Source organism: Eretmochelys imbricata, chromosome 2 (assembly GCF_965152235.1).
Source record: "Eretmochelys imbricata isolate rEreImb1 chromosome 2, rEreImb1.hap1, whole genome shotgun sequence".
NCBI lineage: Eukaryota > Metazoa > Chordata > Testudines > Cheloniidae > Eretmochelys > Eretmochelys imbricata.
Genome location: NC_135573.1, coordinates 116,935,289 through 117,079,467, shown reverse-complemented (window position 1 = coordinate 117,079,467; position 144,179 = coordinate 116,935,289). Strand labels below are relative to the sequence as shown.

Below are 144,179 nucleotides of genomic sequence, written 5' to 3'. Positions count from 1 at the left end.
ACCACCCCAGGTGCAAGGCTCAAGGCATGAGGGCAAATTCGGTGGGAGTCTGTCAGCACCCCTGCCTGGCCTTAAGGGTTTTGAGCTCTGGCTCAGCTCAGTAGAGTGTGCATGTTGTTATCTTGGCTAACACACTGGGGACTGAACACTGGCAGAACTGAAAACACCAGGCTTCACAGCTTGACCTAAAAAGCCCCTCTGTGGACTTAGGCCCAAAATGGGGGAAGTATAACATACACTTGATCCTGGGGGGTTACACATGTATCTTCCCCTAAGGGAGAGGGGGACCTGCTGCCCGCACTGGGGTAGGCTACATAGGTACCTGTCTAGGGCATTTAATTGTTAGGTGCAGCTCCCACCTGGCCACCTTCTTACCAGATGGGCCGCTTCTCAAGGGGGAGTGTTTCCCTTTTAAATGTGGCCCACTTGCCCTCAGGTAGCAGTAGCCCTAGGGTGCCAAAACGGCTAGTGCTGGCTCTGGCTAATGCAAACTGAGACCCTGTGTCTGCAGAGGGAGCAAACACAAGCAGCTCATGGAGATGTTCTGCTGCTGTTGCCCACCAGGGTCTCCTTTCTGCCCTGCATTGCACCCTGTGTAGCCACACTGAACTCAGTGACCCTAAAGGTTTCACTTGCTTGTAATTACCAGTTCCTACCTACCTTCTCCCCACCACAGAGTAGCCACTCCCACTCAGGTGCTCCACCACAAAATTACCAACCCCTGCCCATGTCTTCCTACCACCCCTCTACTCGGCTCCTCTCCCCACAGAATAGCCACTCCTTCACCACCATAATTACTACCCCTCAGTCAGATCCACCCACAAAGTTACTGCCCCCAAATCAGCTCCTCCCACCCCTGTTTCAGGCTGGCTGATAGGCAATGTGAGGGCTGCTGTTGATTTTCAATCCCCCTGCTCCTAATGAGTAAATATAATTAAGTAGTTTTACTCTAGCAGCAGCAGTGAGTGCTGCACAGTGCAGCTCCTTATACCAGCAATGCCTGAGAAGCATCATTTAAAAAAGAACAGCCCTTCACTTCCCCATGGCCTGAAGGGAAGAGGACTAAGCAATACGCTTAGAAGTAAGAGGGTGGGAGACATGACTGTCTACAAGGGTCTGAAGGTCACGGAGAAGGGAGAGGGATTATTTAGGGTTAAGTGAGTCAGTACAACTAGGAGCAATTACATGAAATCAAGAGTAAGATGCAAAAACTCTTGATGGTGAGATCTGTTAATATGGTAATACTAACATGCAATTTACCCATTGCACTTATATAACACCCTTTTATCCATAGACTTCAATCTGATTAACAGAGGTAGATAAGCAGAATTATCTCTACTTTCCAGATAGGGACAAGGTACGGGAAAGTGTCTTTTGTCAGGTCCCAAAGTGATTGCATGGCAGAATTAAGGATAGAATCAGGTCTCTAGACTGCTGGGGAAAGCTCAAGTCCCTACATCACAGGAAGAAAAGGAGTACTTGTGGCACCTTAGAGACTAACCAGTTTATACTCTGAAGATGTTAAATAGTCTCTCAAGTGACGTGATAGAAGCTCCCTCCAGTATGGATATTTGAATCTAAACTGGATTTAAGGCAAAAAAGGTAACACAGTATCTGGCGTTCAAATGTGGTAATGGCTGCTCTAGAATTACTGCCAACAGACAGAGATAGATATACCATAGGGTAGAATTCTGCCATTGTCCCTGCAAAGATCAGTGAGGTGACCCAGTAGGTCTTTTGCATCTTTGATTTAGTGCATTAGCAGCAAATAAAAGGGGATGGATGGGTGGGCTGTAGGCTCAAGGTGCTTGAATGGAAACATTGTACATGCTGGTCAGCCTGCAGCTGGGCTGTTGGTATTTTAGTCAGTTTGTTAAAGCACCCTTGGAAAAGCACCATGATCGAAGGGAAGTGACAAGTTCAAGAGTACAAGTACTGAGAGAGCTGCAGCAGGAGGAATTTTCATTTCACTCCCATGCCATGCTGATAAAGGTTTGTGGTGGTGGTGGTTGTTTTTTTTTATCATACTTGTGTCTCCTACTTTTTCCTAAGGGTAAACAAGGTCTAGCTGCAAGTTAGGGCTTAGCTAGTATGAGGTGGCGTGTCTTGAACTTACTTTTGACCATAGCACATGTAAAACTTGCTTTGAAATTGACTATATGACAATTTCCAACATGCAAATCAAACAGATTGTAGAGTTTTGATTTGTTTAACATTTCAGATCCATGTTTAACAGTTCAGAGGTATCTGAACCTCTGACAAACTGGGTCAAAAATCTCTTGAGAGCAGGCTTTTCTGTGGGATTTCTGCTTCTGGAACACAAGAGCAGTGGCTTTGGTGGTGTTCCAGCTAGAAATGATCCTAAACTAAACCACCTCTGGATAACCTTGAACTTTGGGGAAGTTCAGCTGTATCCGGTGTTAAGGGGTAGCAAGCAGAGCAATTGCCCAGGGCCCCACACCACAAGGGCCCCAGCCAAACTAAGTTGTTTGGACTTCGGCTTCAGCCCCGGGGGCAGCGGGGCTTGGATTTCAGCTTTCCACCCTGGGTCCCAGTGAGTCTAATGCCGGCCCTGCTTTCCGGTTTATTTTGGCGGACCCCTTAAAACCAACCCCGCCCCACAGGGGGATCCGGACCCCTGGTTGTCACTGAACCATTGCCTTAAGACATTTTCATTATCAACAACTCTTTTCAATGTTTCTTAGGGTAAAGATCTCTTCAGCATTTCTTTCTGCCCATTGCAATTACTGTTTTTGCTGTAGGCACATGCTTAGCATGTTATCATTGGCAATGGTGTAAATCTGTTAAGTAAATGTATTCCTCAGTTAGCCTTAGGCTTACCATCATGACTAAATCTACCAGAGACTATCATCAAAAGAGGCAGTTTGGTCCAGCTGGTTGGGGACTGGCCTGGAATTCAGGAGATTTAGGATGTATTCCCAGCTCTACCATTGGCCACCTGTGTAACTGCGGACAAGACACTTCCTCTGTTTCCCCTTTCACGCTTTGTCTATCCGAACTGTTCAAATTGAAAGCTTTCAGGGTGGCGATTATCTCCCAGTATTGCCTAGCCCAAAGGGTTCCTGATCTCAGTGAAGCTGCTACTGTTAATGCAAGTAAGTAATCATCATAATCTCTGACAGTATCACTCAGAAGTTGGGTCAGGTAATAATCACAGCACTGATTAAAATGCTTGCAGTATCACCTCCTGTGGGGCATCTCCCTCTGGGATGGGGGAGCAGTCCCTGTGCTCAGTTCAGCCTGGCACTTACATGATCTGCATAAGAGGTGAGGAAATTTCCTTTTGCCTTCTGTGCTTGAATCATACCAGTGTAAGGGCCAGACAAAATCTGGCCCTAGATGAAGACTAGAACAAACAGGAATAGATGCCACGATTCTGACACCTTACACAAATTGCCCCATGAGTGGGACTGACGCTTGTGGAGGGGGAAGAAGCTGTGCCCTGTAAAGTGGTTTTAGTAGTACTTGCAGTCCTTCTGCATGCTCTGGAGGTCAAGGAGGAATTCTGCTTTCCATTGTTCCTTGTGGAGCCCTGTTTCTGACATGTGCCATAGAGGTATGACCTAGCCCTTAGACTGGAAGCTCCTCAGGTCAGGAATCCATCTTTATCTGTATTACAAAAAGCTGTGCTTGTTGGCAACTCTATCTGATAAAATACTATTACTAATTGCATTCCGTACTGGATTACCACAGTCTAGAAAGGACATATCTGTTGACAGCAAGCCATAGATAGTGAGGTTCATAACTTCCAGCTAGCTCTGTTGTTAGAGGAAGATAGCCAGAGACAAAAAATACAAACCAATATTGATGCCCAGTTGAAATTACCCCAATCCATTGTGAGAGCCTGAAGACTTTATTTAAGTAGAAAAAGAGCACGAACACACTGAAAATGTGACAGGTGGGGTTTAAGGAACACCTTCTAGTTGGGGGTGCAGTGGAATTGTCTGGTCGCATATTTTAGGATTTATGTTACTAGCCAATCTTCTAAAAATGAATTGAAAGTCCTGGGTAACCACAGATCTAATTTTACCCTTGGATGTGTATGACTTGTATTGAACAGGAGTCAGGTAGGCATGTGCATCTGAGGGAAGAATTTGACCCTAATCTACATTAAAGTTGTGTCACAATATGAAATTACAGTATGCGTGTGTGTATACACTGTAAATCATACAAATGGAAATCATTGTTAGCTAAATGAATTTTTATGAATGTAAACTGTTGTGGTGATTCAAAATGCAAAGCTGGGGAAAGTAGTGGGGAACTGAGGACTAAGAGTAGAATTTAAAGTATTGGGATTGTTTTACAGAATGCTTTGAAAAGATAAGGATATTGGATAAGGTCTTTTGCAAAATATTTGGCTTAGAGAACAATGATCTAATTTAAGTTTACCAAATTAGTGAAATAATGAAATCTTTATTCTCTATGCCTGGGATGATCAAAGGGATAAAGATCCGAAGAACAAGATCCTCGAAGGTATTTAGGCACTTTATTTCCATTGAAATAAACTAGTTCAATGAGAGTTAGGCACCTAAATATCTTTGAGGAGCTGGGCCTGATCACCTAACTCCATTAGGCTCCTTGGAAAAGCTCAGCCTACATGTATGTTTGTACTTTTTGAAATGTCTTTTGAAAATAAATTCTGACTGACAAAATCTCACTTGACCACCATCAAATTTTTGCCAGCCATGGTTGTAAGGAAAATAATGTCTCTCTTAAAAATATGATCATTCACAGCCAATCAGCAGTTCTCTTTGATACATGTGGAAAACAGAAAATTCCAAGCAGGGATTGTTAATTTTGTTATCTGAAGGATGTTGCTTCTCACCAGCCCATCCACTTCTTAATACAGCGTTGTAATGAGGGTGTTGTTGATGAGCAAAACCGAGCTCAGAAATGTTCCATCCAGATGGAGAACACACCCACTTCCATTATGTTTGGCACACAAGATATTGTTTCAGGTGCCCATGGATGTTGCTAGGAGTGGGCTGGCTTCCGAAAAGCTGTCCCATTGGAAAACTGTGTCTCTGTCATCCTAGCTGGGTGTTTTCTTTCAAGGGACATATTCTCATCCATGGTATATAAAGGATCTATGGATGAGGTGAGCCCCAGTACTTTCATCACAGACCTGAATGGCATAGGTGGTGCTGGGAAAGAACTGAAGTCCCAAACTGGATATTTTGTCTTAGTCAGCAAAATCCAGGTAGGGTATAGGATATGGAAATTTGGTGAGTTGAATGCATCCTGCCTCCGTTTGACATCCTTCTGCCACTATGAATAGATCTTGTGGGTCAGCTATAGATCTCAATCACTTGAATGTAACTCTGGGGTAACTCCATTGACACCAGTGTTAAACAGTTTGGAGTTACTTCAGATTTACGCTAGAGTAACTGAGGTCAGACTCTGGCCCACAATGACATTTCCATTACAGGAGCTAGCTGCACAAGGTCTGTAACTGCACTATATATCAATAACAATTCCACATAGGGCTTGCTGCTACTTCCACTGAGGTCAATGGCCAAATTCCTATTGACTGCAGTGGGAACAGGGATCCCTTAGTGGATTAGTATTCTGTTTCTTTTATTTATTTTATTGATTTGAAGAATATCTATTGCCATAGCAGCTATTGGCCTTCAGTTAAAATAGGAATTCAGTAACTGAAATTCCATTCTGAGTTTTCTTTACAACAGTCAATATGATTCCTTCTAGAAACACATTAAAATAACCAGCTTTATCTGATGCCAGCTGTCATGAAAACCTACACTTATGCTCTTCTAAATTTTAATTTTTCACTTCATCAGCCCTTAGTAACATAACCAGTTACAAAGGAACTTCAGAGCTGGAAAAAAAATCCATGTGTTAATTAGTTATGTGTAGTTTGAGGAGAGCACAGGCAATTTAGATTACCATGTGTGGGGGGGAGGGATAGCTCAGTGGTTTGAGCATTGGCCTGCTAAACCCAGGGTTGTGAGTTCAATCCTTGAGGGGGCCATTTAAGGATCTGGGGCAAAAATTGGGGATTGGTCCTGCTTTGAGCAGGGGGTTGGACTAGATGACCTCCTGAGGTCCCTTCCAACCCTGATATTCTATGTATGCATCTCAATGAACTTAAATGAGATAGTCATTGCCAGAAAAGTGCTAAATCTAGGGAGGAAAAATATATAAGGTAGAATTTTGCCCTGTGATGTACTAATGCATATCTTGAAAGAGATGAGTAAATAGTCTACAGTGTATGATGCTCTCTATGATTCTATGAAAAATCATAGAATCATATCTACTTTGGGAATCTATGATGGATCTAGAGGAACACTAATACCCTGATTTTCAGAGGTGTTGAGTTCTGTAGCAGCTGCCATTGGCTTCAGACACATCTGGGAAGATATAACTCATAAAGGGACAGATCTGGGTCCCAATTAAGTCAATGGAAAGCCTCTCATTGACTTGAACAGGAGTTGGGTGAAGCTCCAAGTGAGTGTGGCTTGACCAAAAGTGGACATTCCAAATGGTAAAGGAATGTCCCCTTTGTTACTCTACCAAAAACGATCATTGTTCAGAAGCTGTATTTGGGTACAGTTATGTTCTATGTGTTTGGGTACATCATTCTATGTAGGATGTGGAACAATGACTGGACCAAATGGGTATGCATTTGTGTAGGCAAAAAGTAGCAGCATACCGTGCTACTTGTTCAGTGACACAGTACTAAAGATGCATGACTCAACAGTCCAGAAAGGAAGGTCATCTGTCTAAGAGAGGGTAGCTGTTGATCACCATCACCTTGTATTCTCTCTCTCAGCTAGATATTCCATGTAGTCAGTCATGCACACATTTACTAGTCATGCACATGTCAAAATCTTTTCTCCCTCTCCAGCATCTCTCTATCCTTGTTTCTGGCTAACCATGAGTTTCTGAAACATCATAGTGAAAACATGGCAGCTGCTGCTTAGCAGGTTGCAATTAGAAATATCAAGAACACTTCTGTGGGATTATGCCCTTCTCTTTCCTAGATGGGTATGGCGTCTAAATAGTCAGACAGCCTCTTCGGGGTCTTGCCTTGAGAATCATGCCCCAGGGAGTGAATTAGTGTGGTAATCCTCTGAGGGGATGAACATAGACGTGGGTGGCAGGGGGCTGTGAGATTTTTGTTAAATGTTGTGCATTTAATCACTTCCATGAGGTAATGTACACGTGAAAACCATGGCTGCCTTTGCCAAGGGCATTAATGTGCTGAGCGCCCATAGGATATGCTGCCATGGGAGTTGAGGATGCTCCTCACCTTAGAGGAGCTTTCCGCACCATCCAGGACTAACCAGCCGATCAAACAGCTAGAGGTGGAAAATACATATTGCCATGAACATTTTGTTCCCTTGAGCTTTCCTTCCTAGGCACGGTGGGGCCTGATCCAAAGCTGACTGGGGTCAATGAGAATCATTCTATCAACTCTGATGGGCTCTGAATCAGGTCATTTAGCTGCTAAGACCAAAGGGTCATAAAACCAAAATATGTATTGCAGCTATTTCTCAGGGAGACACCAAGGAGAGAGAACTTTTTACTGAAGGGTAAAAAAGACAGCAGTAATTTTGACATCTAAATAAACTGACTCATTTTGAAAGCTGCCCTAAGTCCCCTCCCCCTCATTCTGACATCCTCACCTGAAGGCCAATGATTTATGACAGCATATTTCATTGGTTCCTATAAGGAATCTTTTTCAGAGCAAACTGCCATCGCCTGCCAAAGAGTGGCTTGTGCAGGTCCAGACGGAGGGAGGTAAGCTGCTAAAAGGTAGTGATTGCAGCACTGATCTCTTGCAGGCTCTGCAGTGTGAGGAGGTGGTTCTGCATCACAATGAACTTAATTGAACGAGAAATGCCATTGATTTTCTTTTCAACCCTCCCCACTGCTCACAGTACCAGTGCTCAGAACTCTCTGCTCATGCCAACCAGCAGAGTTGTACAGTGAGCAGAGAAAGACGATTTTTGTTCTTGCTGCAATTAGCATTTTTTATGGGTGAAAACAAAATGTAAGTTCTCTGGGCTTGGAGCTATTGGTTTGGAAAAGCATTGCCTGTATAATAACAGCTTCAGGAGAGGGAGGAAGTGGGTTAGGTGAGAAATCTTAGCTTACTTTACACTCCTTTGGTCATGAAGTGAAATTGTTCTCAGCTTTACCTGTTTGTTGAAAGTTGTGAAATGACACAATTACCAAACTATTGAAGGGCTCCTAAAAGGTCATTCTGTACTTAGACAGCTAAAGGTGCATTAACTGCCTCAAGTCTTTAGGGAACGAGAAAGGAAAACATTCCATACTTTGATAATTGAATCATTGCCCTTTTTCCCCCTCTTTGTTAGGAAGGTATGTTAACACATAATTGCACATTTGAACAGCTAGTAATTTTCTACAGAATTTATTAGACGCACCACAGAATATTATGCTGTTGCTGTTATTTGTAACAATATAGCAAGTAGTATTTTTTGTTTTTTGTCCACCTGTGAAACTTTGTTGTTTTTTTAATTACAATTTAGGAAGAACATTGGGATATTCTGCCAAATCCAACCCAGAGGGCATTCCAAAATCAAAACTCCCAACCCCAACACTGCAATAGCCTCTTTGCAAAGCACAGCTTGTCTTGTTTCTTATGTCACAGATTATAAGGTCCTCATAGCAGTGACTGTGAGCAGCATTCTCAGTGTAAAGGGACCATAAAACTGATCTACCCACTCTGCTGAGGATTCCCCTCTGTAAACAAAGGGAATGTCCAGGTGGTATAGAATTCCTCATCAACCCACTCCCAGCATTAGCACAGAGAGAGTTCCCCTATGCTGGCTCTATTGATCCCTGGCTGCCAGAACAACCTTGTGGAGCTATGGGCAGTTGGGTGCAGTTTAGAGCAACCTTGCTACTGGAGTTGGGCCTTGGGCTCAAGATTTGGCCTGTGCTGCAGAGTTTGGGAAATGTACCTTTCTGTTCAGTTTATGGTTTCCTGCAGTCTGAGAAGTAGTTAAGTAGATAAAGAGTATATATCTGCTGTCATAGAAGTTTTGTCATTGACTTCAATGGGAGCCGGATCTGGTTCATATATAGTCAATCTAATTCATGAACGTCGCACAGATACTGTGAGCAGTATCTCTTATTGTAATGCTGTACGTTTGTATAGCCATGTTGCTATGATACACGCACTCTATGTAAGTGGGAAAATGCACTGAAGACTTGTTATTTAAAATGGATGGCGAGCTTTACGTCCGGTTGTATTTCAAACAGACTTTCAGCTAATAGACTTGTCATTAAAGAGCTGAAATTTAAGAGAATGGTAATATTATTGCTGGCATTTCTATGAAGATACGCAGACCTGGCTTGAACATTATATGTAAACCTTTCATACTATTTTTCTGATGACTGTCCACGTTTGGAAAACATTTAAAAAAAACCCCAGATCTGAAGTTCACATAGGTCAAAACGAGATGTTTGATAATTGATCCTAACTGAACCTGAATGCTTAATAATTCAGCTATTCAAATAAGAGAAAACATGATTAGTGATGACAATACGTTTGAAAACTCTTTCTGAAGTTCTAATTTGATGATTGCCACAAGTATATTTCTGTTTCCTACAGGTGAAATTTACAAGTGTATAGGCTACTAACATGGTTTAAATAGGACTGGAATTTACCACTCTGAACTCAGGGGCAGAGTGTTGGGTATTTGCTCAAACAGGCAGCCATTTACTGTAGTAGCACCACGATTCTCTGTGTACCTCATGTTCTGGAGGGTTTATTAAGGTCAGCAGATCTATGTTGTTTGCAGTCAGTCCCCTGGCCACGTCCCACAGCTCAGATCCCTTGGTCCCAGGGAGAAAGCTGCTTTGAGGCTGAGGTCCAAGGCACGCAGGAGGCTAGTGTTCAGATACATGGTGAACTACGTTCACCAGAATACATTGGCTGCTTTGCCTCACTCTGACAATGCAAGGCAACTGGAATGCTGGCTTTGTGGATGCTCAGTGTCATCAGAATTTTGCTGGCAAGAAATAAAATGAACAGATTTTCTTTCCTGACCCATCATGTGACCAGGGTAGTATCACTCTGAATTTTCCTACAAGCTATTGGTATTGCTGAGATATCAGAGAGGGTGAAATCTACATCTACATCCAGGCCAATGTGGGCTGCAGGAAGTGGCATGGGCCAAGGGATGTGCTGGCCACTGCTTCCTGGAGCCCCCCATTGGCCTGGAGCGGTGAACCACGGCCAGTGGGAGCCGCAATCGCTGAACCTGCAGATGCGGCAGGTAAATAAACTGGCCCGTCCCCATCAGGGGGCTTACCCAGGTGGGCCTCAGGCCAAAGGTTGCCGGTCCCTGGGATAGAACCACCTTGCATATCTCAAAAGTCTGATCAGTATTCAGATATAATAGAACTAAAAGAGCTAACAGTTTCCACTCTACTGTTTGTCAAAAAAGCTCTCGGTGACATCACCAATAGTGTCTACAAGTCTCTAGCAGTTTGACCGTCTTGAAATGAAATAAAGTGAAATGGTGAGGCGGAGCTTAAAAATAAAAATGTCCAATATGTTATGGAACCTCTAGTAATTCCATAGTGAGGTTTGCAACTAGTTTTCCATTGTAAGCCCAATTTTTCTAACTTTCTGCAAAGAAGTTGCTTTCTCGCTGCAAATTCTCAATTATTTTCTCTAGGCAGAAGAGGATTTTTGTGTGTGGAAAGTTTGAAGTTAATTATAAAAGGAGTCTTGGAGATAAGTCTAAAAATGAGAAGGATGTTTTGGGTTTGGTTTTGTGGTTTTTTTTTTTTTGAGTGTCTTATCTCAAAATTGGCTAGATGTAGAAACTTGGGATAGGATTATTCAGCTTTCTTAACAAAAACTTATTCCCTTTAATTGTTTTTATCAGGGTTATTGGTTAATTGTTAGAGTCATGAGCTATGGGAGTGGCTGAGGGAACTGGGTTTATTTAGTCTGCAGGAGAGAAGAGTGAGGGGGGATTTGTTAGCAGCCTTCAACTACTTGAAGAGGGGGTTCCAAAGAGGATGGAGCTAGGCTGTTCTCAGTGGTGGCAGATAACAGAACAAGGAGCAATGGTCTCAAGTTGTGGTGGGGGAGGTGTAGGTTGGATATTAAGAAAAACTATTTCACTAGGAGGGTGGTGCAGCCCTGGAATGGGTTACCTAAGAAAGTGGTGGAATCTCCATCCTTAGAGGTTTTTAAAGCCTGGCCTGACAAAGCCCTGGCTGTGATGATTTAGTTGGGGTTGGCCCTGCTTTGAGCAGGGGGTTGGATTAGATGACCTCCTTAAGTCTCTGCCAGCCCTAATCTTCTATGATTTGAACTTTTAGAAACTCTGCTCTGGGCAGAGCTTTTGATCTGTTGGATGTCAGTAATTATGTAAACTTCCATTTTAAAAATAACAGTTCTAGCTGTGATAGGTGCTATCTCTTTAAGGAAGAGCATGCTGGGAAACCCTCACCAGACTATAAAATAAAAGAGGACAAGTGAAACAGTAGTAACGGGCAAGTCCTGGTGAAGAAAAGACATGCAGGGCTCTTACGGCCTACTAAGAGAACCAATTTTAGAGGTATAGCTGGTTTCTTTGTATGTTTCTTGTTGCTAATTAACTGGATTTCTAGATCAGTACTTATATGGCTACCATCAGCATAATATCTCAATGCCTTGTAGTTATTAATGGATTTTATCCTCACAGCATCCATTTGAAGCAGGGACATACTAGCTCCATTTTACAGATATGGAACTGAGGCACCAAGAGTAAGTGATTTACCCAAGGTCACACAGGAAGTCTGAATTGAACTCAGATTTCTTGAGTCCCAGTCTAGTGCCCTTCCCACTCGACCGTCCTTCTACTTTGTATTTGGCTTCATTTGGCCATGTATTCCTGGAGCCCTTGCAGTTCTTTGTCTAGAGAATTCAGAAGAGCATGTATCACATTGGACCTCTTTGTTACAAAGCTATTGTTACCCCTTTTGATGCAAATGGTTAGCCAAACTTTGGGGTCTTGTGCGTTGTTTCCATTAGAAGGAGAAATTGATCATGGAGTCAGGTATTGCTGCAGTGCAATGCTGTTTATTTACAAAGGAAGTACATAAAGTTCTGTTTCCCTGAACCCCAGAGGACTCCAACAGTAGGAGACAGCGCCTCTGCTCACAGTTCCAAGCCTCTTTCCAGCCAGGGAGTTTGTTTGGGGTAAAATGCTATCTCTACTTTCTCTCAGGACTGTGTTTTCAGTACTTTTCTTGATGCCTGCTTGACTTTTTTGGCTGTTCTCTCTGCCTGTTCTCTAGTTGCTTCTGAGTGCTTCTGTTTGCAGACATATTCACCTCCGTCAAACAATACCTAATGAAACCCCTCCGCCCACAAAGATCAGTTTCTGACACCACTTGAGTGTGTCCTGTGTTGGGTGGTGACTCCTATTGTTTCATGTGTCACTCCAAAAAGGAGCTTACCTGTTTCTTACATTACCCTGAATGAAGAGCATCTATTCGACCACCAGCTTCAGCCCTAACTCATAACAGTATCCTCTAATTGCTAAGGCTGAACATTTAGTAGGTTTCCCCCCCACGCCCGCATCATGGGCTATTAGTAGATCTTCTTCAACCCTCTTCATAGTTGTGCTCCCTCCTGTGACAGCTACTAGCCATCCAAGCTTCCATCTCATGTTCCTCCTTGTCTCTGCTGACACCACCGCATATGCACATCTATCTGCCTTCCATAGGGGCACCTGGCATCTCCATCTGCTCATCGTTCTATGGACTGCACTCTGATGCCTGCTCTTTGATTCAGTAACTGCCCCATCAGTACTGCTAAATGGAATCCTCTTTCATTCAGAGATCTCAAAGCACTCTTCAAAGGCAGTCAGTAAGGTAAGAACCAGTGTTCATTTCCTTGTAGAAAAGTTCACGAAATTAAAGTAGTAAGGACTGAAATGTACATAAAAATGATGATGAAGAATCTGTAGATACAAAGATTTAAAAGTGAGCAATCCAGAAACAATTGTGTGAATATAACAGCAGATTTTGAGGCTATGATATTACTTAGTGTAAGTGTGTGTCTCTCTCTCTCACACACACACAATATCGTGTGTATTCTATTCTAGGTCCTTGAATGTAGATGACGGTCTGGAAATCACTAGGCAAAGTACTCTGAGTATTATTAGCCTGAAATTGCTTCCTGAGAAAGTGATTGAACTTAAAAAGTCAGAAGGGAGAATTCCACTGAGGAGTTACAGAGCTGATGAGGGATGTAACAGCATTATTACTCCTTGGGTCTGAGGAAAATTAGGCAGAAGTAGAGAGTCTATGTTGAACCACATCCTGAACATCTGAGGCACTAAGAGAAATTTGTACCAAATAGAAAAGGAGTACTTGTGGCACCTTAGAGACTAGCCAATTTATTTGAGCATAAGCTTTTGTGAGGAAGTCAGCTGTAGCTCACAAAAGCTTATGCTCAAATAAATTGGTTAGTCTCTAAGGTGCCACAAGTACTCCTTTTCTTTTTGCAAATACAGACTAACAGGGCTGTTACTCTGAATCTTGTACCAAATAGATAACACGCTGAGCCTTACTTAAAGGGGAAGAAAACTGTGTAAACACCTAGGATTTGGAGGGTATTTCTTAAGAAGAAATCCAGAGTAGGAACAGCCAGATAAGTTTAGGTGAAAAACAAGTCTGAGAAGAGAGGAAATGCACCTTCATGATCTTTGGCCCCTTAGGGGTTGGTCTGGTCCCTGCTGCAAATTAGCTGCTCTAAGTTGGTCTCCAGTTGGCTGTTCTGGCAACTGTGGTTAGAAAATGTAATGTTTGCAGGGGAAAGTGAAGGGAGGGTCTGTGATAGTTAGGGATACCCAGGCCTGTGAGTCACCTTGTTACCCTCCTGCTGCTAGCACGAGGGAGTCTTGCTTGTGGTAGCTAAATGTTAGCTTCCTGCCACCACCAGCCTGTCAGCTACTTAAGCACTCGCCTTCAGGCTACGCCAGCCCTGCCCTTGCCCTGCAGGTTAGCAATAGGGGCACTTCAGTCCCTGGGACCCCCTTGAAATGTTCCCCTGTGATATCCAGACCCTGACACTGGCTGCTCACAGAAATCCTCGATCCTCTGCTCTCAAAGGAGCAGTGTACCCCAGTTTTATCTTAAATCACTGCTCCTGCATAACATACAGCAATCAGGAGCACTTGTAATAAAACAAAAGAAGGTTTACTTAAGAAAGAATGGAGGTTCCACTAGAAACAAGAGAATGATGGGAACAGATGGTTACAGTAAAAAACAAAATAATAAAATGTGAACTAGGCCTACGCTTATTAATAGTTACCTTTTCCTATCTAATAGAGTAGGTTTTCCCCACAAAGTTCAGTCTGTTGTAGAGCTGGCCGGCTTCACAGAAGCCAGGATTCAATCTTTCATGACATCCCTCCTCAGTTGTCGCCTCAGTTAATGGATACAGAGTATCGGTCTCCACTGTGTAATATACCGAATCTGTCTTTTGTCTTTATTCCCGGACAGGGCGATCCCCTGTCTGATATATCATTCTTTTTTACTTCTAAGTGGTTTCAGTGTTTATCTTTGATGGTTTTCCACTGACTTTTCTGGGTTGTTGCAACGGTGGACAACGGTGGACAACTGAGCAATACATTATGTAATCGGCTAGCTAGGGATGGGTGATAACTCCCTCCTACTTGAATGGGCCATCACTCAGACATATAATTCCCTGGTGACCCACTTTCACTCCAAGACCATTAGGGTGTAATTTAATATACATCGGACCCTTGCTAGAACACAGGATTTGGGATCCATGCGCGGTACTGCGTTAACACGGGGACCACATTATAATGAATTACAATTAAAGTAATTAAATTTGGGATCCATGGCTGCGACTGCGTTATATGCGAATTTCCGCTATATAGACACGCGTTTTAGTGAGGGTCCGATGTAGTTACATTGTTCCTTAAATATTACCCATACACACACCCCACAGTGACTGAGTACTGATAAGTTAGAAGCTTTCAGTAGTTCTCTCACATGCTACCTTCCATGGATAAATACCATGAAAGTGGTGTATTAGGTGTAGTGAGTTTGTCAGGTCTGAGACAGGAGTTGCTTGTAAAGAACAGTGAACCCTTTGTCTGTCAGCCCCATGGACCTCTGTGTCACAGAGTCATTAAAAAAAGATGTACCCTGAGCTAAATTCTGCCTGTTGATGCGCATGTGTTGGCAACGAAGCATAAGATGTTAATAAAACCCTTGTTTACTGTTATAAGACTATAGTAAAGTGTAGTGCAGTATTTCGCATCAAGTTATCACTGGGTTTCTCCCATTATAACCATCATTACAAATCTTTGGGATGTCTTCCAGGATCAGGAAGAAGGCCAAATGGTGTCTTGGTGGATCCTGGGGTCCTAGGAGATGTCAGCCATAATGGTAGCTTTCTCTTTCCAGTCCATCCAAACTCTTCCAGTGACCTTCAGATAAACAGTGCCCAAGAAGGGTAGCAGCCTCATCCCATGAACACAAACCAATTTACCAAAGCACATTTTGGTGATTTCAGTTATAAATGTTTCCTCCTGTTTCTCAGGTCTTTCAGCTTATTGTCATGTCAACCTGGGATTTCAGCAGGAGCCTTGAAGACCTCTTATCACAGTTCCTTTAACTAAAACAATCCAGTTTGTACCAGTATATTTGTCTCCAACTTTCACTGTCTTTCATAAACAATTTTATGCAACAGACTTGAGTTGAGCCTGTGTTACCTTGGACAACTAAGAGTACAGGCCTCTCCACAATGGTGTACACACACACACCCCACCCACTGAAGCCAGTATGAGCCCCATGTGTACATTAAGACTGGTCTAAACACAAAGTTGCACCAGTCTAACTATAAGATGCGACTCCAGTAAACTTTCCAATTCTTCTATCGGATACTCCATAATTGTGGGATCCATCTAATTGATGTTGAGATTGTCAGTCTTGAGTTTCCCAATGCTCATGGGCCTCCTCTCTCCAGGCCTGTTTTAGACAGTAAAACAAATCAAGGTTACACATTCATTGTAAAGTGAATGTAATTGGATTGCAAGTGAATTTAGGCTTGTGCCGCGTACCACAGTGAGAACTCAGGAGACTGAAGTGAGACAGCGTACCACGGTGAGAAGTCAGGAGACTATTCCCACAGTCGGGATGATTCAGGCAGCTATAGTACAAGCTTTCCAGCATTGTCCCTCGTCGCTTGCCCCACAATGTGCCTCCGCTCTCAGCTCCCCTCTTGTGGAGGTGGATTACCTACATGGATGAGAGAATCCCTCCCGTCGACTTAGGCATGATTCTGTACTGAAGCTGAGCCACTGTAGTGTTTTAAGTGTAGGCAGGCCCTTTCAGTCACTTCTGCCTTGGGCTGGATTTGAACTGGTGATATAGAATTGAAATGCTGTGAATCCCATCACTGATGCCCTGAGATGTTCAGTCCGTCCATTCGAGGATGGGCAGGGATGGTGTCCTTAGCCTTTGTTTGCCAGAAGCTGGTAATGGGTTACAGGGGCTGGATTACTGGATGATTACCTGTTCTGTTTATTCCCTCTGGGGCACCTGGCATTGGCCACTGTCGGAAGACAGGATACTGGGTTAGATGGACTTCTGGTCTGACCCAGTATGGCCATTCTTATGTTCACTTCCAGGGAAATCACAGAGGTAACAATAAAGTTATTGCCTTGAAACAACACCAGCCCCAGGACAAAACCCCTAGAGCTCCCTGTAGCTTTAAATATGGGACCTGATAGCATTCCTAGTGGAGCTCTGCAATCCAAGGGGATGTGGCCAAGGTCCTGCCTCCGTTGTGGCTGCCTGTGTCTTGCTATGGGACAGCATTTTGTACCTTTCTGCACACTCCTCCTCAGAGCTCCCTGTAGGCAGGGTTCCTCAGGTTACCGCCATTTGGCTGCTACATCTCTGCACTCCTCAGAAGAACTGCATGGCATCAATTTGCTCTTTGTTCTCCTGTCCAAATGCGCTTTTAATCTAATAAAGAGACTACTGCAGGGATTACAAACAATAAAATGTGGCAATTTTTTTCCTCCTGACATTCTATAACATTGCCCTTCACTCTAGCTGCCAAGAGCCAGCATCTGCTTCTCTCATTCCCCTGCTGTTTCCTGGGTATGCTGAAGGAGGCCCTGCTTTTTGATTGCTGGGAGCACTTCCCCCTCTCCTGCACCTGCATCGTACTTCTTCCATGTTACTGCCCTTGCTACATTCTACAAACCCTGACTTAGAAAGGCATGGGAGAATTAACTCTTTCCTTGCTGACTGTTCGCACACTAGCTGAGTTGGTGGGATTATGTCATAAGTAGTCTGCATCCGCCTCATCTTTATTCTCCTTCCCCCATCCTCTTTTCCTTTCATTCTCCAACACTTCTTCCTTCCCCGTCTCACCTCTTCCCTTCATCTCTCTCCTTCTCAGCCCCTTCCTTCTTCTAGGCTTATATCTTCTGCAGTCAGCACCCACAGCCATTCGAGGATGATATGATCCCACACACCTGGCCAGGTGTGACAGTGACACACTTTCAGCAAAAGGCAGTGGTTGGCAGGACATCCCACAACCATATTTTTAACTCTGAAGTCTCTGTGCGCCACTAAAGTAGTGCATCGGGAACAGCTCAAAGGTTGCAGCTCTGATTGTTTTGCATCCCCTTATCTTCACTGAGCTGGCTCTCATCATCCAGTTCTGCGGCTCCTCAACATTTACCCCTGCCTCCTAGCTCTTCACTCCTCCATAACATCCTCTGGGATACACAGCCAGCATGTAACTGCAGCCCCTTCCCTGCGGTAACTAGCACAGCTGCTAAACATACGCTGGTCATATTAACCAAGACCAAATGGCCCCTGGGGTCTAAAGCAAACCCTTCCCACAACATCCACAAACTGAACTTACTGCAATAAACTGCCAATGAAAAGCTTAATCTCAAAGGAGCTAGGAATGTTAACTCTCAGTTTCTCCTCAATTTGAGACCGCAGCTAGTTTCTCCTTCCGTGCTGTGTGTAATATCCTGGCTTGCAAGCAGTCCCATTGCAATCAATGGGACTATATGAGAGACAAAGCACTGTTATTCACTGTGAGTTATAGTGGCAGGATCTGGCCATAAGGCTTCTATTTAGCACTAAAACTGATGTCCAGAATCTTTGGCCTCTAAGTACACAGCTACGTGATGCAGCTGTAATTAGGCCTGAATATCGGTAATTAGGTACTGAATATCGACACGCCTTCCTATCAGTTAAGCTAGAAGAACCATTCATTTCGGCTGTAAGTATCTTGACTTTTAAAGAATACAGTTTAATTATTGAATCTGGGTGAAATTCAGCCCACTTGAGAAATGAATTCTTATCACCCTGATGGGCTGAATAAACTTCTTTCCCCTTAACGAGTTCTGTGACTGACTGATTTTATTTATTGTGTGTGTGTGGGGTGCCTGATGGTTGGTTACAAAGCAATTTTTCTTTACCTTAATTCTAACCATGTAGAATCCTATTTGTTGACAGCATTCCTCCCATTAGCTACCGGTATCAGTGCTGGTGGTGCATCTAACTCATTTGAGGTGAACTTCACCTCTAAATGCTGTGATATTATTTGGTGGGCCACTATACAAGAATTTGGATAATTAGCTAGACTTATTTTAATCAAAGAGAGTAGCCTTTGAGCAGTAAAGGGAAGCTTTAATAGCAATCATCCACATACCCCCCCCTTTTTAAATACATATCCAGCCTCCTAAATGCAACTTTTCTATGTATGGGAAACACAGAATAAAACAGTTTAATTGAGCAAAATCACTCCTCCACACATCCGTCATGAGGATGCTATGGCTAGAATAGCTGAGACGATTAGGGCAAACCCGAGCCTACATACAAAAGACCTCTCTGACCACTCAAGAGCATGCTTGTTGTTAAGACAGCCATTGTGGGCCCTCTTGCCCTTCCCAGATTTTTCTGTGACGTCGATGTGCCAAGAAGAATATTCTGCAGCTGATGTCAGAAACCAGTCTCTTTTAACAGACCTGACCATGCATGTACCCAGCTTTGATTTGTTCATGGGGCCTTCTGAACTGATTTCAAGTGGGCCAGGATCAATGCACAGCCACTCTTCACACCTGGGGCCAATGAGAGGATCCCATGTGTGGCTGGGGCCAAAGACGGACGTCACACATCACTGACCACTGCCCTCTGACCAGATTGCTGGTGGTCTGAGGGCTCTACACTTTGCTGATGAGGCCACCGCAAATTGGCTTGGCAAGTTCCACATCCGATAAGAAGACTGAACCTCAAAGCACTGTAGGACAGATAGATTAACATTGGCAGGACATATAGATTACTTTTTCCTGCTTAAATTGGGGATGTCCTATACTGGCAGCTATACGTGAGATGAGGCCACTTTCCTTAGCTGCTTAGAGCTGGTTGCAAATTTTCAAATTTAAAAGTGTGATTTTTGAAACTTATACATATTATACATATTTTAGATTTTAAGTGGGGAAAATATTTCTAAATTTTTTTTTAAAATCATAATATTTTCCCTTGACCAGCTCTAATCCTGCTGTTTTGGCCCCCAAAACTCTCATTTCAATCAGCAATCGAACTTTCTGTAATGCAATTTACAACTACCCAACAGCTGCTGTAAACTGGTGCAGCTCCATTGAAATCAATGGAGCTATGCCTTGTCACGCTAACTGAATAAATGGCTGATTTGTCTCTTAGCACCTGATTCCACCCCCACTGGAGTCAATGGAAACTGTCATAGACCTTGGTGGGAGCTGGATCACACTGTTAGATAGCAGCATACAACACTGAAATTATTGTCATTTTTGTAATGCCCTACCCAAGAAACATAATGATGGAAATATTCTTGGCTAAAATCCAATAAGCAGAGCTGGTGATTTTAGATCACCTTAATTTCTCCAACCTGACCAACTCTATAAAAAAATTAATTTATTTTAACACGATAGCTACTAATACCAAGCACCATTATTAATTTCCAAATGCCAAACACTTGACCAGGGGGAAATCTAATAAAACTGAATGATGATCTTTGATGGGAGGAGGGGGGTGAAATCGCCACTTTAAACTTTGTCCTTTCCTCTATTCATCAGCCCACACTGAATGAATGTAAAACATTCCATGATTTGCACTCAACAGAAAGAGGAAAATGACTTGTGCCAATGAGTCACCCGAGGCAAACGTCACTATCCGATAAATAAAGCAATTTATTTTTGGGAGGCAAAGTGCCTTTTAACTGGTAGGATGTGCACTACAGCTGCATGTTTCCAATTGTGTGGGTCCCTGGAGGGAATGTATTCTAAGAACACCAGTTACTGGTACGAAACCTAGTTCTCTTATGCTTCAGATCACATGCTCTTTTTACCAGTACCTCTGTCACAGCAAAGCAGGAAAATCACAGGATGTGCACATACTTATAAAGCTGTTCTCCTGTGATTCTGACCCAAGGATTCCAACCTAAGACCTTGGATTGCTCAGTTATGGACTTACGATGCCCTCAATCAGTCCTACAGATAAACACAAGAGAGAGAGATTGTTGTTAATAAGAGGTCCTGAATTAGAAACCTTGTGATATGCTGCTAGCTCAGAAAGTACATCGCAACCTTGTCAGCCCTGTTAATAAACTTCAGCCACAGTGCTGACCTGCTGACAAGCTTGACAAGCTGCAGATGTCTTGCAGCTTTTGAATGAGGATTGGATGGAATGGAATTCGCCTTCAGAGCAGGCAATCTCCTTCAGGGCAAGTGAAATGATTAATGATTATTATTGCCTTTGCACCTACAGATCCCAGTCATAGAGCAGGGCCCCATTGTGCTAAGTGGTGTTCAAACAGAGAACAAAAAGATGTGTCCCTGCCCCAAAGAGTTTACAATGAAAGCATAAGGCAAGAGACACCAGGTGGATGCAGACAGATAGGGGAGTACAGAGAAATGAGACAGTATTGGTTAGCATGATAGTCTGTGGTCTCAGCACACACAAGCAGTCTAATCACAGTCAAGGTTTTTGTTGGCATCATGGTAGAGGAGAGTTTTAAGGGGGGATTTGAAAGGGGACAATGAGGTGGCTTTGCAGATGTTTATGGGATGTTCCTCCCATGAAGGAGGAAGCAGGAGGGTGCTTGCCTGAAATTACCGTATAAGGTGCCAAGATTATTTTATATTGAAAAATTAATTTAGCCTTAAAAATGTATATGTAAAACTATGTACAAATAGGTTTCAGAGTAACAGCCGTGTTAGTCTGTACAACCTGTGGTGCTTGCACAAAAGGTATGAACTATCCTAGCTAAGAGGCACTGATTTCATTCTAGCCTTCATGCAGAAAGGCCTATTATGGGCAATTGGGGAAAAAACCTATAATTTGGAAGGATTAGCTGAGCAGAGGTGGCATTTGGATTTCCCAATTAGTCAACGGTGAGGGCTTTGTCCCTATTCTACTGCAGAGTGGCAGTATTTACAACTAAGGGTATATCTATACTGCAATTAAAAATCCACGGCTGGCCTGTGCCAGCTGACTCAGGCTGGTAGGGCTCAGGCTGCAGGGATGTTTAATTGCACTGTAGACTTCTGGGCTAGGGCTGCAGCCTGAGCTCTGAGACCCACTCACCCGACAGGATCCTAGAGCCCATGGTCCAGCCCTCGTCTGGAAGTCTCCGCTGCAATTAAACAGCCCCTTAGCCCAAGCCCTGTGAGCCTGTGTCAGCTAGCATGGGCCAGCTGCGGGTGTCTGATTAAAGTGTAGTCATACTCTGACACTTGTTAACATATCAGCTTAGTCTGGACATCTAGGACTGTCAGAGGCTCCAGAACTTCTGGGAGTTTTAGGAACATTTTATGAACTCCCCAGGTCCATGTCCACTCTGTATGTTTTGTTACTGAAGAGGAACTCCATTAGTCGGGCATTCTTTGTGAAAGCTTGGGAAGGGGATTGATCACAGCCCTTAACAGAATCCCAGTGCCAGAGAATATTGTATCATGTTAAAAATGCCTCTGCTCAATCCTCTGATGTCTGTTTGGTGTCATAATAAAGAAAAAAGGGACCCTGATGCATATGCCATGGGATTATCCAACAGTAGGCAGCAGTGGAGAGAGGTGGACATAAGAGTTACTATGGTGTTTGACTTCTGCAGCCAAACCTCTGCTGAAAATTATATTTTAGGATACTTACCTGTGAAATTAATTTTAACTCCACCCAAAGACTATAGTTCTTGGGGGCTGCAGTGTTCACTAAAGTGCATGATTTTACAAAGATGGAAGAGTAAGCTTATATCTAGAATAGAGCAGTGGTATTCATAGTTAGCAGCCAACTATGTAGAGTGTACAAATGTAGAGATCAGTTGTATGAATTTGAAGATATTTGTATTGTATTTCTATATACACTTGGATAGATCTAATACTATGCCACTCCTTTTCCCTCTGCTCTGGTCCCCTCCTTCTGTTTTCTCCCTATTCATGTACATCTTCTATTTTATTACTGCAACACCCACCCTAACGTGTTATGTCTATGCAGCGTTGTCTTGTATTTGTCTAACTGTGACGAGATCCCATGATGCACACAGTATTTGGAAACATAGGCAAAATATGTCTTTTTCCTCTTTGTACTTGTTATTGCCTGTTTCTTCACAAAAATCAATAAAATAACCACCAAAAAATGCACAACCTAAGGCGTTGGATTCTGGCCTCATTTATACTAGCTTTTCACCATTAAACTCCATGGACTTAACTGAAATTACTCCTGCTTTACACTTATATAAGAAAAAGGATCGAGCTCATTGTTTTTTAATTTTTTGCTTACATTCCCATATAGCAGTAAACACTGTGTGTGTGTGTGTGGGGGGGAGACATTGGTAATGATGTGGAATGAGAGTAGCTATTATTTGATTATGACATCACCTTGGTATCTGAATTTTACAGACCAATGTAAAACTAAAAATGTTTTCAATAGAAACATTCTAACATTACATTATAAACCAACATGCCACAGTGTGATGCAAAGAAATCTGATTTTTGCAGTTCCACTGACAACTCATTTGTGCTCCACTCCCATGTTTTTGTATCACTGAGGATTATATCCTCACGCTACATAGCTGCTGTCAAGGCTGATTCTCCACTCTGGCACTTTGAATGCAGAAGGTGGGGGCCTGCAAGGATTCTAAAAATTAATAGGTTTCAGAGTAACAGCCGTGTTAGTCTGTATTCGCAAAAAGAAAAGGAGTACTTGTGGCACCTTAGAGACTAACCAATTTATTTGAGCATGAGCTTTCGTGAGCTACAGCTCACTTCATCAGATGTATACCGTGGAAACTGCAGCAGACTTTATATATACACAGAGAATATGAAACAATACCTCCTCCCACCCCACTGTCCTGCTGGTAATAGCTTATCTAAAGTAATCGTCAGGTTAGGCCATTTCCAGCACAAATCCAGGTTTTCTCACCCTCCACCCCCCCACACAAATTCACTCTCCTGCTGGTGATAGCCCATCCAAAGTGACAACTCTTTACACAATGTGCATGATAATGAAGTTAGGCCATTTCCTGCACAAATCCAGGTTCTCTCACTCCCTCACCCCCCTCCAAAAACCCACCCCCATACACACACAGACTCACTCTCCTGCTGGTAATAGCTCGTCCAAACTGACCACTCTCCAAGTTTAAATCCAAGTTAAACCAGAACATCTGATTTGTGTCCATTTATTCTTTTACGTAGAGACTGTCCAGTTTGACCAATGTACATGGCAGAGGGGCATTGCTGGCACATGATGGCATAAATCACATTGGTGGATGTGCAGGTGAACGAGCCTCTGATAGTGTGGCTGATGTTATTAGGCCCTGTGATGGTGTCCCCTGAATAGATATGTGGGCACAATTGTCTGTGTGTGTATGGGGGTGGGTTTTTGGAGGGGGGTGAGGGAGTGAGAGAACCTGGATTTGTGCAGGAAATGGCCTAACTTCATTATCATGCACATTGTGTAAAGAGTTGTCACTTTGGATGGGCTATCACCAGCAGGAGAGTGAATTTGTGTGGGGGGGTGGAGGGTGAGAAAACCTGGATTTGTGCTGGAAATGGCCTAACCTGACGATTACTTTAGATAAGCTATTACCAGCAGGACAGTGGGGTGGGAGGAGGTATTGTTTCATATTCTCTGTGTATATATAAAGTCTGCTGCAGTTTCCACGGTATACATCTGATGAAGTGAGCTGTAGCTCACGAAAGCTCATGCTCAAATAAATTGGTTAGTCTCTAAGGTGCCACAAGTACTCCTTTTCTTTTTTTAAAAATTAATACTGGCCACTCCAGGCTTGTATTAAACTCCCAAGAGTATAGCTTCTCTCTGACCTTGCCACCACCCAAGTGCAAAAAAACCTTTGGGATCCAGGAAGGCGCACTTGGAAATTCCTCCCTGTGAAGTACCCTTAAGCCCTTTCACCCCACCTCCAGGGAAGAGCTGAGAAAGAAAACAAAGGAAATCAGCTGTTGCCTCCAGCTAATTAAACAACGTGTGCACAAACCTCTTAGGACACACAAACCCAATCCTGTTCTTAAAAAAGATAAATTTTATTAAAAACAAAAAGAAAGAATATACATCTGGAACTTAGGCTATTGCTAGATTTAAAAAGAGCAAATATAATAATTAAGCATCAGGAATGGTTTCCTTGAGGCCCAGCTTAATGGTTACAAGCAAAACAAAAGCATTTGGGGGTTAGCACAGAGGAGTCCACAAGCCACAAAGAAATAAAAGAAATAAACCTAATCGCATCTTCCTAGACATTCCCTGATCTACTTACATATCTGGGGTTTTAAATAAGTAGTCTCTAGGTATGATCTGATGATTTTTCATACCTGGCTTAAAGCTTCTTACAGCATAGTCCCAGCCTGTCCCTGCTCTCCGGGAGAACAACCACTGACAGACAAAGGGAAATATTTTAAAAAGTTCTAGCCCTCCCATTGGCTCTTTTGGTCAGGTGCCCACTCCCTTCCTTCTACCTATGGGCTTTTTAAATTCTTTACAGGTAAAGCAAGTAGACGACTGCTACTCACAGGGATTTTGTAGCTAACTGGCTGGCTGGGTGTCCATAAGATGGAGCTACCCCTCCCTCTTCATTTATCACATGCCCCCCAAATCACAGATGGTGCTGGCCAGCCTGAATCAGTTCGCGTCCACACTAGCTGGGATTTCTTCCTGGAGGTTTAAGAAACAGAGTTAATAAGATACAATCACCTCTAATTTTACTACTAATTACATGAAGAACTAAACAGTATTTTTCACATTTCAAGGACTACAATGACTTAGAATACAGGGACATTTTTACCCGCTGATTCTGGGAAACCTTCCCAGGAGAGTGCATCAGCCACTTTATTAGCGGTTCCTGAAATGTGTTGTATTTCAAAATCAAAATTTTGAAGAGAGAAGTTTTTTGTTGGCTTCACATAGTCAAAGACTACTTCAGTGCAGCATGGTCAGTCTGCAGGTGGAAATGCTGTCCCCAAATGGACAGGCATAGCTTCTCCAGAGCATACACAATGGCGTAACATTCTTTTTCTGAGATTGACCACTTGCTTTCCCTCTCAGAAAGATTTTTGCTGAGAAACATGACAGGATGGAATTGTTGATCTGGTCCTTCCTGCATTAAAACTGCTCCTACAACACGCTTGGACGCATCTGTGGTTACGACAAAAGGTTGGTCACAGTCCGGGGCCCTTAGTACAGGGTCAGACGTAAGGGCTGTCTTAAGCTGGTTAAAGGTTTTTGACACGTTTCAGTCCACTGAACTGCATTTGGCTGTTTTTTCCTGGTTAGGTCTGTCAGTGGGGTGGCAATTTAGCTGTAGTGTGGTACAAATCGTCGGTAATACCCGGCCAAGCCCAAGAAAGATTGGACCTGTTTCTTTGACTTAGGGACAGGCCAATTTTGGATAGCATTTACTTTAGCCTGTAGGGGGTTGATAGTTCCTTGACCCACCTGCTATCCAAGATACGTTACCCTGTTTAAGCCTATTTGACACTTTTTGGCCTTAACAGTTAATCCTGCCTCCCTTATGCATTGGAAGATAGCTTGGAGGTGTTCTACCCATGAATCTGAGACCATAACTATATTGTCAAGATAGGCAACTGCAAATTCCCCAAATCCAGCCAGAAGGTTATCTACCAGTCTCTGGAAGGTGGCGGGTACATTTCGAAGTTCGAAAGGAAGCACATTAAATTCATACAGCCCTACATGGCTTATGAAGGCTGACCTTTCCTTAGCTGGGTCATCTAGTGGCACTTGCCAGTATCGCTTAGTTAAGTCTAAGGTGGAGATGAACTGGGCACATCCCAGTTTCTCCAATAGCTCATCTGTGCATGGCATTGGATAGTTTTCTGGGTAAGTTACAGCATTTAGCTTATGGTAGTCCATGCAAAAGTGGATTTCCCCATCGGGTTTGGGAACCAGAACCACTGGAGAGGCCCATGCACTCTCAGAGGGGCGAATTACATCCATCTGTAACATGTCTTTGATCTCTCTTTCTATTGTGGTTTTGGCTTGAGGAGCCATCCGGGAGAGTTGGGCTCTACGTGGGCGAGCATCACCTGTGTCAATGGAGTGATATACCCGTTCTGTCTGTCCTGGGGTGGCTGAAAACATTGGCGTGAAGCTGGTGCACAGCTTCTGGATTTGGTATTGCTGCTTATGCCCCAGGGTGATGGAAAGGCTCACCGCTTCTATGCTACTGTTGCTTTTTCCTTCATAGTAGACTCCTTCAGGCCACTCAGCGTTGTCTCTCTCCTGGGCTGTAAACTGGAGAACCTTGATTTCTCGGGAATAAAAGGGCTTTAGAGTATTAACATGGTATACTTTAGGTTTTAGGGTAGGGTCTAGGAACGCTATGAGGTAATTAACAGCTTCCATACACTCTCGGACCATAAATGGCCCCTCCCACGATGCTTCCATCTTACTGGCCTTGAGGGCTTTCAGGACCATGATTCGTTCACCGACTTTGAAGGAACGCTCTCTGTCATGTTTATCATACCAGGCCTTTTGCTCTTGTTAAGCATCCTGTAGGTTTTCTCAAGCAAGGGCTAGAGAGGGTGTTTTGCAGGTTGATTACAAAGTCCAAAATGTTAGTTCCTGGAGAAGATGTAACCCGCTCCCATCGCTGTTTCACCAACAGTAATGGCCATAAATGAGTTCAAAAGGGTGAAAACACCAAACTGAGATGTGGTATAGCTCTGTAGGCAAAGAGCAACTGCTGCAACACTAGGTCCCAATCACTGGTGTGCTCCATGAATTTACATATCATGGCCCCCAAAGTCCCATTAAACTCCACTAGGCCATTCATTTGATGGTGGTAAGGTGTGGCAACCAAGTGGTTTAGCTACTATTATCATTATCTTTAATTCAAAGTCTTCTCTTGTTTAAATATAAACAGCTTCACTATACGAGTAATCTACTGTTACACAGGAGTTTTATAGCAAGCATCTTTAAAATACATTTTTTTTGTCTGGCATTATGGGCTTGGTCCAATGACTATTGAAGTCAATGTGAACCTTATGTTGCCTAATTAAAGGGATGCATATAAGTTGGCCAAAAATCTAAGCTTTGGAGAAGCATTTGTTTTACAAACTGTAACATTGTTAACCTTTTAATATTCATGTTCTAAATGAAAAGGTTTTTGTTAAATTTAAATGTTCCCCTTCAGGGTTGGACAACTCCAAGATCATGAGAACTGTAACGTGAACGTGATCAGAAAGAAAAATGAAGCTGACATTTCTTTAAAATGGTGAAATGTGTGAATAGTTATAAGCAAATTAGATTGTTAAAGGGTCTGATTCTTAGCTGAGACTAATTTGGTTTCAGTGGGATTCTGCTGACACACAAGCTGAGAATCTACCTCTTAAAATTTTCTCAGCAGTAATAAGGTCTTAGGTTGGTAACACAAGAAAGTGAATTTAAAAAATATATATATTAACCTGACAGTGGTCCTTTAACACCATGATTCATAACCACAAGTGAGTGTCAGCTTCCTTTCCCATCCATGTCTTGAGGACAAATTCTTTGCTTCACAAAATTTTGGCAAGTGCTTTTCTGCTTGGTATTACAAACTCTGTCGTGAATACAGACTAACACGGCTGTTACTCTGAAACCTGTCTAATGGATGTGGGCACTGGAGATGATTCTGTTTGTTATGAATGAATACTGCTTTATTTGTTTCTATTCAGGAAGTTTGGTGCACTTTCTCTACCTATGAGTAAGAAGGCTCCATTTCTGCGTCAGGATCTGCATTTCAGTGGGACCCTCAGATCTGCTTTAGTGATTCAGACACAGGATAGGGACTTATACATGTGAAAAGCAGCAATAGTCCGGTTACTCCTTCTCTGCCCCCTACTGGCCATACCCTCACAAAAAGCACACAGTATTGTGTTTCAGTGATATGGTTTTGTCAGGCTTTTATCTGACTCAAATCACTGCTGCAGTGTTAATGCAAGCTTTTGTTCCAGCCTATTGTATATTGATTATTGTAATTATGCCCTTTTTGGACTTTCCCAAACTACATTACACACAATTATTGCTGGTTGAAAATACCATTACACTGTGTGTGTCCTGGTATCAGGAAAATAAAGGAGACTCATTCTGGAGAAAAAAGAAAAGGAGTACTTGTGGCACCTTAGAGACTAACAAATTTATTTGAGCATGAGCTTTCGTGAGCTACAGCTCACTTCATCAGATGCATACCGTGGAAACTGCAGCAGACTTTATATATACACAGAGAATATGAAACAATACCTCCTCCCACCCCACTGTCCTGCTGGTATTAGCTTATCTAAAAGCCATTTCCAGCACAAATCCAGGTTTTCTCACCCTCCACCCCCCCACACAAATTCACTCTCCTGCTGGTGATAGCCCATCCAAAGTGACAACTCTTTACACAATGTGCATGATAATGAAGTTAGGCCATTTCCTGCACAAATCCAGGTTCTCTCATTTGTGCAGGAAATGGCCTAACTTCATTATCATGCACATTGTGTAAAGAGTTGTCACTTTGGATGGGCTATCACCAGCAGGAGAGTGAATTTGTGTGGGGGGGTGGAGGGTGAGAAAACCTGGATTTGTGCTGGAAATGGCTTTTAGATAAGCTAATACCAGCAGGACAGTGGGGTGGGAGGAGGTATTGTTTCATATTCTCTGTGTATATATAAAGTCTGCTGCAGTTTCCACGGTATGCATCTGATGAAGTGAGCTGTAGCTCACGAAAGCTCATGCTCAAATAAATTCGTTAGTCTCTAAGGTGCCACAAGTACTCCTTTTCTTTTTGCGAATACAGACTAACACGGCTGTTACTCTGAAACCTGTCATTCTGGAGAGCGGCCCTGTACTTCCAGGAAGGTCTTTTATGGATTAGAAAGCCTGGCAGCCAGGGCCGGTGCAAGGATATTTTACTCCCTGGACGAAACTTCTACCTTGCGCCACCCCCTTTCCCCCAAGCATCGCTTATTAAAAACTTTCAAAATGAATACTGCATAATGATTAAGAAATCAAGATTACTTTTCCTTAAAATTAAGCAATGTTGATTGTAATTGGAAATACACACTTTTTAGTCACGTATATTTCCTTCCTTCATTCTTTCATATCAAAATCTACTACATTTTATTCTACCTTTAGATTATCCAATTATCGTTATTAATAACATTTATAAAATCAGAATGGCGGATACTCTGTCATACTACAGCAACTGACAATATCAATATGACAAATTTCAACAACCTACACACGCATATTCACACATGATAAACATATACACTCAAATACTGAACATACACACACAATTGACACAAAGTATCCGTGAAACGATGCAGCAGCAATTGCCAGTCTTAGATTTGAAACAACTCAACAAAAATAGTTAGCCTCAGCCGACAACCTCCGAAAACTAGTGAACGTAGCATGATAAACAGCCTGTCGGAACGGGCGAGGGCTGCGCGCAACGAGAAAAATGACGTCATTGCCACTTTTTATGAGAAAACGACAAGTTAAAATGCAAGTTCAACGACGTTTCTCTTTTCTTTCTTTATTCATTCGTTTTCCAGCAATAGTATAAAAAAAATTTGGGGGCACTGCTTTTTGGCTCCCCCAAATCTTGGCACCCTAGGCGGCCGCCTGGTTCGCCTAGTGGTTACACCAGCCCTGCTTATTAAACAGTAATGAACCGATTGTAGTCTTACTGTGGGGTCTGGAGTTATTAATGTCAGACACTGGAAGAGTTGAAAAAATCATTTGTTGTATATTGTCAGAAAATGACACAGAACTTTGAAAAAGTGCAAGCAAGTAGTAGTTCCCATAAGGGAGTCCACCAGGACCATGAAGCTGCATGGCAGTGGTCTTGGGAAGCCATTTGAGAGCAGGCATATCAGCCATTCTCACATTCCTTGATAGGCTGTGTAGGTTACACAGGGGATACACAGCTCCTGAGATGCCAAGGGCTGTAATGATGACTTGGAAGGAGTCTGGTGACTGTTCTTTTTGATAAAAAATAAACACTCTTTTTCTCTTAGTTCTTGTTTCTTCCTTCACAGAGGAGGAATAGAAACTGGTGCTTGGTTCTTCTGGCCTCTGGGCTGCATTCTGGGGCCCCTAATGTAAAAAATTGCTTTGCCTGGTTTCTCTAGCTGTCAGTTTTCATAAGTGTGTCCTGCATGCAGCTGCCTGTGCTGCCAGTGGAAGCCACACTGAGCCCCTGTGGTGATGGGTGCTGACAGGAGCCCAGGGGTGAACCTACTGCTGTGATAGCTGGTGAGGATGAAGTGCAGAGGGTTTGTGGACTTTGTGTGGATGTGAGAATGGGGTACATGTGCAGCGGCTCTCGGAGCACGGGGGCAGAGGGCGTACGCCCAGCCCATCAGATCTGTCCATTTGGCCATTGCTTCCTTGCCCAGAGAGCCCAGGCCTTGGCTGTAGTGGGGCAGTGAGAAGGAGAGGTAGGGTTGGGGAGGCAATATCCTCATACCCTGAGGTGGGGTTGGGAGGTGCAGAGAACCCCTCACCTCACACCCTGGGACAGGGCAAGCTGCGATGGGGCTGAGATCCCACTCACATCCTGGGGTGGGGCAAGCGGGGGCTGGGCAGAGACTCCCTTTGTACCCTGGGGTGGGACAGAGAACCCCCCTCACGCCTTGGGGTGGGGCTGGGACTCCCCCCCCCCTTGGGACAGGTAAAGGTGGGGCAGGACAGAGAACTCCCTTTGTGCCCTGGGGTGGGCCCAACAGCATAGAAATCCCGCCCCCACATGGCTGGCTTCTCTCCCTCCCTCCTTCCCCCTTCTTCTGCTCACCCTTGCCCTGCCCTCATGAATATTCATGAGCTGCGCCCCCTCCACCCACCGCGTGGCGCTGCGGTGGCCGTTCCACCCTTCGTGCCTTTAACCAGCGGGCATGGCACGTGGCGAGGCGGCTATGGGCTCGCTGGAGTGCGGCTGGTCCGAGCGGGACACCGCCTGCCTAGCACACAGCGTGAGTGGGACTGGCCCAGCCCCGCGGGAGTCAGCTCCAGGGCCCCTTAACCGTTATCCCGTCCTGTCCCACTCAGTCCTCGTTACCCTGTCTCCCTTCCAGCAATAGTGTAAAAAATGTTCTAATCCGATGCTTCGTTCATTGAGTGGATTTCTACACTGAACCCTTGGACCCAGTTTTGAAAATGGAGGGTGAAATCCTGGCCCCACTGAAGTCAATGGGAGTTTTGCCATTGACTTCAATGGGGCCAGGATTTCACCAAGCGTGGGAGACAAGAGGAATGTTCCTCAATGGGAACTAAACGCGTGCTTACCTTCTAGATATGGGAGAGTTGTCCGAGATATTTTTTTTTCCAGGTTAATTGGCTGTAATTTGTTTGGTCAAATGCTTGTTTAACCCAGTTTGCCTGGAACCTAAGTGCAGTTTTTAGGACCCAATTCTATAATTCTTACTCAGCCTGGGGGAAACTCCCCCCCGCAAAGGGCCAGTGCATGGCTTAAAGCCTTGAGTTCAGTGAATGTAAGCAAGTGCCTATGTCTTGTGTTGGCCTCCTGCACAGGGGTGAATTTCACCCGCTTTACTGAGGTAAAACTACCATAGACTTCAATGGTATTTTGGGCTGTACTTTCCCCAGCTTTATGCTGATCCATCAGGTGTGTAGCAAAGTCACACCCCAGTAAGCATAATGTTTTCATATGGACATGGTACCTGGAGTTTAAGATCTTGATTCAGCAAGGTCTTTAAGCACGGACATAACATTAAGAATGTGCTTCATCCTGTTGAAATGTAGAGAACTATTGCCTGGTTAAAGTTTAGCAGGTGCTTAAGTGCCTTGCTGAATCAGGGCCTAGATGCATATAAGGATCAGTGTAGCACTGTCCTCTGTAACGCAATGTGAAGTTCTTCCCTGTGCTAAATGGCTGGACTAGGTCCAGCAGACTGATTCCATGTGCCGTGAATGAGTCTCCATTATCCATCCCTCTTAGTTTCATGCTAGCTACTTTCTACTTTTTGGTCTGATCCTGTGAGGTGGTGAACACCTTCCACTGACTTCTTGAGATCAGGCTCTTTGTTTCTAGCACCTGCAATGTCAAATCTGTCTGGCATCTGATTTGCTAGACAGGGGCCCTGGCACAGCACAGTTTGCAGCACTGATGGTTCCTGCTGAGGAAGTGAGAGTAGAGGAAAAACAGGCCTGGAGTGTTCAACTGCCAGCTGGACTGAACCTCATGGTTTAAAAATAAGACCCCCTCTCCCCACCAGTTATCAATCTATTCATTCCAATAGTGAAGATCATCCTCGAACTTCACAGCATTCTGTGCATATTATTAAGCAGTAAGAATAAAATTCACCCCTTCGCAGAGAGCCAGCAACAGTTCATTGCACTACCTAAATAAAAAGTTCTGTGCACAATATTTTAAAATTCTGCAAATTTTATTTGGCAAAATAACACTCCATAATCATGCCAGTTCCATTTATTGTGGTAATTTATTTCAAAATACCTGTCAGCAAGTATGTCTGTAACAATACAGACATACACAAAATTTCCCCCAGGAGTAGAGAGTTAAAGAACCCCCTATAACAACCCCGTTCCTGTTTCTCTGTCCCCTTCCCTCCCCCCAGAGCCCAGCTGTGTGGCCAGACACCCACAACCCCTCCCCCCAGGGCCCACCTGCAGGGCCCCCCCACCAATAGACCCACACCCCTTTCCCCCCCCCCTTGCCCAGACACTCATTTCCCCCTCCCCCAAGCCAGGGATCCAGAGGGAGAAACAGCCTGATGCTTGGTCCCAGGCTTGCATGGAGTTTCCTGCACATGGCCCTCTCCTTCCCTCAGGGCGTGCTGGGAACTGCACGCTCCCTCCTCCTCCCCCCAGCAGTGTCTTCTATGTGCAAGCTGGGCTCTGCTGAATCCAGTGGCTCCTAGTGGTGGCTAGCAGCACTGCAGCCCATTTCTGCGGGGGAAAGGAAATTCTGCAGGCACAACATTAATTTCTGCAAAATTCTGCATTGTGCAGTGGCACAGAACTCCCCCAGGAGTAACTACCCCAGTCTCACTGATATTCATCTGGTGGGTCTGTTCTCTGATTGTCTGGCTGCTGTATCCAACCAATGACAGCACATTTCTCAAACTGGTATGTAAAGCTCAACATTTGCACAATTGTTGGCTGGTTTCTCAATCTGTAATTCACCTTCAGTGAATATTTATGCTTATAATTGGCTTAAGGGTCGGATCTCAAGCCCGCTGTGTCCATGGAGACTTTCCATTGACTTCAATGGGCTTTGGATCAGGCCCTTGTTGATTATTCATGCTAGCAAAGATCATTCACCAGAATATTCAATGAAATGGAAAAAGGGGTGCAGACCCATACGAAGCAAGTGCATTGAACAATTTGAATGAATATTCATATATCTTTTCCTGTGTTCTTCCAGCGCTGCTGCAGTAGCCGCTACTATAGTACTGGTAGAAGAGATTTCTGCATGCAAATAAACCGTGTTGCAAATTCATTAGTGTAACTACTGCTCCGTTGCTAGCTGAGATGCTGGCTCTGATTTAGGGCATTGGGACACTTAACAACAAACTCAGCTTTACTGAGCAGGTGGCTGAGCCAAAATAGTTCAGGAGTTAGTAGTTAGCTGAAATAATAACAAGCAAATAGCTGTCAGAATAGTCCTCTTTGTTTATTTGTTAAAGCAGCCTGGGGGAAGATCACCTGTGAACCAGGTACTCCCACATGACATCAGATCAAAATACACTCAATCCAGATCTATTCCTCTGCACAGACAGGAAAGTGCTCTCGTGTTAAGATGATATCCGAGTTTGACAAATAGACGAGTTACCTGTGGCACTGGAGAACTCATTTGTGTGTCTTGCCTGTTCAGTGGCTCTTTAACAAGTCAATCCTCAAGTCCCACAGCAGCACTTGGGCCTCAGGCTGCCCACTGCATCTGTTGCACTTGGTCTGCCCTCACTTCAAGATCTACAGTGCTGTGCTGGCCTTGTGGAGCGGGTTTTTTGACTGACTGGGAGGCAGTGGCCTGGTTCTTAGGTTGGTCTGTGGGAAGGTTTGTACCCACTCTGTTATTCTGGAGGCCTCATTTCCCTCTTTCCCATTCACACAGATGAAATTCACCCTTGTGCAGAGGGGCAGATAACGGGGATGGGTTGAGAAAAAATCATCCCACTTTTGAGGGCTTAAGTGGTATACAGTCTTTGTGCTTGTCCCCAGCCTAACAATGACTATTAGCTAGGCATGGTAACTTCTACACCCCTGCACAAAACATGTTGCAGAGAGCGGACAGCCTGAAGCTGCAGGAGTGCTGCAAGATGCCCCAAAGTGTCACAGCCTTTACATTCTCCCCAGGGGACTATCGCGCCGCTCCTGCTAGAAGATGATCACCTGACGTGCTCGTGTACAAGAGAACTAGATTCAAGCAGTAGCAGAGCCAGCATCTAATAACAAAGTTAAGCATGTCTGGCACTATATATTCAGTTGTATGCTGTCTTTGTTACTTGCTGTTTTGTTTACAGTATGGGTTTCTGGGCTAAAGGGGAATCAGAAGGTCTGGATTCAGATCTCTGCCATTCAGTTATGTGGCCTTGAGTAAGCCACTTATCACTTTTCTGTGCCTCTGCAAAATGTGGATAGTAATACATATTTGTCATGAGGATTAGCACTTGTGAGGCTTACAATATGTTTGAAGCACGTTGAGATAACTGGCTGAAAGCTTAGCGATCATACAAAAGTGAGGGTGGGCTGGTGCAGTAGCGAATACAGCTGGCTACGGGCACTAGGAGCAGCTGTGCTGGTGATCTATACTCTTGGTGGTAAATTCTGACTGCCATGGAGATCCCCGGTGCAAAGACTGTGTACCTGGCCTTTGGACTAGGCCAAGTTTTTCATCCGTGACTCGTGATTTTTGGGCAGCCAACTTGAGCCACCTGAAAATCAACTTGAGCCACCAGCCTGATTTTCAAAGGGCAGGTGCTCAGCACTTTCTGAGAATCAGGACTTTTTTCAAAGGGGTCTCAAGTTGGGCACCCAAAATCACCAGCCACATTTGAAAATGTTGACGCTTTGTGTTTACAAAGTGCTGCATAAGTGCTAAGCATCATTATTATTTCCACAACAAATCAATTGTGATAACTCAGAGGATTATGATTTCAAGTAGGGAACAACAGCAGGAGCTGTGCGTGGCCCTTTTTTAATAGAAATGCCATTACCCATTATCAGTATATCACGGGGAAGGCAAATATAGAAGACATGACAAGGGTGAATAGTCTGCTTTGGTTATTTTAAGTTTTCCATTAGATGTAAGCAAGTCTTTAAACTCAGTCAGGCATCCACATCACATGCACCAGGGCAGGGAATTCAACCAATGAGCCGAGAATCCAAAGGGCCAAATCCCAGGTGATGAGATGATTCACATCATGCAAGGAATATTCAAGTGTTCTGTTGAAGCTGAGCACAGAGATCAAGCAGGGACACAGGCAGCAGTAGCACTCCTAAGAAAGAGGAAAGAAGGCTGTGCAAAGTCTCCTAGAGATATTAGGGATAATGAACCAAATCTAACCCTGTTGTAAGTGGGGACAGCATAATTTTGCTTACATCAGGGCTGCATTTGGCCACCGCTAGCTATTCATTTGTATGGATTTTTAGCAGCAGCACTTTTCATTTTCAAAGTGCAATAAAAAAAATATAGCAGTTACCCCTCACCACACCTATGTGAGGAAAGTGGGTGTTATTCTCCCCAGAGGACAGAGGGGGGAGGGGAGATAAGTGAGGCATACGGCAGTTAAGACCTATATTTTCAAAAGTGGCCTCTGATTTTGTGTGCTTCAGTTTTTGTGGCCCCCAAATGGAGATATCTTAAAGTGGCCTAAACTTCAGAGGGCAAGTATGCAACACTCTCTGAAAATGAGGATCGTTTCAGGTATCTCAAGGTAGCTATCCAAAAACTCAAGCATGAAAAATTTAATTATATGTGTTACACTAGTGCCTGGAGTTCTCAGGTGAGTCTGGGCCTGCATTGTGCTAGCACCAAGCCCCAGAGAGCTTACAGTCTACATAGATAAGACAAGGGGAAGAGAGGCATAGAGAGGTGAAGTGAAAAACTTAGTGTAGTGTAGAGAGCCTGGAGTTAGCAGCATCTATCCTGGCCCCTCTATTTGCATCTGTCTGGGAAAGGGAAAAAATGTCAGATGAGTAGACCAATGGGGTTAAAGTGAAGATACTAAAGAAAGGAACTCTAAGTGATTGTAATAACTGGCATGGTAGCACATAATAGAACAATGCTTAGAATGGCAATGGCAACTCTACATAAACTTTATAGACTTTGAGAAGGCTTTTGATAGCATTCACAGGACCAGCCTGTGGGACATTCTGCAGGCATATGTAATCCCTCTCCATATAATCAACATCATCAAAAGCTTCTGTTCCAACTTTACATACAGTGTTGATCACAGTGATCTCAGTTTTGAGTCAAAACAGGAGTATGTCAGGGGTGTGTCATGTCTGCAAAAATCTTCAATATTGCCATCAACTGGGTAACACAGCGTACAACAGAAGACATGCCAAGAGGCATTAAATGGACACCCTTTTCATCCCTTGAAGACCTGGACTTCGCAGATGCTCTCGCTCTCCTAACACATACCCAGCACCATATACAAGAAAGAACAACTAGATTCAGCACATTCAGCCAGCAAATTTGACTAAAAATCAACCACAATAAGACAGATATCATGACCTTTAATATTGCCTCACCATCACCAGTACGGATAGAAGATCATATTCTCACCAATGTAGAAACATTCACGTATTTGGGCAGCACCATCAGCCAGGATGGTGGAACAAGCCAGGACATCCGGAAGAGAATCAATAAATCCAGGAACACCTTCAGGAGCTTAAATACAGACTGGAAATCATCAAAATACAACACCAAAACCAAAACTCAAGATTTATCAGAGCTGCATACTTTCAACACTACTTTATAGTGCAGAATGCTGGGGAATGAGAAAGTCTGACATGTCCAAACTGTCTTCATTCCATACAACCTGCCTCAGAAAAATCCCCCGTATCTTTTGACCCAGAACAATCTCAAACCGAGTTCTATTGACATAGTGCAGCCAGGAGGATATGAGCACCATCATTGCCAGGAGATGTTGGAGATGGATTGGTCATGTGCTTTGGATGGAAAATGATTCCATCACCAGAGTAGCAATAAGATGGACACCTGAAGGCAAGCGAAAACAGGGCTGCCCGAAAACAACATGGCGAAGAGCTGTGGAAGCTGAGCTGAAAAACCTGTGCACAGCTGGGGAACCATTGAAAAACTTGCCAGAAACAGACAGGAGTGGAGGATCTTCGTCGCTGCCCTAAATGCCAGAGGCGTAATGGGAACAAGATGATGATGATGAGTGCAGATACATCCCAATCTAGTACAAGATAAAATGGTCTGAGAAAATAATGAATAGGGTTGTTTTATCCAAGATATCAGGAACAAGGGGAGGTAACAAACACGTAAGGTGTTGTGTAAGTTGTGTATTCCAGTTGTTAGGCTCAGCCTATAAATGTCAGGGTACTTCAACTTAGTCCTTTGCCCAGCCTAGGGGGCAGCGGAAAGTCCTACCACTGACTGAGCTGAGCCCATTGTAATGAGCATACGTGTGTTAGTGTAACTGTAGACATTGACCCAGGGAGCTAGTATTGTGCTTTGTTGACGATAAAGCTGGCCAAATGCCCTCGCCACCGAACCGTAACATTGAGGTCTTCTGAACTAACATGCTGCACTATCAACTAATAGCTTGACCTAATCCATAAATTTGTGAATTAATTTTAAGGTTTAATTTCTTATTATTTGCAGACTTCGGTTCACAGCCCCTGGTTCAGGCCTCAGACCTTGCACCAGGCACAGTGCTCCAGACTTTCTCTACTCTACTGAGAACCAATAGAAAACAGCCAAGACTGGCGGGATAGGATAAAACAAACTAACCTGGGGTGTAGCATATGCTGCAGAGGTTTGCATGTAATTTAGAGGAATTAAAAATGTTTGGGGGAAATACAGGTCAAAGGTGTTCCAGGGACCAAAGCATAAGCAAAAGTGTTCATCTCCTGCAGTGTAAGCATTGGTAGGAATATGGAAACATTCTTTCAGTATTCTAAGACATTTTGATGATCAACTGACGTACTACTTAAGTGAAATTTCTGGGTTAAAGATAACACAATAGTGTCTGAGTTGAGCTTCCACAGCTGGAATCAAATTAAGTGTATCAAAGATACAGTTAGACATCTGGGAATTGATTCTGGACTAATCAAAAGCAGATATATTTTCTGGCATTTGGCTGGTACTGCTTAGTCAATAAAATGCAGGAGGCCAAATTCAGTCCTGGTGTCAGCAGATTCAACTCTGACTTCAGTAGAATTACAGGTGCTTGACCTGGGTCTGAATTAGGCCCAGGATATTGTAGTCAACTGTTGTAATTTTTTTTAAAAAAGGTGTTTAATTTAGAAAGCATCATATTAACCATGCAGTTGTTATGCATTACGACCTGAACTGGCCAGGTGCTAAGAATCTCTTGAGAGGTTTTGGGGCTTCCTCAGCTCTCTTCGAAGTCAACAGGAGTTGGGAGTGTTGATTGCTGAGCACCTTTCAGGAGGTGTTTTATCATTTGACAGGACTGAGTCGTAAAACAGCAACCACCTGGCGGTGCTTAGTGCAGCTAGTATACAGAGAATAAAGTGAATTACTTTACTTACCTACGTGTTAGAGAGAGACTTTTGTAACAATCTGTGCTAGGCTCTAACCTTCTGCAGGAGGCCAGCCTAGATTATCACAATGGTAACTTTTGGCCTTACACCATTGCACTTCCATAGATTGTAACTGAGATGGGGACTGGGCTGAGTGTCCCCGTCACAAAGCTCTTACCATTGCAAGTGTCTAATATAAAGCCATGCTTTCCTCACTGTGAATTCTATGTAGAACAGGTCCCCATAAGCCTGAAATGGAGTCAGTGTAGAATCTTCTCATTCTAATGCCTAGGAGTATATCAATGCAGATGCTCAGCAGACGTGGTGGGCCAGATGGCCAGATTCTTCTCTCATTTACACCAGTATACAGCTGGAGAAACAAACTGGATTTTGTCAAAGGTACAGTTAGCGACATCCACATTTGAATTTGGGGCTGCGTACCCCCAATTTACACTTGTGTAAATGACAGCAGATTTTTATCCCTACATGTGTAATATCTGAGCCCTGTGTGGATGTAAGAACAGCTTGCATGCATTTATAAACTGTGGAACTTGTATCACTACAGCTCACCGCCTCTCTCTTTATGGTCTAATCCCTGTAATATATAAGGTATTAGTGACGTGACAACATTTTATTTAATGTGCCGTGTGAGTCAATCTTGTGGCCAAAGACTCTTTAGCTCCATCCTTGGATGGGTACTGCTGCCACCACCAAGTGAGCTAGACAAAATTCAGGAAAAGGACCACTTGGAGTTCCTGTTTCCCCAAAATATCCCCCCAAGCCCATCTAGTGGCAAGAGAACTGAGAAACACTCTACATGCCACCAGGGGCACCAAGATGAACAAAGACCCCATCAGGGTCATAGGTACTAAAGTAGGAAGCAGTGATGCGTAATACTTTCCAGCACATTTGTATCTGAAACTGTGCTTCTTGGGGTGTAGGAGCCTGATCCTGTGGGGTGCTGAGCATCTTCAGTTTATACTGAATTGAAGTAAATAGGAGTCCAGGGTGCAGTACTTTGCAGGATCAGCATGGCAGAGATCAGTGCATTTGGGTTCATGGCAACTAAGGGAGCCAACGGTCACAAGCAAAGGGAGGTGATAAACTAGCTTTCTGTGAACTATGTGGCATATACAGAACACATGATCATGTTGTGTGCTACAAAGGTTTTACTGGCACATGCCTGGGATGACCTGGTGTCTGTGATAGACCCAGCCCAGTTGGATACAGCAGAGTAGTCTTATTGGGATTCAGGAATTGGGTGGGCAAAGCCCGCCCACTGCTAAAGGATCCCCCCAAGCCTAAGGGGGGGATCCACAGGACCTGGGAAACCAAATAATTATGTGGGACAACTAATGAACAACAGGGACGGGAGTGCAGTCAAAGGGTCAAACAAAGGGAACCGGACGGGGACACCAAGCAGAAAACCCCAGACAGCGCCCACTGCTCCTCGAAGGCATCAAGGGAGTCAGTGGACATTGCCCAGAGGAACTCTGCCCGGAGGCGTGAATGGACGGAGGATCGGAAATAGGCCCCACAATCACAGGAGACTCCATTGGCCAACCTCCTCACCCTGGTTTTATAGATGGCCATTTAAGCCAGGGCCAGGAGGAGGTTGACCAGGAGGTCCCGCGACTTTGTGGGGCCACGGATAGGGAGTGCATAGATAAGGAGGTGAGGGGAAGAGTGCAACCGAAGGTACAGCAGAGTAGCAGAAGTCAGATATACCGACCACTGGATTGACAGTTTTCTGTTCCCTGACTGACCAGAGCAGGGGCTGCTCCAGGCTAATGAGAAAACTTGACTCCAATTAACCTGCAAAGAGTCAGGTGAGGCCATTAAGCTAATGTGACCACCTGACTCTAATTAAGGCCCCTCTAATAATATAAAAGGGTTCACTCCAGTCTGGCAGAGAGGAGCCAGGAAAGAGGAAGTGTGGCTGAAGGGTTGGTTAATGAAGATACCCTCAAGTCATTGGTAAGGGAGCCCTAAGGTAAGGAAGAAGCAGGAGAGCTGTGGGGATGTGGCCCAGGGAAATGTAGCAACTCTGGCAGTAAAAGGTTGGCTGCCAACAGCTGCTAACATTAGGGTCCCTGGGCTGGAACCCAGTGTAGAGGGCAGGCCTGGGTTCCTCCCAACCCACCACTACAGAAACACCTCCTGGGAGGGGAAAACAGGCCCCTGTCAGGACAGGAGGCTAAACTGTTTTGGCATGAGGCTGTAGGAGCAACAGAGACTGTGGGAATTCTCTCACCAACCTCCATTGCTGGCTTATGATGAAAAGGGCTCAGTACACTGTATCCCTGGCCCTAGAGAGAGAGAAGGGCTATGTGGAGGGTTGCAGTAAGCCTCTGAAGCTAGCTAGAAGTGTGGGACCCATTGGGAGCAGCTTGGAGCTCTGCCACATGTCATTAAATATAAAGGGAAGGGTAACCACCTTTCTGTTTTCAGTGCTATAAAATCCCTCCTGGCCAGAGGCAAAACCCTTTCACCTGTAAAGGATTAAGAAGCTAAGGTAATCTTGCTGGCACCTGACCCAAAATGACCAATGAGGGGACAAGATACTTCCAAATCTGGAGGGGGTGGGGAACAAAGGGTTTAGTCTGTCTGTGATGCTGTTGCTGGGAACAGATCAGAAATGCAAGCCTTCCAATTCCTGTTAAGTTAGTAAGTCATCTAGCTAGAAAATGAGGTAGATTTTCTTTTGTTTAATTGCTGGTAAAATAAGCTGTGCTGGAGGGAATATATATTTCTGTTTTTGTGCCTTTTTGTAACTTAAGGTTTTGCCTAGAGGGATTCTCTATGTTTTGAATCTGATTACCCTGTAAGGTATTTACCATCCTGATTTTACAGAGGTAAAATTTACCTATTCTTTAATTAAAATTCTTCTTTTAAGAACCTGATTGATTTTTTCATTGTTCTTAAGATCCAAGGGTTTGGGTCTGTGCTCACCTGTACCAATTGGTGAGGATTATTATCAAGCCTTCACCAGGAAAGGGGGTGTAGGGCTTGGGGGAATATTTTGGTGGAAGATGTCTCCAAGTGGGCTCTTTCCCTGTTCTTTGTTTAAAATGCTTGGTGGTGGCAGCATACGGTTCAAGAACAAGGCAAAGTTTGGGGAAGTTTTTAACCTAAGTTGGTAAGAATAAGCTGAGGGGGTCTTTCATGCAGGTCCCCACATCTGTACCCTAGAGTTCAGAGTGGGGAAGGAACCTTGACACCTGGGTAGCTCACTCAAGGCTTTGCCACTCATGAATAATGTGGACTACCCCAAACTCACGTGAGGAAAATCATTATACCATGCCATCCTCTATTCTGCTGAATAAATATATATTTGCATGAAGTGCTATATTAAAAGAACATTCTTGAAGTTGCAATGTCAAGCCCTGAAAGTCAGAAAATGCCAGGCTTATGGTTGCCTGTGCAGCTCTAATTCAGCCCCCTTTTTGTTTATGCATTGATACACCATGTGATCATCTCATTAAAGATTGAGGTCAGAGTCATGTGGAAAAACCATTCAGTGCACAGAGTGGATAGTACTCATTGAATGAACACTCTTCAAAATTATATGTTCTCCTTATTGTTCAATGTGTGGTCCCAGGCCTTATTTTTTGGACATATTCAAACTCTGCTCTGAAGACAGAATTTTTAATTTCTTCTCTGGTGCTCATCACTAAACTATCTGAGTGACAAATATTAATGAATTATCTTTGAAACACTCTGCTCTGGGAGATGAAGGGAGTATTCTTCTCTCCATTGTACAGACAGGGACCTGAGGCACAGAGAGAATAAGGTCAAAAGTGTCCACTAATTTTGAGTGTCCATTTTGAAATCCCTAAAGCCTGATTTTTTTTTTTTCCAGAGCATTTAGCACCTGTGTAGCACTTTGTGTTCAAAGCACAGCTCCAACACTGACTTCAGTCGCTGAGCACTCACAGCTGCATGTCTGCAAATCTGACTCCAGGGTTTCAAATCCCACGTTCAGAAAACTGGGAAGAGACACAAGTCTGAAGTGACTTGCCCAGCTTCACACAGGCGCTCTGTGGCAGAGGCAGGGATAGAGTCCAGTTCTTCAGGGGAGCATTCAACTGCAAGACCATCCTTTTCCCCCCTCCTGCAACCCCCTACCTCATTCACTGCTGCCCACCTTTCAATTTCTGCAACAAATGAACCTGGGGCCCTACAGACAACAGTCTCCTTCACTACACAACCCTGATTCATCCTCAGAGCAGGTCCATCCTGTGGAGAAAAATAGCATGTGATCATGTAATTAAAGATTGTCTTTAACCCCGTTGGAGTCCCTGTCCAAGTTTCTGACCCCCCCCGCCCCCACTTCCCACCAGTGTCCTTAACCAGCCAGTCCCAGGTCTCACCCCCCCACAATCCCTTGCTCTGAATCGTTTCCCAGCCAGTCCCAATTTCCTTTCTCCTGGCTCCTCATCTGATCTGTCTCTCTCTCCCCCCACCCTGACCTCCAGTTGTCCTATCCCCTTTCTCCAGCCATACTGACTCCCAACCCCAATCTCCCTTCTTGGGCTCCTCATCCTGTCAGTGTCTTCTCCCCACCCCCAGCTCCTTATCCCAGTCTTTGCCAGTCCCATTTCTTCCTCCCCATCAGCTCTGTCTCCTCTTCCAACTCAACTCCTTTCTCCCCACCTACTGGTTCTCAATTCCAGTCTTCTTGCCCAGACAGTCAGTCTCCCCTCTCCACCTGGCTTCCAATTCCAGATTCCCTCTTTCCTCCCCAGCCACGGTACCAATCTCCTGCCCCCACCCCAAGGCTTTGTCCCAATCTACTGCCTGTCCCGTTCTTCCCCCTCCCCTCCCCATTTGGATGGAATCTTCAGGGAGTTTAGCTTCTAAAAATCTATGAAGTCTCTACTGAGTATGTGCAAACTGCAATTTTTTGAAGACTTACAACTTGGACAAATTTATGTAGATTTTTATGTGGACAGCAAAAGGCACATCCTTTACACAAAGGCCATTGCCTGTCACATTTCAAGTCCCTGCTGCACTACAGCTCCTGAAAGAAAAGGTTGACAGAATTTTTTTTAATATAGGCAAAACCAACCTAGCTTCATCCTTGGAAGTGGCTAAACCATTTTGGCTGAAATTTTTCCAAAATAATTCCGCATCAGGCAGACCCTGGCATGCAAAATTTCAGCCCAAATGGTTAAAGTTTGACAAAGTTATAAGCCATTGAAAACGTCTTCTAATGGGAAAAGTCAGGCAACCTTAATAATAGGTGATGCCATCAGGATAATAAATGGTACAGAATACATGATGTGATCTTTGCTCATGTGTGTACACACCCTTTGGGATAGGCAGTATGGTATGTGACCAATCATCTTGCAAATATCCACAGTAGCAGAGAATAAGAGATGTGAACTGCAAAATGGCTTTGAAGGTTTTTCTGTGATGTAGCAGTTGGCTAGTAATGAAAACCCCACAAATACTACTTTTCAATGATCATTTAGGACCCAGTTCTTGCAACCTTGATCACATCTGGCAGCATCTTAGTCAACGAGTAAGTCCATTGAATCACTCATGCAGTAATATGCTACTCAGCGTGAGCCGTGGCGGTAGAATTGAGCTCTTAAGGGTTATTGGCAAAACAGATCACAACAACATGAATACAATCCAATACAGCTGTTCTGCAATAGTCTCATTTAAAATCAAGGACAGCAGCTAGAGAAAGACCATACAAAACAAATGGCAAGGAAAAGCTTTTGGATAATTAGCTGCTGTAAAAGTTTCATAGCAAATACATTCTTTTGGAGCTGGCTTTGAGGCCACCTGTATAGCAAAATCCATTGATCTGGGTGCTGCTGTGCTTATGTGTCTTGTTAACCACTGAAATCTTTTGGCTGCTGAACCAGGGTTAGTTATCTTTCCTCAGAGCTTTCACTCAGAAGTTTAATACCCCTGCCTCCCTCTCTGGCATTATGGGGAAAACAGCCCAGACTCATGCCGCTCAGACATGCTGTGAGCTCAAGCTGTATCTAATGGTGTCCGAAAAGAAGCTTGCAGTTGATCTGTTTGAAAGGCTGGGGAAGCAATTGGATTGTCAATGGATTACATGGGCTCCTTCTATCCAGCATTCCTTCCAGATCATTTGTGGCGTCCTCAATTCAGCTGCAAGGGGGGAAAAAACAGTCCAGGTAAACTAAACAGCACTGGGGTGGTTTCTTTGAGAACTCAGAAGCAGGTTTTGGGGGGCAGACTAATTCATCTGCAAAAAGTCCTCACTCCATTTTGATGGTCCAAAAGATGCACCTTCTGAAGTGGGTGAAACAGGATTCCTTTAGTTCTATCAAACAGAAGATTATGCTGCTTGGAAGTCTGATCAGTGAATTTCCAAAGGGCAGATCATTACAGATCCTTTGGGCTCCAAAGAACCTGAAGGTCTGGAATAGCCCTTCACAGCAGAAGGGTGGGCTAAATGGGAGGATAAAACTAAATCTGCCAGATTCTTCCACATGGGGACCTTGTGCCTCTGCAGTCGCTCCAGAGCCCTACAGTCTCCTTAATGCTCCCTAGACATTTGATGCTATGAGGGCTTCTGTAGCCAGCAGTTGCCAATGGGACCATTAAAGAGGCAGCATGGCACTGGACTGGGACTCTTGAGACCTGGGCTTGATTCCTGGCTGGCTGGGTGACCGTGGGCAAGTTAAGTCACCTCTCTGTACCTCAGTTTCCCCATTTGTAAGGAGGGAGGGATAGCTCAGTAGTTTGAGCACTGGCCTGCTAAATCCAGGGTTGTGAGTTCAATCCTTGAGGGGGCCATTTAGGGATTGGTCCTGCTTTGAGCAGGGGTGTGGACTAGACTTCCTGAGGTCCCTTCCAACCCTGAGATTCTATGATGGTGCCCACCTTTTGTGAAGCAGTTTGAGGTCTGTTGGTGAAATGTGCTATATAAAAGCTAGGTGGTAGTACTATCAAAGCATGTTTACATGGTGTGGCAAGGCGCAGTATGGGGTGTGCTTTCTGAAGTGCACTAATGTGCTGTGCATTAATTGGTCCATGTAGACTCTGCTGCATGCACTAAAAGTTCTCTAGTGCATTTTAATGTAATGCTGTAAACTAGACCTGGATGAACCCATTGCTGGGCCCTATGCAAACCTATACATCTGGGCCCCTCTACTGGCCAGCTAAACTAGAGGCTCCCACAGTATGGATGTATTTATATTAACTCTGTCCTGGCCAGCAGAGTTGCATTAGTGATCTATTAACCAAATAGATCTTCAGCTGTATGGATGTTAACTCTCTCCTAGCCAGGTCAGTCAGTGACTGGCATCTGCTGCACTCCCCACCATTCCTCTTCTAGCTGGCTCTCCCATCCAGGCACTCACTGCAGCTCCCTGTACTTGTAGCCAGTCCTGCAGGCAGAGCAGAAGGGCCACAGAGGCTGGTCAGGCCCCTGGTGGGGACTCCTGGCTGGCCCTCTGTCAGGATGGAGGGCTGACCAGGCCAAATTTGAGTGACTGGCATTGCAACCCAGCACATGGCATTGCGGGGAAGCCAGACCTGAGCAGTACCAAGGATTTGGGCCATAGCACTTGCCTAGTCTGTGTATGCATTAATTTGGCTCTACTGGAAGGAGCTCTAGGTAATGTGCGTTAGGGAACTTTTAGTGCATGCCAGCTGGTCTGCATGGACCAATTAATGCTCAACATTTTAGTGCACTTTAGAAATCACACCCCCATAGATCGCATTGCCACACCATATACACAACCTATAGTGAGCTGGAGAGGCCTCCCACTGAGCTGGAGTACGAGGAGCCACACTCTGACCCCCATGGTGGGTGGAGCCAGGCCTGCCTGGCCCCTCCTGCCAAAGCTAAGGGGTGGGACAGGGAGTATAAAAGGTGGAGCCTCTAACTCAGTTGAGCCTGAGCCAGGGAAGGAAACGGATGTCTCCAGGCCACTATGGATCCTTGGAGCTGAATCTGCACTGTGCCACAGCTTGCCCCTGGAGGAAACTGAGCCAGGTGAAGAGCTGGCAGGACTGCCCCTTGCTGTATACCCTGAAGAGATGGGGGACAACCTTGAGCTGCAGGTACATTATGGTGGGAAAGTAGGAAGGAGCCTGGGGACACTAGACTATAGTTAGGTTGTAGCCTGAATCCAGGTCGGCGTGTTGCAGTAGGCTTCCAGCTGACCCAGTGGTGGAACCCTCCGCCACTGTTAGGGTCCTGGGCTGGGCCATGGTGGAGTAGGGTGGGCCTAGGCCTCGTACCCCTTACTGCCAACTCTGCCCTCAGGTGGCAGCCTCGCCACCTTAGGCCAAGAGTCCTGTGTGTGTTGTTGTCCAGAGCCAGGATGTCAGACTGTCTGTTTGCTGTACCCTGCCTGAGGGCCTGAGCTTAGGGTGACCAGACAGCAAGTGTGAAAAATCAGGACAGTGGTGGGGGGGTAATAGGAGCCTGTATAAGAAAAAGGTCAGGCAGGCATGATTGAGCCCTAAGATGGGTTTCTAGTGGATGGAGAAAATGGAAGTCAGCAGGTGGCTTTTGATAGAACACTCAAAAGAAAAAAACCTGCAAAGTAACTGCCTTGTCAGTCACTGGTTTTGCACCCTCCCACCAGTCGCACAATTTTCTTTGTTTCTGGTGAGGAGTGGTGCATTGTATTGTATTGTTTCATGTTCAGCAGCAAAATATTGCAGTGATCTATGTCGTGTTCCAGTACTGTGCACTCCATTCCAAAGCTATTGAACAGAGTGAATGGTCTGCGTTAATGAGCAGCAGAAAATGCAAGCGAAGTTATTGGAACGCTAAATGTTGAATTGTTGACCTGCAGGAACAACATTGGGAACTTTGCTTTGAAGGAAAGAGAGAATGTTAGAAACTAGTGATGAGTAAATAACGCTCAGCTTCTTGGGGGGTGGCAGTAGAATATCTACTTCGTCATGGAAAAGTGTGCCTCTTTGCCATCTCTCTCTCTCTCATGCTATGCTACATCTGATCTTTGGTTTTCATTAACTCAGCGGGACCCATAGTGCTGCCACTCTTCCAAAACTATGCCGTTTTTTTTTTTCTGCCTTCCCCTCTCTTCTATAATCCTGGGGACTGTGGGGGAGAGCAAGTCACTTTTGCTTTTCTCCAACCCTGGGGCCGGGTGGATGGCTGCTCCGGTCTCCAGTGTAATTTTAAGGCTACTCTGAATTATAACCAGCTGCCACAGCTCCAAAGGGCCATTCTGCAGCTAGAGATTGCCAGAGAACTTCAGCCCTCCAGCCATGCTCCCTTACCCCCTGGCAACACCCTGACATTCTGTCGACGGTGGGGCCAGAAAGGTGCCAGTGCACAGCCTAGGCCGGGGGGGGGTGGGGGGCAGCACAGAGCAGGTGGGATAAACCGCAGCATGCTGGCCTGGAGCATCTCCTCTGCAGTTACGGGAACTGGGATTGCCAGGCTCATTGGCAGAAGACAATCAACTGGGTTCAGGAAGATCCCCTCTCCCTTCCCTTAGAAGGCATGTCTGCACAGCAGCTAAGCGTGATCCCCAGCTTGGGTAAATAAACTCCAGCTTAGCTGAAAGTGCATGGTTTACAACCGTACCCTTCTGGTAAGTAACAGACCTTAAAAGAAAAATATAAAGGTTTTGTAATTATTTTTTTAACTTATTTGTATGATCCTCAGTGCAAAAATGCCTTTATTATATGCTTTTCCATTTGACAAAGCAGTTTTCCCTATGGTTGTGATGGAAATAATATTTATGTAGTGTTTTTGTTATGACACTTTCAAATTATATATCACTTCAGAATACTAAGGCATTTTTTCCTTGTGCTCTAGCAACATCTGATGTCAGAACAGCTTTGGGATTAGGGTTTATTAGTTAAAAGCTCTTCCAGAGCTTGCAGCTGGATCACAAGGTATTGTTCTTATGGTGCACAAATTGTAGCCATTGCTTAATGGCAGATTTTTAAAATGAACGAGCTCCTGTGTCGTGCACAATTCCCCACTCTAAACATCAATGTCATGACGTAACTTCAAATGTTTCGATTATGGGAGGACTTGTCCACATCACATTATAACACTTTCAGAGCTGGCTCAAATTATTTGCTTTAAAATGGCAAAGAAACCCACTAAACTTGTTAAAACTAGGGAGGAAATTTTCAGTCACGAATGAGACTTTGGTCTGGACGCTACGCAGGTTTCTACTGCTCTGCCTAGTTCAGATAGGGGTGTGTGATTTCATTTATTTGATTGAAGCAATGATACCTGTGCAACTAAAGCTGGGTGGAGGGTGGAAATTCAGTTTTGTGAAAGATTTGAAGATTTGGCTTTGTTCCAAATAGGCATAAAACCCAAACATTTCAAAGGAAAGTTAATCTCCCCACCCTAACGAAAATCTGTTTCAGGTCATTTGAAATGTTGCATCTTGATTTTTTGCCTTTTTAAAATTTTGTTTTATAATAAAATATCAAATGAAAAATTATTTTAAAAATGGTTTCAAAATGGGTCATTTTGATGTTGCTGGAACTTTGCTTTCTGGTTTTCTTCTGAAATGAAATGCCAGAGCAATCGCTCTGAGTTCCTGAAGCATGTCAAGTTCAATGGACCTGCAGATTCCAACTAAATATGGGTTTGTTAAAAATCCTCCAACCTGCTCTAGGTCCCACCCCTAGTTTGGATACATGTGTAGCTTATTCCCCTTCCCAGATGGGGGCTGCCTATTGCTTTAACTGTACCAGCATAGTACAACTTTAGCGCGTCAACAAGAACTTATGCACCCAACTCCTATTGGTTTTTTTTTAAATGGGAATTGGGCCCCTGTCTCTTGAGCCTTTGAAAATCTCCACCTCTAGAGTTACAGAGCTAAGAATACAAAAAGGAACCACAGCTTGCCAGGGTTACTATTCAGTCCATAAAACAGCTGATTCTTCAGCTATCTAAAATATTTGCCCATAATAATTTGAATATTCTACCCCCGGTGCCTGTACAGATGGATTTAATGAATGGACTAAAGAAACCTTAGGTCATCACTAGTTATTACTATAGTAAAATGCACTTAAACAACATCAAATAGGGAAATTTAGGCACTTCTGAAAATGTTGCCTTAAATCTCATTTTCAAAGTCCCATGAGACTTGAACTAAGATTTTTCAAATAGTCCTCCATGACTTAGGAGCCTCGATCCTAATTTCAAAAGTTACTAAGGAACCTAAGTCTTTTTGAAAATCAAATCACTTTGCAAACTAGGACTTAAGCAAAATTTTTCAACAGTGCCTTTGTCTTGTCAAAGACAGTAAATAAATCTTAAACCAATAGCTGGTGACTGTATAAAAGGTGCACATATATTGTACCTGATATTAACGCTTTCATACTTGGAGGGGCTTTCCTAAAGCATAATATAAAAATCATCTGAACCTTGTTCCTGAATACATTTTTCTAATCATGTAAGTCAGACTCATGGCTAAATTGAACTTCACATGAACATGGATCCACAGCCCAGAGCAGGCTCTCCCTGTGCTATGAGGCTGGTCACTTACCAAAGCTGTACTCTGACTTTACAGCTGTTAAAATGATCATGTTTATGTTGAAGGCCCTAAATTGCAATTTTGGAGTAAAGGTGCCATCACTGTGTGTGGGGGAAGTGAAGCACCCGCTGCTATTGGTCTTACAGGGATGCTAAAAGCTGCTGCTTTTTCCTCTATACCATCTGCAGACTCTGCCCTCTCCTCGCCATCACCACTGCAAGCTCATAGACATGCTCTGCTGATTCCCTGCTTCAACAATTGTAACCTCCTCCCCTCTGGCAGCTCGCTCTCTCCTTAGATCTGTCCAAAACACTGCTGTTAAGCTGACTTTTCTTTCCCTCATCCTGGCTGTTTTTTTCCTACCTCCTAACATTCAGCACTGGTTTCCCTTCTTCTGTATTCAGTTCAAGCTTCTCACTTAATGCATTCAGCAACTCTCCACCATGTCCACAGCCTGGACCCCATTTTTCTGGCAGCCTGTACTGCTTCATATACTCAGCCCAAGCTTTCCCTCAGTGCTTCGTTTGTTTCATTCATCCATTTCCAGCTCTGTGCTGTCATTCAGGCCTTCTCTTACACTTGGAATACACCCCCAATCAACATTCACACTCTGACCTCGCTCTCCTCATTCAAACCTCGCTGAACCCCTAAAGCATGCAGGCAACTGAAAAGTCTATTGTATTTTACTCCTGTGTGCTCACTGGGGTCAGGGTTTTGTTTTGTTGATGTGTGTAATCTTGCTAGAGATTGTCCTGAGCCATGAAGTTTGGATCCATATGGTTTTAGTTCAACCCATTGGCAAGAAGGCCTCAGCTGGCAAGTTCAAACTTTGCTCTAGACTTCCCCAAAGTTCAGAGGTATTGGAGCTGGGGTTTTGGGTTGGGCACATTTCCTGTGTTAGTGTAATTTGGGGGATGGCAGGGTGTGTATAGAATATATTCTCCATATAGCATCGTATGTGTAAATTAGGCCAAATCCTGACCCTTACTCACGTCAAACCCATTAAAATCTATGACCCAAGTTCTGGAGTCCTTATTCAATTTTTATTCAGTGTTCCTTATGTTTGGTTGGGCAACTCTCTCTCTGTAGAGAATGGGGAGGCAATGGGAGCTAAGAGTTCTTGTAGTCTTGAGTCTGCCTTAGACGCTAGTCAAACCACTGAACATCTTCGCTTCACTTTATAGCTCTGTAAATTGGGAATAATACTTGCCTGCCTTCCAGGGATATTGTGTAGCTTAATGTTTGTACAGTGCTAAGTGTATATTTAGCTAAAAGGTGCCTATTTTAGAAGCTGGGATGTTTGTGAGGTTTCATTCAAAGAATATTGGCCATTTAAAGGGTTTCGGACACCAGGGAAGTCCATGGAGTCTTTCTGCTGTCACTGTGATCTGTCCTGCAAAAGTTAACTTCCTTGCTGGATAAATATATTGGGTACTCAGCTGATAAACCAGGGAGCAAAGCAGTGGCTATAATAGTCACAATGGCCCTGGGAAAACATTTTAAGTAAAGGGCTTTTTCCTTGGTATCAGAGGAGTTTCTTATTGATGTGTTTCTTAAGCAGCCTTCTGCTTTCCCAGTTGTATGTATTTTTTTAACCCCTTAACAGATGCTGCAAGTAGTGTACTATATTACTGGATTGTAGGAGATATGATAGTTCAAGATACAAAACACAGGCTATGAGCTCTATTGCATAATCAGACTGGCTTTATTTTAAAGTTTTTATTATGTTCTAATTAAAAATGCACAGAAGCAAGCAGATTTATACTCAGTAGCAAAATGTGGATATTTTGTATTAGATACTGTAGAATTGAGCAAGGAACATATGATCATTAAACATAATTTGCTGTAATGCATTTTCAGCATGCTGTTAACTGCTAAACACAGAGGGCTTCTTGAGAGCCTTTGGACAAGTAAGGACAAATTTTCAAATGAGGTAATGTAAATTGAGCTGGCAAAACCCTGTGTGAACACAGCTGCATTAAAGCCCAGGTGCTAACAGGTACTCTTTAGGTATACGCCTACCCATTCCCCATGTGAACATGCCCACTTAGGCAGGCAATGGGTACTTATCTTTCTGTCCCATACCCAGCACTGTAGTATGAGGTATACATAAAAATTTTGTAAGTGCAACTTGTGTCTCTGTTTGAAAATTTGTCCCATATACTCTAACAAAAAAGCAAGCCATCTCTCCCCTAGGTAGCTGCCTGTCCTTGAGAGAATTTCTGCACTTACTTGTCCTAAAGAAATTACTTTTACCTGGGTAGAGGCTCTGTGAGTGTGGGGAGGGGAGACATCATGGAGAAAGAAGAGGAGCATGGGACTGGAGAGGTTAAGGCAAAGCGTCTTTCTCTCGTTGATCAGATAACATGTCACCTATAAACTGCACAGTAAAGCTATATTATTTAATAGATGTGAGGTTTGTACCCGCTTCCTCTCATCTCCCTTTAAAATGATGAAGTATCCCACACATGCCGTTTGTTAGCATGGGCTGTGTTCTTTTCCATACAGTAAATCTCGACAGCTTGGCAAGCAAAGGTTTTTACTGCAGATGCAGAATAATTTGAGACCCATCCCTCTCCCTCCCCCCCGCAACTTGTTTTATAATGAATAAAATGCTGTGAAGTATTTCAGTAGGCATTCATAATACACACAGGGAAACAAGGTATGTTTTGGGGTTGGGGAGGAAATGTGTATTTAGGAGTAAAATTCAAATCCCCTAGAAAAATCTTAATATGGCTCAGTATCAGTGGCAGCACTAAGTCCCATCAGCATCCCTGAGAGCCCCACCATTACACAGAACATGCCAGGAAGTACCTCCCTTTCAGCTGAGTAGCAGGGGTGCAAGAAGAATGGTGAGAATGGAATCCATAGAAATGTCAGTCTGGGTCAGACTGACAATGGGTCAATGGGTGGGATCAGTCTTAGAATGGGACCCCAGGCTTCTCATTTCTTCCTTATGCAGGAATAAGTTGGAAACTCTAAAGCCTGATTTCAGCGTCTTCTCTCCTTTACATCTCTCAGGGGATGTGGCTGTACCCTCCCCCTGGAAGAAGCTATGATTCCATCCTCTACCCTGGGACTACCCAGAGATCTGTGCCAATCTTCATTGGGAGTTCTCCCAAAACTAAGGGGCATCTGCCATGCTCAGCCCCACTGGCTCCTATTAGCTAATGAATGCTGCTCCTGCAAAAACCAAGATACCAGGAGCTCACCTGATTACAGCTGCCTCTTGAACCATCCTGAAAGGTTCCACAGCACAGAGAGGACTTATTCATTTGCACTTGCTTCCTTTGTGGGTTTGGATTCTACTCCTCCCAGAGACTCCCAGCCTGCTGCCTGTCCACACCTTTCTATCCCTAGTTGCCCACTTTCCAGGTCTGTGGAGCCTGAACTCCATAAAGGGGCATGGAACACCTTCTGTCAGCACCAGCTGTCTTCTACACACATGGAACGAAGGAATAATAAGGGCCCTACTAAGTGTGGTAAGGAGAGAAGGTAGATGTGGCAAGACAGAAGCCTTTAAACAGAGGTGAAAGGTTTTGACTAATGAACTGGGAGCTTGGTGCACTGATCCCTGGGCAGAGATATGGTAGCCTAGGGACAAATGAGAGGGACAGTGCACTAGCAGCAGACAGAGTGGGGGACACAGCAAGAGGGCATAGCAGAGTGCTAATTGGCAGCAGCTTTGAGGTACCAAACCCTGATAAATCCTTTCAACAAAGTGAGCTGCTGTGTGAATTTGGAAACGTTACCACCACAAGATAAAGCAACCCCTTAGGTTACATAAACCATCTTTTACCATATGAGTTCATAAGTTTTTGTTCACTGAAATATCAAGCTCTAATTAAAACTAAAGTTCAGAGTGTTTTGGAGAATGGAACCTTCTCCCTTCCAGTACCAATGCAAAGGGGTATACATTCACGTGAACTAGAAGAGTAATATGGCCTGAAGTTGCCTTAACTAGTATTATCTTAATTTGGAATGCTCATAACCAAATAAATGCATTCCCAACCCTCCCTGGTGTGTTCTGTTACTTTGCTTCATTGACATGTAAATGTATTTGGATCTCTAGGACAATGAGAGCTGAAAATATTTCTGAACTGTTTTTCCCCTATAAACACAGACAAATGAAAGACTAAAGAAGTAAAGTCTTGTTCACATGAGTGGTTTCCTTTCAACCTCTAGGTCTAGCTCTCCATAGACATGTCGTAGGGCATCACAATTCAGGCTTGCAATTAGCTTTCGAATGCCAGCTTGTCTTGGAAAACTTTTTTCTTCCCAGGTCAAAGTAGAATTCTTTGGAATTTCCCTGCAGTTATAAAGCAAAATATCAATATTTTGACAGATTGGCAGGGTGAGAAATCTCTCCCTGATACAGAATCTGAAGTCTAACCTACATTTGTTTTCATACTGCTCCCATCTCCTGGCCATTGCCAAATTGTTCTTACAATACACTTTTCTAGGCTTTTTTTCCAATCCAATTTTAAAATTTCCCATGCTTCCTTTGGGAGTCTATTTCTCAGTCAAATAGATCTGACTAGGAGGAAGTTTGTCCAGCTATTCAATTTACATTTGCCCCTCTTTTAAATTCATAGCTTCTGTCAATCCCATAGGATACTGGTGGCCCTTATCTTCAATGCATCAGATGCTCTGCTGGTGTAAATGGGCAAAACTGCATCGAAGACAAGGTGGCTACACTGACCTGCAACAGCAGAGAATGTGATCCATTAGTCAGTGTTTCCAAGAAATCGTGCTCAAAATTCTGAGCTTTAGTATAAACTTAGTCTTTCAGCTCAATTTTAAGTTTTGGGTGAAACCTGCCCTCACTGAAATCAATGGATGTCTTACCATTGACTTCAATGGGGCCAGGATTTCACCTAGTCTCTTAGGTGGCTCAAGGAATGTGTATTCATTTTAGCATCCTTTGAGCTCCTGGCTGGGGAGGTTAGCCCCTGTCCCCTCCCCTGCTGTCCCCGCTCCCCTGCAGCCTCACCTCGTTGCGCTGCCAGCGCTCTGGCCTGCCACAGGGAGCAGGGGGGTTGGATGGATTGGAGGTTCAGGGGGGGCAGTCAGGGGATGGGGGTGTGGATAGGGGTCATGGCAGTCAGGGGACAGGGAGCAGGGGGGGAGGTCCTGGAGGTGGTGGTCAAGGAGCAGGGGGGTTGGATGGGTCTGGGGTTCTGAGGGGGGGGCCCGATAGGGGCTGGGCTGTTTGGGGAGGGGCAGCCTTCCCTACCTGGCCCTCCATACAGTTGCGCAACCCCACTGTGACCCTCAGACCAAAAAGTTTGCCCACCCTAATGTACATCAAACCATTCTTCATTCAGAAATATCCAGCAGGAGGAGTGGTGATGGGGAATTGAAACACTCTGCCAGCTCACACTGCAGTACTCAGAGAGCATCTTGTCATTGTCTACTTTTAAAGATCACTTCCTTGTGTCCATGAAAACAAGCTGAAATGTTATGAGTCCTGCTGTTAGCAGTTGCAATGTTCCATTATGTATGGCTCCTGATTGCTTATAGTATCAACAAACTGCACTTTGTACTGTTGATTTTCAATTTTATGCTAAGGTTTAAGTCCCACAGACAGCCACTTGTATTGAGTTTGTGTTTTTTAGGCCGTTTCACAGCCTTCTCCCTGTCCAGTGTACAGATAATTGGTATTGACTGACTGTGTTTAGGGGAATGCAGCCTGCTTAATGGAACCAATGGAGGATGTGAGCTAGGTATTTATAAAAACAAAGACTGTTTCCTTTAGCAGTAAGGAAGAGGATTATGAACTGCACACTTCTGGATTGTGAGGTTATAGTGATGTGGGGCCTGATTCTCTCTTCTGTGTAACCATCTGAACAGAGTGAGTGCAAGGTGGCTTACTACCATGAGGTAAGTAAAAGCAGAAGACAGATTTGGTAACATTTTACACTGCAGAGATGTAACTGACTACACTAGGTTCAAGGCAGGGGAAAGCCAAGGTTGTGATGGGGATTTCTTGAGTAAGTCCCAGGCTCAGCACAAAAATACTTTGGAGCAGCTTTAAGGCCTGCACCCTGCAAAAAACCAAAGCACGCTGTTTTGAAGAGAATATATGCAAACTGCTCTTAGCAAATTCCTTTTTTTATTTTGTTTTTGGTTCCTTATGAAGTATGTGCAACCTGTCCTCCTATAACTGACTCTTCACCAAATACAAACTTACGATGGCAGAACAGTGAATTACATGACTTAGATGATGGTGCCAGTTAAAATGCCATTAGTTCTGTGTGCGTGAGAGAGAGAGAAAGACATCTCCAATGTGGGAAGCAATTAAGGCATTACATGATCCTTTAGGTAGAGCAACTGTTTGTTATATATTTTCAGACATGGGCCAGATCCTCAGCTCATGTAAATTGTCATAAGATTAAAGTTTCAAGAATCTATGTTTCATTGACTCTCAATGGGACTTTGGCTTCTGAGTCAATCGGGTTCTTTTGAAAATATTACCCATAACTCTAACAAAGTCAGTAGAGCTACACCAGCTGAGGCTCTGGCCTGTGTACTGACACTATAAACTTTTCTTCTTATGCAATGCTTGTTGTAGGTACGATCTTAGTACAAATGGAATTTGGAGATTTTTATTACCCTAAATTTGCCATTCCACATGCACTAGATCTCTCTGATCAGGCTCTACAAATCAACTTTTCAAAGCACATTTAAATAAATAGACTCCTATTGATTTAAATGGGCTTTGTATCAGGCCTCTAGCTGGTATGTTCACTCTTGAGGTATTTACATGACCTTGTCCTCACTGCAACTGAATGTCTTGTGGCCATTAATGTATTTATCCTCACACCAGCCCTGTGAAGTTAGGGAAGTGCTGTTATCCTCATTGTACAGATGGCACAAGGTAGATTAAATTACTTGGCCAAGGACCACAAAGAGGCTGTGGCTAAATTGGGAATTGAATCCTGATCTCCTGTGTCCCAATCTACTGTCCTATGCACTAAACCATCCTTCCTCACCTCCATCACCTTTAATTCAAGCTCAGAGCTTTGGAAAAGGGTAAAGCGACTTGAAGGAGGATCTGAATATGGGCTGGTCCTAAATCGTTTTAATAATGCAGTTAATTGTGTGGCCAGTTGTTAGCTTTGAGATGTACAAAGGCAATACCCCCAACTACAGGGGCTGCAACTGTCAAAGGCGTTTGCACAAATCGTACTCCTTTCCCTACTCAGGCCCATGGCTAAGCATCAATATATAGCCCTGTGACATGCCTAGGTCAATGGACAGAGGCAGGAAAAACAACCTGGTCTCCTGACTCCCAGCCCAGTGCTCTAGCCACTGGACCACATTGCCTGTTGTCTCAAACCATATATATGTCAGTACTGTAAAAATACGAGAGCATTTATAGCCATTTCTAAATTCTTATCCTCCTCAATACCTCCCTCCCCAAACAATAACTAATTACAAGAGACCAAAGGGACCACCGCCAATCCGAGATGGTCCAGTGATGGATAGAGATGAAAAAAAAAACAAACCCCAGAAAACCAACTGACTAACCTTTTTTGCAAATGAAGTCAAACTGCCCTAATTATATTTGCCTGGGAGTGAACTTAGTGATGAATGATTCTAAATAATGTGCTGAGCTGTCAACACACTGCAGCCATTTATCAGCTTGAATACATAGAGACAAATGGGATTATTATTTAAATAAACTACAACTACCCATGGTCTGTCCCCTGTGTGCATAACCTGCAGCCTTTATCCATCCAAGGAAAGTTAAAATGAAATCTCCAAATGACACAGCTAATCATTCCCCATTTTTAAATAAGTCCTAGGACATTATCTTAAAGAGGGAGGGGGGGAAGCTGTGACTTGAAGAAAGCAAAGTATCCACTTGATTGACCATGTTTCCTGATAACTCCCTTTCTTTGGATGCACCTGACAACTCTCACTTCCCTGAAGGTGAGAACAGTCAGCCATAGCTTTTAGAATAAGAAGGGCTGCAAAACAATGATTCCCTAATAATTAAGGCCAGTTTCAAAACTGGGATAGCCCTGTGGAAGATCCTGAGCCAAATTCAGTCATGCCTTAAACTGTAGTGCATGTTACACATTGTCCAGTGCCCTTTAACACCTATTTTCTACCCAACTCAAATCCAGGATCTGATGCCAATAATTTTTACATCAGTCCAAGTGTGATCAGAATCAGATCGCCGATGTGCAAATATGCTATCATTTATGCTACTGCTGAATTAGGCCAATTTTTCAAAGGAACCAGGGCCTCAATCCAGCTTCTAAATTTCAGTACCTAATACTGCGTGCCAACAGCAGAACTTGTGCATGCAAATAAGACTTGCATCCAAAAATCTTTTATGCACACACAGTTCTACTGTTTTCACACACACACCACATCACACTCAAATGTAATGTGAGTTCTGGAAAATGTAGCCCTTATGTCTGGGAGCAGCTGTGCCAGTGATGAGATTCTCTATAAATGAAACAAAACATTGGCCAACAACATAAGACTTTCCTGTTTCTCACACTTGAGGTCATCCTGCACCAGGCCCCTGCATTTCAGGATAGACCTATTTAGGGATGCTGTAGGATCACAGTTACTTACTCCTATGTTCAACACAGTGATCCCCTCCATGCTCTGCTGTTTCACCATCAGACCCATAGAGACAGATATTTTTTAAAAGGTATTTAGATTCACATAGGTGCATACAGGGATTTTCAAAAGCAGCTATCTGAATCTTTTAAAATCTTGCTCTGAATCAATGGGAGGGGGAAATCCCTTTTTGGAACACCCTCCCTAAAAAGCAGGTCTTATTTATGGTTTTACCACACACCTTGTAGTGGGCAATATGTGGCTGAGTAGTTGAGGCAGAGATTAGATATGACACAAAGATGAAAAATAAAAGAATAATAGAGTTTGCAGTTACCCACACCGCCAACTTCTCCAAAGCCACTTCCCAACTACCAAAACCCTCTAGTAACCTTCACAGTGACAGACTGACCTCTTCCATCTGTTACTCCCCCTCCATCCATTACAGATCCTTAGAATAAGAAGCATATGCTTGAATTACAGTACATAGATCCACAAGGATAGTTATTTTGAGCTAAATCCCATATGGGAGAAGGGAATGAACAGCCCATTATTTCCACGCTCTTCCCTACCTGAACATTTTTGTGGTTGTCCTCAGTAAGCCAGGTCCATCGAGACGTACCAAGACATTCACAAGCTTTTGGTTCAGTGGGTTGGTGAATTCTACTATCACAGACATTTCCTTACCAACTACCTTCTCTCCAGGAACCTACAAAACAAGGGAAGGATGTAGATAATAAGCAGAAAATTATAAAATCTTGGCATGCAAAGTCTCAGTTGTTAAATGCACATTTAACAAAATGTGTGTTTGTACGGATGGCTTTTTGAGACCGAAACAATGTAAAGTGAGCTATTAGTTTCTTGGGCTTGGTCATGCACAGAGAAGACTACAACCCTCCCCGCCCCATGCCCCCCAACATTTGGAACAGTGTTTCTTTTCTTGGTGCTCACCTCTTTACAAATCAAAACTAGTTAAAATACCTAGATGCCGCTGGGGTGACTGGCCATTCACTGCATTCTTTATTGCAGTGGATACAATGACTAGGCAAATGTTTCACTGGTTTAAATGTGGGTTTCCCCACAGTGAACGTTGCTGTATTCTGAGACAGAAGTATGCTGAGGCGGAAAAAGCGCGAGAGAAGTGCCAAGCTTCACCTCGCTTCTGCACACAATCTGTCCAGGAAGATTTCATAACATGTCTGCTAATGAGGATAAGAGAACCACAGAAGGACCTGCTATACAATTAAAATGGAGTAATGCATACAGGTCTATTAAAGCACAATAAGAGACAAGACTTTTTTTATGTATGATGGCTAAGTTAGGGGCCTTGAGTATTACGAAGAGGATTTTGTATTGAGGTACTGGACAGAAAGAAACCCTGTAGATCTCATTCTATTCTATTGCTGTTCTTACACTATGCTCATTCCCACTGTCCCTGGCATACTGGCTTCCAGACTGAAACAGCCTTTTCTTCCGATGAAGTGAGCTGTAGCTCACGAAAGCTCATGCTCAAATAAATTGGTTAGTCTCTAAGGTGCCACAAGTACTCCTTTTCTTTTTGCGAATACAGACTAACACGGCTATTACTGTGAAACCTTTTCTTCCTTGTCACTTCTGAGGATCTCCTTAATGCTGGACTGGTAGGGGGACCTCTGATTACATCACAGTTGGGAGACAAAGTGTGTCCCCACCTTCCATGCACTTCTTGGGGTGGATGTTCAGCACTCCAAATCATAGGGTTCGTGAATGATAGAGGATGAAGAGTGGGATCTTGTTTGTTTTAACAACTCTGCTTTCTTCAGGCAATGCATGAAATTGTGCACAGCCCCTTGTCTATAACAGCACTATCATGATGTGTGTGTGTGTGCAGGGTCTTCCATTTTTTAATTTGACTTAAAAAAAAGTACTAGGCTCTGTAGGAATATGCAAACTTGTGGCTGTAAGACCAGCCAGCAGAGTGGGGTGGAACTTGGAATTAGAAAAGGGGTTTCACTTCCTTCAGGTCCAATTCTTGGGTCTGAGCAGCACAAAGCTGGCTTAAGCAGCTTCCTGAGAAATCCATCATAAATTAAGAGTTGGGGTAGTTGATCCTACTCCAAGCCCATTTCCTCTTTCTGTCTCAGCTCCCGGTGTAGGAAGTGTTCCCAGGAGAAAGCAGGTGCCCCTGGGAAGAAAATGCTCCTGGTGCTATTTATCTAGTCCCTTTTCTCACTCTGGTGATTAGACACTCCAGAATGGACTATTGAAATATTTTCCCCTATTCCATAGTATAAAATTAGGAGCGCTGGTTTGTGTCACTCAGGATCCTCTAAGGGCTTGTGCACAGCTTTCCATTCTTTTGCACTCCTCTTTAATGCTCTGGAGGGAACTCCAGCTCAGCCTGTTCTCTGTATATAACCTTTCTATTTGGTTGTTCTCAAAACCCCCTGTATATAAGAATAGGAAATGGATGAAGCACAGATGAGGTAAAACACTGCGTGTATAACACCACATGGCTGATGTGCAATGATAGCACTAATAGCCACATTTGTGACAGTCCAGTCAAAAAGACCCTCTTACATCTTCAAATTGATGTTAGTGGTACAGACAAGTTTTCATCGAGTCCCCCCTGTGACAGTGCACCCCATAAGGCTTTATGGAAATCTGCTTATGGATGTATATATGACATAACTGCAATATGTTTTATGCTACATATGCCATGTAACATATCTCTGTAAAGGTTATGATCTACTGAATCTATTAATTCTATTTGTGTGCATGTATCATTTTTGTATTTGAAGTAATGAATATTGGCTGTATACTTGCTTGATTTTTAAGTAGCCTTAGTAAAGCATTTGGTCAGCTTCTTTAGAAAGGAATTTACAAGTTAAGTGCCCAATCAAGAAGCACTTAACAGAAAAGGGATCTTGGAAGGCTCCAATCCACAGAAGAAGTCTACATGAGGACGTTCAAGGTAGCATGTGAACCATGGCTGCTACCTGTAAGTTCTGAGTCATGCATGAACGTGTGACTTGCCTATGTGACTCCAAAACTCCATCTTATAGCTGGAATTCTATACAGCAGGAAGGAGGGGTATCTACCCACAAGAGAGAGTCTATTTAAACCCCTGGGAGACCCCTCCATTTGGTCTTCAGCTGGCACAAGAAATAGACTCTCCACCCCCCAGGATACCTGAAAGAAACTGGAACAAAGGACAGTAACTACAGGGGGTGTGAGTGATTGCTGGACCCAGACTAGAAGGAGACTAGTCTGTGAAAGCTAGCTTACTGGAATTCCTCTGCAGGTGAGGTTTTATCGGTATTCAATTTTCTTACTGTATTAGACATAGACTTGCACGTTCTGTTTTATTTTGCTTGGTAATTCACTTTGTTCTGTCTGTTACTACTTGGAACCACTTAAATCCTACTTTCTGTATTTAATCAAATTATTTTTTACTTATTAATTAACCCAGAGTATGTATTAATACCTGGGGGGGGGGAAAGGGGGAGATGCGGGAAACAGCTGTGCATCTCTCTCTCTATCAGTGTTATAGAGGGCGAACAATTTGAGTTTACCCTGTATAAGCTTTATACAGGGTAAAACTAATTTATTTGGGGTTTGGACCCCACTGGGAGTTGGGCATCTGAGTGTTAAAGACAGGAACACTTCTTAAGCTGCTTTCAATTAAGCCTACAGCTGTTAGGGGATGTGGTTCACGCTTGGGTCTGGGTTTGCAGCAGGCTAGCGGGTCTGGCTCAAACCAGGCCAGGCTCTGAAGTCCCAAGCTGCCAGGGCAGGAAAGCAGGAGCAGAAGCAGTTTTGGCACATCAGTTGGAGCCCCAAGGGGGTTTCTGTGATCCAACCCATCACACCCCACTCCTCCCATCCAAAATTGTTTTTTCAATGAAAAAACAAAAGCCCTTTAAGTAAAAACTCTAGCTACCCCCTGCTCCATCAACACTTGGTGCGGGCGGGAGGAGTTGACAAAAACTCAGAAGTTTTCCACTGGGGATAAATACCACTTCACTGACCAATTCTAGTCAGTAGTACTTTGTTTTTAACATTACTTTTAATAGTTTAAGAGATTGCTATGGGCCAAATCCTGATATCCTCACTTAGGGATTGATCATCCCCACCCTGAAATAGTAAAAGGTAAGACTCCCACTGACTTCAGTGGTACAGGATAAGGCGTTTAGGATCAAAATGTCAAAAGTGCCTAAAGTTGCAGGCAGGCCCCTAGTAAGATTTTCAAAATTGATTTGAAATCAATGGAAGTTGGGCACCTAATTTACTTAACTCCTGTGATCAAAAGCACTTAACTCCATAAGAATTGAGTTATTCTGGGTTTACACAGATGTAACTGAGCATAATTTCACCTTAGCACACTTCTTATTGAGACCTGGCTTCAAGCTAAATTTGAAAGAGGTATATTTTCCACATTAATTGGTTAATTCCAATGATCTTTTAGTCGGACATAGAAAGATCAAGATGTATATATGAAGACATATGGGGAATAGTATTTTTCACCCTTTCCCCTTACTTAAGGATTAAGTAGTCACCCAATTCACATATCAAAGTCTCCCAAGAAAGTTCAGGAAGACGAGATTTGCATTGCTCACATTTCTAAAATTAAAACTGAGCAGAAGTCCCTATCACCTCTATCTTACATGCACTTAAAAGAAGAAAAACAAAACAAAAAGCAGGACACCTTTGTACATGACAAAGCAGCAAATAGGGCACAAAACGAATTTATTTTTTTTTTACCCTTTGCAGGTCACCGTAAGCTTTTATTGTTTATAGAATAGATGGTTACTGGGCTAAAACCTATCGCTTTCATTAATTATTCTTTCATCACAACAAAGGAGGGTGAATAAGCTATTTTGGAGCTTAACCTGGGGATTTTGTGTCAGAGGTTCTGTCTGAATACTGAAGATACAGGATTATACATTTTTTAAATTTGGCTACTGAAGATAAGTGAAGTTAATTTGACTTGTTGGTTTTCTCTAGGAGATGCTCCGTAAAACAGAATCCTCTCTGAAGACCATACTGATAATCAGTTACATTCTCTAATTAGACCATAGTGACACTTTCGTATTTCATGAGAGTTTTCAGAGGCTCATAACTTTTGCCTGCTTGGGTGAATTTTCCTGGGGATGGCAAAAGGCCCATCCCTGACATCAAGGTGATGTCCCTACCAAATTTCAAGTCCCTTCTCCAAAGCATGGAAGTGCTAGACCTTAACAAAACAGTTGTAAGAATATGTTTAACATGCGCAAAACATATTTTCTTCATTTTTGCTGAGCCTTTCAAAAAACAACAAATAAATTCAGCCTCAAGCACACACCAACATGGAAAACTTCAGCCAAAACGTTAAAATCTGGCAAAGTTATAAGCAACGGAAAACAGGGTCCGAGTGGGAAGCATGAGGCAACCGAACTAGAGGTGATGCAATCAACTCTACTTATTTTTATATATGACTCTGTTTTAAGTTGTTTATAACATTAGCTTTTAAATTTGTTTGAAAAAAGACCCCCAGGTTAGCCACCTAAGTGCTGGCCCAACCTATAGATATACGTAGTAGAGGTCTGTGTGACGGTGATGCAGAATGTATCCTGAACTCAGGATAGTTGCTAGGTTCCTTTGTTGCATTCCTGAAACTGACCTTGATGTGCAGCTTGGGGATTTGCAGTACAGAGGTCTTCTGCTTGGCCAGAATCTTTTTCGTTTCATTGAGACGTGCTGTGACGAAGAAGTGCAAAGAGGCCTGTTCCAGCAGCTGACTCATGTACTCACTTGATTTGATTAAGACCTCAGAAATTTTATCTGATGGGAGGAAAAACAAACGCACACAATAAAACTGAAGCTTGAAAGCAGTATAGTTACCAGTTATTACTTTCAGTCCTGCTGATGCCCTGCAGACACGGTACAGATTTGCCTCCACTGAAGAGACTGTCAAAGGCACAAATGGGAGTTAGGTAGTCAGACAAAAGCTGCAATGCCTCTTTTTCTGCTACAACTTTCTTCGTATATTACCTTTGTCCTCCTCTTGTGCACCACCTGTCATTTAAGATTGAGCTGTCTGGGACAGGGACTATCTTCTTTGTTACATGTCTGGACAGTGCCCAGCATAACGAAGCCCTGATCCTTGACTGGGGCTCAGAGGCACTACCATAATATAAACAAGATGTACTAAATGACTCCCATGGGCTTTTAATGGGACAGTGAGGTGCTGAAATGCCCTTGGAGAATCTTCCTCTAAATGTTTACTTCTCTACTTCGTTCCCATACCCCTTCCACTTATTTTTGAGGGGTACCCATGCAGGCGGTAACAGCAGCCAATTGGAGGTGTGAATGCACACAGTGCTACTGGCAAGGTTTCCTGTTCCTCAGTGCAGGGCTCATTGCTGATGCCCGCTGTTGACCTACCTCAACACTACATGCACCACAGGGCAAAGGGACAAGCACTACCCCGCTCCCTTGAGAGCTGTCACTCTGGTCCTGGATGATCATTATTGAAAAGAATAGCTCCCTGGGCTGGAATGTTGAGATGCAGAGAATCATTGATTTTAACTGTATTGAACGGCAACTCTCAGTCCAGCAACGGTGTTAGAATTCAATGTGCAGAAGCTCACATAGATCATCTAGGAGGCGATCAGTCACAATATGTATCTTGGATTCCTTGCCTGAGCAAACTCCAGTCTAGTTTTTCCAACATTAGTAAAAAATATCAAGATTTCCCACCCACTTATTATTCATTTGTTTTATCGGAGCACCTAGGAACCTCAGAGTCATGCTGGACTAGACCCCCAGTATGCTTGGCACTGTACAAACACCCATGAAATTGAATTCAAACTGGGTAAATCACATTTACCTCTTTCCACTCTTGAGCCACCTACATCAAAATGGGTTCCTAGAGTGGGTTTCAAAGCCATTCCTATGATGACCACCTGAACTAGATTCACCAGGCCAGCCTGGAATTTTTTTGATGTGGTCCCATCTCCTGTAAATGAATTTCTCATCATATCTCAAATCTTTAATTATAATCAAGACTAGGTGTTTTTTATCTGTGTAAAAAATATTTGTTGTACTAGAAATGGAATTTATTTTACAATGGAAAAAAGAGAAACGTTTCAGATTAAATTTAATCACTGAGAAAAAAGAATAATGGAATCTCATTTCTGCAGCGGGTATGCTGGTAAGATGCCAATACAACTTACTGTGCCCGGGAAAGCCCAGGGAGACACAAAACTGAGCTGCCTAGCAGCCTTTCAAAAAGACAGGGAAAGCTAAATATAACTGAGTGGAAGCAATAGCACCTTTGAAGGCACTGGCAGGTTTAAGCTATTCAAATCCTCAAAGATGTTTTCAACCCATACAGTTCCTTTAATCATTATTCTGAAAAATCACACATCCAGTTTCTGTTTGAAAACTTATTTTGCTCCTTTCAGCAGTGTAGTCTAGAAAGAATGCCTTTGACGCATTTTGATCATATAGTGATATTCTATTATCTTCAAAATACACACACACACTTCTTGCTATTTCACTAAACCTACAAATTCTGCTCCCATTTCTCAAAATACGTTAAGATGATTCCGAGAGTTGCTAACATTCTATTTAAAAAATAAAGGACTGTTTTCTTAGTACCCTCACCCCACCCATCCTCCTGACATTATTATTATTAATAATAATAATAATAATTAATAAGCAGCAGTACTCACCTACATTCACCAGGGCTATTTCTTGCTGCTTTTTGCAACAATCAGCAACTCCCAATCTTGTTGTACAGAGATGAAAAAATACAGTATGTCCCTTATAATAATGGACTGTTGGCAACCCTAGTGATTTCTCCCTGGTATGCTGCTTATTCTAGATGGAGGCCCAGTCTAAATTCACTCATCATCATCAGTCACTAGAATTTGGAATTTATGAAAACATTCCATAGCAGTTTTATGTACCATAGCCACAGCTTAGCAAAAATGAGCACTGTGGCTGTAAACGTATCCTAGTAAATTCACCTTCGTGCAGAGGATTCAAACAAGCACCACTGTATTATTAAATCTCTTTGTTAAGTAGAGTCATGGTGCCTTCCATGGAACCTCAACACAGGGCTGAATCTGACCTGTGGAATTTAGCTTGGAAAACAGAGGGAATGCTGAGATATTTGCACATCTATACTGAACATCTAAATTATGGCTAAATTCTTCTCTCAGTTATAGGGGTGCAATTGGATTGCCAATGAGAGTTTAGCCCAGAGCTGAAATTGATTTATTTTTATGGCTAGCCAGGTATTTTTTATAAAGTTTGACAACTTTACAGCCGACATTTAATAATTGATTCAAAGCACTTTAAAAAGTGCTTGTTATAATAAAATTGGTTGGAACAACTCAATGCGGCAGAGAGAAAGTATATTAACAATTACTGAATACTCACAAATGAATCGGATGAGTTAGAAACAACCAACAAATAGCTATTGACTCATCATATGAGATTGGAGCTAAAGTTTTGATTAGGGTCCATCTCTAATTTTTCATTATTATTATATATTCATATTATTTTATGGAGATTTATAAGCTCCAAATGGAAATTTACAGTTGTGGGGAAAAATCGTGCCCTAAGACGTGCAGAATGGATAATAGGGAACCCTTTATCCCCGGCAAACAACAGGGCAGGATCTCTCCCTAACAGTCCAGAGAGGGCTAGAAAGAGGGTACCAGCAGCACAGCACACCCTCGCAGAGTGCATGGTATCTCAGGTAGGGAATGTGCCCTCAACTGGCTTGCACATATGCTGTGGTCAGCAGCACACACTAGCCGGGGATGTATGCTGTTCCTTTTTAGATTGCCATAAATATGCACCTAACACTGTATTCCCATAGCCTGTCCTGAACCCTCCTACGCTCTAACTGCAGGATGGCTCTTGTGCCAGATGTGCGCCCAGTGCCACTCTTTTCCCTTCTCTTGTAGGGCTCTCTCAGATAAGAGAAAGATTTTGCTTTTATTTTGTCATTGTAACCTCCACCTGAAGAACCAGAGTTTTCCCTTTCCTTTTTGAGAACTTACAAGATGGTCAAAGATGTGAAAATGACATCTTACAGCTTAACACCTGGACCCATTCTCTCTCTCTCATTAAATAATAACAATCCTCATCACTTATTTAATAATTCAGCACTTTCAATCTGTAGAACTCAAAATACTTTTTGAATGTGGATAAGCATGATCATCCCCATTTCACATATTGTGGATGGTCAGAGGGTAAGGTCACGGGCAAATACACAGCAGAATCAGGAATAGAACCCAGGTTTCCTGACTCCCATTCCAGGGCCCTATCCACAGCTATGTAATTTGGGCCTATCACTACAGGGAGTTTCACTGGCGTCAGCAGACACAGATAAGAAAGGAAACAAAAGGCTGAGGCTTAAAGTTTTCCCCCTCTTACATGCCAAGGGTTCCAGTGTCACATCAAAAGTATGGCTCTTGAATTCATTCTTCGTGACACCCGTATAAAACACAATATTGCCAGACAGATAGGCTGTTGCAGTGTAACGGGTGTGGCTGTTGTTTCTGAAAGTTACAGTGACTTTGAAGTCACTGCCAAGTATTGCATTTTCCACTTGAAAGTCCATGTCAACATCGGTCCCTGCCTGTTCCATAGTATCCTGGGTAACCTTTTTAATGCCATACATCAGAGCTGTCTCAAGGGCCAGTCTCTCTTCTCCTGTGCCTAGGACAAGATGAAAATTATGTTAAAAAAACTGAAACAACAGAACCTAATTACCAGGTTCATAATGATGCCACTTTCCCAGGGTCCAGATTGGTGTTTTGTATATGGCAGTAACAAACACCTAAAAAAATCTTTTACAAATCTTTTGAAATTATTTCTCTTCTTAAATTACTTCAGCGCTTATAAAAACTACCAGATCATGGGCCAGATCTAAACTCATTAGTCAATGAAAAGACTCCCCTTAACCTTAATGATCTCAGGATCTGGCCCTTAGGTTTCTGGAGACCTGGAGCTAAGTAGAGGACAATTTGAGCAGTGGTAGGGGTAATGCATGCTTCCCAACCAAACTGGCTAGCTAATGTGCCTCAAATCTGTACTAAAGAGACCACATTTATGAGTAAGAGGGTAGTTCAGTCTTCATGTCCATTCAGTTCTTGGCCTCTTTGCTGGGACTTCCAACTACGGTACCAGTCAGAGATTGGCAAATACTGCAAATAAAAACAAAAAATCACTTGCAAATTTTAAAAATAAAAATAGCAAATTCAACTCAATGATATTTGCCTTATTTGTTTTCTGTGAATTTTTTGTTCACAGAAAAACAAGATGTTCCAAATACTCATGCACATACGCAGTTGCTTGAATATTTGTGCTGAAGTGTTCATTGAGCCATCCTGATAGCTTGTGGATTTGGGAATCATCCAGTCATGGAGCAGAAATGCTACCATATGACGTAGGTGATCTATCACACTGTCTGAATAGCGAAGTATAAGAAGTGAATACTTGAAGCAATAGTCAGATAATAATTACTGTGGTTCATTATCAATCTAAACTCAATTGACCAGTGGGACTTAGAAAGCAAAAATTCTGTACTCCAACCATGCAGTCCTGGGTAAAACAGCTTATTTGGGATTAAAATGTTATTTTGATCCTTCTCTGCTTCCCCAATATCACAAATGAATGGGGGAGTGTTGCTAAAGTAAATTAGTAGAGAAGATGGAAGAACACTACCTACTTTTCAGGATATCTGATTCTAGACATGTGGCACAGCCGAGTGGACTTAATTTTTAGCACTGGAAACAGTCTCAGGGTGGTAGGGCTGTGTGACACTCATCCCTTTTTTGTTAAAAAATAAGCACTTACCAAGATACTGTATTTGACATGGAGGAAGCTCATAAGGAATTACTGTCACCCAAGATGTGTCAGACCTTCTGTAGTGGATGATGAAAAATGAGCTAGTCCCCTTTTCTCAGCTCACCCCAGTTGGTTGGGTAAGAGAAGAGCCTTGCCTCACCCACTCTGCAAAATTCCTGTTTGCAGGCCCTTAAAGAAACAGTAACTGATTTTCTCCCACATGCTACTTATTTCTAGGGTCACTTTCTTTCCACCAATACGTTTTATTTCCTAGGGCTTTGCATACTTCAAAACCTCCCAGAATTTTAAAGGGCCATGCCATGTGACCTAGGATGGGCTGACCCCTAGTCACCACTACTCTTAAGGGTCACACTACTGTCACACTTCTGAAGTGGATGATGAAAAACAACTTTTAAAATCTCCTATTTTGAATTAAATAAATTCATCCATGGTTATCCTCTGTTTTCAGATATAGCAACTCCTGTCCAAGGTGTTTTTGAGCGACAGCCTAAGGAGATGTTCTTACAGAAGGATGTGTAATATGTTTGAGGTGGAATTAAGATGCGCCACTTGGAGAAAGCTGTGTGAGAACCCACCTTGCTAGAGGTTTATATATAAATGACAGGAGACCTATTTAAGAAAAATCTACATCCGTATATACAACACTTCATTTTGCCATGTGCAGTCAGTTACCTTCCTGGAACTTGTACTGCTCAGTAATGTCCTTGGTTCCATCACTACCAATTTCCTTGGTCACGATTAATTTCCCAATGTGGGTCTTATCAATGTGTTCAATCACTCTGGTCCCATCTTTCATTGCTTTTGAGTAAACAATATCACTGTTTACCTATAAAATTAAATAACAAAGCATTACGTCTTCTGTTGTGTTTAAAGCCAATATATCTTCCCCTTGACTCAATGACACAATCACCAAGTCCTACTGATTTAAACGGGACAAGATGCATGTTTAAAATTAAGCACATGTTTAAACACCTTCCTGGACTGGGGCCCAAAACACTTCCAAAAAGGGTTTAATGTTAATGATAATTTGGTAATACTTTAAACTAGCTGTCAGATACACTTGTCATATGGATTTCCTAGTACAGTTGCAGGGCCAGAACTTCAGCTAGTGTAAATCAACGTAGCTCCATGTATAGTCATTGGAGCCAATTTTCACCTGCTGAGGATCTGGCCCACTGTGTCCTTTTGAACAATCAATAGCTATTTAATAACACATTTCTGAAGATTGAGAAATCCTGGCAGCAAGTCTGGTCTCCATGATGCTTGTAAAGGTACTGTCCTGAGTTGAGGAGCCCCACCGTCTCAGCAGGAGCACAATTACTTTGCATTCTAATAGAGCCTCACAATGTGCTAGGGGCTGTCAACACATACAGGAAGATACATGCCCTGGCCCAAAGAGCTTACACCACCACCCAGAGCTTCAGAGCCTGCCGGGGAGCCTGCCTGCTGTTACAGTCCTTAATGAGAGGCAGGGGCCAATGCAGATTGTGTTATGGAAAGCAGCGAGTAACTTTCTCTGCTGTTCTGGTAACTGGGGTTTCATTTCAACTGGAGCAACTTCTTCTGATTACTACTTTGGCAAGCAGTGCTTCATCAATTTTATCATTCACAAGTGTCATATCAAACCTACTGATCTAAATATAATGACAGGATTTCTATTTTACATGAGTTTTAATGGGAAATAACATTGCAGTCCATGTATTATACCTGGAGACTGACTTACTGTCCCATTTAAATCACGCAAAACACTATTTTTTAAGGTACATACCTCTGCAAAAACAAAAGGCGCATCGAACTGGAAGCAGACATGACCATGTTTAATAGCTTGAACGGAAGCAGGGCCACATCTATACATACCTGAATTGAGATTAGAGGGGGAAGAGAAATAAAAGGTTGAATTTGTTCTCTTTATCTTTAGTTAAAGTTAATATCTAGAATGTGCTAGATTGGGAAAAAACAACTAGCCAAAACCATTCGCTTAAAATAAGAACCTAAGAACAGCCATACTAGGTCAGATCGAAGGTCCATCTAGCCCAGTATCCTGTCTTCCGACAGTGGCCAATGCCAGGTGCCCCAGAGGGAATGAACAGAACAGGTTCAGTGATCCATCCTTTGTCGCCCATTCCCAGCTTCTGGCAAACAGAGGTTAAGGACACCATTCCTGTCCAACATGACTAATAGACATTGATGGATCTATCCTCCATGAACTTATCTAGTTCTTTTTTGAATCCTGTTATAGTCTTGGCCTTCTCAACATCCTCTGGCAAGAAGTTCCACAGGTTGACTATGCGTTGTGTGAAGAAATACTTCCTTTTGTTTGTTTTAAACCTGCTGCCTATTAATTTCATTTGGTGACCCCTAGTTCTTGTGTTATGAGAAGGAGTAAATAACACTTCCTTATTTACTTCCTCCACAGTCATGATTTTATAGACCTCTATCATATCCCCCTTTAGTTATCTCTTTTCCAAGCTGAAAAGTCCCAGTCTTATTAATCTCTCCTCATACAGCAGCCGTTCCATACCCCTAATCATTTTTGTTGCTGTTTTGTGAACCTTTTCCAATTCCAATGTACATGAAATAAAAAGATAGTCGGGCTTATGACACTAGGTAAAACCTATCTCCTTTGCTGAGGGCGTAATATTCCACTGGTATCTGTACTGCAAAGATAGCATATTATACCTGGTACATGTACAGCACTGCAGGTGTCTTTGGACTCATGTGCTAGGTGTGAGATGCAGCAACAAAACTGTTCATTAATGAAAATGGAGACTTTGCTTCCCTTCCACTTTCAGGGCCTCATTCTGCTACCCTGACAAACTCTGATTGCAGTGAGACTACCTGCAGAGTGAAGTACTACTCAGTGTGATAAGAGAATCAGAATCAGGCCTTCAGTGTCTGAGGTTATTTAAAGAGAGGGGGAAAAAAGCTTTTACAAGTGCTATGGATGGAACTCAAGCCACACTTCTCCCAGGCCCCGCAATATTTCCCCACTCTAGTTTTCTGATGTTCGAACCTCAGCTTGCCACAGGTGCACATGCATGCACCACAAATGCTACACTCAACTAAGGTACGATCATGGCGCTGATTTTTACTTGAAAACAGTGATGTTTTCCATCCACCTTTCTTAAGTGATTTGGGAGTTTCTGAAAGGTGATGAACTGACAGAACTCGGTCCCTATTCACCATGATTTCAGTGGAGTTACACCTGTGCAAAACTGGAGTAACTAAGTGCTGAATCAGGCCCTTTGTCCGCTGTTTAGCCCCTGATAAAGCACCGACACGTTGCCCCACGTTTTCCATATTGCCCCACCAGCATGCCTCAGTCCTCAGCCATAGGTACTACTTCCGAGGTCATTCAGTTGTTTCTTCTCTGCTGGAATTGCCAGCAACTGCCAAATTAATGCCAGTTTTACCACATGGAGACCTGTTTGCTAGGAACTGGACTGATAGCATCAACTCATTTCACATGCTCAAGGCCACAGAACAACTTATGTTGTAATAACTTATAGCCACAATTGACCCAGACAGGAAAGGCTCCATGTTCTATTACCAACTCAGTGAACCATCCAGTCCCAAATCTGAAGCTATCTAACAGTTGGCACCTTAATGACACACTTTTTGCTTCACTGTTTAGCATAAGCCTCAAGTGCTGGAAATGTCATTCAGTATGAGCTGATTTGAGTTAAAGCTGACAAGCTTGGAGGAGCTCAGTCTGTCAGAGTGTGAACCTAGGAAACATCTGACTGCCGCTGTCTTAAGAATATATCTTTGAATTGAGTGAGGAGGAAATTAAGAAATGTAACAGCAATAGTGGATTTTCATTTTTTCTACCATCTAGAGAATGCAGCCACAGGAATTTACAGAGAGAAATTAGCATTATGGCATATGTTATATACTCCCAAAATACTTGGTTTAAAACCGTTACATCCCCTCTCACTCTTCTACAGGGCAGCTCTGTTATCACAAATACATTTAACGTTCCTGGGGCTGGGTCCAAACTCCAGCGAAGGCAATTGGAGTCCTTTCATTAGCTTCAACGTTCTTTGGATAAGGCACCTTTCCCTTCCACATGTCCTTTCCTCACTCCACTGTGCTATGAGTTGGCTTGCAGGCTGGTCACAGGGCTCATGGAAATCCGGAATCCCATGACTTCTCCATTTTTCTCCTTGAGCCCTTTGACTTTTGGGTGGCCATGCTGTGGAAAATACCACAGTCTCTCCCCACCCTTGAAGTCATCCCTGGGCTCAGCTTATGCCACTTGCTGAGACTGAAGGGAGAGGGCTACTCCTTTACTGAAGGGGGATGTAAATAAGTCTCAACCTGTAACAATCAGTATCAAAATGTAGGACCAACACCTAAATACTATGGTGAGGGCACTTTAGAAATCTGATTAAATAAAGTTTGCCCTGGTCTACACTGGTGGAGGGGTGTCGACCTAAGATACGCAACTTCAGCTACGCAAATAGCGTAGCTGAAGTCGGCGTATCTAAGGTTGACTTATCTGGCCATGAGGATGGCGGCGAGTCAACCGCTGTTGCTCCCCTGTCGACTCCACTTCCACCTCTTACAAGCTGGAGTTCCGGAGTCGACAGGGAGCGCATTCAGGGAGCGATTTATCACGTCTAGACAAGACGCGATAAATCGATCCCCGATAGATCAATCACCACCTGCCGATCCGGTGGGTAGTGAAGACCTGCCCTTGGTTTCATCAAAATTTTCTATGTCTCACCTGTGATTTTTTTCAAAGTAATGTCCACTATAAAATTCCTATCCTTCCTATCAGTATGCACAGAAATTCTGCTTTGAACATGTTTTCAATGGGAAACAATATGCAGCCCCCCCCCCCCCCGCCTTAAAAGAAGTCAAGGTTATACATGGGTTGCATCAAAACCTTTTGGTATTGCAGAATATGGAATGCTGGTCTTTAATACATAATACTATATAAAGTACATACCACCTAACCCAACAAAAGTGGCTGAATTATGGCACAGAGTGTCTTGTTTTCCTCTGGCCAAATTCTATGCCCACTGAGATAATTGGTGCTTTTATATCTATTGGGGGAGAATGAGAAATCCATCTCCAAATCTTCTCCACAGCTACTGACTTCAGTCTAAGGACTAAAATACAAAGACTGCATGCAGGATTACCATCACTGTTTTCTTGAGGAGTACTATCTACGACTTGCCATCCTCCAAAACCAACGGGAAGATCAGGTCTTGCCATCCATGCCTCGTTCCAGCAGTGATAGTTCCTTACACAGGAAAACAGACAAGAATATTCAATACTAAAGCATAAAAATAAATATCAGAACAAGCCTGTGTCTTAATGTCTCACTGTTGCAGTGAAAATCTCATAAGAATTTCCTGGGTTCAACAGTTTATACGTTGCAGAGGACAGATCAAGCCAGATCCCCAGGCCCAATAATTTGGTGCCTGCTGAAGCTTGATGGGGAGTATCAGAAAGGTAGGTGTAAGCCTTCTTTGCAATCCCCTGATCCTCAAGCCCAGTCCAGTGCCAAGAAGCCAATTAGAGGAGCCTGAAAGATGCTCTAAATGGCACTTAATGCATAGCCCCCCTAAAAAGAGATTCAGGCAGCTAGGGATTGTTGGTGCACAATGGTGCTCCTGCCACAATCCTTTTTTTCAGAGTAGCAGCCGTGTTAGTCTGTATTCGCAAAAAGAAAAGGAGGACTTGTGGCACCTTAGAGACTACAGACTAACACAGCTGCTACTCTGAAACCTGTCATTATGCAAGGCACTGAATTTAGCCGTATGGAAATTTTTTAAATTTGTTAGTCTCTAAGGTGCCACAAGTACGCCTTTTCTTTTTGCGAATCCTTTTTTTGTCAGCCACGTCCCCAAGAATGGGGGCTGTGAGAAGGGTGCCAGTCAATTCTATCTCAGAGAATACCTCTGTGCAAGAGAAATCCCTAACTGTCCATGTATGCTGGTGTTAACACTGCTTTGTGATTCTTGAACGGTATAAAGCACACCTAGCCAGGCTGATGACTTGGTAATCTTAAATAGAGGTTTCAGTACCAACTATACAACTGGCAATATGCACAACTATGTTCATTCTGATAGTTAAAACAAACAAACGAGCTTGTCTGGTTTCTGTGTAAAGTTGCAGGTGCAGGTTTATTAACTGACCCTGCACTGGATATATAAACAAATAGTTCCCTAACTCCTGTATTAGGGATGTATTAGCAGGAGTGTTGGAAGCAAGACACGAGAAATAATTCTTCCACTCTACTCCATGCTAATTAGGAGTATTGTGTCCCGTTCTGAGTGCCACATTTCAGGAAAGATGTGGACAAATTGGAGAAAGTCCAGAGAATAGCAACAAAAACGATTAAAAGTCTAGAAAACATAATGTATGAGCAGCAGTCCCTCTAATTTTTCCACCTCATGTGCGGAATGAATTTTGTTATGTGCAACAAAATGCAGGTGATGTGTGACTCATCACCTGCATATTGGTGCACATAATAAAATTCATGTGGTGGAGGTGGGGCCGAGGGGTTCGGAGTGTGGGAAGGGGCTCAAGGCTGGGGCAGAGGGTTGGGTGCAGGGGCTAAGGGCTCCAGCTGGGGGTAAAAGCTCTACGTTGGGAGCCAGGGATGAGGGGTTTGGGGTGCAGGAGGGTGCTCGGGGGCTACATCCTCACGAGAGGACTCTCCCCAGCTGTCTCTCCCACCACAGCAGCACCTGGGGAGGGGGGCACTTCTCCACGCCGCAGCAGCTCTGGGGCTGGGGCCACAGGATAGGCGCCCCTCCCTCAGCAGGTTTGGGCCAGGGATGGGTTCGGGCCTGGCTGGGCCGCCCCACCCCAGCTGTGACTGGGTTCAGACCAGGGTAGGGGCACTCTGGCCGGTCCGGGTGCCCCAGGTGCAGCAGAGTTGGGGGCCAGGCTATGTCTGGGCCTGGGGAGATGCCCCTCCCCCAGGTGGGTTTCCTGAGCGCCTGTGTGGTGCTAAGAAGGATGCTGCGCAGCTGAGCAGCTTACAGGGAACTTAGCCTATGAGGGAAGATTGAAAAAATGGGGTTAGTTCAGTCTGGAGAAGAGAAGACTGAGAGGGGACATACTAACAATTTTCAAGTAATTAAAAGGTTGTTACAAGAGAATGGGAGAAAAATTGTTGTCGTTGACCTCTGAGGATAAGACAAGAAGCAATGAGCTTAAATTGCAGCAACGGTGATTTAAGTTGGACATTAGGAAAAACTTACTAACTGTCAGGAAGGTTAAGCACTGGAATAAATTGCATAGGGAGGTTGTAGAATCTAAATCACTGGAGTTTTTTAAGAGCAGGTTAGACAAACACCTGTCAGGGATGGTCTAGATAAACTTAGTCCTGCCATGAGTCATCGACTAGATGATCTGTAGAGGTCCCTTTCAATGATTAGGTCTAACTTTAAAAAAATATGCAAAAAGCAATTTACTTTGTTAGAATTTTCCAACTCTCCCTTGGTAATACTGCAGAAGGTAGAGAGACCCCAACTGAATCATCAGTGTCATGGTGCTAAGTTTTCCTTGGAGGTTTTCCATGTAAGCAAAAAATAGGCCCAGCTCTCTTAGTTTCTAATTCGTTCACAGACTCACGTGCTATGGTTGCCCATGTTAGAGGTCATATCTCCACAGGACCAAGTTCCATGGATCTGGGAACTAGGGGTGCTGGGGGTTCTGCTGCACCCCCTGGCTTGAAGTGGTTTCTATTATATCCAGGGTTTGCAGCTTGGTTCAATGGCTCTCAGCACCCCCACTATACCAATTGTTCCAGCACCCCTGCCAAGTGCTGTTCCATGAGCTACATGCGTTATGTTCGAAGGCATTTAAGTGATTAGTTTAAGCACAGACTTGAAATGCCCTCACTTGGCTGGGTGCTTGAAAAACACCACCAGGTCATCTTATTTACAATCTGTCGAGAATGTTTCAAAGATGAACCACCCTAACGAGAAAGATGGCTCTTGTAACTTTCTTTCTGAAATTTTATTAGAGCTCAAGGGAGAGCACAAACAAGGAGGAAAAAAACCCAACACGAGTTTCTTGCAACAGCTTCAAGAGTCAACCAAGTGTTTGAATTTTGTTATTGACAAAAACGGGGGAGGAGAAAGTAGCAATTTTCTTTGCAAATTATGTGTATCCTGCCAGCAGATATGAATGAAATTACATCTGGGTAGCCACTGATACTTCCCTAATCCATGCAATATTAGCAATAAAATTGCAGCCAGAATGGATTGTTAAACTCCGACCATTTCATTAGTAATAGGTGAAAAAAACAGAAATGTAGAGGAGTCAGTGGGCTCTGAGGCTTGTCTAACAAGACATTTCAAAGCAGAAATAAATGCTTGGATCAGGGAAAAACTTGTCAGTTAGGAGAGTTAATGAAGCAGGACTACAGAAAAAGAATTATTCAAGAAAAGTGACGCACACAACTAGAATTTTTGATACTGCTGAATGCGGCGTAGTGAGTCATTCTCATAGAGTCTTTGGTGAACCACTGTCTGGTAGGTGGGTTTTTGAAAGTTATGATGATGCCATGTGAGAAGAGACAATCTCTGCCCTGAAGCACTTAAAATCCAACTTTGAATCAAACTCAGATGTTCTTGGTTTTGAGTGTGACCAAAGGACAGAAGGTAAAAAACAGAGGGGAGGAGGCCATGAATGAAACTAATCTTATTTGGTGAGTAGACACTGCAATGTAATAACTTGACTGTAAGCTCTGTGGCGGGGACTGTTTTTTTGTTTGTATAATGCCTGGCACAATGGGATTGAGATTTATATATGCTACTGCAATACAAATGATAAATAAGTATGATGACATTGGGTGAGGATGGATAAATAGATATTCACTTGTGCTTCCCCAGATTTGGGGGGATTCTTCCATCCCTAAAACATAATCTAAAGTTCCTTCCAGCTCCAAAACATACTGGGCCACATGCTTGGCTGGTGCAAGTGGGCACTGTTCTATTGACTTCAATAGAGCTACGCCGCCTACTAGCAGCTGAGGGTCTGGCCCTATATATAGACAATTATTTAAACTGAAGTTGTAGCTCTTATATCTAAACCAGCCAGAGACTAAACAAAATGATAGAAAAACTAATAAAAAATGACCAGGTGGCAGACTTTTATGCCTGGCAGACAATTTAAGAAGAGTACTTTACAGGGCTCATATGGTTAGGGACATATTGGATGAGAAAGGACATTAGGATTGAGTATAGCACTGAAGAATGTCTTCCACACCACAAGAAATTTGGTTTTGGAGTTAGAGAGAGGGTGGAGCCTGGAAGATTGGAGTTCAACACCTCAGAAGGGATCTCTACTCAGGCCTCCATCCTACAGTGAGCTTGGCATGGAAGAAGCTCCTGCACCCACATGGAGCCTCATTGATTTTAACAGGGCTCTGCCTGATTGGAGATCATACTAGGATCAAGGCACAATAGTAAGATCCCTTCAAGGTATATTCCTTACGTGTCTGTACATAATTAAAAAAAACTAAAGTAAGGAGAAGCAGTCAATAATGACAGTAATCTGACCAAGTTCTTAAAAATAACTTCTGGAAAAGTCTGTGTAATTCTTTATATATGTTTTCATCCTGGGAAAAAATGCTTTTTTCTAAAAATAAGTAAATGCATATCAGATGCCAAGCACTTGGGTGCAGCCCCACGCCTAGAGATGGGTCTGAACAAAAATCCTGGATCCAAACATCCCTGAATTCTGGCAGTGCTAGAAATAGGAACACAGATCCATCTTTTGCAGCTCCAGGGAATAAAATAGTCAACTGCTGTAGACGTTCATAAAGGAAAGAGATCCTAACTTCCAGTTGCCTAGGGATTATAAATAAATTAAAAAAGAAAAGTCAAGACATTTTTTTCAAAAATTGTTATAAATACCTTGAACATGTCGTCTTAAAAAAAATAAAAAGCTGTACTGAAATAACATCAAGGATAAGACACAAACCATTTAAAGTCTGAGTTAGAGCTACCACAGAGTGGTACAAGGTAATGAAAAGAAAGGACACAAAGGAGAAATGGGAAGTGCTGTAAGATAAATTAATGTACGCCCAAGGGGTTATATGCACCATGTAGCAATAAATACATTATGAGGAGAAAGAGATGAACAAGGAAGCCCAAAGTAATCAAGACAAAGAAAGAGGTATATAAAATGTGGGGTGTAAAACACTGCGGGCCAGTTCCTCAGCTCAAGTGAATTGGCACAGTTCCCTTGACTTCAATGGAGCTTCGTCTATTTACACCCGCTCAGAATCTGTCCCCAGCTTCAGAGGAGAAACTGAACAATTATTAAATGAAGTGAAAAATATTGAAAAATGGTAGGGAAATGAAAAGGAAAAAGTCACAAGTGGTTAAGACAAATATGACTTTGAGTACATGGGGGAAAAGAGCTTGGTGAAGCTGTTAGTAGAGCGTCTAACATACTGCAGGTTTCAGAGTAGCAGCCGTGCTAGTCTATATTCGCAAAAAGAAAAAGGAGTACTTGTGGCACCTCAGAGACTAACATACTTGACTATATACAAAGGGCCTGATTCTTCTCTCACATCAGTTATACACCACTGTATCTTCAGTAGAGTTACTCTCAATTTATACCAGTGTAAGTTGCAGGAGAATCATACCTACAGAAATGTTATATTGTCTTCTGGTCATTAGAGTAAATGCTAAATTTGAATTTTGGAACCCTGGGATCACAAAGTATAGGCTTCAAAATAGGTATATTACAGACACAGAACTACGTAATGTTGTTGTAGCTGTGCCGGTCCCAGGATATTATCTCACCCACCTTGTCTCTCTAGATACAGAGCTATTTGTTTTCTGTGCAATTTATATAGGATGGCATATGGGTGGTTCTGTGAGATGCACTGACTTATGCTATCATGAAAGAGAATTTTTCCTTGGAAATTGACATGTAATTCTTACATAGATTCCAAAACCTGGATCCTTCCCCCCTGACAATGGAACTCATGGAGATGACATCAGGGCTGCAATTATAATAGGCTCAGTCTTTTTGTCCTCAGGACAGTAGATTTGTTCCAGTTTTTATGTTATAAAGAATCCAGATCTTGGATTGTTAATGAAGCATCCTGATGAATGAATATTATTCTACCGATGAGGTGAAGAAATCATTCACACAAATCAGGAATATTAACAGTGGGCAGAACAAGAATCTACTGAATGTAGGAATGTATATAGAAGGCAGAATCATTGCTCCACAGAAAGAGAGATGTTGTGGTATGGTAATCCACAGATCATTTCTGCTGAATGTAGAACTTAATCAATATATATTGCTCTTCTCACTCCAGACAGGAGAATGGGAAAGTTGGAGGGAGAAAACAGCAGAATTGTCTTCTGCAAACCTAAGAAGGTCTTGGGTCAAACAATATAGTGATCCGATATCTTGTTATTTTTATAAAGCTAATCGAAGTATTAAAGAGTCCTGTCCTATATCTTTTAAAAATGTATCTGATTTATTTTAAAGTTTTCCCATCTGCAGCTCTGGATGCAGGTACCAAATTTAAATAAAACATGCAAATAGGAAACTATCAAAAGCAACAGAAAATTTCCCATGACTTCAATGGACATTAGATCAGGACTTAAATCCAAGCTATGAAATCCTCCAAGCAAAATTGGAGATACCCAACACCTAGCAAGATTGGGCCCTCTGTTAGGTTTTCTAGAGTTCAGCAATTATTGCCACTTAGGTATTCACCCTTTCTTCCAAGTTGCTTATATGCGTGGTATATTGAATGCTGACTCTTGAACTGATCCCTTGCCTTTTTCCATGTTGAACAGTTTACATTCCTTGCCCTATTTATTAACTAGCTTTTATTCCACAGTTTGCAACTACGTCTTTCGATAATCTAGCAGTATTCTCTAAATAGAATAGCAGAGACATACGAAACCTTGATCATCTGTCATGTTTTATGTGCACAGAGAAGACAGGTTTGCTGGGACAGCTCACCAGATTGAGTCTTTTGTGAGTTTGGAGTCCATTTTCCCTTCTTCATCTACAAAGACATCCAGTTGTAAATTGGCATTGTTATCATGGGCAGAGGAATAATTGGTAACAATTCTTCCAGGTATCCCTATGCACCTCAGAACTGGAGTGGAAAGAGAAAGGAAATGAAAAGGATGATTTGAGGCAATACGATAATATATTGGCAAGAGGATGAGTAGATAGAATGGGTAGATAGATTGGAGGAGATTACAGGTATACTTCAGGTGGAAGCAGGGTGGGAGGATGGAAAGATCATCTGGGCCTTTATTCTTTCAATGCTTTCCATTTGTAAAACAACCCCCGGCCCCTCCAGCCGCTCCCCACACATAGTCTGCCTTTAGCACATGAAAAAAAGTAACAGTCAGGCTTCCCAAAAAACTAAGACACAATAGAGGGTAAACACTGGTCCTTCCAGCAGTGATAAGCTTTGAAGTGAATGGAAGACTTTATTAGAAGGGCCACTGTTAGAAGGTTTCTTTAAGTTTAGTTGGAATTTTCCAGTGTTACATTTGGAGGAACCTAGAGAATCCAAAAAATATAACAGAAATCGATATTGAGAAAGAAAACTGAATTATTTACAAGTGTCAGGGTTAGAGAATTTAAACAAAGCACATTACATATTTTGTACCAATCGCTCACTAATAATACTTTGAACTTCTGTAATCACCTTTTATTAGATGATCTCACAGTGAATTAAAAAAATGCATTCAATCCTAGAACATCTCAGTGAAGCATGTAATTGTTATCTCTATTTTTACGGATGGGAAAGCTAAGATGTAGTCAGGTTAACACTCTTGTTCAGCTGGTACAGTGCATCATGGGAGTCCCATGGCCATGGTATAGCACAGGAGATGGGAGTCCAACCAGGGACGCACAGCTCTCAGAGAAGAATTGGGGGCGGGAGGGGGTCTGAGGCATCTGAACAACAACTTCCATGAGACACTGCGGCAGCATTTTTGAATTGAATATTTCGATTTTCAGACGAGCTTTTTTGTTCTTAATTTTTTTGATGAAAAGCCAAACGTTTCCACAGGAGGCAGATACTGTTTTGGGGAGGGGAAGGGGTTGAAAACCCAATTTACTGTTACAAAACAATTTCAGTGGAAAAGTTTGGACTGCCCTCTATGGTGCTATGTAGGCTAACGTCACTGCTGTGACTTTCAATAAAGAGCAACAACACACATATGTTTTAAATTGTTTGATGACAAATTACCTGGATGCATGGATCTCATACATACCTATAGATTAAATTTCATTCCAATGCCTTCCCAGACTTCCAGCACATGAGCGCCTTTGGGGCTCATTGGAAATAATTCATCTGGCTATTTTAAGATCAATGACTTAGTTTACTTTTCTCCAGAATGTTTTAGCATTTTAAAACAGATGATTGTCTTGAATCAGTATGGTAATCTTGGAAAACTGGATTGGTTGCAGTTGCAGTCATAAAATGTTACAAGCTTCAAATAACTCAAAACTCAAAGCAATTATTTTAGCTGAATTAGCCATCCCCCTATTCACTGTCATCTTGACGCTCATTCGCAGTGGCTCCTTTTCATGTAAGCAGCTATATGCTAGATATGCCACTGCCCAGCGTTATAACTTGCTAATCATCCATTTTTTTTGTTTGTCATCTGGCTTCGTAACAACAATGAATGCTAGATCTCTAACTGCACTTGGTATGTTAGTAGGCCTACCTTGACAGATTCTGCCCTAGGATGCACATGTGTCTCCTACTGAATACAGGTGGCCCTGAATCTACACTGCATTACTTCAGTTTTATAAATAGGGTATAGCTAGACCAGTGGTTCCCAAACTTTAACAACCTGTGAACCCCTTTCATTAAAATGTCAAGTCTTGCAGACCCCCTGCTAAAAATGAATATTTCCAGGGATTTTCTCCTTGACCCGAGTATAAATTATAAAAGCAATGATCTTGGAAATATGAAATTTGTTTTTATGACATGTTTATTACACACTATTATTTATTATGATCATTACAGTATTTTTATTACATTATGAAAATGGCAACACTCTTCCAAGATCTCACTTTCATAGCTTGTATCGCTTTGAATAAGCCTGTTATAAGACAAGGCTTTCATCAAGGAGTATCAGATGTGAAACAGCATGAAGGTATTTAAGAAGCCAACCCAAAGAGTTCCTCCTACACAAGCATTCATGTCTTGAGCAGTCCAGGCAAAGAACACACATTACAACAAAGCTTAAACTTGTTCTTCATCATAATTTTAAAAACAATACTAGCTGAGTATTTAATTTTAAAAACAGCAAAAAAAATCTACCTCCCTTTCCATTTCTTATAAGGAGTCTTGAAGTTTAAATCTCCTCAGTGGGATAAATATGCTTGCTTTGATCTGCTTAGCTCTTGGAAGTCCAGGAGCTAAAGGCTTATGGCCCCGTACTACCCAGGGTCCCTAAGGACAGCGCTGTCTGCCATTAGGGAATTTTTTTCCCCCAAGAACCCCCTGTTTGGGAACCACTGAGCTAGAGGAATGCAGAAATGAATCAGTCCCAATGGGAGCTGTGCACCTGTGGTTCAGACGGCAAAATTTGGCCCGCTGTGTATAACGGTATGTCTGCAATGGAGGAGGTTTTTGGTGTACTGCAGGACGAGGTGCGAGGGTGAGCGGGCAAAAAGCATCATCTAATGGCTATAGGAATTTCAAATGACTGGTGGTACCTACCAGCAGTGGCATGATCACAATACTCGAAGCATGTAGAAGATAGGGTTGTATTGGAGTCCTGCTAGTCCTGATATAAGTAAGGTATTTGGTACAGTGTGTGCGTTTCAGATGAAGAGACGTATATCTAAACTAAAGATACACACACACACACCCCTCAATATTCAGAAATGGAGGTTTTGGACGTATCTTTCTTGTCAGAACCATTCCATAATAATAGAACTTCATTGTTTTGGGTCTAGCTTTCTGGCTGCTGCACTTTATAAAACAGAATTTTTACTTTTGTTTGGGGAGTCAGTGAGCAGGAATAGCGAATTTTGTGCTTGTCAAAGGTGGAAGATTGGCAACCCTCGCAGTTTAAGAGGCTTAATTCTCCACTGGCTATTCGTGCTATGATCAGGGCTATAGCACACATTTTTGTCTATACTAGAGATCCCACCATGGCTACTACTTTTGGAGCTGTACCAGGGGCAGTACAATGCTGAGAAATTTTAAGGAACAACTGACTGTTAACAAGGCCATACAATCTTGCATGCTAGACAGGACCTGAATTTCTACTGCAAAAATCAAAAGGGAACAAATATTTTCAAAAACTTTTCAGGTCTTCCTCCAGCAATTAGCTGGAGCTCTCAGAGCGGAATGGTCTCTGAATCATAGAATATCAGGACTGGAAGGGACCTCAGGAGGTCATCTAGTCCAACCCCCTGCTCAAAGCAGGACCAATCCCCAATTTTTGCCCCAAATGGCCCCCTCAAGGATTGAACTCACAACCCTGGGTTTAGCAGGCCAATGCTCAAACTTTGACTGTCTTTGTTTAAGATTACCACTACTTGCAAACAGCTGGTCATTGAAATTCCATGGGGAATTGACTATAATCACAGTATATTGGCTCTACTTTTGCTCCCAAACAGGAATCAACCCACTCCAGAAATCCACATATTCCTAGATTGTTCAGCAGCAGACACTTTGGGGAGGGCCAAGTCCTAGTTGATGTAAATTAGCATCGCTCCCAAAGTCAATAGAACTACACTGATTTACAGCAGGTAAGCGTCTGGCCCATGTTTTTCCTTGTCTTATTAGGTGCAAAAAGGTATGGAACAGAAACAGATAATGAGGCATAATCTTAAGTAATTGCTCAGTGCATGAATCATGCAACTTCCAGATCTGCCAGTATGGGTATCATCACTGATATAAGAATACACTGCAAAGAAAACTGATGTGCCTGTATAGGTCATGGATACAACATCAAAGAAAAAGTGAGAAGGTTTCATTGGGTTATTTTGTTTACTCAATTTCTTCTTAACAACTTAAACATGGAGTCCCAGACCCTTGGTTTTGGCCAGAGAGTTTATGCTCAGGGGTTGCAAAGATGTCCTTTATGGTCCCCTGAACCTGGGCTGTGTGCCACTCTGTCACCAGGCTGGCAGTCATCTTAGTGAGCCAACAGAGAAGTTGGGGATCAGTGGGGTTTAGAGAAACCCGAGCTATACCCTTTATACTCCAGCCAAGCCCCTTACACTGGTAGCAGGGACGTTGGTATAGGAGCTGCTATGCTGGCTTTGAGCCTATAGGGGATCCCGTACACCGGCATAATCCTCCTGGACCCAATTACGGAAAACACTCTGTACTCCAAGATCTTGGCATGGGCAGAGTATTCACATTATCTCACAGTGCATATGTCTTTCTTGGCCTCTAGTGACTAATAGTTTGAAACCGGTGTTGAGTGATTATTTGGTATGATGCTCCTACAGTTTCGCTTGACAGTGAAAGTTATGACCGTACAAGCATTGCTTTCCCTCACTGGGATATGAAACTTAGAACCTCTCTGCTTTTATGCAACACTGAAACTCTGATCTGATTGTTTAGTTTAACCTCTTGGTGCACCAGATACATGATACACCAAGCCAGTATTTTCCTCCACAGGGCTGGCTCACAAACGCCAAGGAAGTGTGTTGACAGTGCAAGTTACACAGGATATTACAGGTGCTGTGCCAATGCACCTCAGTCTTGCCAAGAAGAATCCTTGGTACTCCAGTAATTAAACTTTCTTGAGCCAAGAGAGACTGTCAGTTGTACCATACAGCGCAATGGCTTTGTGATACGGTCAGTTGCTCACAGTGGGTTTAGACTGAGATCACTCATTCATGATTTCCATCTCAGAGTTCCAGAGGAAAACAATGACTATTACGTTTACAAAGTCTCCACCTGTCCCAATGCCCATCATGCCCCCATTGCCCACACATCACTAAACACAAATTTTACCAGCCATTTTAGATGCAAAAGACAGACTTTAAATAGCTAGAAGATTCTCGTAAAAGAGAAGCAAAAGTTGAAAGCATACAAGCATGTTCAAAGCATGTCTGTTTTAGCCATGTAATGGCAAAACCCCCTACTATTTATTCTTGAACATTGTAGTTCAACAAGTATCTTAGTTCTAAAACTATCTGCACTAGACAAAGATACCACTTTTTAAAATACTTACAAGTATTGAAGACTCCAGCAAAGACCCAGCACTGACCGTACCGCACTGGCATACCAGAGCTATGATATTCCAACAGGATGTCTACACTTCCAGTCCAGGCTGACGGTACTACTCCATAAGCATAAATATTGTCCCAACTGCCAGCAACCACTCCCTCATCATCTTTAGCATTGATCTAACAAAAAAAGAAATTCTATAAATCTATATGTTAAGATTTGTGTTAAGTATGTCAAAAAATTGACAAGGGTAGAACTAGATGCAATGGTTGGAAGTTGCAGCTAGACAAATTCAGACCGGAAATAAGTTTTACATTTTTTAGCAGTGAGGGTAATTAACCACTGGAACAACTTACCAAGGTTCTATGGAGGATTCTGCATCACTGAACATTTGTACATCAAGATTGTATGGTTTTCTAAAAGATATGCTCTAGTTCAAATAGGAATTAATTCAGGGAAGTCCTCCAGCCAGTGTTATGCAGGTCAGTCTAGATGATCAAAATGGCCTCTTTCCCTTACAATTTAGGAATACCATGTAAGTTGTTTCCAAAACATTTCCCATTGTTGACAAAGAAGTAGATCATTGGATTTTGGTAGTGGCCTGCTATGAGGACATTGTGGCACAGGACAATGGATAAAATAATTTAAAAGATATAAACATGTAAAAAAAAAAGTTATACAGTCTCTTCTATACAACCTTCGTACAAATACTTTTTGGGGGAGGGAGGTTATGCTGTGTATTAGAAATGTTGTAACCCTCTCCCACATTATGTTGTTTCTTCAGATGAGGTGCTTTTCTTATCATCCAAGAATTTCAAAATTCTTTATCATCTTCAGAAGAACAGAAAGGATAATTGACTTGCCCAAGGTAACACACTAAATCAGTCTGAGCTGGGATTAAGACTCAGAATTCCTGGTTTCTAGTTCTCTACTTTAAACTACTTGGCCAAATACCTAGATCTTTTAGTCACTTGGGGGTCAGTTTTTCAAAGGCATTTAGGTGCCACTGAAATCAATGGGAGTTAGGTGCCCAACCTGTTTAGGCTCTTTTGAAAAATCCCACTGGTGGTCAAATGCTCTAGTCCAATGTCATTGAACCAAATGACAAAGTTTCAATCATGTCACCAAATGATTAATTTGGTGGAACTGTTTTGAGACAGACATCCTAAGCTGTCATTTGTTTGTCATGGACTATTCATTTATATGAAGTGTATTTTCTACTGGTAGTTTAACACTCCATGGAAGTGTCACACTTGAAGCAGGACTTGGGGATGTACCATCCTCAAGCAGGGGGAGGAGGAGCAATCAAGTCGAAGACACGTGATTCTTTGCCAGAAAGTGGGGGAAAGGTGAAGTCAAGTCAAAATGCAACATACATACATTGGCAGTTTTCAATGGTTTACTATTAATAAGCATGCTCACTGGAAAGTGAATATAGCCTATTAAGCAGAAAGAAAAGGAGTACTTGTGGCACCTTAGAGACTAACGAATTTATTTGAGCATGAGCTCAAATAAATTCGTTAGTCTCTAAGGTGCCACAAGTACTCCTTTTCTTTCTGCGAATACAGACTAACACGGCTGTTACTCTGAAACATAGCCTATTAAGTGACCCTGAATCCTACCGAGAAATATTGGGCATGATTCGCCTCTCACTTATACCCCAGTGTAAATCCAGTGACTGCCGTACAATTATTCCTGACTTATATTGGTGTGAGAGAAGAAATGGGTCCACTGTTATTTTTAGAGCTGAATCTAATAGCATGCATCTAGCACACACGAAAACAAGAAAGATTTTGCTGTGTAAGTTTTCTCCAGGTAAGACTATACATGGAATTTGCTGATTAATGACTGAATTGATAGTCAATGAGCAATACATTTCCTAGTTAGTAGCAATCTGAACCAAATCAGTTGAGGCTGTGTGAAAAACCTCATTCACCATGTACCATTCAATTATGTTAATGCACAGCAACTACACTCTTGCCAAAATAAATTCGTTAGTCTCTAAGGTGCCACAAGTACTCCTTTTCTTTCTGCGAATACAGACTAACACGGCTGTTACTCTGAAACATAGCCTATTAAGTGACCCTGAATCCTACCGAGAAATATTGGGCATGATTCGCCTCTCACTTATACCCCAGTGTAAATCCAGTGACTGCCGTACAATTATTCCTGACTTATATTGGTGTGAGAGAAGAAATGGGTCCACTGTTATTTTTAGAGCTGAATCTAATAGCATGCATCTAGCACACACGAAAACAAGAAAGATTTTGCTGTGTAAGTTTTCTCCAGGTAAGACTATACATGGAATTTGCTGATTAATGACTGAATTGATAGTCAATGAGCAATACATTTCCTAGTTAGTAGCAATCTGAACCAAATCAGTTGAGGCTGTGTGAAAAACCTCATTCACCATGTACCATTCAATTATGTTAATGCACAGCAACTACACTCTTGCCAAATAAATCACAATGTTCATTTAAAAGCTTTTGGTTGGATTAGCTACTGTTTTCTAATTAGAAAATCCTGTGAACCCTGGGATGAAACAAGGTAAGTATTCAGTGACAAAACCAAAGGGTGAGGGGTTGTATCCAGCTCGCTGTCGTGGGAGACATACTGGAAGAGGCACATTTCAAGGACAGTGCAGTATTTTGATCTTTAATCTGTGCTATAGCCAGTCATTAAAAGGCTACACTGTGGCTGTTAAGATGCACCCCGGGGGAAAATGGCTGGGGGTGGAAAGGGGAAAGAGGGACACTGCAGAGTCACCCTGCACAAGCAGGACTCCTGAGAAGCACTGGGCATGCATGCCTTAACAGGGGCTGTTCCATCCTGTATCAGGGTGGAGTGCGTGCTCCACCACCTACAGGCTCGGGTCTACTGGATGGTGAAGGAGGTCCAGGGTCATGATTCTCACCCTTTGGGGTACCTTGCACTGCTGGTAGCCCTGATCAAATAATTATCATCCCCATTTTACAAATGAAGAAACTGAGGCACAGTGAAGTGACTTTCCAGAGGCCAAACACCAAAGCCAGGTCACAGTGGGAATTAACATCCAGGCCTCCTGACTCCCAGTCTAACCACCATATTGTCTTCCCTGCTCTGGGAAGATGGACGTTATCAATTATTTGACCTGCTAGATACTGGCGTGGTGTCAGGTGGAGTGCCATCACATCAAGAAGTGCAATGTCTGAAAGTGGCACATCCGTCAGTGTGGTCCTAGTGTCAGACGCAGATGACGGGCGGACACTAAGATATCATCCCTCCTGGAGTGAGACGTTATTCATGGTGGTCTCTAGAACTCAGCATGCGTGTGGATAGACTAAGAGAGATCTGATCCTAGGTCAGTGCAGTGGGACAAGAAAGTGAGATTCCACCTATTCAAGTGGTCATTCAAGATCAGCTTTCAAAATAGATATAAAAAATTAAATAAATAAAAACATGTCATTTCCAATACATTCCAGGTCTTTATCTTTGTTGCATACCACTGCAGATCCAACGCGACTGATTTTGACGGGGTCTCCCCGCCCAGAGAGATCTAGTTTTGCTCTATCCATCAAGTGTAGGCAAGCGTCCAGAATGCCCTCTTCAAACTAAATAAAAGGAAAGAGAAAAAAAGAAAAGAGGCTGGTTCAGTTTTTATTCTAGAAAGCAAATAGGAAGCCAATATTCTTTTCCCCTACAATAAATTGATCAAGGTCATGTTTTAGTTCAGTGTTTAGATATACAGGGTTGTTGGGTTTTTTGTTTACTAATTATCCACATTGAGTAAGAAGTGTTCCATCGTGAGAAAATGTAGTCTTGCTTTCAAGTCAGTTCTGATCTAGACATCTAAAGGTTATGGCAACAAAGTCAATTTTACATTACATAACATTTTAAATGGCTATCAAGAATATAATAGGAAGTTCTAATAACAACAAGAAGAATGCTGATCTATTCAAAGAGAACTCTGTGTCCTTCATAGATCCTAGACCTGTTGATTACGAGGACCTTTCTGACATAGCCATTGCAGTGCCCAAAGCTGAACAATGAATGCTTTACCAAGGTTAGGGCAAAGTCTCCATACTTTAAAAAGTAATATGCTTGGACCCGTGTTTAAAATTAACTAGCTATCGGGTACATTATATTGATTAGTTCTGGCCTATGCGGTTTGGACTAAGAAAATGACAAGTGACCTAAAGCGGTCTTCTTTAAAAACAGTCTAAAGACTCCCACTTCTGAAATCCAGTAATAACAAGCACAGGAATGAATAGGGAGCAGAGGTGCCTACATAGACCAGTATCCATCATCAAATAACTTGCCCTGTGGTGTAGTTCAATTTGCTTAGGAGAAATTGGATAGCAGCAGAAAATACCACTGTCTCCTGGAAGAGGAAAGGAGACAGAGAAATGCACATCAATAAAATGCTCATCTTCTGTATTCACTGAAAATGCATATAACAACGTTATATTTCTATTGCAGGCTGTGACATACATCAAAATGTATGAACTACAAAGCTCTTCCTCACTCATTTAATTCCATACGAGCAATGGGAAGGTGCTATACACAGTATGCATCCATTTCTTAAAAAAAACCAAATATGCTATAAAGGTTTTGTTTTCTAATTGATCTAAAATAGAAAAACTGAATGGATTATGTCAGTACCTATATAAGGTACTGATATATTGTTGCACTCTCTAATGCAATATCAACCAAGAAAGTCAGTGTACATTTATCATCATTCAACTTCTGGGCTCTACTAACCACAATTGCACTAATTTAGTTTCTTTGGCATTTAACAGAAACTCATTATTAAATAATCAGTTATAATCTTAGAGTGCAAAACTGAGTTCAGGGGAGGTCAGCATTTCCCCACCCAAGGAGCTAATGCCAGAGTCATATCATCCACTGAGTGTTTGCACTGGAGATCAATTGAATAATCTTATTGGTGTGTATTGGAAATAATCCTGGACAAAGGATAGCTCTCTAAAGACACCCCTTTCTAAACAGCATCCTCACAACGGAGGATGTAAATCCTCTGGCTCACATCTGCTGGCACCAGTCCTGTCTGCTACAACTCACTCTGCTCTTGGCTTGAGCTAAGGACATGTCACTTTCACCAAAGTCAAAAATCTGTTTTATTTGCATCTAGTCATCACTTGATGCAGTAAAGTATATTCTGCATTAAACCCTTGCCATCTCAATCTCACTGGCAGAGAGAGAGAGAGAGAGAGAGAAACACAGGAATTGCTGTCATCATGGTGGTAAGGCCCCCCCCGGCCTTAAAAATCTATGAATTGACATTGTATGCATTTAGAGAGACAAGGTGGGTGAGGTATTATCTTTTATTGGACCAACTTCTATTGATCTTGTCTATTATCCTGGGACCAATGTGGCTACAATACTGCAAACAACAATAGTAAGTGTTTGCGAAATAACTCGTGTGGCAAAATACCTTGTTTGCCTCAGTAGGCTCAGTCCTTTTTAGCCTTGGAGACTCAGGTTTGGGGCAAGGCAAATCCTTATAGATGGCACAGGGTCCTGCTACTCCTCTCCTCAGTCAGTCCTTGTGCTTGTTTTCCTTCCCTTCTGGGGAGCAAGTGCAGCCTCCCTACTGGGAAGGTCTGGTGTCTTACTGCAAACAGCCTACTAGCAACTTCCCTGCTCTTCTCACTCCCTCACTCTCTCCCTCCTACCACCCAGGGGAGGGTTTAAAAAAGTCCCAAGTAGTTGGAGTCAGCTGAACCTAATTGGTTCTCTAGCAACCCCTTTTCCAGCTGAACCTTATTGCCCTGTGGTTCTCTCTCCTCAGTGGATAGGGAGGGGCCTTTTAATCCACTGGGACTAATTACTACCCCCCTTTTGTAGCTGTTTGTCCTGGGTTTACCACACTGGGTTAAACGGACAAGAGAAGGGATAAATGGCCACCAGTATACTCTGGTGGCTTTGCATCACTAGAGCAGCTCAAAGCAGCCATAAACCAGGCTAGACCTATACTTCTCCACCTTCTATGCCAGTTATTTTGCAAAAACTACATCAAACTCAATGTCATGTCTTCAAGTCTTGCATTCAACTGCTGTCTAGCAAGAGATGGACCTGAAGCAAAACACAAAATCTGAAGATCTCCAAAATGTGGGAAGTGAATGGCTGCTTTTGCATTGCCATAGCAGTGCCAAGTATCCAGAGAATACTGCTGAATTTGGCCCATACAGCATAAAGCAGTCACTCTCTGCTCGAGACAGCCAAGGACAAAAATAATTAAAAGCTGGATTCAAGACTGAGCTGTTTTGGCAGAGCAGTTTGGAGAAACGGCTGCAAGGAATGCAACTGCTACATGAAAACAAAGCTGGGGAAGAATAAACAGACGCAGAGATCTTGTCTACACACAGATTTGCACTGGTTTAGTTAAACCAGGGCAAACCCCTGTGCGGACCCTCTTATTTCAGTTTCAGTTAAACTTGTTTCTAATTGACATATGCTAAACTGAAATAAAAGCTGGTTTAAACCAAGATAAGACTGTCTATAGGCCTGTTGTGCCAGTTAAACTAAATCCATATATTTTTTAAAAATCACGCCTTAAATTAAGCTGGTGCAACTTTGTATGTAGACAAATTTGAGGACCCAATCATAACTTTATTGCAAAAAGCATGAAAATCACTGTAAATCTGAGCTGCCTAGTTTTCTGCGCATAGTACCCTTTCTGCCCAGATCTCTTCCAAACCTTGATTTTCCCCATATTCCCTGTGGGTTGGGCTTTTCTGAGTGACTAGCAATTTACTCAATACAGGGCGGAAATCGGTATCATGATGAAGGGTACAATTGTTTCCCCATACTCTTTTATTCCCAGTGGCTGATTCCCTCTATTGTTCTTCCTGGTTCCGCTTTTCCTGCCCCCACCCACTCTCTTACTTTCCTAAATGGTGCTACCCATTTCTAAAATGGCAGCCACAATCTCCCCAGCACCTAGTGATCCTGTTTTGGAACTTCACCTCCCATTTTAAAACTTTCAGTTTGAGCAAAATATCCAAATGAGCAGTGCTTGAAACATGCTTGTAGGATATAAAATATCACTATTCTCTATATACAAACCAAACCACCAATACTGCAAATATGGCCTCATTTCTTCCCAACACCCCCCTATGGTCCTATCTGTGCATAGTGCCTGCCTGCACTGTAATTCACTCCCACCCATGTTCTTCGTTTCTAAAATCCATGATTCCTCAATTAAACCACAAATTTAGAAAACAACATTTTTCCAAGTGACCGAATATTGGGCAATACCCAAATGAGAGTCAATTGTGAAAGTTAAGAAACATTGTACACTTCATTTGGTTGAAAATTAGGAGCCCATCAGTACACTTTCCAGGCCTGATTTCCATTGCCTTGAGTAGCTTATTCTGCCTGTAGAACTTCAATGATCGAAATCACTTTCACCCAAGTTCCACCTGTGTTTCACTAAAGGAAAAGGACAGCAAATGGTACACAACAGTGGAGAAAGTTGTGGCCTCCGGGTTTAAATGAAAAAATGAAAGTACATGACACAGGTACATGGAACAACCAACATATCCGTGGATAAACAGCCAAGCGTTTGAGAGGAGTGAGGGGAAGAGGAGAAAAATCAACCCACGCAACTTCTCACAGGGAAATCAGTGTTTACGTTAGGAAAGTTCCATAATCCAGAACTATTTTTAAAAAAATCCAACAAATTTTATAACAGAAAAAGTTTTAAGAACCCTCACAGCCTGTGTCAGGATAATGTGTGAGAAGAGGATACTTATTTCCATTGAGCTGCTAGAACTAAAGAGAAGAAGAGAAAAAGGTACAAACTATGCCCGGCATTGTATTATACAACATTTGAGGGCTATTTAATTTTTTTTTAAATAAATGCTTAAAATCATTGTCCCCCTTTTCTCTTGAGCCAACTGGTTTGATCCTGGAGAGGCAATAATGCAGCAGAAGATATACTGGTGCATTTCAGAACTGTCAGCAAATGACTTTAACTCTCAATGGACAGCCTCTCAATATCTGAAATATACCCCTAAAACTAGCCCTTTAAATATTAGATAAGGAATTACTTGTCTGGATTAGATATATACCCACTTCATGCAATGTTAAAATGATGCCCACTGTGTTTCTCAGAAAGAGAGTGATAATGCACTCGAGAGCCTACAATCTGGTATCAATTAAACTAACTTGCAGAGTACTACTTGGGCCAGCCAGAGAAATTCTAAAGGGCTCACCTGACCATAATTCCAGCTTCTGGATTTTATACTGTTGATGTCTCCATGGAAAACAACACCAAGGTCATTCAGGACATACTCTTCCCTTTCCTTCTCATCATCCAGAAACACAGAATCCTCTGCATCAGAATTTACACACAGTAACCATTAATACAGCTACTTTGTTTTTATAGTGGACAGATCTTAAAGCTACTGTATTCTAGTCATCTTAAATGAAAAGTGTCTTTTGTTCACAAGGCATAACGTTATTTCTTCCAATAGAAATAATAACAATAATAATTAGAGCAATCACAGTTAGAAATCAGACATACAACTTAAAAGTATGCAAGATGAAAAATGCTGACAACTCCTGACTGTTTTTAGTGGGATCTGTAAAGCATGATTAAAATGTCACATCTTATCAACTATTTTATGATTACTGTGCATCACTAATTTAAAAGGCTGAGCACCATGACGCACTTCTGCAAAACAGATCAAAGACCAACAATTTCAAACCCATTAACGTTAATGGAAAATAGCTCAGTGTCAAGCAAGTTAAAGAAAAATCTGTACTGCCTTAAAAAATGATTACAGAATTTGGAGTGCAGGTTTTCCCTCGTATTAGCTAAGGGGTTTGGATTCTTTTCCTGTAAATATGGGCATTATTGTACATTTGGCCAGGAAATACTTACCTTTCAAAGAGGAAAATAAGTTGAAGAGTACTTTGTCGAAAATATTTTAAGAAATCTTTTCTAAATTGATCTCATCTCAATCAAGAGCAGATAGACCTTGAGCCTGCAAACACTCTTTCACAGGTTTAAAACACATGAACAATTCCATTGAAGTCAATGGGACTCTCACATGCTTAAAGGTAAACATTGGCAGATCATCGGGGTAAACTGACTTAGTTCTGTTGACTTCAGTGGAGTTACGACACACCAGCTGAGGATCTGCCTCCCATGTGTTAGGGCTTGCAAGACTGGAGGCTCAGAGATATAATGTAATGGCAACCGAAATCATGTGTCCTATGCAATAAAATAAAAGCACAGCCACAGATATTAAATGAAATGGAATAATGGTTTGTGGTATTGTGAAACGAGGCAAGTATGAAACTATGCTGTGTCACCACTGTGCCGGTGGCTCTCCGTTGTGCCATCAAAAACGAGTAACAGGGTAGAGTGGACTAAACAGTTTATTTTAAATAACCTATAGTTTTGAAGCTCTTTAAATAGGATATGTATTTCCATTTTAAAAATTTGTAATTTGTCCATAAAACTGTCCATAAAGCTTGGGTTGAAACTTGGGGTGAAATCTTGGCTCCCACACCTGCCCAGAGGAGCCCTGGGCTGGTCGAAGCCCGGAGCGCCCCGCCCTCGTCCAGAGGAGCTCTGGGCCAGCTGCAGTTGTGTCTCCCCTCCCCACCACTCCACTCCCCAGACCCAAGCCACCTAGATATGTTTTTTATTATTATTTTGACTTCTATTATGTCAAAGCCTTAATTTGCAAACTAGACACCATTAAATTTACTTCATAGTTGTTACACAGACAACCACTTTTACCAAACAATAATAAAAAAGACAAGAATGTGCAAAGCACCTTGTTTGTGAAGAGAGACTGCTGAATTGGAATTAATTTGCAAACTAGACACCATTAAATTAGACTTGAATAAAGGCTGGGAGTGGATGTGTCATTACACAAAGTAAAACTATTTCCCTATGTTTATTCCCCCTCACCCCTACTGTTCCTCACATGTTCTTGTCAACTGCTGGAAATGGTCCATCTTGATTATCACTACAAAAGGTTTTTTTTCTCTCCTGCTGGTAATAGCTCACCTTAACTGATCACTCCCATTATAGTGTGTATGATAACACCCATTGTTTCATGTTTTCCGTAAAATCATATATAATATGATATAATATAAAATCATCCTCCTGTATTTTCCACAGCATGCATCCGATGAAGTGAGCTGTAGCCTACGAAAGCTTATGCTCAAATAAATCTGTTAGTCTCTAAGGTGCCTCAAGTACTCCAGTTCACCTTATTTGTGTTTCTATTCTGTTAGGTTCAGTAAAGAATAGAAATAACTATGCATGATTTTTATTATTGAGTCTGCAAAAAAAATCCCAAACCTTACATAAATAAATTACAATGATTTGGATGTATATATGTGCATATTAATTCACTTTAGGAGAAAAAAATAATTTTAGGGAAAAAAGAGTCAGTGCAGCCACCAGGAAGAGTTGGTGGCCGCACACTGAGGCCACCAAAAAATTTGTTGCAAGAACCCCTGCTCTAATGGCTCGGCCACCCACAGACAGGTTTATGAACTTGCTACTGGCTAGGAAATGAGGGTACAGCTACATTGCAAGTGAAGGTGTGACTGTAACTCCAGTAGGCACACTCATGCTAGCTTTAATCTAGCGAGCATGACAGAAAATAGACATGAAGATATGGCTGCACAGGCTTCAATGCAGCCTAGCAACACGGGTACGTGTACCCAGAGGACCAGGCGGGCTTGTATGGGCCACGCCGAAGCCTGCCCAGCCATATCTTTACTGCCATTTTTAGCATGCTAGGTAGATTAAAGCTAGCAAATTGTGCCTACCTGAGCTGCAAATCACACCCTTGAATAGCGTGTAAACGTACCCTATCAGCAGGGCTGTCCCTAGCAATTCTGGGGCCCTATGCAGCACCCCCATGGGGGGGAGCGGGGGATGGGGCCCCAGGCCTCCGCGGGGGGAGGGGGGCGGAGCTGGCTTGGGGGGGGTAGGGGGGAACCACCCTCAGCACTCACAAGCGGTGCGGCTGAGGCCGGGTTGCTGCACTCCCGCCGCTGGTGAGTGCAGGCCCAGCCCAGCTGCCGAGCTCAGGGGAGTGGGGGCGGGGAAGGGGCAGGGCGGAGCAGGAGCAGGGGCTGGAGCAGCACAGCTGCGTGCTTTGCATATGGGTAAGGACGGCCCTGCCTATCAGGGGACCTGGGTCTTTTAGCTCAGGCAGTAGAGGATCATGGTTTTTGATTCAGAGGTTACCAATATAGATTTAAAAGTTCAAGAGAGATCTTCAGATGGCATAAACTGAAACAGTTCCATTGTCTTATATGAGCTGAGACTCTGACCCTAAGGAAGTAGCTTGTCAAGTGAGTTTTTCAATTTCTGATTCCTAGCTCTGAACAACTGCTGCATAGCACTTTGCCAATACCGTTGCATACTTCACAGATCATAAGGTTTCTATAGCCTATTTGATTGGTGTTGATTTGCATAATTTGCAGATTGAGCTACTGTACATATTTACTCATTGACCTTTGCATTTTATTAAAATACCTTTGTAAAAAATGGGTGGAGAGGGAACATTTAAGGGAATGAAAATTGCATTTTCTTCCATCTTTACTGATAATTTACTCATTCAGTAGAGATAGCCTATGGTTTCATGACAGCAGATATTTCCTTTCACAGAATAAAAATATCCGTTGATCTTTTGGATATCAATTCGCCTGTCTTTGTTATTTGCAGATTATGTAATCGTTGCAAAAATCAGATGAAGATGGATTAAATCCTTTGCCATTCTGTTTTTGTTTTAAATATTTGTATTTTATTAAACCGAGAAAAGGATCTCTGCTTTCACTGAAAAGTTGAAATAGGCCCTAGAAACCAACTGCTTTGATTTTTGATAGCTTTCAGTACCACTGGCTCTGTTGAGAAGAAAACAGGAGACATTTGTGAGTTACTTTGATTCTAAGCACTCTGCAGGTAGTACAATTCCAAAATTATTCTGTGCTAGTGGAACTACAGATCTGATGAACAGGAGGATTCCATTAATTCTACTAATTAGGTTTTACCTTGGAAATAAATAAAATCTAGCAATTCTAGAAAAAAAGTACTACGTTTAATTGCCTGTATTTTACCTGTATGAAGATTAGTAAGGGTGAAATACACTCAGTCTGAATGAAGTAATGCAGCTAAAGGGTTGGCTCCTTTGTGAGATCAAGCAAGGAAAGTCCACAGGAAGGCCCTCCCGCCTTGTCCCCCTAATATATGTGCCATAGTAGCATACCCTTTACCCTCCTGAGCACAGGAAATGCCCTCTGCTAACACTTCCTGAGAGAGTCTAGTCTCTCCCAAGAGGGCAGGGAGGAGGTGGGAGTCATGTCCCCGTGGAGCTGACCCACTGCACAGGTGAGAGCCTAGGTTGCCTCCCTTTAAAGGAAAAGGAGTACTTGTGGCACCTTAGAGACTAACCAATTTATTTGAGCATAAGCTTTTGTGAGCTACAGCTCGCTTCATCGGATGCATACTGTGGAAAATACAGAAGATGTTTAAAGGGCGCATCAACAAGCACTTTCCATGAGCCCTGGGGAGCTCTAGCACTGTTGTGCCTCCCTGTAACCAAATGGCCCCCAAGGCTTCTACTCCTAAAGCCCAGGGCCCAGAGTAAGCAAGGGTTAGTATGTGTGCCTGCAAAATCTACCCAACACATGGCCAAATGCAGTGCACTTCCCCATCCCCTAGGGCTGCTACTCTAGCCTCTGAGCCGGATTAGCAGTCAGAACCCATCTACACCACGGGAGCGGTAAATTAGGGACTTTGGGTGAATTTCACCTTTCTGAAATCGATGACACTTAAGGTATGTCTACACTACATGTCACCGCCACTGAGGTGTATAGCTACCCTTCAGTGAATGGCTCTGGGGGTGGGGGAGGCAGTGGGGAAAGGCTCTGATTGCAGGGAGATGAACAAGCCTTTCCCCCGCCGCAAGAGCCTTTCACTGAGGCAGGGGAAGGCTCCAGCAGTGGGGAGGAAGCAGGACACTACACTGCTAAAAATAGCAATGTAGGCATGGTGGGCACTGCTTGGTCACACAGAGAGCAGTGTAGGGTATACACTAGGGCTGTCAAGTGATTTAAAAAATTGTGATTAATTGCACGATTAAAAAAATTGCGAGATTAATCGCGCTGTTAAACAACAATAGAATACCATTTATTTTAAATATTTTTTGATGTTTACTACGTTTTCAAAGATATTAATTTCAATTATAACAGAATACAAAGTGTACAGTGCTCACTTAATATTTATTTTTTATTACAAATTTTTGCACTGTAAAAAACAAAATAAATTGTATTTTTCAATTCACCTCAGACAAGTACTGTAGTGCAATCTCTTTATCATGAAAGTTGAACTTACAAATGTAAAATTATGTACAAAAAAAACTGCGTTCAAAAATAAAACAATGTAAAACTTTAGAGCCTGCAAATCCACTCAGTCCTACTTGCTTCTTGTTTACAATGTCACCTGAAAGTGAAAACAGGTGTTCGCATAGCACTGTTGTAGCTGGCGTTGCAAGATATTTACGTGGCAGATGCGCTAAGGATTCATATGTCCCTTCATGCTTCAACCACCATTCTAGAGGACATGTGTCCATGCTGATGATGGGTTCTGCTTGATAACGATCCAAAGCAGTGCGGACTGACACATGTTCATTTTCATTATCTGAGTCAGATGCCACCAGCAGAAGGTTGATTTTCTTTTTTGGTGATTTGTTTTCTGTAGTTTCCTCATCAGAGTGTTGTTCTTTTAAGACTTCTAAAAGCATGCTCCACATCTCGTCCCTCTCAGATTTTGGTGGCACTTCAGATTCTTAAACCTTGGGTCAAGTGCTGTAGCTATTTTTAGAAATCTCACATCTTCTTTGTGTTTTGTCAAATCTGCTGTGAAAGTGTTCTTAAAATGAACAACATGTGCTGGGTCATCATCCGAGACCGCTATAACATGAAATATATGCAGAATGCGGGTAAAACAGAGCAGGGGACATACAATTCTCCCCACAAGGAGTACAGTCACAAATGTAATTGACACATTATTTTCTTAATGAGCATCATGAGCATGGAAGCATGTCCTCTCAAATGGTGGCCAAAGCATGATGGGGCATATGAATGTTTAACATATGTGGCATGTAAATACCTTGCAACCCTGGCTACAAAAGTGCCATGTGAACACCCATTCTCACTTTCAGGTGACATTGTAAACAAGAAGCAGGCAGCAGTATCTCCTGTCAATGTAAACAAACTTGTTTGTCTTAGCGATTGACAGAATAAGTAGGACTGAGAGGACTTGTAGGCTCTAAAGTTTTACACTGTTTTGTTTTTGAGTGCAGTTCTGTAACAAAAAAAAATGCATTTGTAAGTTACACTTTCACGATAAAGAGATTGCACTGCAGTACTTGTATGAGGTGAATTGAAAAATACTATTTCTTTTATCGCTTTTAGAGTGCATATATTTGTAATAAAAATAATAATATAAAGTGAGCAGTGTACACTTTGTATTCTGTGTTGTAATTGAAATCAATACTGAAAATGTAGAAAAACATCCAAAATATTTAATAAATTTCAATTGGTGTTCTATTGTAATAAGTGCGATTAATCGCGATTAATTTTTTTAATCGTGATTAATTTTTTTTTAGTTAATCGCATGAGTTAACTGTGATTAATTGACAGACCTAGTATATACCTTAAGGCTCTGACATGTCTTTAATCTACTTGCCTAAGTAGTGCCTTACTGTCCACACTGCTATTGAGACCCAGGCTGCAGGGGCATGCACAGGATGTACTCTACATGCTGCTGTAAGGAGTGTGCAGGATAGACATAACCATAGTAATTCAAATCTGACCCGCAATTGCAAATCTAGGGGAAACTTCCTATGGCACAAAATTGGATTCACAATAGTTTATGTGAGCAGTTCAGGGCCGTCCATTTATACCTAATCCTCAAATTATATATCATATATTCAAGGATGAGCAGAAGAAATTTGTAATTAGAGCAGCAAAAATGTGTATAACCCCAACATCTTAAATGCACTGCTCAGTTAGCAAAAAGCTGTAATGGGTGAAATGCATTACTTCAGCCAGGGAAGTTTTCAGCTTGACTGAATACACTGTATAGCCCTATACGTAGAGCCTGAACCTGAGCTGAGCTCTCATTGCTAACTTAGACCAAGAAAAGCTATGGGAGCTCAGCACCTCCTGAAATCAGGCTCATGGTATTCGGATCTAAGATTACTAAAGGCACATGGTTTACCTAAGTATGTAAAAAACCTCTTCATCCTGTAGTGTGGTGAGAGCTTGAATTGAAAGCACTCATCATATTGCAGGGTCAGGCCCTAGAAGTAATGTAACTGAATTAATAAAGTCTGATGGGTGATTAGTCATACATCTAAAGTGGGAGATTCGTATGAGAGAATCCAATGACTTTTAAAGCCAGCAGCTCCAGAACCTCTCTCTAGCTTGACTGATATATACATACTTGTCCTGAAACAGCAGACTATGAAAACCAGAAAGGTACAACAAAGCTGAACTCTTGTAACAAAAGGTGCTATCCAGGAAGGACACAAATATTTCACTTTTGTCTTTGAATGAATCTCATCCAGAAACACAGACATGTCTTCAAAACAATGAGCCAGAAAGCTGCTAGTGAAACAGACAAATCTTGTCTTCTAATCAGTGTAAAAACACTCCCATATATTCAGGTCATTCTTTTCTCATTTTAAATGGTGTATTTCACCCAAAGGTTATCTATTAACCAAGCAAGTCAGCCTATGAGATCTTCATACCACTGCTCACTTTGCTAATCAAGGATTATATTTAAGATGCTGAGTTTTTATACACATTGGTTGATCCATTTCACACATTTCTTTTTTCAGGGTACAAAGGAAGGAGGGGCATTTTATCTCATTTGCTTGCACAAGCACGCCAGAGAAAAATAAGTGTAATAGTCAAAACTATTTAGAAACATGTGACCATAAACAAATAGAGATCAAAATGAAATCACACCCTTGGATGTGCAGAAAACTGAACCTGTCACAGTCATCAAGGGCTGTGACTTGAAAAAATACAAAGCAATATCCAAACAGGTAAAAAGGGTCATTGGCTGCATATATAGAATGGAGTACGTGTAAGTAACAGACCAAAAGAGGTAGCATACTCAGCACAAAGTTATCCAGGAAACTCTGGGATCAGCTGCTTACGTGTTGTTGTACTGTTGTGGATTCATAATGGATCTGTGTACTTGCATAGTATTAGGAGTTTCTTTCCCCCATGGCAGAGCCTTATGAGTTGCCCATAGACAGTCATAGCTTCCAAGGTCAGAAGGGACCATTGTGATGATATAGACCAGTGGTTTTCATTTGGAGGCACCGACCCCTTTGAAAATCTTAGACTTACCTGTAGATCCCTAGGGGTCTGCGGACCACAGGTTGAAAACCACGGATCTAGACTGACCTCTTGTGTAAAAGATTGTCAGCAATGGACAATCCACCCCAACCGTGGGTAAGTTGCTCCAAAGGTTAATTAGTCTCTCTGTTAAAAATTTACATATTGTTTCAAATCAATTTGTCCAGCTTCAACTTCCAACCACTTTGTCTGCTAGATTGAAGAGCCCATTAATAAATATTTGTTCCCTGTGTAGGTACCTTTATACTGTAATCTGGTTACCCCTTAACCTTTTCTTTGTTAAACTAATCTGATTGAACTCTTTGAGTCTATCCCTATAAAGGCAATTTTTCTAATACTTTAATCATTCTTGCAGTTCTTTTCTGAACCCTCTCCAATTTATCAGCATCCTTTGGGTGTCAACATTATAAGAACTAGACACAGGATTCCAGCAGTGATATTACCAGTCCCAAATGCAGAGGTAAAATAACTTCTCTGCTCCTACCTGAGATTCCCCTGTTTATGCATCCAAGGATCACGTTAGCCCTTTTGGCCACAGCATTGCAGTGGGAGCTCATGTTCAGCTGATTAGTCACCACAACCCCCAGATCTTTCTCAGAGCTGCTGCTACCCAGAATGGAGTCCCCCATTGTGTAAGTATGGCCCAGATCAGTGATACTCAGACTGAGGCTTGCAAGCTGCAAGTAGCTCTTTAATGTGTCTCCTGCAGCTCTTTGCAGCACATGATATTAAAACCCTGTTGTTAGAATATAGATATTCAGGCCTGCATGTAAAGGCCTATACCCTAAGAATGTAGGTATATGTTTATCATTTAGCTAGTAACAGAGGTATACAAGAAAGAATCTGTGTAAGGGCCTTCTCTCACTGTGACAGTCTGAGGCCCTGTTCTTAGGCTAAGGCCTTTGGCTAAGCAGCAGAGGCAGCCATACTCTGGGAAGCGAACGGTCACATCCTCACATTCCAAACTAGTCAATCTGGGGCTGTTAGGAAGGTGATCCAATCTATCACCTCCCGAGAAAGGGAAGAGCCTAGAAGATGTAAAAGGAAATGTAGGTTGATAGTTTTCTGCCTGGTAAGAACTTACTTATCAATAGACACAGCTGGGAAACCCTTAAGTCTTTATAGATGTAGTTGTGAAATCCTCACTTCTGTATTGTTTTGTCATTATAGTTCCCCCTTTGCTATTGTTTATTGGCATGGTCTCTGCCTGGTTCTGTGATTGTTTCTGTCTGCTGTATAATTAATTTTACTGGGTGTAAACTAATTAAGGAGGTGGGATATAATTGGTTAGCTAATCATGTTACAATATGTTAGGATTGGTTAGGTAAATTTCAGTAGAATGATTGGTTAAGGTATAGCTAAGAATATTACTATATAAATTAGGGGCAAACAGGAAGTAAGTTGGGATTCGAAAATAAGGAAAAAGGAACTTGGATTTAAGCTTGCTGGAAGTTCACCCCAATAAACATTGAATTGTTTGCACCTTCAGACTTCGGGTATTGTTGCTCTCTGTTCATGCGAGGAGGACCAGGGAAGTGGGAGAGTGAAGGAATAAGTTCTCTAACACCTGTGTGTTAATTATTAACCCATCTAAGTTATTAACCAATCAGGGTGCTTTTATTATGTTGTAAACCAATTGTAGTTGATAAAATAATAATACTTGGTTAGTCATTTTGCTGTGAGAATGAGAGAGAGAAAATGAAACAATGAATTTACACTGCTGTGGCTCTTTTGGGTAATGTGACCGCTAATTTGGCTTCTGAACCACTAAGGTCTGAGTATCACTGGCCTAAATCCTTTGTTCCTAGATGTACACATTTACATTTAGCCAGATTTAAGAACATACCATTTTCTTGCACCTAGCTTACCAAGAGATCCAGATTGTTCTGTGTCATTGACCTGTCCTCTTCATTATTTATCACTCCCTGAATGCTGATGACTGCTTCTGAAGGCAACAGCTTCGGCATTTCATTGTAGTTTGCAGCATGTCCTACTGCTTTCCTCCGATGATCTATTTTTATCTGATTTTTGTCTCTTTGGTCATATTCCACAGGTGTAGATAGCACAATAGCAGCGAGTTCCTATAAGGCTGGCTAAGCACGGGACATGAAATATGTGTGCATTCATCATGAGGATCTCCTCGATGACTTGAGTTCTTAGGAGGATTTTGCATTGGGTTTGGCTCAGGATGATTGGGGGATGGCTGTCATCTTGACCAACACACGACACATTGAACCAGAGATGTCCAGGACTAAAAGCACGAACAGCTACAACTTGAGCTAAAGCTCCCTAGCTGGGGCTGTAACAGACTCATACCACCTACGAATCAGGCATGGAGGGGGATCTGTTAACATCCACTCAGCAGTGAGTTACAGTTGCATGCCTACATCAGGCTGTGACGCCTCCCACTTTTCTCCTGGCTGTGCACCTACCTTCTCCATGGAGCATCTTCTTACTGTGCAGTTTTAAGCAACACAACTCTACACCGTTTTTCAGTAGAGTTCATGGTGCTGTAGCATCCCACCCTAGCTAGGGGCGGATTTACCATGAAACACACAGTGCCCTGGCACGGTTCCCCCAGGGCTGGGCACTCGGGCAGCTCAGCACCGGCGCACCCAGGGGGTAGACGCTGTGGCGGGCAGGAGAGCAGGGAGGGAGGCTCACCCGCAGCCTCAGGGGAGCAGGCGGGAGGTGCGGGTGGCGGGAGAGCTGCAAACGTCGGCCGGAGGACTCAGGAGTAGCGCCGCGCAGCCAGCCGGAGAGAAGCGACGCTTTGAAAGGGAAACTCCCGCTTCTCCCCGGCTGCCCCCGCTCCCCCCGAGTCCTCCAGCGCCTGCTCGCGGGGCCGGATTCGGAAAGGGGGCGGGGCTTTAGGGGCTGCAGCCCGGGGCTCCAGGGCCCACTTAGCGCTGGGCTGCAGCCCCTAAAGCCCTTGCGTTCCTGGTGCGGGGAGGGGGGGAGGCATCTCCGAGACTCGTGGCCAATAGGAGCTGCGGGGGGCGGTGCCTGCGGGGCAAGCACAGGGCCGCAAGGAGCCACCTGAGCTCCCCGCACCTGCACCAAATGGGAGCTGCCCCAGCTAAGTGCTCCGCACCCCAACCCCCTGCCCCAGCCCTGAGCCCCCTCCCACACCCTAACTTCTGGCCACAACTCCCAGCCCCAGCCCACTCCCACACCCTAACTCCCACCCTAACCCTGCACCACCAGCCCCAGCCCACTCCCATGCCCTAACTCCCATCCAGACCCTGCACCCCAACCCTGAGTCCCCTCCCGCACCATAACTCCCACCCAGACCCCCAGCCCACTCCTGCACCCTAACTCCCTCCCAGATCCTGCACCCCCAGCCCTGAGCCCCAGGAGGAGAATGCAGAAAAAAAAGAAAAGATAATGGGAGGGGGGGAAGATAAGAGAGAATGCTCCCCCCATTGGGGAGGGCCAAAAATGAAGCTAAGCACAGGGCCCCACTAACTCTAAATCCCCACTGGTCCTAGCTCCTTCTCTTCCCTCCTTTTTAGTCCTAATTCCATTTAACTAATGTCACTTTACTCAGGATTAATCATGCATCTTCCTAAACAATACATAAACTAATCATTGCCTATGTTCTCTTGGACCAGAGGCAGGTAATGAACTTGGGCCAAATCACTCCATGTACAAAACAAAGTGCTGCAGAGTACTCTATTTATAATGCCAAACATTTATCACAAAGCACGATGCTCGTTATTTGACACTAAAGAAATGTATATAAATATTATGGGAAAGAGATTATATCTACCAAGAAGGAAGAGTTCCAGGACTGCATTAAAGCACTAGATATACCAGAAGTTTGAAGCCATTCTGGATCTGTCTATATTCCAAGTTTTATCATGTTGAGGCATAGTGCTCCTAAACTGTTTTGAAAAGATGCTGATCAGAACTTGCAACTCATTTGTACTCACTTCAAAAATGCCTGGAATATAGAATTCACTTTGTAAAATGCATATGTGAGCACAAATTCTGATTTTTATATGCACAAATGGAACACCAGGTTTTAAACATTTAGTTCTTTGCACCCTGAACCAATGCCCACTGAAATCAGTGGAAAGACTCACTGATCTCAGTGGGCTTTGAATCAGACACACAGAGAGAGTGATCAAGCAGCTATCCAAGCATCTTGGTACCTTTACCAAAAGTTAAAGTAAAGCCACCAGCTACTGCCCACTCAAACTAGAAAATAATCAACCACAAGTTAAAAAAATAAGAAGTCAAGTCCAGACAATAACCCCCTCCATCACAAACTTTATCACACCCCTGTCTCCCCAAAAGCCTGGGGAAACAGATGGGCCTTGTCTCAGAAGTATGAACATCTGAATATTGTACACCCCTCACCTGGGCACCAGGGATTAAAGAGTATGTAGGTGTCAGTCTCTGGGTTTCTCTTTGTCCGGAGGATGCCATAGGGAGTCAGGACAGCGACATAGAGTCGGAATTTCCCCACAATGCAGGTCGGAGCAGACATGATGGACAGCCTAATGGAACTGTCCTCCTTCCAGGTAATCTTGGCTCCCCATGTCCCGCTTTGCAGTTCTTCAACCAAAGGGATTGGGATGTAAGTGCCTTTGTTTTGCTGTGGATAACGACCTACAGTAATGGAAAGAGAGGAGGAACCTTCTGTGAATGTATTTGACAGCTTTGTAAATGCCTCAGTTTAAGTCTCTTATCATCTCCTTGTGCTCCCTCCTCCCACCCCTGTCATGTGTTTGCTGCATCCACCAGTTGTCTCCTCTTCAATTTATATGGGACTGTCTTTGTTATATGTTTGTACAGTCCTTAGCACGGCAGGGCCCTGGCCTGTAGGTATTACTGCCATATGGATAATAGATAACACCACATCTCAGCATTGTTTAGATATTGCATCACACTTCTCCTGAACTCCAAACTGATCCTTGCCCTAATAAATCGTAAGTCAGATCTCAGCAAGCTCTTATACAGATGAATGGAAAGCAAATGCACAGGGACAGACAAGTCTAATAATAGCAGAGTGAAAATATAGCATTTATGTACTTTGAAGTGGAGAATAGGGCATGTAACTGATTTTCCTTTCCAATTATTTGTATAATGCTGACGTAGAGAGAGTCCCAGATCTGAACACCCCTAAATTTTGGGATAACATAAATCTAGCTCTGGCTCTGAACTTTATAACACAGCCCAGCCTCTGCATTTCTACTATGCTTCCATCTGATGGATTGTTCAGGACCACATACATAGCCATTTTTGCCCTAAAGTCCAGGGATGCAGCAAACCAGATACCTTATATAGTCTGGTTTCAGAGTAGCAGCCGTGTTAGTCTATATTCGCAAAAAGAAAAGGAGTACTTGTGGCACTTTAGAGACTATTTAAATTTGTTAATCTCTAAGGTGCCACAAGCACTCCTTTTCTTTTTGCTTATATATTCTGTTTATTGGGGCATGCAACAGAAGTAAGAGACCTACTAAAGAAAAAGGAATTAGAAAGAAAAAACAAAACTCGATAGCAAACATAGGAAGATGAAGTGCAGGACATCTTAAAAAGGCCATTAAAAATTAAGGTGTAGAGGGATAAGAGATGACAGTCTTGTGGCTACTAACAATTGGGATCTGAATGTAGGATTGCCCTTTAAACTGGTGGTGGATTTGATCCTTCTTCCCTCTACAGCAGGTATTTTTCTCCTACTTTTGATGTACAGTAATTGTATAAACAACACCAAACGACAGCAAAATTGGATTATTCAGTAGACATCTCTAGCAACGTCCAAACCACCTAATTCTGAAGAGTAGGGTAAATTGCTTGGTTTATTCAATTAAAAAGATAAGAGGAAAGTCTGAACTTTGTGCTGCTGAAAGTTGCCCAGCTGACCGCCCATTAAACTAAGGGGCAGACTTTTAAAGGTGTTTAGGTGCCTATGTGCTTTTGGAAATTCCACCAGGTGCCTAACTGTATCTTTAGGCACCTATATGTCTTTTAAAAATATCTGGCCCACGTTTGTCCATAGAACGGATATAGCAGTACAAGCTCCCTCACAGTGCCCTGAGATGTGCCTCATCCTTGATCTAAAGGGCCCTCTAGAGATGGGAGTAGACATCAGTCCCTGGGCCCTCTGAGATTTCCAAAACGGTGCTACTGTGTGATGATATTTTTTATGAGGTAGGCATATGTCCACTTAAAACTGAGCTGTGGCTACAAATAGAGAGAGAAACAATTGTTATATGGTAATGCCTTTGTTCACTGGCCAAATTCAAACTAGTGACCTAACACTAAGGTTACCATATGTCCGTATTTTCCCAGACATGTCTGGCTTTTTAGTTCTTAAATCGCCGTCCAGGAGGAATTTTTAAATATCTAAAAACATCTGGGATTTTGCCACATCGGTTGGGATGCGCTTTGTCCCGATATCAGGGACCGCTCACCTCACCGTGTGCACCAAAGTCCTGGGGCTGGCAGTGCTTCCTGGGGTAGCTCCCAGCACTCGCCCGCCGGCAGGAGCCTGCAGTGTGGGCAGCTCCTGGGCACAGAGGCAGAGGGGGTCTCCACGTGCTGCACCAACTCCCTCCTACCCAATCAGAACTGCAGGGAGGGGTTTGCAGGCATCGGCAGTGGGTAGAGAGCCCTCCGCCCCCACCCCCAACCCGACCTGACCCTAGATAGGATCCAGAGGGACCTACTGGATGCTTCCTAGGAGCCACCCCAGGTAAGCACCCCCGGGACTCCCCACCTCGCCCCCCGGCAGGTCCCTCTGACTCTTAGGGTCGGGGGGTGGGGGCGGAGGGCTGTCTGCACGCTGCCGGCACGTGCAAGCCCCGGTCCGCGGCTCCGGCAGCTCCCATTTGTGCTTTTCCCGGCCAATGGGGGCCATGGACCTCGCGCTTGCGGCAGGCACAACACGTGGAGACCCCTCGGCTGCCCCTGATCCTAGGAGCCAGAGGGACCTGCGGCAGGAGGGGTGAGTAGGTGAGTGGGGTGGGGTGAAGAGGCAAGCGGTGAGCCAGCAGTGGGTTGGGGGGTGAAAAGGCCAGCAGTGGGGGTTGAAGAGGCGAGCGGCGAGGGAACCAGCAGCGGTGGGTGGGTGGGGGTGAGGAAGGATGCAGCAAGCCAGCGGCAGGCCAGGCGGTGAGGAGGGGTGCAGTGGTGGGGCCGAGCAGAGAGGGGGTGGGACCTGGGGCAGAGTGGGGGTGGAGCGTGGGGCAGAGTGGGGGCAGAGCGGGAGTGGACTGTGGGCGGGGCCGACAGCACCCCAGTGTGTCCCGATATTTTACTGTTGTGATCTGGTCACCCTATGGGTACGTTCCCAGCCACGTCCCCTGTGTCAGCAGCCCAGAGTGGGGTGACTTAAGATCCACTCCCAGGACTCTGCCAGCCAAGGAAGAGGAATCCCTCAGTCGCCAGCTAAACTGGATGCTTCACTAGCACAAAGTGGCCTGAACATGCAGCAGAATTGGGCCTCGTATTTAAGCATTGTTAAGTTGTCTCATTTTTCCATAGTGGCGATAGTGCAACGTCGACAATTTCAGTATCTTTTCTGAGTTCATACTGTGCATGGTAGTATTTCCTCAAGAGCTCTTTATTTGATATTTTATTTTACTACCCCCAAACACAATGCCAAAACGAAAGTGTAAATCCACTGCAGAACTAAAGATGAAATTCCTGTGTTCTCGAAGTGGTAGAGAAGAATGGGAAGCTGAGTGCTTGGTATGTAGACCTGGTACTTGCATTTCTGTGAAAAATACAGGCGCTAATGATTTACAAACTCATGTGGACTCAGACAAGCACAAAAAAGCAGTTCAAGGAGAGAGCTCATCAACAAAAATTGACCGATTATTTTTTAAAACCAGGCAGCGAATCAGAGGATGCTGTTACTGAAGCAGAGGGTGCTTTTGCATTTCACACTATTAAGCATCGTAATAGCTTTAAGTCAATGGATTGCACATCTGTCTTGTTGAAGAAGACATTCCCTGATTCTGAAGTAGCACAGAAATTTTCAAGTGCTAGAACCAAGACAGAAGCAATTGTTCTCTCTGTGCTTGCACCGCATTCTGTTGATGTTGTTCTGAAAATGTTTGAAGAAAATGACGTAGCTTACTGTGGAGTTGCTACAGAGGAAGCAATCACAGGTTCAGGGAAAATATTTCCAGTAATTATTCAGTATTTTGACTGGAAGAATGGTAGTTTGCAGTCAAAATTGATTGAGGTCCAGAACACACCTAATGAGTCTGCCAACACGATTGCTCATTACGTAAAACAAACATTTGAAAAAAATGGTTTGTTTGAGACGTGTATTGCATTTACAGGTGACAACTGCAATACAATGTTTGGAAGACTCCAGCATGATGAAGATGGAAAGAATGTGTTTGCAAACTTCAAGAAGTTGTTGCAGAAGAGAACATTAATTGGTGTGGGTTGCCCAGCACACATTTTGAACAACTGTGTACACCATGCAGCAGAAAGAATGAACGTTGACATTAAGAACATTTTTAAAATTTACCAGTACTTTCATATCTACGCTGTCCGAACTGAGCGACTGAAGGAGTACTGTGAGTTTGTTGATGTTGAATACAGAAAGCTGCTTTCTCATAGCAAGACACGATGGCTGTCATTACTTCCAGGCATTACAAGGCTGATACAGATGTTTCCAGCCTTGAAGTCGTTCTTTCTGTCACAGGACAAACCACCCACAGTGCTTAAGACATTTTTTTGAGTATGAATTAAGTGAGATTTACCTTTGGCACATGCATTCACTCATGAGTGTATTCCAAACTTACATCTAAGAAATCGAAAGGGAAAGCAATTCTGTCGTGGAAGTGCTGAAAAGTTTGAACTCGGTTCACACTATCCTTCTTGAATGCAAGACTCACAACTTTATGTTCCTGAAAGTTAAGGGACTACTGGCACAAAAGCGCATGGAAGGAATTGATGAAGAGTGTGACAAATTCTGTGCTGAAGCAGATAATATGTACAGCAGATGCTTAGAATATTTGAAGAAATGGCTTAGACCCCTGGAAGACTTCTCTTGTTTCAGGTTGATTACCCTGAGTGAGGCACCAAATTAGAGTGATGTGGAACCTTGTATCAGGTACCTGATCAATAAGGGGGTGCAAATTGATGACGTGAAGTGTTTTGATCAGGTCAGCAACCTGAAGAAGTTTACAGAAAGTTGCAACAGTGATGAAGAGTTCAGTAATTTGCTAGCACACCAGAAGTGGACCAAATATTTTGAGAAATCCAAAAACACTGAGTATCATTCAGAACTGTTAAAGATTGCACAGTTTTTCTTTGCTATTCCTTCTCACAATGCAAATGTAGAGTGAATTTTTTCACTGATGCAAAGCCAGTAGACAAAGGAAAGGAACAACTTGAATGTTGAGTCGTTGAAAGGAATTCTACTTGTACAATACAACTTCAGACAAACTTCTTGTAAAGACTTTCATGCCTTCTTAAAGAGCAATCAGCCACTGCTGAGAAAAATGCGATCTACAGAGAAGTATGTGTGGGCACATGAGGAGAAAGAAAACTGAAGAACTGGTGAAAGGAAAGGACTCACTACATATAAAGAAGTACAGTAAACTTTAAATAATTAAACTTCACTTTTGAGGCCATATCACTTTTTCTTATATATACTCAATATAGACAACATGTAGGGCACAGCATACATAACAGTATAATAACACATTAATACAACGCGAGTTGGTAGATACTGGGTGCAAATACCCCACCCCCCACCACCGTGGAATGTCCGCTTTTTTGAGTGTTCAAATATGGTAACCCTACCTAACACTGATATTCCCCACACCCTCCTAACAATCCCTTGCACTGTCTAGTCCTCATTTTCTTAGTGTATGTCTACACAGCCAATGTTAAAGCGCGGCCACAGCATCGCTTTAACATTGGCTGTGTAGTCGCAGCTCCAGCGCTGGGAGAGAGCTCTCCCGGCGCTGTAATAAAACCACCTCCATGAGGGGAATAGCTCCCAGCGCTGTGTACACTGCCACTTTACAGCGCTGAAACTTGCATCGCTCCGGGGGGTGTCTTTTCACACCCTGAGCTAAGAAAGTTTCAGTGCTGTAAGTGGCAGTGTAGACAAGGCTGTTGTCACATTTGTCTAAAGACACCTGACCACGATGGAATTGTTCTTAGTCACCGGTTGTGTCCCCTTTGCTAACACTGCCATCAAAGTTGCTAATTATGGTGGTTTCCATAATGTGGAAATCTGTCCACTGGAACCTGGATTAACAGCAAATTCATGTCATACGATTCACCCTGTGTCCATAGATAGTGACAAATTTTAGTGACCAGAGACCTGAATTGATTCAAGCCAACAACCTTGATGAGACTGGCTCTATTTTATATCCTTTTACCAGTATACTTAAGGGTGTGGCTACACTGCAATTAAAAACCCAGGGCTGGCCCCTGCCAACTGACTCAGAACTGTGGGGCATGGGCTAAGGGGCTATTTAATTGCAATATAGATGTTGAGGCTCAGGCTGGAGCCCAGGCTGTAGGACCCTGCAAGGTGGGAGGGTCCCAGAGCTTGGGCTGCGGCCCCAGCCCGAACATCTGTACTGCAATTCAACAGCCCCTTAGCCCGAGCTCCACAAGCCCAACTCAGCTGGCATGGGCCAATGTCTAATTGCAATGCAGACATACCCTTAGCCATCTCATACCTGGCAGCGTATTGCTTTATTAAATGTAAACAAGTAGCATAAAAGAATTGCCTACTAAACATTGCATTCCTCTGGTAATTTTTAAATTACAGCTTTTGTCATTATCTTTTATCTCTGGAAGGTGTTGTTCCCAACTTTATGCCCTTTCTGGCACTACATGTTTTAAATCTAAGGTTATGTTTAATGGCATCAAACACTGTCCGCCAGTCTAATAAATGAACTGTAGTCCCATCTGGTTGTAAAGCATGTCTTTGATGTCTACTCTTCGACAAATGAGGAGAGCTCCTCAGAACAGTAATGCGTCAAGGAAAAGGGCAATCCTATTCACTAGCTTCAGAGTTAAGGAGAATTTATGCAGAAGCTTTTGCACTTGATCTCCCCCCCTCCCCCCCAAACCATATATATAAGTGTACAAGAGAATGAAGGTGTGAGGGAAAAAAGAAGTTGTGCAAATCGAAAGTGATGAATGGGTTCACTTTGACTTTGTGTAAGATTTCTTTTGCCAGATAAAGGCCTAATGTTAAATGTGAATTGATATAGTAATACAAAGGTGCAGGACAGAACTCAGTGACAATGACTTTTTTTGGCCTGTTAGGCTTTTAGTTATTCTTCATCATTAGGTAAGATTTTCCCCACTTCCCCTCTTTTTTGGCATGATTATCATTCAATTATTAAATGCACAACACTGCCATCTGCAAGAATTTCCCTGAAATATTGCTAACACATCTACCTAAAATGCTTATATGGCCCTCATCACTATAGTATCTGAGCACCTCATACTCCTTTTATCCCATTAGTCATATTTGAGCCCTTAAAAATGTTACCTACTGCAATTTGTAGGTGGAGAAACTGGATGAATTTGAAAGTTCAAGAGGAGAAACTTGTTTGAGGAAGGTCAGGTGTTACAAGTGGTTTAAGCAGATAGAAGGAAGGGTTATAGATGTGTGAGAGATGAGAACAGGAGAAGTCCAGAATGGTGGCAGAAAGTTCTGGATGGGGGTAATGAAGGAGGCCCCTATTGCTGGGAGTCAGTCAAGATTTGTTAGAGAAGAAGCAAGAAGGTTCAGGAGTGGAGATGGCAGAGACTGCCAAGCAAGGGATACTGGGAAGGTTCCAGAGTTGGGAGTGGTCAGGGTGCCTGTCCTGAGTGAAAAAGTTGGGGTTGGTTTGTCATCATTTGCAATTAACTGAGGGTTTGTGGGAACTGACAGAGTGATTCTGATGGATTATGCAATACATATTATGCATTCAGTCTTCAATACACATTTGCATACTATTTTTTCCACAGGATCTGGCCTCATTCCATGCACAGGATGGATGATGCTCACTTCATGGTATTTTACTTTCTCCTCATTATTCAGTGTGTGGCCACAGGCCTTATTTACTTCACACTACTCATACCCTGCTTTGAAGACAGAATTATTGATTTCCTCATGCACTTTTCTATGGCACTCATTACTATAGCATCTGAGAGCTTTACAAACATTAATGAATGTTCACAAGACCATTTTGAGGTCAGAGGTTATTATGCCCATGTTACAGAAGGAGAACTGAGGCACGGAGATTAAGGTCAAAAGTATCCATTAATTTTGGGTGCCCAAATTGGGACCTAATTTTCAAAGAACTTACTATGTAGCATTTTCTAAGTTCAAAGCACAGCTCCTATTGACTGCAGTTGCGAGTGCTCAGCACTTTCAACAAATCAGACCATACAGTTTCAACTCAGGCATCCGGAAAATGAGGAACACCCAGTTAGTGACCACCTGTGAAAAGTTTGATTTAAGTGGCTTGCCTAGCATCACAGAGGAACTCTGTAGCAGAGGCAGGGATAGAATCCAAGTCTCCAGGGTGGCTTTCAACTGCCTTAACCGTGAGACCATCCTTTCTTTTCCTGCAGTCCCCTGCCTCATTCACTACACATCTTCCAACTTCTGAAACAAATGGGGATAGGAGGGGGGAAAGAGGATTAATTATGTAATTAAAGTCTGTATCATAATACAAGGGGGCCAAAGGTTGCCCTGGCAACCTTAGTTCTGTCATATTTTAACTTTTCAGTACTTGTCTTTGTAACCTTAATGTTCTTTTAACGTATTTTGTGTGTAAATTCTTAGGGGTTTTTTTTTGTTTGTTTGTTTGTTTTTAAAGAATCTAGCAAACGAACACCACACCCAAAAATTCCATCATGTTGACACTCACACTGGTCATCGGCAGGGCTGGAAGCTTTAAAGCCACCACACAAACCTCCACCTCTTGAGCTAATGGAATAACTGATAGCAATAGCAGGTAGTCATCCTCCAGATGGATCAGCACTAGATGGGGGTGAGCGTTTGGCAGTGGATGTCACAGATATTTGCTGACTTAGAGGAATGGTGAGACTCAGGGATCTTTGACTCCATTCCAGGATCTGGAGGGAGTTTGCTCCAAAGAACACAAACTCTTCTGCCCACACCCCCTAAATTGTGACCCCCTTCTGCCCCATCCCCTCCTATCTGACCTTATCCTGGTCCTGTCCCTTTTCCACCCATGGTTTTTCATCCCAGTCTCCTTGCTCAGTTATTCCTGGTCCTGCCTTCCTCTGTTCCTCCTCTCCACTAATTTCCAGTCCCAATCTCTCTCCCTGGACAACTCGTCCAATCTTCGAGTCCCTCACTCCTGTCACAGAGTCTTTGTCCAGCCAGTCCCAGTCTTCTCATCTGTTCTCAGTGCCCAATTCCCCCTCTCCCCCCACACAACCATTTTCCTCCCTGGCTCCCATTCACAGTCACCTTGCCTAACCAGTCCCAGTGTCCTCTCCCCACAGGCTCCTTGTTCCAATCTACTTGCCCCCGATCCTGCAGATCAGGCGCTTCTCCCTTCTCCATTCAAATTAGACATCTTCTTCCTCTATGCTTTCTGGGCCCAGCAGGAGGTCATTGAGAGCACAGTAGAGACACTCCCAGCTCCCAGTTCAGATGGCCAGAATAGGCCTGACCTGGCCCATAGCAGTCCTGAGCTGCAGTTGCGGGGAAAGTCCTGGCTGGAGCATGCCAGTGGGGGTAGAATCTTCAGGGAATTAAGCTATTAAAATCTAAGTCTGAGCATGTCCAAACTATGATTCTTCAAAGGCTTAAAACTTGGGCAAATTTGGCAAAAGGCACATCCCTGACAAATTTAAAGTCTCTGCTCCAAAGCATAGGGGCACCAAAGCTTCGCAAAAAAAAAAGGTCACCAAACTATTTTAACCCGGGCAAAAAAACCCAAGTATTTCTCTCTAACCTCATTCTCAGAAACGGCCAAACCATTTTGACTGATATTTTCCAAAACAATTCAGCCTGAGGTGGATACCCACCGAGCATGCAAAATTTCAGCACAAATGGTTAAAATTTGCAATGTTATAAACAACTAATAACAGGATCTTATAATGGGAAGTGTCAGGCAACCTTAATAATAGGTGAAGCCACCAGCTTTGCCTATCATAGAATATTTTTACCCTTAATATTTTAAAAAAGTGAATTTGAGGGTTTGTGAAAAGCCAGATTGATCACACTGGAAGCTAAAATTGTTTATGTACAAAACAACCAGTGGTACTACTAGCTCCATCATCACACAGTCCCACCAACATGCCTCAGGGATCGCCTCTGGATGTGAGAGGCAAGAGGAGTTCAGTCTCCAGGCTCATTCGGTCCTTGCCCTTTCTGTGGCCTGAGACTGACAACAGGAGTGTCAGCGATGGCACTTTCTGTGATGCGAACATCTGCCTACTAGGGACTGGTCTGAAACCATCAACACATTTTACACAGGGCACCAAAGGGACACCAGGAGGCAATAACTTTTGGTCACTATTGATCTGGTCTGAATTTAAAACAAGACTTCTAAACATGAAAGGCTCACTCATTAGTTATTACCTAGAACCATCCAGTTCCCTCCTAACAGTGTTTTGAAGAATGTTTATGGAGTAAGTAACTCATCGTAATGCCCCAGCATAATCCCTCATTATAAGGAAAGTGACTCACTTTGGAGCCAGCGTTGTCTCACTTCACTCACAGAACTCAGAAGGGACTACTCCTCTGAAGGCAAGTGGGATGTGGCCTATATTTGTACATTCAGGTCTCAGTTGTGTGTGGCTCATACAGGCTCATGGGGTAGGATGGGGGGAGGAGAAGGGCATTGTTTGCCACTCCTATGTAGTAGGGTAAATAATGCAGGTGGGTGGCCATGACTCCGCTCAGTGTTCTCACCCCATTCTGATACATGTTCTTTGGGACAGTTAGTATGGACAAAAAGAAAAGGAGGACTTGTGGCACCTTAGAGACTAACACATTTATCTGAGCATAAGCTTTCGTGAGCTACAGCTCACTTCATCGGATGCATTCAGTGGAAAATACAGTGGGGAGATTTATATACACAGAGAACATGAAACAATGGGTGTTACCATACACACTGTAAGGAGAGTGATCAGGTAAAATGAGCTATTACCAGCAGGAGAGCGGGGGGGTGGGTGGGGAGAATAAACATGGGGAAATAGTTTTACTTTGTGTAATGACCCATCCACTCCCAGCCTTTATTCAAGCCTAAGTTAATTGTATCCAGTTTGCAAATTAATTCCAATTCCCCATGTTTGCAATTAATTCCAATTCCCCATGTTTATTCCCCCACGCTGTTCCTCAGACGTTCTTGTCAACTGCTGGAAATGGCCCACTTTGATTATCACTATAAAAGGTTTCCCACCCCCACCCCCACCTCCTGCTGGTAATAGCTCACCTTATCTGATTACTCTCCTTACAGTGTGTATGGTAACACCATTGTTTCATGTTCTCTGTGTATATAAATCTCCCCACTGTATTTTCCACTGAATGCATCCGATGAAGTGAGCTGTAGCTCTCGAAAGCTTATGCTCAAATAAATTTGTTAGTCTCTAAGGTGCCACAAGTCCTCCTTTTCTTTTTGTGGATACAGACTAACACGGCTGCTACTCTGAAACCCGTTAGTATGGACAGTAACCCTCTGCTCTGCGCTCTCCGGTGCTGGGAAACTAACTGTGCTTCTCCACCTCATGGATGTACAGACGTAGCGCTCATTAAACCCTCCCCCAAGTCTAGCTCACTTACATGAGGGAGGCATGAATTTGGCCCAGAGTTAACCGGGCCTGGGTATGCCAAACTGCCTAATTATTTGGAAGTAAACAAATACTTAAGAATGAAATCCTAACCCCTTTTGAAGTCAATGGGAGTTCTGCCATTCAGTGTGGCTGGGATTCCATCCTTACTGCTGGCTTGGGGCTTTCTCCTGCTGGTGTCCAATATCTTATTTAGTAACAGAACGTGCAGTAAGGTACTCCAAAAACAAGAGGAAAGGCACCTACAAAAACCACAGCCCAGCCTTTTGTACAGGGAGATAAACTCTCACCATCCATCATCACATCAACAACTGCTACAAGCATATTGATTTAGAAGTAAAAGAATAAACCAGTTAAATTAAAACAAAGACCTGTGGTCACCTACATATGTATCCCACATAGAAATTTGCTCTGTTTAAAGCATGTCTCAGTTGCTTGGAATATCAGCATTACCTCAAGGTCCTGTCAGTTACTATAGTATGCTAGGCTTAGTGCTGGATATAGTTGTAGAGCATATGAGAGGAATTTACACTAATTGTGGGGAAGAGAGGAAGGAAGGCAGAATAAGGTTCAGTCAGCAACACAAGAGCGATATTCCTCCAGTTAACAAGCTCTTTAAACAAAACCCTGCCAAAATAGATACCAAGGTTGTTATTTTCAGTTTAACAAAATTCAGGTCAGTTCTGAGTCAGGGAAAACTCTCATGGGCTTTCCTCCTCCAGCTCCATTGTTCTAATCAAAATTGTCGCTAACATGTCATTTTGCTTTAATTCATTGTATGTGCACCAGCGAGCACATACTGATATCAGTATTGCTCTGCAATTAGGGCATATTCGTTAACTGCTGTTGCAGGGCCAGCAGAGGGAGTGCAAGATGTTTTTGGATAGGTCCCACAAATCAGTGGTGGTGTTGGTTGGGGATACTTTTGTTGGCAGACAGAATAATGGAATTTTCTTTTAAAGATATATTTAGACTCCAGAGGACATTTCCCCCCGCTCCAGATTGCATTAGTTTTAAGATCTATATCAAAATATGGGGGCCCCATGATATTGCACAGTATCCCTTTCAGCCATTAGCAGATATTTAAAAGAAAGAGGCCAGAATCTGTCTTCCTATATACACAGTAAGGTTAATATTTTTCCTGTTCGACTCATTCATTTTACCCAGATAGACCCTTCATACACAGCATAAAGAATCCATTTCCAAGCAGGTCCTGGAAGTATAACAATTGTGACAGGATGATAAATAAGTTGGAGCTGAGAGCCAGAATATAGTAGCCTTGTAACAGAGGTAAGCCTTATTGTAACAAACAGCCTGAGGATGGTAGGTGGGTGCACTGGGACCATGATTAGCTAACGCTCATGAATAATTTTTACAAACACCCAGCTGTCAAAAAAACAAAACAAAAAACCAACCTTCTTGCCCCAAATGATCACAGCCTGTAAGAGGAACAAATCCTTGAAGGTACTAGTGTCTCTAAGAGGCTGCCTATAGTGTCACATCTGGTTCCCTCCCATCTTCAAACAGCATCACCTTCAGCAGGGCTGCATGCAGACTTGAAAACATTTAGAAAAAACACACATACCCATCTCAGCACAGCTTTACCCAGATCTGACCACATTCCTTGGGCTAAAACGGGCTAAACACCCACTGCAGTTACTAACTCTGAGTTATTACAGGCATTTTTTTAAAAAAGAAGCCAAGTTTTAAAAGTTACTGTTGTTGCATAGATGTAATTGGGCAACAGAATCTAGGTCCTTTTGCATTAAAAAATCCTGACTTTGTAGAAGGTCTCAGATAATCCCTTTCCTATGTCTTTCTAGCTGTTGGCAAAGAATGCCAGGGTGAAAAAAATATACCCTTGACATTATCATGCAGAAAACAAACAGATTTGTTGTTCTTAGCTAGCAGCTGGCATGCAGTTGTTTTTATGTCCTGGACCAATTTTAGGAAGTGTGTTCCAATGGTCATAAATAATTCTGGCTCCAAAGAATGGGAGCTCCTTTAGAAAATGGAAACAACATGGGACACGGCACGGACTCTTTGCTCAGCCCATCATGTGTTCCTGTATGTTTATGAGAATCCATTCTTTTTAAAGGGGGGAAATATTTACTTAATTAAACCCTGGCATTTGATTAAACAGGCAGAAAATGTGCTTTGCCACAATGTCACAGAGACCGAGGCAGTCCGCTTTTGCATATTGTCGTAATGACTGAGACAACGTGCTTTACCAGACATGCCATCGAGAAAACAGACCATCCCAGGCATCATTCTCAAATAGTCAAAAATCTTTTCTGGATCCAATGGGCAAAAACGACTCCACTGGCAATGTTAACCTCACAAAGCACGAGATTTACTGCTTCTGTATTAAATGTCAAAAAAAGTTCTGATCAATTAAAAGTGACATTTTTTTCTTTAAAAGTAGACTAAGGACCTGGGCTCTGGAAAGACTCTCATTGACTTCTGAGGGCTTTGGACCGGGCCCCTGACCCCGTAAGTCCTTACTCAGGCAAATACCTTCTTGACTTTCCGGGGAGTTTGGCCTGGATAAAGCATAAAGGATCAGGCCTTAGAATTCTTTACTCTTGACTGATTTCATGTGAGTAACAATCTCTCTGAGCATTGTCCTGTAAGGCTACAGAAAAGAGAGAAGGAAGTTTCTGCTCTAGTTTCAGAGAAATATTCCTTGATTTATAGATGCATGGGAAGTGGGGGTAAGATTAGCCAAGAGGTCTGGGATTTATGACCATTTCTGAAGTGTATTGATAAATTAGAGGTTTAAGATAACATTTATAGATAGACCAATATCTATGAATTTATGAAGCCATTTAAGGAAGGTCTGACTAGCCCTAAGATTTACAACAATGCATAGAAATTTCTCATTAGAATAAGGATGTACCATATAAAGTCATCAACAGCTTTGGTAGTGTACAGGAAACTATTTACTCCTGGGGGAATTCTGTGTCAAAATTTAAAAAAATTCACCAAAAAATTAAAATTTCTGCAAAATTCTGCATATTTTAGTTGTCAAAATAACACAATATCATCACACCAGTTTCAATTATTTGGTAATTTATTTCAAAATACTGGTCAGCAAGTATGTCTGTAACAATGCAGACACCAAGAAAGATTCCTCCAGGAGTAGAGAGAGGTAAAGAAACCCCTATGACAAACCAGTTCCTGTTTCTCTGTTGTGCTTCTGTTGGGAACCTCAGTGTGGGTGCGTCACATGTGTCAGCTGGGCACATCTTAGGGGAAAATTCTTCCCCTCTGGTCTCAGACACTCACTATCCCCCCCGCCCCCCGAGTCCATCCATGGGGTGTACACACCCCAGCCCACACACCTGTACACCCTATCCCCAAAAGCCCAGCTGCAGGGCACCCTCCAAGCCCAGACACCTTCAGTCTCTACCTCCAGAGCCCATCCACAGTGTGCCCCCAGCCCAGACACCTTCACCTGCTCCCCCATAGAGCCCAGCCACAGGGCGCCCTCCAGCCCAGACACCCTCACCCCGTACATCCCAGAGCCCAGCCACAGGGTGCCCCTGCCCAGATACCCGCACCCCTACAGGACATGCTGCAGAATTCCCCCAGGAGTAGAAACTACTATGAAAAGTGAGATTGAAGGCCATATTAGCAGACCGAATCATACAATTGTTTCTCAAAGAAATCATAGTTAGAACTACCAATTCTAAATAAGCGCTCGTACTGGAGCTTTCACAGCACTGGTGCCAGCCTGGTTATCTGCAGCAATATGAACAGATGGGCAGATTCCCACAAGCCCCCTCCCGACTGTGAAAAATCTGCTGTGGGGCTTACAGTGGCACAAAATACCCGCATTTGCCCCTTCACCAGGAGGCTGCCAGAAAGCCAACACAGCCCCAACTTGACCGGCAATGAATACGTCCAGGATGTCTGGTGGATTCATTGATTCAGTGCATCCATTTTATAGCCTCAACCAGCACAGCTCTCATGGAGCTCCTAGAAAGAGCTAGAAGAACTTAAGTTGCTCTTCCCCAGGACAACATATTCAATGAGGTGTTACATGTGAAACATAATTACGACTGTCTAAAATGTTAACATTTACATAACTTCACTACCGATCATCTTAACAGAAACATTCCGCTAAGGTACTGTATTCACTAGGTAGCTGTGTGGTACGGTGTTGTGAAACAACACATTTTTAAATGGAGCTGCGTGAACTATTTGTAATAATGTATTCAGTTAACTTCACTCTGCTTGTGAGTTGTTGGCAATCAGACTGAGTTTTTGCAAATTTGTTATTCATGAAATGTCTCTAGAGAACAAATTTCAGGCTATTGAGGGTAGCAAGGAGAGTTCACCCAATGTGATTCATTACCAACTAAAAGGATTCTGCAATCCAAATTTAGCTTAGTTCATAGTCCTGTTATCAATGCACAAGCCAGAATGGAATCCAGTTCACTCTCCCATAGCGCTCTGCAACATTAACAGGACTAAAGAATAGCAAAAATTTATTTTAGCCAGGAAAGTAAACAGCGATAAATCTGAATACACGCAGGGACCAGGTCTCTGGAGTATATAAGTGCCATTGTTACTCAGTCATTTCAGTGGTGCTGGAACATTTTTAATAGGGTGCTGAAAGCCAGCCCCCTTACCCCTGTCCACTCCCCCCACTTCCTGAGCTGAGGCCAGGAGCAAAGCCCCAGGCGCAGGGTGGCCTCAGAGACCTGGGCTTGGGGCCAGCAGCTGGGACCCTGGACGGTAGCAGAGCCCCCAGGCGTGTGGGGCTGGCATCCAGAAGCCTGAACGCATGGGGCCAGCAGCTGGGAGCCTGGGGGTGCTGCAGCACCCCCACAACTCTAGTTCCCACGCTTATGAGTCATTTTTAAGAGCAGAACTTGTCTTTAATCTATTAAACCTCCATGCTGAATTACTGTCAGCAAGAATCATCTTTACTAAACACTAGGGTGACCAGATAGCAAGTGTGAAAAATTGGGACGGGATGGGGGATATGTAAGAAAAAGGCCCAAATATTGGGACTGTCCCTATAAAATTGGGACATCTGGTCACCCTACTAAACACATACGTTCTATGTTGGTATCTACACAGCACTCACTAAGGGATTGATCCTGCAAAGAGAACCTCCTGCAAGGTGCTGAGTACCCTCAACCTCCACTGAATTCACCAGGAACCAAGGGCATCTGCTCCTGCTGAGATACTCAGAACCACACAGGATTGAGCCTTAAACACCTCAAGCCCCACCCTGGAATGCATTAAATCTGCTGTAAAACCTGGGATGGCTTCTTTTGTGATGGTCTCTTATCTGACTATTTTAAATTACATGTTTGTGAATAGAGGAGAGGAGGATCTTTGCAGGTCATTACAGTCACCTGTAAGGCTGCTTAATATTCATCAACGTAAAAACTTTCAAATCTACAACATTCCTCTGAATCACCACTTATTTTCATGCAATACCTTTTACATTCTTATCTACCAAAGCTCTGGCTTGGGTTGCAGTGATTTGCTGCTGCTGTCTGCCCAATTCCCAGCTTACGTTTGGTAAGCCAGGTGCCTGCTTCCCAGGAACACGACACTAAATGCAGACAGAGTGAGTTTCCTCATGGCAAACAAAATGCTGAATCTTTCAGCAGTCTCTGTTTGTTCCTAAGTATTTGTAGAGAAACCTCTTCCCCGTCCCCTCAAGATCATTAAATATTGAACCTTCCACTGGAAGGAAGTAGCAAGATACAAACATACTGCCAATACAAAATGTCAGCTTAGCTCTCCTACATGACTTCCTCCTCCCACATGTACTGTTCTGTTTTTGTTGTTGTTGTTGCTGCCCACATAAAACCCCACCCCAATGTGGTTATAGAGAAACATTTATCGGAGTGCTGAGTATTAAGCAGTGCTCTGGATTTCAGCTTGCTTAGTGCTGGCAGTGAGTTCAGTAGGGCTGGAAGCTTATCACCAGATAGAGCGGCAGCTCGTTGCTTGCCTTTTGGAAGCTATGTCCTGCACCATGATCAGAAAACATGCTGCAGGTCTGACTGCTGCCCAACAGCATCAAGTATTAAACAGTGTACTGCCATCAAGTATTTCACTAATCGAGGGATGCTCACTACTTTAAGTATTGTGAAATTCTGTCATCTCCTCAGGGAAAGACATCCTGCGGAAAGAATGGCGACTCTGAAACACTGCACTTTGAATCACTAGGAGAAAAGCAGCTAAGTCTTCCTTCATAAAAACTAGCTCCTTGTTCTCTTGCTTACCTACAGCTGAGGGTTTCCTAAGAGGTGCTCGAGTGCTTTCAGTTCCCATTGGAACCTATGAACCTGAGACTGCAAAAAAGAACTACATACGAAATGCTCAGCAAGAAATAGCAGGATGGCTGAATATGGATTTAGATTTGTGGAAATAATTTGCCACTCATTGACGGGGCCACGCTGAGCAAGTTTGGCTCTGACTGGCAGAAGGTAGGGCTTTGTCCCACTCAGCCAGGTGGGCCACATAAGGAGACTACCCTGTGCTGCTGCCCCTAAGCTAAAGAACAAGGTCCATTAGCTCATCCCTCTAAATGTCTGAGGGCAAATTGTGACCAAGCCCCAACAGATGGATCTGGATTTCAAACACTCCAAAGCTTTAAAAAGAAAAAGAAAAAAAAGTTTGGCTCTGGGGTTTTGGTTTGGTGCATCATAAAGAAAGGAGTCGATTGTAAAGTTATGATGTGGAACTGGGTTTGTATTGCAAGCTTCTCCACAGTGTTCAGATCCATCTCTAATGTGATCTAGGGGGAAGTCTTTCCACTGACTTCAATGAGCACTGGATCATAGGTTCTTCTGCAACCACTGAAATACCAGACACTGCCCCTTGCATACCCTACACTATGTACACTATGCATTCCCATGAAGCCATGGTGTGAAACTTGGAAGATGTATGTTGGGAAAGAGCCCTGTCGATGCACATGTATACTTTGTTTTATTGCATCATGTTATGTATGGGAAATGAATCTAAAAAGTTTTAGAATTCTTCAATAAAAAAATTAAAAACAAAGATCACTTTTATAAAGAATTCTGAAATTTGTTTTATTCATCATACATCACACAATGCAATAACAAACAAACTTTCCATTTTTCACTTCTTCAATCTATAGCTGTTTGTTTAAAGATATAAAGACGAATTGGAAAAGCCTTGAATTCATTTAAATCCCCAAAAGGACTAATAATCTTTGTGCATATTAAATTTTAAGGCACTTACGGATGTTCTAGCCAATCAGCTCATTAGACTACCACAACATGCCTCCTAACCCTAACTGAAATGAGAGGTAACAGAGTGGGAGGCGGGGGGAACCGCAGACTGCAACTTCTTCACCATGTATATGTTTAAAAGATAGAGTAGCAAATCTAGTAAGTGGATATATGATCATAATCCAAGAGCAGAAAAAAAATCGGTAATACAAGTTTTAAAATGCAGTTCTCAGGAAGCTATATTAAATGTCAATTCAAACCAATTTATATACAATCTATAACAGGAAGGAACAGAGATGTCTGAAAAAAAATTGAGAGAGAACTCAGGGTGAAATTGTGACTGTACCAAAAGCCCTCTGTATGGGGCAGCGTATGACTGCGCTGACCCAGAAGCAGAGTGGGAAGCAGTTTGTGACTCAGACTTGCAGTCTGCTTTCTCGCTTTCCCCCTTCTTTACCAAGGACATATCCTGCAGCCTATCCCCTGTCTGCACTGGCTGGTGCATTGGAGGAGGGGGTCATTTCCTCTCCCTGTGATGGAGGTATCTGGTGCAAGGGGTCACCATATGCCTGCTCTTATTCTCCTGAGTAGTTGTGCAGGATGACTCATGATCTGATCTTTATGTTTGCAATACCTTTCTGATTCCAAGGTTGCAATCTTTTTCCCCCCTTGCCTAAGAATTTTCCAGTTTAATATATATTGAGCTGCAAGTACACATTATAGAAACTTTCACAGTTCTAGTGTTCTGTTTTTCCCCTTGTGCATAGAACTATTTTTTATATCAACACACACATTTCTGCCATTTCTCCTGACTACGATCTCGTGCTCTTTTCTCTAGATTCTTCGAAATTGCAAGTACAGTAACTCCTCACTTAACATCCTCCCGGTTAACATTGTTTTGTTATGTCCCTGATCAATTAGGGAACATGCTCATTTAAAGTTGCGCAATGCTCCCTTATAACGTTGTTTGGCAGCCACCTGCTTTGTCCACTGCTTGCAGGAAGGGCAGCCTGTTGGAGCTAGCTGGTGGGGGCTTGGAACCAGGGTGGGCCGGCAGCCCCCCCCCATCAGCTCCCCTAAGTTCCCTGTGCAGCGGCCGACCAGCTGGCTATCAATTGCCGGGCAGTTCAGGTGTCCCTCCCCTGACTGCTGTGTGCTGCTCCTACCCTATGCCTTGGAGCTGCTCCTGGGAGCCTCCTGCTTGCTGTGCAGTGGGTGGAGGGGAAGAGAGGTGCTGATGTCAGGGTGTCCCTCTCCCCCCACTCCTGTACCCCATCTCCACAGAACAGGGAGGGGGAGACACGACAGGGCTCAGGACTGAGGGAGCTTGCTGGCAGCAGCAGCTCTCTCAACTTGCTGATCTACTTAAAAAGGCAGTGTACCTAGAGTGGTGTACTTAAAGGGGCAATGCGCATCTCTCTCTCTCTCACACACACACACACACACGGTTTGTCTCTGTCTCACACACACATGCAGCCCCCGGCACTTTGGAAAGTGGAGGGAGTGGTGGCTCCAGTGGGATAGCGTGGGTTCATCATCACATTCAGTTTCCGGAGGGAATATTTGCGAAAAAAATTTCCCTGGAACCTAACCCCCCCTATTTACATTAATTCTTATGGGGAAATTGGATTCTCTTAACATAAGTTCGTTTAAAGTAGCATTTTTCAGGAACATAACTACAATGTTAAGTGAGGAGTTACTGTAACAAGTTTTTCTAATCTGCCCACCACCACTATCATTTTGCCCCTAAACATAAACCAGTGATAACATTGGCAATCCAATATAGTAAAGTACAGCTTTTGAATATACATAGAGGGACAAACCCTGCTCACATTTCTCATATGAGTAGTTCCATTGACTTAAATGAATGAGTAAGGCTAGCCGGATCCAGGCCCCATTTCAGCAAAGCGTTTAATGCATATGCTCAGCTTTAAGGACATCCTACTGTCTCACTGACTTTAATAGAAGATCAGGCCCTTAGATACTATATTATTTGGAACAGATATAGATATTCTATAAACTTTACTTTGCTAACACTACATTGCTCCTGTTTGGCACTTACCTATAAGGTATTCCACCCAGAACTGGTCCTTTTCAGGTTTGTAAGGACGGTTGAAGTCAATTTGGATAAGGAAAGGCTGTCCACGGCGTACAATCAACTTAGGGTGGTAGTACTTGTCAGTATGGTGCTCCTGCTTGTTAACATCCTGGTCACCCTTGAACATGTGAACTTCCTTAACTTCCAGAAAATCTATGTACACACACAAAAGGGAGGGGAAAAAAATCAGTTTCTTTGTTTCATACTGATACCATACCGCTTATGGGCTCTGATCCTGCTCATTCACTCACATTGAGTAGAACCTTACTTGGTAATAGCCCCACTGAAGTGGAGAGGAAAATCATCATCTGATTACATTTTATACCCACTTGGCACATGTGTAAATGTCTTTGTAGGGTTCGAGAGAGGAGAATCAGGCCCCTTATATGAAATGAGTTATAAAATAGTCCAGTGCTCTAGGGGTGAATCTGGGCTGTGTCACAAGTGAGGCTGTTGACTATATAGGTTCCCTGTCTCATTGGTTGCAGAAGCTTGAAGATGAATAGTGCAGGAGGCTTAGGATTGCAGGATGAGAAACAGAGTGTGGCAGGGGCAACAGACTCTTCCTAAAAGTGGGGGGCCAAGAGGCCCCTCCCCCTATGAGGCCCTGCTCCTGCCCCTCCTCTTACCCAAGGTCATGCCCCTACTCAACTGGAAGCCAGAGCTGGGCTGGGGAGCCCAGGCTCCTCTACTTGCCTGGGGTGGGGGGCTCCAAAAGCTAGCCCCTGGCCTGTGTCCCCGCCGTCAGTGCCCCCAGCCCAGGGCAGGTGGAGGGGCCGTGGCTCCCCACAGCGGCCCGTGCGGCTCTTACCCCAAGGTGGATCCAGCTTCCAGCCTGGGGGCAGGGCCTCAGGGGCTAAGAGCCAGAGCCAGGCCATGTACGTATGGATAGTATTTAAGGAATTATGTCTCTGTACTGACAATTAGGTCCTTAAGGTCATGGAGTTAAGGTAGCTCACCAAAAGATGACATGCCTCGGACATCTTCCTTTCAGGCAGGAGGTAACAGACACCTATCTCCCTGTCTGGTTATTTGGGTATTGAATGCCTCACAATGTATGCCTAGCGGAGCCTGGGGAGGAGTTAAGGATTGTAAAATCTACAAGAGAGAAATAAGCAGGCTGTGTGTGTGCACGTGCGTGCGTCCTGTTTCTGAATAAACTCCAAGGATTGGTATGGAATAGCTTGGGGTGGAAGGAAACACATGGGATCCCTCACCTAGGAGGCAAACTGGCAGAATGCACGTCTAATGAAAGGAAGGTCACAGCCAACCTGGCTGTAAAGTACTGCAAGGATTTTGGGGGTAAACAATATTCTACAAGACATGAGAGGATCTTGTTAATTAAGTCTATGCTCTAGAATGTGTGTTATGATTGTATGTGTAACCATTTGTCTCCAATACTACTTCTTGCTAACACTTGAATCTCTACACTTTTTTACATAAACTTACACTTGATTTCACTGTAAACATATCTAAGTGCTGTGAGTTAAGCAGAGTGGTGATGTGAGGTAGAACTGGCAGAGCTGGGGTGTACTGTTTCTGTGGAAGCAGTGAATCTGTGAATAGTGAGTGTGTCCAATGGAACAAGGGCTGGACACTTCAGGGAGACAGAGGGCTGGGGGTTTGGGATGTGCCTATTGCTAGTCTGTAGGGTAACAGCATGGTCTGTGAGGCTTAGAGGGCACTGCTTGCATTGCCCGTGGCTGGTGGAATTGGGGAGCTCACCCATGGCAGGTACAGAAAAGGCTTCCTCACACTATTGGCAGGTGGTAGCAAGGTGCCTCACACCCCTGGGTATCCCCGGGAACCATCCCAAAAGAGGCACTCTCCAGAGCTTGGGTGGAAGGAAAAGGCTGGCTACACAGGGAAGCAGACCTCCTCCTCCTGGTGCTCAAGGTATGAGCACCTGGATACTGGGCTCTTCTGAGCAGATGTCACAACACTACAAAGTAAATATCACATCACAACAAAACCAAGGTGCCCAACCTGAGCTTGCTGAAAGTCGAGCTCCTTTGTCAAATTGGAACAGGGGTGGTTCAAGTGGATCAGGAATTCAACCTGAGCCCTGCATTACTCATATTTGCTAATGATCAGAGTGTTTGTTCTTGGCACAGCAGTGGGATGGTCTCCTCTGCTTCATTTTGGCCCAACAAGTTTCAAAATAGCCTCTGATTTTGGGTGCCCAACTTGAGACACCTTGGTCCAGCTGAAAGCATGGGTGTTGCATGTGGTCAGCGCTTCTGAAAAGCAGGCCAAAGGGTGGACCCTAAATTGGGGATCCAAAAACGTATGTATCCAAAATCAGAGGCCACATCTGAAAATTTTGGCTCTGCTTCTTTTGACCCACTTGCTTGGTTCACGGGGAAAAATATCACTATAACAACAACTTAATTAAATCTTCTACTCAGGTTATTATATCATACTTATCACCAGGATACCTGAACTCCTTGCAGAAAATTTTCATGCTATTATCTCAGATGGGCTCACAGCGGTAGTTTGTTCCTAAAATGAGCCCTGGGCTAGAACAGCTGCAGCACTCACACATATACAGGTGTATCTATCCCAAAACACTGGTGATCCTGGTAATTATAACAACGTATATATTTGGGCACAATACATTAGAATTTTTCCCATACCTGGATGAAATCCTGATTACTAAAGTTAAGAGACTTAAAGAAGGTCTCATGAATGATGCAGATACATAATGCATACTGGAGGCAATACTACTGTCTCTGAATTAAATTGTAATTCAGCAACACAGAGAACTGTGGTTATCCAGTTGGAGGCGGCGGGGAATCTACTGCCTCATATGCCATCCTATTGGCCTGTTATGGGAACACTTTAATAAGGCGTATCTCTGAGTGCACCGGAGTGGAACATACTGGTAGCAGTAAGAGGGTTCATCCTACCGTTATGGTAAAACTATGTCACAAGCTGTTTCCCCATCTTCATTTTCACCATGCTTCACAACACGTATCCCCCACTGAGCACTTCCATTCAGTTATGCTGTGATTTGAACTTGCATCATTCTGTCGCCAGTTGCATGAGTCAACTTTTCAAGAGCTCCTTCTGTTCTATCTAAAGCGTGACTGTGAGAGGGAGCTTACTAGGACTTTATGACATAGGTATCCACATAAATATCTATTTAAGCTCCCATAAAGCTAGTATTTTTCCTGTTCCATTCGCTTTCTATGGCTTGCTTGCTTTCAACATTCCTGCCTACAGAATCCTCTGTATTTTCCTTAGAAGGCAGATACCCAAAGTATATTGGCTTGTTATGCACTCAGCATTTTCCTTTCGTATGGCTAGTGCCCTGCAACATAGGCGTTGGAGCACCCATGGAAAAAAATTAGTGGGTGCTTAGCACCTACTGGCAGCCAGCTCCCCACTCCCCCGTCTCCCGTCCGCCAGCGGCCCCACTGATCAGTGCCTCCCCTCCCTCCCAGCGCCTCCTGCCCCATGCAATCAGGAGTGCAGGAGGCGCTGGGTGGGAGAGGGAGGAGTGGGCATGGGATGCACTCGGGGGAGGGGGCGGAACTGGGCAGGAAGAGGTGGGCAGGGGTAGAGGGGGGTGGGAAGAGGCGGGGCACAGGAGGGGTGAGCACCCCCAGGGCATGGAGGAAGATGGTGCCTGTGCCCTGCAAGATCTTTGCAAAAACTTGGGCAGATTCATTCCTGTGTCTACACTGCAGGCATAGGCCTTGGCACAGAGCCCCAGCAGCAGAAAGTCTGTCAGGAAGGGTAATTTCAGCTGTGGAGAATGGTAGCAGCCTAGAGGGGAAGATGAGGGGGAAAGCTCAACTCAACAAGTAGACTGTGCTAGTCAGGGAGGATGTGTGGCTAGAGCAGCTGGAGGATGTGCTGATAAGCTTATCCCTGCGATAGCTTCCTCTGGTTTTGGAGCCTCTGGTGGAATTTAAAGCTGCTCCCCCACCCCTTTCTGAAATCCCTTTAGGTTCCTCCTTTCCTGCCCAATCCTCCCTTGAGGATATCTCCCAGGCAGGGATGAAGCATTTTTTTTTTTTTTTTAAAAATACAGCTTTAAATTAAGCTAATGCACGGCCTGTGTAGCCATTTATTGGTAGAGCAGAGTGAAATTTCGATTTCCCCTTATAGATGACAATGGGTTAATTGTCACGGTTAGACTATCTGATGACAAGACAGAAGAATTGGGGGTTTACCTGGTGTTGTTTTGTGACTTGTGATAAATGCCCAATAATTAAAGTGGTTCCTTCCTATAAAAACTGCTTTCTGCCAAGCTAGTCTGAAAGCTGTATGTATTGTAAATTGATGGACCTGAAGGTCAAAGTTCAAGTTCAGCTTGAAGCCATATCCAGTCCCAAATCCTGCCTCCAAGCTGAAAGTAGGGAGGCATCGGTGCCTAGTCACGAGAGTACCTGGCTAGGGGTCTGGAGACCAGTGTTCTATTTCTGAGTGCCACTAATTCCCTGTCTCACTTCTGAGCCTCAGTTTCCTCTTCTGAGAAATAGAGTTAATACCACCCACCTTGGTAGAGTGGTTTGAGATGCTTGGGTGAAAGGCACTTTATAAAAGATGTGATTTTTGTTAAAAAAAAAAATCAAGCTCACCCAACCCCTTAAAGTCCTTTTGGTGGTTGTTCTAAAGCAGACACCCCATAACACAGAACATCAGCAGTAAATGCTTCCAGTTACTACACCTCAACTTAAAAATGTTTGACATAAGGGGTGGAGCTTTACCTCACCACCACCCCGTATCAGGAAGTTTTGTCTTCCTTCTTTCCTCTCTGGATGTGCCTGCCCTTGCAAAAAGATCATGGACCAGATCCTCAGCTGGCATAAACTGATGGAGTTCAAATGTGGCTGCAGCTATGCCAGTTTGCACCAGCTTCAACAGTGCTATGCCAGTTCACACCAGCTGAGGATCTGGCCCTCTCTTTTGTAGACCTTTAACACAGGTGGGTTTGGGGAAACTGAGGCCCAGAGACATGTAAGTGGCTCTCGCAAGGTCACCCAGCAAGTCAGTGATAGAGTCAGGAATTAGGCTTCGATGGAACTATGCACATTTGCACCATCTGGGTATCTGACCCAGAATTTTCTTAAGCTTTCTGTGGGTGCTTTTGAATATGGAGTACCAGAACTGAACCTTAGACAGAAAATAGGTCCAGTTCATCCACTGATGTTAATGGAGTAACACATAGGATATATTTGGCCTAATGTTTCATTATCATTTCATGAAATAATTTGCAAGATGAATACCCTTCCCTGAATAGTCTATTTTCAACTACAGAAACAAAGTTCTGAGAATTATAATTAAAGAAATATTCTCCAGCTGACATTTCCTGCTGAGATCAGCTATGTCATATAGACCCAGCCTGTTTGAAAAATACCAGAGATACTTGCGGTTAGAGTTAGATAAATGACTATGCAAAAATGGCATCTTCTCACGCCACAGGGAACAGACTTAACTTATATTAGCTAACTTTATAACAAAACCAACTCCCCCACGCTCCTGCTAGCATCAATGCAGCTATGAAAGAATGAGCTGGATTCTATTTAACTTTACACACCCTCAGTCAAAAGGATCTGCCTGTAGGATCTTTATTACTGGTCAATATTGGACCCCTTGATTATCAACTGTCAGCATGAGTTTCCAGTGCTGAACTAGGGGAAAAAAAACCACACCCATCTTTCATTTTAGGAATTTGTAAGCTAATGTTTCCACTTTCCATTGAAGACTACAGGGCCAAACTCACAGCTGGGTAAGCAAGTGTGGCTCTGTTCTAAACTGACTTGTGCTCCCTTACAATCATGGAGAATTTGGCTTGGAAAACATTATATAAATGGCCAGGTATTATAATTTGATGAACAAATGTGATATGTAAGTAATTAGGAGCTAAAACAGACCTCTGTATACTGCTCAAGTAAATCATCTTTGCACAGAGGTTCTCCTTGGAAGCAGGGAGGCACAGAATCCAGCCTGTCCTCTCTGTGGGTGAAGGAGTTGTGGTCAGAGGATCTGTGGAGTAGTAGATTCAGAGTTCACACACTCATCCCTCACCCATTTTGCCTCAAGTCTCCCTTTTCTATCCTGGCACAAAAGTGGGGAGATAGGCACTGCTCTGCTGGGCAAGTGCAGTCCCCATTCATGACCTTCCTGCACCCGAGAACCCTACCATGAGCTACTTCCTATGTCACTGATCCCCTCTGCATCCCCCCTTGCTCAGGCCACTGAATAAAAATAAGTGTAGGCCCTCACAGCTGCATTAATGAAGGCCATGCACCTGATTTATTCCTTTTATAAGATTATTATTTACCAGGTACTGATTGATGAAGCTGTTTAAAGTGTAGATAAGGTCTCACAAGTAAATCATAAAGATACTGGGCTGAAAGGGGCCTCAAGCAGTCATCTAGTCCAGCCCCTGCACAGAGGCAGGGCCAAGTATACCTAAGATCATCCCTGACAGCTGTTTGTCCAACCCGTTCTTAAAAACCTCCAATGATGGGGATTCCACAGCCTCCCTTGGAAGCCTACTCCAGAGCTTCACTAGCCTTATAGTTCGGAAGTTTTTCCTAACATCTAAACTAAATCTCCCTGCTACAGATTAAGCCAATTACTGCTTGTCCTACCTACAGTGGTTATGGAGAACAAATGAATCACTGTCCTCTTTATAACAGCCCCTAACATATTTGAAGACTCATCAAGTCCTGCTCAGTCTTCTTTTCTCAGAGGCCCAGTTTTCTTAACTTTTCCTCAGAGATCAGGTTTTCTAACCTTTTTATCATATTTATTGGTCTCCTCTGGACTCTCTCCAATATGTGCACATCCTTCTTAAAGTGTGGGGCCCAAACCTGGACACCGTACTCCAGCTACGGCCTCACTAGTGCCAAGAAGAGTGAGACAATTGCCTCCCCTGTCTTACATATGACATTCCTGTTCATATACACCAAGGATTAGCTTGTGTTTTTTGTTTGGTTGGTTTTTTTGGTCACTGCATCATATTGTTGACTCATATTCAATTTGTGGTCCATTATAACTCCCAAAGCCTAACCAGTAATTCCCCATTTTGTAGTTGTGACTTTCATTTTTAAAAAGTGTAGTACTTTGCACTTGTCTTTATTGTATTTCATTTTGTTAATTTCAGATCAATTCTCCAATTTGTCAAAGTTATTTCAATTCTAATCCTGTCTTCCAAAGTGTTTGCAACCCCTCCCAATTTGGTGTCATTCACAAATTTCATATTTTCCACTCCATTATCCAGATCATTAATGAAAATATTGACTAGTACCAGACCCACCACTGACCCCTGTGGGACCGCACTTGATACACCTTCCTAGTTTGACAGAGAACCATTGACAGCTATTCTTTGAGTATGATCTTTCAACTAGTTATGCACCTACCTTATGGTAATTTCATCTAGACCATATTTCCCTTGTTTGCTTATAAGATTGTCATGGGGGACTGTGTCAACAGCCTTACTAAAGATCAAAATAAATCACATCTACAGTTTTCCCCCTATCCACTGGGCAAGTAACTGTGTCAAAGAAGTAAAATAGATGGATTTGTCAAGAACAAATCATGCTAAACCAATGCTGGCTATTCCTTATAACTCTATTATCCTCCAGGCGCTTACATATTGTTTAATAATTTGTTCAGTATCTTTCCAAATATCAAAGTTAGGCTGACTGGTCTATAATTCCCAAGGTCTTCTTTGTTGCTCTTTTTAAAGAGAAGTCCTATGTTTGCCCAGTCCTCTGGGACCTCACCAGCCCTCCAGGAGTTCTCAAAGATAATGGATCCAAGATTGATTCAGCTAGTTCCTTAAGTACCCTAAGTTGAATTTCATCAGGCCCTACTGACTTCTAACCTACGTAAGTATTTTTTAACCTCTTCTTTCCCTATTTTGGCATGCATTCCTTCCCCCTTGTTATTAATTCTGCTATGTATCTGGTCACAAGTAACCTTTTTGGTGAAGACTGAAGCAAAAATAGGTGTTAAACACCTCCGCCTTCTTCGTGTTGTCTGTTATTAGTTCTTGTTCCCCCACTAAGTAGAGGGGCTGTACTTTACTTTGTCTTTCTCTTGCTCCTAATGTATTTATAGAATCTCTTCTTATTGTAATGTATTTCTTTTGCTAGATGGAATTCATTTTGTGCCTTAGCCTTTCTGATTATGCTACAACATACTTGTGCTATTCTTTTATACTCATATGAATAAGGGTTACAGGAGTATGTCCTTGTCTTTTCTCATCATCAGCTGTATGCTGCCTTGTGGGAAACCGATCTAGAACAAACCAGAGAGGGAAATGTCTGTTTCATGTAAAAATGCTCAAAATATTTCTTACTGCTGCCCTTCTGGAAAAGTCCATTGGAATTTAAAAGGGACTAAACTTTCTTGCAGTTACTCAGGAATCCTATAGAATTAAACAGAGAATAGTAACCTTGCGCTAGAGTTTTTAAAACTGCTGATCGATCTAATAGGGAGTTGTATCCTTTCTGTGGATGGAGTTATGACAAACTTTGGGGTTTAAAATTGTATATAAAGAAAGTTTATCATAATCCCACCCACAGAGAGGGTACATGATAAACATTCTCTATATAGAATTTTAAACGCTGCCCATAGAAAGGATACAATTCCTGATTAGAATGATCAGCAGGTTTAAACACTCTAGAGCAAGGTTACTATTCTTTATTTAATTCTATGTGACTTTTCCATTTGGGAATACTGAGTTCCCCATTTCCCACTCTAGTTTGCTCTAGATCCTTTTCTTACAGGCAGAGGCATACAGCCAATGGTGAACTAACAGAGCCCTGGAGGCTGAGGCCAATATTTTGTCAGAGCCAAAGCAATTTTTTTCCTCGTGCCTGGGACATCTGCTCACCTCCCTCCCTCCGATTTACCAACACTCCATTTATAACAAGGCTGACAAGATCATTAACTTATGTCAGGAAATCTCATGAGTTTCCCAGTGGAATGATGTTATGCAAAGCTGCTCTCTCATGGCATCGCCTCAACTCCCTCCCAATGCAGGAACACTCCACAGAAAAGTTGCAGCGCCCCCTATTGACAGAAATTGCATGTGGGACTTCTGTGCAGTTGGCGGAAGAGTGGAACGTGATGCGTCCAGTGGTCAGGGTGCTGACCTGAGAGCTAAAAGTTCAATCCCTTCTTCTACCACAAACTTTTGTATGACCTTGTACAAGTCACTTATTATCCCCATTTGTAAAATGGGGGACTAACAGCACTTCCTATGTCCTAGAGGTGCTGTGAATATAAAATCCTTTGGCGATAGTGAGATATTGTGGTAGCATTGGCATGGAAGCAGCTTAGGCAGAAAGCATGCTCATTGACACAGGACTCGGCTCCCTGGCACGTCCTGTCCTGCTGGCAAATTCTTACCTTGTGCTTGTCTGCACAACACTGCACCTGCTCTGTGCAGCAAGCACCAACCCCAAAATGCAATACTCAGCCAGAGTTATGTGTAAGACATGCTGGTCTAAAAAATAAGAGGCCAGGTAATTCCTACTGTTATTTCTGAAAATGCGGTGAAAACAGCAGCAATTCCCCCCTCCCCCCAATCACCATCAAACACCCTGCAGATCCTTTTCAAAATGTATTTTTCTGGCTATGCCGACTGCATTTTCCCTCAGTTCTGCTGGAATAACATTGCCAAGGGATAATGTGAGGGAAACAAGTCCCCTCAGAAGCAGTGACTCTTTCCAGGCAGATTCTCCCCTTCAGCACATTCTGATACAAAAGAACCTCTACACTTATCTAGTTAGAGGCTGAGTTCTAGGCCGTCAGCTTCCTTGCCTTGTACATTAATAATCTCTCGGCCTGCCAGTGAGGCAGGAGGAGGATGTTTCAGGCTTCTCACTACCTTTTACTTGCCCTGAAAGCTTTAATTTTGTTGGTGGAAAAACCCCATGAAAATCTCCCCCAACTCTACCCTTATACATGGGTTCTGATCCAAAGCTTCTCAAAAGTCAGTGGGAGTCTTTCCATTGACTTTAATGGGCTTTGGTTCGGGCGCACAACACAACTTCTCTAATCTTCCTCTCAGGCTTCCAAAGACCTTAGGCTTCCCTGATTTTATTAATGTTTCTCCTTTGAGATCCACAGTAGTCTGAGATGGACCTTCTTATGTCATGTTTCACTCCACTACAGTATATCAAAACACAAACCAACATACAACAGCAAGGATGTTTGAAAAGCATAGCCCATGGTTCCACTCTTAACACGACAGTTTCTTGCCTGTTTTTAAGTGATGTTTATTAAAGAAACATTTATGTATTAGAATGGGAAGGGTGGGTGAATTTGTGGTTAAGGCACAGGATTAGGGTGAAGGATCAAGGCTACACAGTCTTCATGTGCAACTTTGAGCAGGTGACTAAAACTCTCCAATTCCTCAGTTTCTTCATCTGTAAAATGGGGATATTACTACTTACCCACTTTTGTTATACTTTGAGATCCTTGGCTGAAAATTGTTGTAGGAGTTTCATGTATTATTATATCATACTGCCCTGGTTGCTCTGTGGAACTAGCTCACCTATTAATTTCAAATAATGTTTGTTATAAATTTAGCCTCTTAGGTTAGTGAATCATTCAAGCATCAGTCCTGATTTTCATATTATTTTCAGCTGGCAAGTGAACCGGTTTGTTCCAAAGACTTAGAACTGTTACTCAGTGTTGTTTGACATACAAGTCACGTATCATCAGTTCTGATCCCGGATTGTAAACTTTGTAACCAGGAGCATAACAAGCAATTTCTGGTAATTTTAAAGACTAATTCAAGATTTGAAAACATTTTCAGAAATAACCCGCAATCATCTGAACGCTTTTGAACAACAAATAATATGACCCCCACAAGTCACAATGAACTGAACTCAGTGTTATAGTTGTCAAAATATTCCTGAATCTTCCTCCTCCCTCTACTATTTGACATCGTGAACCTGGGGCAGTCCACTTAATTTCTCTGTGCGTCAACTTCTCTGCCTGTAAGACAGACATAATTTCCTTTCCTCTTTCTGACGGGGATGGTGCAAAGTTTCATTCATTAAGGTCTGTAAAGGCCTTTGAGATCCTCAAATGAAAGGAGCTACAGAAGTACAACAAATTATTATTACCTAACTTTGTTATTACAAGTGTTTTTGTTTTAGTTCGTAGACATAAACGTAGCTACTGGAAATATAGAAAGGGTTCAACTCTTAAAATGTGCAGTACACTGTACCTTTCAGGTTAAATCCCCTAGGTACCAAACCAGTCATCTCCATGACAGGGACCTCATCTTCTTCAGCATTGGAGACGTTTGGAGGGAGGGCTCTGCGGCCACTCAGGCTAGGGGGAATTGTTTTTTTTTTCTCTTTGTCAGCGTGCGTTGGTTCAGACATTCTTACAGTGTTGCAATCCCCTAAAAGGAAAAAGGAGAGCAAGAGAAAAGAAAAGTGAGCTATAGCCCCACGTCTAAGAGGAAGAAACAAATAACAAGTTTACGAAGCCAATGCGCTACACATTTTCAGTCTCACATAAATAAAACAAAGGCAGAAAGCATCAGTCTAACAATGGATTACAATCCCCTGAGGCTTGGAAGGTCAAAATATATGAAAAAGAGAAGAAAGAATAAACCCAACCACAAAAGCGTTTGTCTGGGAATAGCAAGACTTTGAAACATTTGGGAGATTCCATGGGTTAGGATTAAATACATATGTACGTACATAACCCTCCAAAAAGGCATCACTGCAGATTAAGTGGTGAATTAATATCTCTGGTGAGTGACTCTCACAAATTCTCTACCCTGATTTAATACACACACATAAATTATACTGCATCATGAGTCCAAAACACTAGAAAGTGTTTGAAATGAATGCTATCATATCTTGTATAGGGTTTCTACATATTTTAAACACACAAAATATCTGAAGATTTGCCCACAGACACCCAGACAATAAAATCACCTCCCACACCCTGCAGGTTTCAAGAAAAAGGGGACAAAACCTTTTCCTCCACTTACTTCTCTAGAGTAAATCAATTAAAGGGAAATTGCAGATATCGGATGATAAGAGATTTCTCTTTGAGGTAGCATAAAGCTGGTGTGTGTGTGTAAGGCACTGCAGCCTGCTCAGAAAAATACCCAATGCTGAGAACTCAGTTTCTTCCAAATACCCATTTAAGCAGCATTTCAAAATGTGGCAATTAGTTAATAGCATTTTGAAGAAAGTATTTAGCTAGCCAGGGTACCTTCTTTTCAGATGCTCTCTTTCCTGCTCCTGGTAGACGTTCTCAAGTGCAATGAAATCTGGCAATAGTTGGGGGCTCTTAAAGTAACTGCAGTATATCCCCTTCCCTTCCCCACCCACCTCAGGGCTGGGAGACTTCCCTTCTTGGCAAGCCCTCCCCATGCCACCTCCAGGCAGCAGCAACAGCTGCTGGAGCCTTGGGTGTCTCTCACTCTTCTGCCCCAACCCCCCCCCCCCCACACACACATATACATCAGGAGGATTTCAATATACAATTTTCAGTGTATATGGTAAAATAAGTTTTGCCATGCTGCTTCATGTAGGGGTCTCGCGCCTTAGCTGTGGCAAAGCAGAACACAGCATCATCTTGGGAGCCGGGGGGGGGAGGGGGGCGGGGAGGGAGAAGAGTGGGGAAGTAGCTATAAGGCACCTTTACTGCTCCACACTCCTGGGGCTAATCCTATAACCTCTTATGGCTGCTCAAAGTTCTGCCAGGTGCACAGCCCCCAAGGGGCTATTATGCCATCTGGGGATTGCCAGATTATAAAGGGGCATGCCCCTTCCCTTAATCATGCCCCTGAAGACAATGGCACAGATCCAGTCGTGCTAGCTCTGGGCTACTTGGGCTTGCCACATTAGGGAATTTCAGCCAGCTGGTTAAACTTGCTGTATTGCCTCTTTGCATCGCTAGAGTGGTGCACAGGGGCCATGTGGATCTGTCCCAAACCTGGGTTATTTGTTTCACGCAGTCTTAAATACAGGCCAGCTCCTTAGTTGATGTAAATCCATACAGATGCATTGAAATCAATTTACACCACTTGAGGATCTGGCCCAGAGCCTATATTGTGCATGAAAAAATTTCCCACATACATTGAAGTTTTCTGCATGCAAATATCTACATGCACAATTTTGCAAGTGCAAAATTAAAAAGTCACGTTTATCAATCTGGGCCTGTCTAGCTGCAGTTAAAGGGCCACAGCTTGGGGAATTAAATCATCCTTCTGTTTCAACATGTATGAGCTGCTCTTTTACAGATAAGTCCTAATCCTCCTGTAATATGATTTGATCTGTTTTTCAGTGTACTTGTTTACTTCATGCATTAGACAACAGTTTGTGAAATCATTTCCCTGTTCCCTCGTGTGTGGATCCTTCATACACCAATGAGGATAGGGTGGGGGAAAAAATATTTAAAGACCAAGGGCAGGTATAGCACCTGCAATAACTTTTACTTCTTACAATCGACAAATTTCAGGTTGATGCTGTCCCTTTAATGGTCAACAGGAGTCAATTGGTAGAATAAGCCACATGCTACTCTTCACTGCACAATGTGCAGTAGCAAAGTGCGCTCTGATCTCCTCAGCATCAACGTAACCCCCCTCCATTGCCTCCAGGCACCGTGAGGCTCCCCCTCCGCCCCACATAGTAAGAGTTTGTGGGCAGAGAAAATGCATGCACTGAAGAGCAGCTGTTTTGTATGGTCAGCGCTCCTGCTCTTCACATGCATTGCAGGCTGAAACTCTCCTGCGAGTTAGTCCCCTGATGGACTCAGCAGGAGTAGCCAGGCCCCACAAGGGGAGTGTTGGTGGAGCTGTTAGCAGTGGAAGATATCACGACACCCGGAGAGCTGTTTACACCTAAAGAGTTGTGCACAGGTCCCGGGTCAGGTGGGGCCAAATGGAACTCCACAAGTGGCAATTTTTAAAGTAGAAATCTAGAGCTTTTCCCACGTAGGGATAACCTACGTCACCGTGGTTAGCTAAGGAGCACAGTGAAGTAAAGCAAGTATTGTTTCAGGAGTGAGAGAAACTCCTGTGATTAACATATAGTGAACAACACACTGTCAGTGCTCAGTAAATAAAAACCATTGGTCCTTGATTTCCCATACTCTGAAAGACAACCTCACCTGTAATATAATGACTAGAAAGCAATTTGAGACACTTGCTGAGGTCTGATCCTCACCTGTGGAATGGCCCCCTGGGGCCATTTTAGGGTGGTAGAATTTAGAGCAGTCTTAAATCCAGCTCCAGCAGTAGGGGAAGAAGGAGCAGAAATCCATCTTAGCGTCAGCTTTGCATCCCTTCTCCCACGTCTCACTCAGCTGCACTGAGATCTGCTCTGGCACAGCTGAAGATTAAGCCAGGAGGCCTAATTCTGATATCATTTGCACCTGATGTGTCAGGAATAACTCCATTAACTCAATGGAGTTACACGAGGGTAAACTACTGTGAAGGGAGACTCAGCTCAGTGTCCAGCTAGTGGCTGCTAGTTGGCAGCAGACACAATGTGCGTATAATAAACAGACATACTCATGCACAAACTGGCTGGTGGAGATCACCCCTTACTTACAGCACAATGTATGTGATCGTTTAATCAGATCAGACCACTCATCATGTTGCAGTCTGGATTAGAGACTGAAAAGACGGGCAGTTGGCATTCTGTCCCCCACACAGAGAGCTATTGCCTACAGTCCAGTAATGTAAATTCAGGATTAAACTGTCTGCTGGCATAACTCCATTGAAGTCATGCCTTGAATTACAACAGTAGAGAATTTGGCCGTACTCCTACCCTAGCTCTTAACATAGCTAAGTACCTAATGGTAAAGAACTGGCATCATCAGCCTGTTCAGCTGAAAATGGGAATTCCCCACTCCTTGGATGCAAATTGGAATTCCCAGCTCCTCGCTTTGCACCTTGTGCCATCATGTACACTGCATGCAATGTGGGTGTAAAATGCCAGCTAGTCAGAATTCTCTGCTGACTTACATGAGTGGTGGTGGCTTTATGCCCACTTTGCACAGATGTAAATGGCAACACAAGAGCAGACAGGATACAATCAGGGCCAAGGGCCTTTTAGTTTTATTTTAAATTTCAGCAGAATCCCTTTTTGCTCTCCCCCCACATAAATAACGGGCATCATCTGAATAGTATTGGGAACTGGTACGTGCTGCCTTGGGACAACAGAGGATTGTTTGGGGATGGTTACATTTGTTTCTAGTCTGTGATTTCTCTATACCATGGCTCATGATCCAGCCTTTCAGTTCCCTGAATTGTGGCTGCTGCAGTGACATTACAAAAACTGACATAAATATTGCTTCTA

General features: G+C 43.2%; 1 protein-coding gene across 1 annotated transcript; it reads right to left on the bottom strand.

Moving 5' to 3' along the window:
• Nucleotides 1-52,433: 52,433 nt before the first annotated feature.
• Nucleotides 52,434-141,141, bottom strand: F13A1 (coagulation factor XIII A chain). Its single transcript, XM_077810680.1, has 15 exons — nt 141,085-141,141; nt 140,078-140,257; nt 128,833-129,021; nt 108,142-108,393; nt 95,580-95,698; nt 90,846-90,953; nt 87,368-87,542; nt 82,155-82,293; nt 75,335-75,438; nt 71,956-72,044; nt 70,860-71,013; nt 68,751-69,035; nt 64,978-65,138; nt 59,909-60,045; nt 52,434-55,065 (listed from the first exon to the last, which is right to left on the bottom strand). The coding sequence occupies exons 2-15, from the start codon at nt 140,235-140,237 to the stop codon at nt 54,912-54,914; spliced, it is 2,226 nt and encodes a 741-aa protein (XP_077666806.1). The 5' UTR covers nt 140,238-140,257; nt 141,085-141,141; the 3' UTR covers nt 52,434-54,911.
• Nucleotides 141,142-144,179: the final 3,038 nt, after the last annotated feature.

What these genes read in the sequence shown, in the direction of transcription:
- F13A1 (XM_077810680.1), bottom strand. Translation starts at nt 140,237, where the DNA reads ATGTCTGAACCAACGCACGCTGACAAAGAGAAAAAAAAAACAATTCCC. An exon ending in CTTTAATCCCTGGTGCCCAG is followed by an intron (nt 95,699 to 108,141) that starts GTGAGGGGTGTA and finishes ATTCTGATGCAG; the next exon opens with AGGATTCTGTGTTTCTGGAT. An exon ending in TCCTCAAGAAAACAGTGATG is followed by an intron (nt 72,045 to 75,334) that starts GTAATCCTGCAT and finishes ATCTCAATTCAG; the next exon opens with GTATGTATAGATGTGGCCCT.